The sequence below is a fragment of the Enhydra lutris genome, unplaced genomic scaffold (genome assembly GCF_002288905.1).
Source record: "Enhydra lutris kenyoni isolate GAN:26980312 unplaced genomic scaffold, ASM228890v2 scaffoldscaffold2, whole genome shotgun sequence".
Taxonomy (NCBI): Eukaryota; Metazoa; Chordata; class Mammalia; order Carnivora; family Mustelidae; genus Enhydra; species Enhydra lutris.
Window position 1 is genome coordinate 29035949 of NW_019154086.1, and position 144179 is coordinate 29180127.

Below are 144179 nucleotides of genomic sequence, written 5' to 3' on the forward strand. Positions count from 1 at the left end.
TATTCACTTAGTTTTTAGAATAACATGGTTCTCTAACAACCTCAAAAGGATACTAGGGGGTAGTTCTTAGTGTTATTAGGAAATTAGGAATTTTTATCTGTATTTTGTAAGTTTTTGACCATTGTAGTTATTTTTTCTAACACTAAGATTGTCCCTAACGAATGGAAACCTCTTAAATTTAGCGCCTAAGTCTTTTTTACATCACCTTAGTAGTTTTTGAGAGCTTCCTACCTTTGGAATATGACATAGTTCTCAAGCTTCTTTTATGTATTTTCTGACCTAGAATCTCCAGGGTGTCCTTTTAGATAGCAGATAGTATATAAGTGTAATAGTTCAGGTCCTAAGGATGATAATTGCTACAAGGTTGTCATTGTTTCTAGGCCTGAGTGAACAAAATGGGTGATAATATGTTTGGTTTTGTTTTTGTTTTTAGAAAATAGAAAATAGGGATGCCTGACTGGCTCAGTCAGTCAGTAGAGCATATGACTCTTGATTTTCAGGATCATGAGTTCAAGCCCCACATTGGGCATGAAGCCTACTTTAAAAAAAAAGAAACAAGTAGGAAATATATAGTAATTTTGTGAACATGAGAATTCATAAGAAACAAATCATGAATGAAAAGAAACTATCAGATATCACTGGGTATTTAGGATAAGCTTTTTATTCTTTGATTTGTAGTTTTATCTCTTATGCTGGAAATCCTTCTAAAATATTACAATATATATTGAGATACATAAAATTTATCAAAATAAGATCATATTGCCACTAACAACATGACTACTTCACTGTTAAGATTTCCTTGAGGGATTTTGTTTTTAGGATGCATTCCATCAGTGATGTCCTTAAAATGGTGGTGTGTCACTTGAAATAATTTTTGTATATGTGATTAAGTCACCAACTTGGTATACAGTTACGTTATTTATTTCTGTTTCTTTCTTTCTTTTTTTTTTTTTTTTAATTTTATTTATTTGACAGACAGAGATCACAAGTAGGCAGAGAGATAGGAAGGAAAGCAGGCTCCCTGCTGAGCAGAGAGCCCAATGCCAGGACACTGGGATCATGAACTGAGCCGAAGGCAGAGGCTTCAACTGAGCCACCCAGGCGCCCCTCTGTTTGTTTCTTATTTGGGGAAATTACTTTAGTATTTTTGTTTGTTTGGGGTTTTTTGGTTATATAAAGGCATATATGTAAATTTTGCTGTATAATATTATTCCCTTTCTGTAAGGATTGTACTATTTTATAGTCCTACCAGCCTCACTGATAGATATTTGCATTTTATCAGTCTGATATATAAAAATAGATATCCCACTACAGTATTAATTTTTGTTACTCATATATATAAGTTTTTTTCTTAATTGTAAGCATTTTTCCAGGTTGCTAGTCTTCTTTATATTTAACAACAGGTCGTTATTCTATTCAGCAGATTTATTGTAGTTGTTTATTCCACTATTGCTGAGAATTCTGGTTGCTTTTACTTTTTGACTAATGTGCTACTAAGATAATATCTAGAAGGATACATAATACTCCTTAGCTTTAAATTATTTCTTGGTAAGTTCTCAGAGATTCCCACCTCTGAGAACCTCATGTAGTCATTAGATGTATTACTAAGTTTATTACTGAATCATAAAATGACTTTTAAGTATATTTTTTCAATTTGTACTTGAAAGGTAATGTAGGAGGGTAATGTTTTTATATAATAGTCTCATTAATGGTGGAAATCATGATTTTTAAAACTTTGTTTTGTGTTTAAAAGAATTACTTGACATTTCTTTGATTAAATTGAAATGTATGTTTTCTTTCTTTTTTTTTTTTTTTTTTGACTTCTTATTTTATCACTCACTTCATTTAATCTGACTTAATTGAACAGTAATACCAAGTCAGTTTGTTGCCAGGAGAGTTTACAAAAGGGAGTCTGCATTTGTTTAGGGTAAATGTGTTGTTTTTTTGTTTGTTTGTTTGGTTTGGTTTAGGGTAAATTGAATTCAAAATCTTCTCTTACATAAAAATTATGTATGCATATAGAAAGGCTAGAAAAAACCTGGAGAAATAAGCAGTTGAATATAATTGCAGACAACATTTTTCATCAGTTTAAACTATGTTGCAATTTGTATCCTTGGCTTTTACAGGGGGATTTTGGCACTCAGAAAGAAGCTGCTTGGGCCATAAGTAACTTAACAATTAGCGGGAGGAAAGATCAAGTAAGTTCAGCTCTTACTTATTTCTCAAAACTGGTAAAATAACAGTACAGATAATTCTAAAATTTAGAGTTCAATTGAATCATAATATAAAATAGTAGCAAGATAACAGGCATTCTGTGATTTCTTTTCCCCCCCATATAAAAGGGTCACCTTGACTTCCTTTAATTATATTTTATAGATGAGAAGTGTTATACCGCCTTGGCCTACAAAATTTTTGTAGGTCATGGTAAGATCAAAACATGTGTAGTCAGGGTTTATTTGGGTTTAGCAATAGGAAAAAACAGGACTTTTTAGCTTAATAGGGCAGACTGAAACAACATCACAGATTCTAATAACAATTGAAGATAACCAAAGAGAACACAAACAGCAACAAAAATTTACCAGTAGCAAACAAAGCAAGGAACTAATGTAAACCAAAAGGCCAGGTCTGGGAATTAAGGAAAAGGAATATAAGGAGCCTAGGGTGTAAAGTTTAAAGAGGCACTCATTCTGGAGTTGTGTGTGTGACAAAGCTTAACATTGTGCCAACTGGCAAAAAAAAAAATGAGTTTCAAAGGTTCCAGGTAAATTTCACAGATCGGTAAAAAGAGTGAACTTAAAGCTGGTAAACAATAAGCTGAGAATTGTCACAGATAAGCTATAGACTGGTGGTGAGTAATGAATCCACTTAAATCTGAATACAGAGCAGAATATACATATAGTACATGGAAATGACAATATAACAAAATATAAAAATGATAGAAAATATTACAGAAATATTACAGAACCAGTTAAACAATGAATTGAAGGTGGCCAGGTATTTGAGTGTTATAAATGTTATAGCACTCTCACATTGGATACCATAACACTGAACAGTTGTAGCTTTTAAAAAATATCATCCAGCCTCTGTACAGATTTCATAATTTTTTAACCTAAAGGGGAGGAAGGGGCCTTTGAAAAGAGTACTCCTTAAGGCAAATGTTTCATATGACGTTGAATGATTCCTTCAATTTCATTTTTTTTTTTCCTAAGTTCAAGAAAAGCACTACATTAAAAGGAGAAGGAATCTCATAGTAAAATAATAAATTAATCTGATATGGTCTAACATAACACGTGAGACATGTTTCCATACTCAAAATTTTAAAGTCAGAATTATTTCAGTAAGATCATATGGTACACAAACAAAATTCACCTATGTTTATTTTATCATGGTGTTTTTCTTTAGGTGGCCTATCTAATTCAACAAAATGTTATTCCACCCTTTTGCAACTTGCTGACTGTAAAAGATGCACAAGTTGTGCAAGTAGTACTTGATGGACTAAGTAATATATTAAAAATGGCTGAAGATGAGGCAGAAACCATAGCCAATCTTATAGAAGAATGTGGAGGTAAGTTTTTTATAAGCTGTTGTTTCACGCTTTAATGTTCTTTTTGTAGCTACATTTATTTTCTGACTTCTTTAACTTAGCATTTATGTTCTTTTTGTAGCTACATTTATTTTCTGACTAATGTAGCACTTCTGTATTTTTCTGTCTTAGATTATCAAGTAACAGAATAAAGTAAATACTATATGCTATATGTACAGTCCTGCTCAGCTTCTTGCATATGCATAGGTGTTGAATTGCTGCCGTGTATTAAATAGGCACTGTGCTAAGGGTACTGGGGAAACAGTGGTAAACAAGACACAGTCCTTGCCCTCAAGGCATGTAGTTCAGTCATGGAGATAAATATGAACTGATTTAATGTGCTAATTACCCTAATAGAAATGTACAACAAAATGAAATACCTGGAAGAAGCAGGAAGTGACACCTGAGCTGGATTTTGAGAGATGAATAAGGATTAATAAAGTAAAAAGGGATGAGAGGTGTTCCAGGCAGAGATAACACCATGAGCAAAGTCTGAGGTGAGACCTAGCATTCAGCAAATTATAAGTAGTTCAGTGTTGCTGAATCACAAAGTATGGGGTAGAAACTGCCTACAGATGAGGCTGGAGATATTGCCACCAACCAGGCCCCTGCAGTCTTACAACTTGGTAGCACAGCAGATTCCTTATTTTATAGGGCAGTAGTTCCCAAATCTGATTCTGTGCCAGAGCCACCTAGAATGTAAACAGCACAGCTTAGCTTTCAGCACCTAGAATTACTGTGTAGATAGAATGTGGAAGACTCAGTTGTAGCTATGGACCAAAATGTGAATGTGGCCAACCCGGATAAGCACAAAAGGAAGGTTATTTCTGACAGATGTTGAGAATTAAATGAAAGGAGAAGTAACTATAAGAGTTAGGAGAACCATATTCTCAATTTGCTTAGTGAAGGTAGTTCAGAGGCTTGAAAGAAAGAAGTATTTTTAAAGTTACTAAAGTGACATAGAAAGCAACAGAAAACACATAACTATCAAGTTAGGAACAGGAGGTAGAGAATAGTGTTAGGGAACCTAATTGGGAAGTTGAGTACCAGAAAAATTAAAAACAAGTATAGTTTAAAAATTTTTAGTAGTATTTTTTCCCCACATAAATATTTTAATGACTAAAAATTTTATTTTTATAAATTAAAATTAAAATCCAGATCTGAGCCTTGCCCTTATCACTGGCAGTAAGGCCAGAAATCTATATCATATAAGCTTCCCCAATGAATTCTGCCCCAGGGTATCACAAGCCACTGAAAGATTTTACCTAAGGGATAGGTATCTTTAAATGGAGCATGGATATCAGGGAAAGGAGACTGTTGGAGACAAGAGGCAAGAAACCAGTTAGGAAGGTATATAGCAGTCTGGGCCACAGTAAATGACAGGATTCAAGAGATAGACTTTGAGGTTTTTGAGATTTGATGATAGAGTATTGAGGGAAAGGGGAGCTTATTAGGCTTTGTCTCCAATTTCAAGTTATTAATTATCATGAAGTAAGGATACAGTAGAACAAATAGTTTAATTGAGGAAAGGCAAGTAATAAATTGTGTTTGGACATTTTGAGTAGTAAGTACACATGAAACATCTGGTGGAATTATCATGCAGGCATTTTAATTTTACGCTTCTGAAGCCCAGAAAAGAACAAGTCCTCACCCTATCATAGTGGCTAAATTCTTTTTTTTTTTTTTTTTTTTTTTTTTTTTAGATTTTCTTTTTAAGCAATCCCCATACCTAGCATGGGGCTCAAACAGCCCCGAGATCAAGAGTTGCATACTCCACTGACCAAGCCAGCCAGACGTCCCTAGCTAAATTCTTTACTTAAGGCGGGCTCACTATATAAAATGTGTAGAGTGAAAAAAGAAAAAAAAAAAAGAATATGTGGAGTGAAAAATGAGCCCAAAACAACTTCTCCCATGTAAGGAATAGATAAAGAAGAACACTCATGAAAGGGCAGTTTTCACTTTATTTCAGAAACCTTAAAATTATTACTCCTATAAAGCAAAATAAGATGCATCTTGCTTATCAGTTAAGTTTATATATTCTTTTTAATATTTCTGCCTATGATTTAATAAGCTCATTAATGTTTATGGGGAAGTTCCCCTTCCCCCTGAAGTACTGTGGTTGATCTTGATCATTTTCCATAATACTTAACAGATGTCTTAACATTCATATTTATTAATCACCAGTTTTTTCATTATTTTTATACATGTATCGTTAGAAAAACTTGGCAGAGGCTAGAAAGTAAAAAGAATCTGCTTTTAACTTGTAACAAACAAAAGTAATCCATGTTATTATTCCTTATAAACATTGGTTATACAGTAATCTGAATAGAGAGGTGTCTGTTGCTTGCTTAAACATACGAATTTAAACACTTAGGTGGTTAACTTTTTAAGATAAATATGCTGTATCTTTGTGCATAAAGCCTTTTTAAGATTCACCTTTAGAATAGAGTCCCAAAAATCACAGATTTACTGTCCAAAAATTGGGATTATGTGGTCCCAGGATTATTGTAAATTTTTTGTTCTTATGTTTTAAATATTACCATTGTTTCACTTCATAAAATTTCTTGCAGGACTGGAGAAAATTGAACAACTTCAAAATCATGAAAATGAAGACATCTACAAATTGGCCTATGAGATCATTGATCAGTTCTTCTCTTCAGATGATGTATTTAATAATTTTATGGTTTTATTAGTTTTATGTACAAACATAAGTCTAGAAATAATATAAGCTAGGACATACACTTTTTTGGAATGTAATTAAAATAATGTCACTTTCAGAAATAATATTTTAAAGTCCCTCAGGGCATTAAAAAGTACTGGTTCTAAGGGCAAAAAAAGGATTAAGAATTTTTTTTTTCCTTTTTACGGATTTATTGCCATTAGTAGTTAAAAATAGAATGAGGATTTTTTATTTCACAGGAATGCTGAAGGTCTTTGCTTGTAAAATAGCTTTTGTTTTTTAAATCTCACTATTGGAAGTTCGTAGTTTTTGACCACCTTCCTCCACTTTTCTCTGCTCTTACCCTTTACCCATGGTAACCACAAGTTTGATCTTTCCTATGAGCTTTTTTATTAGGATTCCACATATAAGTTAGGTCAAACAGTATTTGTCTTTCTGTCTGACAAATTTATTTAACTTAGCATTAAATGTTCTCAGTGTTTATACATGTTGCAAATGGCAGGGTTTCCTTTTAGTCTGTAATATTCTACTGTGTATATATATCACATTTGCTTTATCCATTCATCTTTTGGTGCACATTTAGGTTATTTCCATGCCTTGGCTATTATAAATAATGCCACTGTGAACATAGGGTTAGAAATGTCTTTTTAAGTTAGTGTTTTCATTTCCTTTGAATATATTGTTAGAAGTGGAATTGCTGAATAATCATATGATAGTTCTGTTTTTAATTTTTTGGTGGAAATACTGTTTTCCATGGTGGCTGTACTAATTTACAGTCCCACTAACAATGCACAAGATTTCCCTTTTCTCTGTATCCATACCAGCATTTGTTAACTCTTGTCTTTTTAATGATGGCCGTTTTCACAGGTGTGAGGTAATACCTCATTGTGGTTTTAATTGGCATTGCCCTAATTACTAATGATATTGAGCATCTTTTCATGTACCTACTCACCTTTTGTATATCTTTTGGAGAAATGTCTGTTCAAGTCTTTTGCCCATTTTTTAATTGGGTGGTATTTTTTGCTGTTGAGTTATGATAAGAATTTTTCGACACTTGACAAATCAGGTTCTATTTTCCCTTGATGTCTTTATAGTTCTCAAATTGTATATTGTTAATAGCATAACGTATTTATAAGCAAAACAGTGATACTGGTATATTCTATAATAAATCCTTAATGACAATAGTTCATTTATATTTGAAGATACTGTCACCGTTATTTTTGTTAGATGACCAAAAATAAATTTGAAGGTACATAAAATGGAAACAGTAAATCATCAAGAAGGATAATTACATATGATGTAAGGTGTAGTATGCAAGAATATCTTCATATTGTCAGTATATGGTAGTTGAAATTAAAGTATTAACTTATTTTTAATGTTGCTCCTTTGGAAAAATAAATCTAAAAGCAGCTATTCCTTAGAAAATTATGATTAGATACAGCCACCAGTGGATTTTTGATAATTCTCATGTTTTCAAAAAATAATTCATATACCTCAAAACTTTTCCACATTATCAAAAAGTGGAATGTTACTAAGTATTTTCTTAAGTGTATATGATTTAAACATTAACTTGGCATACAGACAATACTAGAAAAGAAAATCTGTGGACTGTTTCCTTATAGATGATCAACCTAAGTCCTATTTAGAATATAATGCTAGTTAAATCAGTCAGAAATAAAATTCAGAAAAACATACTCTCTTAAGCTTTTATCACATGTTCTAAAGTTGGATTTTTTGGAAATCCTAATTTGCAGTTAGGTATACACAAGACATTACGATTTCTAATACCTTAACATGAAGTTCTCTGTTAATCTCTTAACACTGTGAAAAGAATAATTCAGATGATGAGCATATTTATAAGAACTATACTATAGGTCAGTGATTTTTGTGGTATTTCAAAAAACAACCTGTAGATATATCATACTCATTATAGCACAGCTATTATTTTACTGTTTTAAGCCCAGATGTCATTTGTCTCCAGTTGCTAGTAAAAAATTAACTAAAGATTACATTTACTCTCCCAAAGTGACAGCATTAAGTTTTTTAATGTCATCAACTTTTATCTATTTGCCCAGGTAAAAGGGATGTTAGAGTATCCTCTCAGTTTAAGGTGTAGGACCATCTCCAGTTTATTACTTATATTTCACTCTTTTGGAAGATACCTATCTTGCATATTCTCTTAAGTTTCCTCTCATTTTGGTGTCTTCCAAGAAAAAGCCTTCACGAGGTGTTTCTAAAGAGGTGGTAGGACAATGTTGGCTCTCATCATCTCTCTCATAGTTTCTTATGGAAATGAGACTATTTCTGTAATGTTATTTATGTAACCTTTAAAACTAATTATCACTTATTTTTTCTTTTTTCCTTTAGATTGATGAAGATCCTAGCCTTGTTCCAGAGGCAATACAAGGTGGAACATTTGGTTTCAATTCATCTGCCAATGTACCAACAGAAGGGTTCCAGTTTTAGAAAGATGTTGTGGAAGTTAGGTACAATGCAGCACTGAGATATATATATATATATACATATATATAAAAAGGTTTGATCCATCAAGCTTGGCTCATGGGATCTGCTGCTGCATTAAATCGGGAAAGAAAATGTGAAGATTTCATTTGGAATCACAGAAAATGCCCAAATGAGGTCAAGATGGCGAGTGGGTGCGAGTGAGAATGAGTGGCAAAATGTAACGAAAACTTTACATGAATGCTTATTTAGGTTGTTCAAAGTAAAAAGGGCTACAGGTCACAGATCTTCAGTGCCTGAGAAGGAACATTGACTTACTCTGTATCATTTGAGGGGAAAGTGCAGTACTGTCATCTTCAAGCCTTGTAAGCATAAAAGAGGATACGATGCCCATATAAGTCAAAGGAAACCGAGCCCAGGCCTTGCTATGAAGCAGTGTGTGAGTGGACAATGTTGAATGAATGTCTGGCTCAATGATAGGGAGTCAGGTTCATCTTTCAAATCTAGGGCTCTTCACTCATGAAGCAGACTCCTAGTCCTGGAGTGACTGTGTACGAGAGTATGGTTGTGGTGCTGTATGTGAACGCATGCAAGCTTGATTCGCCTTCAGGGGGCTGATAACAAACCTAGTAAATCATCAAAGTGAGATCATAAGTGTTAATGTACACTGGACATGAAAACAAAGACCGGTTTAGCAGCAGACATTGGTTTACTCTGCAGCCTGTGTTTTCTACTCCCCCTCTTCCCTTTACCCACCCCCCTCCTTTTTTTTTTTCTTTTTAGTTTTTATTTACTTTACCTAGTATGGCTTTTTAGTTGCTTTTCAAGTCAGAAAACTTTTCAGGAAGGTTTCCCTGTGCATTTGCACCAGATGAATGTTTGATGCTATGAAAAGCTTTCCATATCATCAAAACTAATTTGTGTAGATTTTTGCATGAAAAAAATCATAAATTTCCCTCAAAATAGACTGTGTTGCAGTACACAAGTTGCCATAATAGTATAAAACAGTAAAATGTGCTTTAAAGAGCCATCCTTTTCATTTTCAGAGATAACATAAAGATCTTTGCATGAGGTAAATCTACAGCATAGTTCATTTTTAGATTTTGTTGAGTCCTGTAAAGAAGAAGAAGAAAAAAGTTTCAGTTGTGGTAGAATACCGTGCTGTGTTTAAATGTTACTTGTTTTCAAACTTTGTTTTCTATGAAAATGATATGGAAACTTCTAAAATGGAATTTGGTGCATATGTACTGCTGAATAAAGACCGATGAAGAGGTTTGAGTAGATGTACAAATCAAGTAATGGTTTGAACACCTTTAATAATATGCCTAATCTGTTCAATTGTTTTAGAATCTTTTTATCTTAGATGTAGGCAGCCATGAACAATCTATTTTGAGCCACTTTAGGGAGAAAACTTTGTATTTTTAAAACTTGCATAAAAGTTATGCAAGTGGTTTTTATAAATTGGAATAATACCTCAGTTTTGAGGTTATGCACACTAAATTAAATGTGACATAAATTAATTTGTACAAAAAGAACTCTTTATAAGGTGGCTCATTGTAGGAAATCCTGTGCCTTCCCCTTTGAGCACAAGTGTTGCATGAACAACAGTTTGCTATAAGAAACATACCAGATTAGCCACCATTAGCATCTATATCTACTTTGTGTTTAAAATCAACTGGTAATTCTGAAACACTGTAGAATGGATAAAAATTATTTTGTGATCATAACTCTTTGTTGAACTAGAGTATTTTTGCAGCATTCCTTGTCATCAGAAACATGGTTAAAGTTTAAAACTAGAAGCAGCAGAAAACTAGCTTGTAAAATTTATCCAAGTAGAATGCAGGCTAGGCTGTCTTGGGGAAATAAACATTAAAACTTAAAGCAATGTTTTACATGGGGTGTGTGTGTGTGTGCTATTTGGATTTTAATATATATAAATACAAACGTAAAGTTAGAGTGTAAATCAATGGCTTATTTTAGATTTTCCTTAAGCGTTTGACTTAGAACCAACATAACAAGAAATTTCTTCAATTCTGTACTTTCAGTATAGACATACTAATATTCTAACTCACTGGATCTGTTCAGGTGACACTGTCTTTGGTTCTGGTTTCTCCCTGTCCAGCCCAACATTTTGACCTCTTTATTATTCTTCTAGCAAAGTGGACTGAGAGAGACTATTTGAACTATATTTTACATAGTACTATGACTTCAACACATGGCTATAAATGGCAGATTACACACAGAGCTTGTTTTTTTACGGAATGCTTAAATTAACAGAAGTTGACCATAACAGTTGTTTGTATAATCCATGTTTCTTAGTAAACAGATCTAGCTCAAAGTAAGGTTATTATGGGCTAAATGAGTCCATAAAATAGTTAATCCTATAATACATCCTAGTTGTGGATGATAATCAACATCTGTGAATACAAGGGCTACCTGATAGTCTAAATATTTCATTTCTACCTGTGGTCTCATACAGGACACTGATTTTGTAATAGAATGCTTGGAGGGATTTTTCGTTGTCTGAAATTTGTTTCAGCACAGTTAACAGTTCATCATAGTTAGCAGATTTAAACACAACTCTTTGTTTATTCTCCACTAATTAAGAAGCTTTATTCATTTTTAACATAGAACATTATTTGTGAGGAGGGGGAAAATGGAATAGTAAGTCTTTAATAAGCTTAGTGTTCCTGGCTTTTCATGTCTTTTCAGAGCATCAAGCCCTTCTCAAGTTGTATAAAAATGAGAATGTTCTATTACAAATGTGTGAGTAGCCCTAGTCTAAAATATATCTTTAAAGATATTTTTTCTTCTCTAATTTGTCTCATAATGGAATTAGTACTTTCCACATTACTTTGAACCAAAACCAGAACATTCCTATAAGTAAAACTATTGACTAATTATTAAAAATGGATCTGGAAGACTTTTTAACTTTGAGTTTAGGCTTACCTGGTGACTGCATTTCATAGGTTTTTTGTTTCTTAAGAGGTATCATTGCACTGCAAATTGATGGGCTTTATTGTAACATTAATTTGTGGAGTACCCTATTTGGATTCTCCATTACCTCAGTTCCCTCAAGAAAAAAAGAAATTGAGCTAAGCTCTGTAATTTAAGAAGTGATGTATCTTCTGTTGCTGTATAACAAATTACCACAAACTTATGGCTTAAACCAACATATATTTATTATTTGATAGTTGCCACAGGTTGGGAACCCAGGTGCAGTTTAGCTAGATCCAGTGCTCAAGGCCTCACAAGGCGTCAGTCAAGTTTCAGCCAGAGCCACAGCCTTTGAAGGTCAGGGTCCTCTTCGATGCTTGTATGGCAGAACCCGTTTCTGGCAGCTGTAGAATTCAAGGCAGCTTGCTGCTTCAAGGCTTGCAGGAGAATCTGATTTCAGAAAAGGCCCTAAACCTTTTTTGAGGACTCACCCGATTAAGTCAGGCTCACCCAGGATAATCTCCCTCTTGACCTCAAAGCCAGACTGATTGGTACCTTAATTACACCTGCAAAATCCCTTCCCCCTTGTCCTATACTGTAACCTATAATATCTATCATATTCACAGATCTTGCCCACACTTGGGGAAAGGGGATTATAAAGGGCATGTGCATCAGGGGATCTTGGGAGCCATCTTAGAGTTTTGTCTACCACAAAGGAGTATCGGTCTTTAGATCCCAGAGCAATTTAGAAGTGATCCTCTAGTATATTGCAAGTTTGTTTTTGGACAACCTATAAGAATTTAGTGCAAGCTCTGGACCAGCTTCCTCCCAAAATGCATAAGCATAACAGCTTTAGGGACTCAGGAGTCTGAATTTCTGAGTAGAAATGGTCTGTCATAATCCTCCCCTTTAAATGATTGCCAAGAGGTGACTTGTCCAGGGTCCCACAGAGTTTTGAAATTACTTGATTGATTTTTGAGTTTTCAAAATTAAATCATTTGTTGTAGAAATTAAGGTGGCGAGCTACAAATAGGCCAATTTAGCTTCAGTCAAAAGCAGTTACCAGTTAACTTTTGAGGTTTGGTGAATTATTTACTTCCTAAGTGTAAAAGTTCAGTTGTTGACTATTTTGAAGGTCATGATATCTGGTAAATTTTTGTACCTTTTTACTTCTTGATTATTTTATTCCTTGGCAAAATTCATTAAATGTCAGCTAGTAATTTAATATGACTTGGAAAGAAAAATTTGCCCAGACATCCATTCCCATACTCCGAAATAGCAAATCCATGCCTAACTTGATGTTTTGAACATTTGAAGGAGAAAATTATTTTCTTTTTAATAAATAAGCACACTGGGTTTCCTGGCTGGCATAGTTGGTGGACCATATCACTCTTGATCTTGGGGTCATGAGTTCAAGCCCCACCTCAGGAGTGGAGATTACTTATAAATAAATGAGGGATGTCTGGGTGGCTCAGTCAGTTGGGTCATGATCCCTGGGTCCTGGGATTGAGTCCTGACTCGGGCCTTTTGCTCAGCGGGAGCCTGCTGCTCCAAATCTGCCTGCTGCTCCCTCTTGTGCTCTCTCTTTCTCTCTGACAAGTAGGTAAAATCCTTTAAAAATAAATAACCCATACTTTAAAAGTTCATCTACAAACCTTTAAGAAAATAAGCACATTAAAGTATGTTTTTAAAAACAGAAGTAGGGTAATAAAAGTTACACTAGATCCCTTTAAGCAAAATCAGGGTGCACATTGACAGCCTTATAATCCAAATTCCTAAATTAAAGGGAGACTTTAAAAATGAAGATCTGTCAAGTCTGTGTTAACAGTGTGACCAGAAGCAAATGGGCTGAGTACAGTGTCGAATTGCATATTAGCACAGCAGCAACGTACAAGGAAGATAGATTTACTATTTTTCCCTAAGACTTAACCTAGCAGTTCCATTAGTTTTTAATACTCCCTTTAAATGCAGGCCCTTTAGGTGGCAAATTTGGTTCAGAATATCCATCTTAAATTGTACTGTTTATAAATACGACAGCTGGTAACTTATGAATAAGGGCAGCTGAAAGATTGTTTCCGATCTACCTCTTACCAGAAGACTACTTTATCATTGCTTATATTTTTGTGTCGGTTTCTGCCTTTACAGATTTTGTATCTTGCAGCTCTAAATACGCTGCTTACGCCAGGTTACTTAGCTTTTCCAAACCATCAATTCTTCCAGTTTTATTCGTGAAGAGTTTTTTAAAGTTTTTATTTATTTGACAGAGACACAGTGAGATAGGAAACATATGCAGGGTGGGGCAGGGGAGGGAGAAACAGGCTTCCCTCCAAAAGGGAGCCTGACGTGGGGCTCGAACCCAGGACCCTGGGATCACGACCTGAGCCAAAGGCAGACACCCAACAACTGAGCCACCCAGGTGCCCCATCATGAAGAAATTTTTTACAATCTTTTCCACTTTAGTTTTTCTGTTACTCTGGAAAGCATGAATCCTATTTTCCCTGCCCAGATCGTACTTCTATTTTGTATAGCTGATGGATTCCTTGATATTCTCTAACTTTACCTGAGACTTCATCTGTTTTTACTCCAAACAACTGTTAAAAATGTCTAATCAAAAAATACATACTAATCTACTTAAATCTCTATCATTTTTGTGATGCTCTCTATCTCTAGTTGTTTGCCTTCTGGATAATTCATTCAGCATCCTGTCTTCTCCATTCCTGTCTTTGGAGCCTTGTGAGAGCCACCTTTCCCCCATCCTCTACGTAGTTACCATTTCACTTTGTACACATACTAATCAATGCTAAATATCCAGCTCTTGGACTCAGGGGAGGGTGTTTTTATCTCAAAACCCTCCCATTTTGGCTTATAATTGTGGGATTGGGAAGCAATCAACATAGGCTTATTTTCTCCCACCATAATACCATACTTTTTTTGTTTTCTACAAGTTGTCCCCTTGTTCAACTCATAAACGTAAAACTTACCTATTATGGATATTTTCTACCTCCAACCACTTACCTTTGTACTGCCACTGTGCTCTCCCCATAAAAGTTAATATTCTGCCTCAAATCTATTAGCTCCCAGGGTGGTCTTTGGGGTGTCCCACTTTTGTAACAGTGTACCTGGTGCATTAAAACTGGTCTTTAGTTCCTTTTCGCCCCCTTTGAACCAATTCAGGATGGCTATAGGATAGCTGTTAAGGAGCTGTTAAGGTACTTAAGTTTAGTAACCTTGTTCCAGTATGAGTCAACTAGTGCTCAGAGATGCTAAAGAGAACTAAAAAGTTGCTATCCTGTTCTCTCTATCCCCATGTTCCTCGTTTTGCAGTTGTGCCCAGCTGCCAAGAGGCAGTAGTTTCTGAGTGTCTTTTTCGCATCTCCACAGTTCATACCTTGAATTTTCCGGTCTCCTTCCGGAAGCTGAATTTGTCCAGTACTGTCTGCTAACCTTGCCATCCCCATTAACTTATTTTGTAATGTGTGTCTTACATTTATGGGAATTTTTCAGTCTGTGGAGTCTGTCAGTCATTGGTCTTCTCACATCAGCGTTACTCCATCTTCCTTTCCACCAGATTGTAAGCTGCTTAGGGCAAGATCTGCCTATAAACAAAGCTCCATAAGCCCCCATGAAGGTGCCTTGAGTTCTATGAAGGTTTACAGTGATAATGATGCAGCCTCTCTGACAAACTGATTGTAGGGACTACTTCTAAAAATCATCCTTCTATCTGGAATTTAAAAATTTGCCTCATTGCACATGAGGTTCAGAATGCTTCCTGTCAGAAGGAAAGATATTTCATCCCTTGCCAGATGAATGGTCATTTCATTTTTGATGTTTTACCCAATGTAGGATCTGGATATCTGACATACATAAGGTCTTGAAAAGGATCTTTGTGGGGTTTTCAAATACTGGTTTTACATACTATGAAGCAGAGGCAGCCTACTTTCTTAATACTGATGTAATTTTTTTAAACATGTACTTTATTGAAATAACTTTGCATCATATTAGTAGCTGTTTTTACAAAGAAGCTATCCAAACCATAACGGTAAGTGGTTGCTGTTTTAGTCTGTCTATCTGTAGAACAAAATTAATAGAATGCTATTTTGGTTATTGATGTTGCAAGTATTCATTGATTGAAACAATTTTGTAAGATTTCTTTTGCCTGAGTAACAGTTATACAAATTTTAGTTTCTAGAAATAATTAGGAGCAAGCAGAGGGGACTCCCTCAATTTTGTCTAGTCCCAGTCAAAACAATTCTGATAATCATCATGGTGTTTACCCATTCTTTTCCTGCTATTGCAGAGGCCTTCGCTACAAATTAAGACCTTGGCCCATTTGGTAATCTGGCTTCGTTCTTAATTATTGTGGGACCTTGTGAAGTTATTTTATCTCTGTGTGCTACTGTTTCTTCATCTGAAAAGTGGAAAATAATTACAATGCCTACTCAGTGGGTTATTTGACAGCTTAAAAGAGTTATTAGTCCATGTAAAACGGGCACCTGGGTGGCTCAGTTAAGTATGTGCCTTCTGGCTCAGGTTGTGAGCAGAAGGTTCTGGGACCGAGTCCCTCATTGGGCTTCCTGTTCAGTGGGGAGTCTGCTTCTCCCTCTGCCCCTCCCCCCTGCTCTTGCTCTCAAATGAATAAATAAAACATCCTTTTTAAAAATTTCATGTAAAACACTTTGAATATCCTAGGTAGATAATAAGCACTACAGCTGCTAGGGGAAATTGCCTTTAACTTTAATTGCAAATAAACAGAGAAGCTCTTTTCATCTTTATATTTGATAAATATCTGAGAACCCACATTGGACTAGGCATTAAATCAGTAGCTTGGGATATAAAGGCAATTAAAATGTAGCACTCACTCTCGGTTTATGGGGAGAGACACAGTCATAAGTGGATAAATGAAAAGCAGTAAATACAATGATAGATGTACATGATACCTTTGTTAGACCCCACTGTTTGGTGACTATATGACAGCATTTGATGGAGCACACAAAATTTAGACTTATTACCTCTGGATTCACTTCTCTCCATCTTCAGACTTTTCTTCACCTATTCAGACTTAATTTTATTCAAACCCTCAACCCCTGCCTCCCCCTCATTCTTAGTAGATGGCCTTTCCTATTTGGGAGGCGGGGTGGGGGTGGAGTGGGTGGCAAAGAGAACTATATGGGAGGAACTCCTCAGCTCACTTCCAGATTAGAAATCCACATATAGAGGCACCTGAGTGGCTCAGTCAGTTGAGCAGCTGACTCTTGATTTTGGCTCAGGTCATGATCTCAAGGTCATGGGATCAAGCCCCATGTCAGGCTCCATGCTGCATGTTGAATCCACTTGGGATTCTCTCCTCTTCCTCTGCCCCTTCCCCTGCTCACGTGCTCTCTCTTTTAAATAAATAAAATCTTTAAAAAAAAAATCCGCATAGATAATTCATCCATTTCTTTCTGCTCTGTTTAAGAAGATACCTCTCTTCATAACCAGGGCAGTCCCATTGTCTGGAATTCTATTTCTTGCTATTTCTCAGGAATCTCACACTATGAATTATAGCTTCTTTCTATCCAGCTATTCTTCAGTGTGATTTTTTTAATGTGATTCTATCAACATTTAAACATGCTCAATTATTTCCTGTCTTAAAACAGAAGTGCAACACTACCATTCCAGCTACTACACCATCCTCACTTTACTATCAAAGCCAAAGTTCTCTTGAGAAGTTTGCTTGCTCACTCAGTCGCTCACGTCTCATTCACTTTCAACCCATTACAATCTCCTTTGCCCCATAATTTTATAAAGCCCTTGACAAATCACCAGTGCCTACATTTCATTAAATTAAATGGACAGTTTTTCTCTTTATCTTTTTTTTTCTCTTTATCTTGACTCAGAAACATTAGATGTTTGACAACTAAATTTTCACAATGCCTCATTGTTTTTCCTCTTTGATCATTGCTACCTCTTCTCATGCCATCCCAGACCTTAGCCAACATTTTGTCTCCTTTCTAGAAATCTATCTTTCTAGTCATTAAATGCTTGAAGAGTTTATAAAGATTTTATTTGACAGAGATTACAAGTAAGTGTGGGGGGGTGGGGAGCAGGCTGCCTGCTGAGCAGAGAGCCTGATGCAGGACTCGATCCCAGGACCCTGGGATCATGATCTGAGCCAAGGGCAGAGGCTTTAACCCATTGAGCCACCCAGATGCCCTGCTTAAAGAGTTTAATTCTCAACCCAGATTCTCCTCTCACACTAAACTCTCTATGCAGACACAGTGGCCAAACTTAAATGACCATCTATGACATGCCCACTGATCCTCAATTTAGTGTCAGCTTTCTCTGAAATCACCCTACTGCCTCCTAGTTCCCATTGTATATTCTTTCCTCCTTTGTTGAAGATTAATTGACCATATAATTGTGGATTCATTTTTGGGTTTTCTATTCTGTTGATCTATGTGTCTGTTTTTGTGCCACTACCATACTGTTGATTACTACAGCTTTGTAATATAACTTGAAATCTGGAGTTGTGATACCTCCAATTTTATTTTTCTTTTTCAAAATTGTTTTGGCCTTTTGGGGCCTTTTGCTTCCGTACAAATTTTAGAATTGTTTGTTCTAGTTCTGTAAGAAATACTGTTGTCATTAAAAAAAATTTTTTTTATATATAAATAAAGCCTTAGGGCACAGGTAATTCAAGAATAAATACTCACAGAAGGCTACCAAGGGTAGAACAGGACCTTTACATTTTCAAAGGTGAATCATGTGGGGACAGATTGTTGATACAGGGCATTCTTGGCCAAGGGAATTCTGAACCCGCATACAAACTTGAATGTGGAATAAACATGGTGTGTCCTATCCGGGGCCTGGTTAGTGAGCGTATGACCTATGGTGCCAGTCCCATACTCAGCAGGGCCCTGTGCTTGGCCTAAAACAGTGCTGTCGCCACCTGACATTTTCATCATTTTTTTCTTTTTGTAATTAATATATAATGTATTATTTGTTTCAGGGGTACAGGTCTGTGATTCATCAGCCTTATACAACAACCAGCACTCACCACAGCACATACCCTCCCCAATGTCCATTACTCAGTTATCCCATCCCCCAACCTACAACCCTCTAGCAACCCTTCGTTTGTTTCCTAAGATTAAGTTTTATATGGTTGACAAGCTGTTGGCATTTTGATAGGGATTACACTAAATTTGCAGATTGCTTTAGGGAGTGTAGACATTTTAATAGTATTTGTTCTTCCAATCCATGAGCATGGAATGTCTATTCATTTCTTTGCATTATCTTGAATTTCTTTCATTATTATTTTATAGTTTTCAGAGTACAGGTCTTTCACCTCTTTGGTTAAGTTTATTCCTAGATAGTTTTTTGGTTTTGGTACAGTTGTACATGGGATTGTTTCTTAATTTCAGATTCTGCTCCTTCATTATTAGTGTATAAGAATACAACGGATTTCTGTACATTGATTTTGTATCCCGCAACTTTACTGAATTCATTTTTCAGTTCTAGTAATTTTGGGGTGGGGTCTTTAGGGTTTTCTATGTATGGTATCATGTCTTCTGCAAATAGTGGAAGTATTACTTCTTCCTTACCAATTTGGATGCCTTTTATATTTTTCTTGTCTGATTGCTATGGCTAGGCCTTTCAGGAGTACTATGTTGAATAAATTTGAGAGTACACATCCTTGTCTTTTTCCTGAACTTAGAGGAAAAGTGGTTTTTTCCCTTTGAGTATGATGTTTGCTGTGGGTTTTTCATATATGGCCTTTATTGTGTTATGTTCCCTCTAGACCTACTTTGTTGAAGGTTTTTATCATGAATGGATGTTGTACTTTATCAGATACTTTTTCTGCATCTTTGAAATGATCATATGGTTTTTATCTTTTGTCTTATTGATGTGATGCATCACACTGATTGATTTGTGAATACTGAACAACCCTTACAAAAGACAAACTAATACTCTTGCATCCTGGGAATAAATCTCACCTGATCGTGATGAAATTTTTTTTTTTTTAATGTATTGTTGGATCAGTTTGCTAGTAGTTTGTTGAGGATTTTTGCTTCTGTGTTCATCAGGGATACTCCCTGTAGTTCTCTTTTTTGGTGGTGTCTTTGTCTGCTTTTGGTATCAGGATGATACTGGCCTCAGAGAATGAATTTGGAAGTTTTCCTTCCTCTTCTATTTTTTGGAACAGTTTGAGAATAGGTATTAACTCTTCTTTAAATGTTTGGTAGAATTTGCCTAGGAAACTCTCAGGTCCTGGACTTTTGTTTGTTGGGAGTTCTTTTTTTTTTTTTTTTAAAGATTTTATTTATTTATTTGACAGAGAGAGATCATAAGTAGACAGAGAGGCAGGCAGAGACAGAGAGAGAGAGGGAAGCAGGCTCCCTGTCAAGCAGAGAGCCCGATGTGGGGCTCGATCCCAGGACCCTGAGATCATGACCTGAGCTGAAGGCAGCGGCTTAACCCACTGAGCCACCCAGGCGCCCCTGTTGGGAGTTCTTTATTGATTCAATTTCCCTGTTGGTATTTGGTCTGTTCAAATTTTCTATTTCACCCTGCTTCAGTTTTGGTAGGTTATATGTATCTAGGAATTTATCCATTTCTTCTAAGTTGTCCAATTTGTTGGCATAGAGTTTTTCATAACATTCTTGTATGCAGTCCTTGCACCAGTTAGTAAAGGTGTAAATGTAAAGGAAAAGTTCTTGAAGGAAATTAAAAGTGCTACTCCAGTGACTCCACAAAATGGTAAGAAAGCAAAAACAGCCTTTTGGTGAAATGGAGAGAGTTTCAATGGTCTGGATAGAAGATCAAACCATCTACAACATTCCCTTTAAATCAAAGCCTAATCTGGAGAAAGATCATAACTCCCATTAGTTCTCTGAAGGCTGAGAGAGATAAGGAAGCTGCAGAAGAAAAGTTTATGCTAACAGAGGTTGGCTCATGACTGTTAAGGAAAGAAGCGTCTCCATAACATACTACAAAATGAAGCAGCAAGGTCTCATATAGAAGCTGCAGCATATTATCCAGAAGAGCTAAGTAAGATAAGTAATAAAAGTGGCTACACTGAACAACAGATTTTCAGTGTAGATGAAATAGCCTTCTGTTGGAAGAAGATGCAATCTAGGACTTTCATTGCTAGAGAGGAGAACTCAGGGCCGGGTTTCAAACTTCAAAGGACAGGCTGACTCCCTTGTTAGGGGCAAGTGAAACCGGTGGCTTTAAGTTGAAGCCAATGCATATTGGCCATTCTGAAAATCCTAGGGTCCTTAAGAAAATTGCTTAATCTACCCTGCCTGTGTTCTAGAAGGGGAAGAACAAAGTTTGGGTGATAGCACACCTGTTTACAACATGGTTTACTGAATATTTTAAGCCCTCTGTTGAGACCTTCTTGGGGGGAAAAGATTCCTTTCAAAATAATGGCATTGAGGGGCGCTTGGGTGGCTCAGTGGGTTAAAGCCTCTGCCTTCGGCTCAGGTCATGGTCTCAGGGTCCTGAGATCAAGCCCTGTGGCGGGCTTTCTGCTCGGCAGGGAGCCTGCTTCCTCCCCATCTCTCTGCCTGCCTCTCTGCCTACTTGTGACCTCTCTCTGTCAAATAAATAAATAAAATCTTAAAAAAAAATATGGCATTGAGGGAGCACCCAAATGCTCTGATGGAGATGTACAATAGGGGCACCTGGGTGCCTTAGTTGAGTGTCTGCCTTCAGCTAGGTCATGGTCCCAGGGTCCTGGGATTGAGCCCAGCATCTGGCTTCCTGCTCAGTGAGGGCCTGCTTCTCCCTCTCCCACTCCCCCTGCTTGTATTCTGTCTCTACCAAATAAATTTTTTAAAAATCATCATTTTTAAAAAAAAGATGTACAATGATATTAATGTTGTTTTCATGCCTGTGAACACAATATCAGTTCTGTAGTCCATGGATCAAGTCTTATTATTTAAAAAATACATTTTGTAAGGCCATAGATAGGATTCTTCTGATAGATCTGGGCAAAGTAAATTGAAAACCTTCTGGAGAGGATTCACCATTCTAGAACCATTAAGACCATTAGTGATTTATGGGAAGAAGGAAAAATCAACGTGAAGAGTTTAGAAGAAGTTGAACCCTTACGAGTGACTGAGGAATTCAAGACTTCAGTGAAGAAAGTAACTGCAAATGTGGTGGAAATAGCAAAAGAGCTAGAATTAGGAGTGGAGCCTGAAGATGTGGCTGAACGGCTTCAATCTCATGATAAAACTTGAATGGTTGAGGAGTTGCTTCTTAACGGATGAACAAAGAAAGCTCTGGGGGCACCTGGGTGGCTCAGTCAGTTAAGCATCTGACTCCTGGTTTGGGCTCAGGTCATGATCTCCGGATTGCGATTGAGCCCCACATCACGCTCTGTGCCCATTGTGCAGTATGCTTGGGATTCTCTCCTCCTCCCTCTGCCCCTCCCCCTGGTCTCTCTCTAAAATAAAATCTTTAAGGCTCCCTGCGCAGCGGGGAGCCTGCTTCTGTGTCTCCCCTGCCCCTCCACTCCTGCTCTGACTTGCGCTGTCTCTCAAATAAATGAAATATTTTTTAAAAAAAGCTGGGATCTCCTTCTGGTAAAGCTACTGTAAAGATTGAAATTACAACAAAGGATTTAGAATCTTACATAAACTTAGTTGATAAATCAGCAGCACGGTTTGAGAGGATTGAAAGTTCTAATGTGGGTAAAATGCAGTCAAACAGCATCGCATGTCACAGGGAAATCATTCGTAAAAGGAAGAGTCAGTCAATGCAGCAAACTTTAGTATTGTCTTATTTTAAGGAATTGCTACAGCCACTCCAGCCTCCAGCAACCACCACCCAGAGCAGTCAGCAGTCGTCAACACTGAAGCAAGACCCTCCACCAACAAAAAAATAAGGATTAACTGAAGCTCAGATAATGGTTAGCATTTTTTAGCTACAGAGCATTTTTAAAGGTATGTACATTCTAGACATAATACTAATGCACACTTCATAAAATATGGAATAGTATAAACATAATTTTATATGCACTGGGAAACCAAAAAATTCATTTGACTCACTTCATTGTGATAATTCGCTTAATTGAGTTGGTCTGGAACTAAACCTGCAATATCTTCAAGGTACACTATAACCATTTTTACTCTAAAAGTTCACATCAGGGAGTGGTGGGAAGGGACCAGAACAAGCAACACATAATATGCTTTATTTAGGGAGAGGGACTTAGGGATTTTAAGAGGAAGAGGGTCTTTTTCAAATTTTTTAATAAATCACTGTCAACTTTATTGAACATGAATTTCAGGAAGACTAATTAGAAAACTTTTAGAGCAATCAAGCATGAGATAAGGAGGTGCTGAATAGGGCGGTAAATAGTAGGAAGAAGGAATGGCCTAAAAAATATTTAGAGGCATATCTAATATCAGTTATCTCTCATCTCCAAATCCACCCTTATTTGCACTACTTTGTGACACTGGAGCTAGACCATGTAAACATTTTTCCATTACCAGCTGGCACAATGTTAGGCTTTGTCAATACAGAGCACTGGCATGACATCAAAAAACTATTGTGGGAGGAAGACACTTCTGGATACCATCTGTCCATTTTTATTAATTACCACTGGAGCCTAGTGACCTTTAGAGACAAGTTCCTGCTGTGCCTTCAGGCTGTGCTCTTTCAGCATGGCAGTTGCTTCAGAGCAACTCCAACAGGTCTCTACCATAGCATCGTGGATGTATATCATAGAGCAGATATGATAGTGGCACCTGGGCGGCTCCGTCTTTAAGCATCTGACTCTTGATTTTGGCTCACGTCATGCTCTCAGCGTTGTGAGATGAAGCCCTGTGTCAGCCCCCACACTGGGTGTAGAGCCCACTCAAGACTCTCATTCTCCCTCTCCCTCTGCCATCCCTCACTCTAAGAACAAATAATAATAAATAAATGTTTAAAAATTTAAAAAGATGACAAAAATATATTTACAGTCAAATTTTTATCCAAGGAGTAAACTTTATAAGAATATTGCCAGAGTAAGGTGAAGAGAACTTAAAATGTTAATGCAGGAAATCAATGTAATCTCAAAATATATAAGCTCTCAAAACTCAGTAAGAAAATAACCCAATTTCGGGGCGCCTGGGTGGCTCAGTGGGTTAAAGCCTCTGCCTTCGGCTCGGGTGGTGATCCCAGGGTCCTGGAATCGAGCCCCATATCGGGCTCTTTGCTCAGCAGGGAGCCTGCTTCCTCCTCTCTCTCTCTCTGCCTGCCTCTGCCTACTTGTGATCTCTGTCAAATAAATAAATTAATTAAATCTTTAGAAAAAAGAAAAGAACCCAATTTAAAATAAGCAAAAATTTGCATAGACACATCATGAAGGATAATATATGCATGACAAACACAGGAAAAGATGCTCAATATCTAATTGTGGGGGAAATGTAAATAAAAACTACAAAATACCACTACACATCTATATTAAAATGGCCAAAATTAAAAACAAAAAGAGGACCAAGTACTGATAAGGATGCAAAGCAACTGACCCTCTTACATGCCTGGTGGGAATGCAAAATGGTCCAGTCACTTTGGAAAACAGTTTTTCAATGTCTTTTATAGTTGAACATGTACTTTACCCTACAACTAGCAATCCTGCTGTTAGGTATTTACTCAAGTGAAATGAAAACATGATTCACACAAAACCTGCACGTGAATGTTTATAGCTGCATTATTTATAATCATACAAAACTATAAACAACCCTAAAGTTCCTTCACCTGGTGAATGGATAAACTGGTCATCCATATAATAGATTATTAGCCATCAATAAAAAAAAAAGTAGATATACACAACATGAATGAATTTTAAAATGCACTTTGCTAAATAAAAGAAGCCAAATTCAGAGGCTTCATACTGTTTGATTCCAATTATATGATAATCTACAATAGGAATAGGAATTATATGACAATCTAGAATAGGAAAACAACTCTCAGTGGGTTGCCTGGGACTAGGGAGGGGAGAGTATAAAAGAACACAGGAGGGATGGAGAAGTGCTATATCCTTAGTGTAGTGGTGATTACACAACTATATTCATTTGCCAAAATTCACAGAACTGCCCACTAAACAGGATGAAATTTACTAGAGGTAATTTATATCTCAATTTTTTTTAAGATTTTATTTATTTTGAGAGAGCACGAACTGGGGGAGAGGGGCAGACGGAGAGGAAGAAGCAGACTCCCCTCTGAGTCTCTGTGAGAGCCTCTGTGGGGCCTACTCCCAGAACCCAGGGATCATGACCTGAGCCCAAGGCAGACACTTCAACCAACTGAGCCACCCAGGGTCCTCTATATCTCAGTTTTTTTAAAAATGCTATCATCGAACACAAAAAGATTTGAATTAAAAGTCATAAATGTCAGGGCACCTGGGTGACTCAGTTTTCCCAAGTTGACCTTTCAAAAGAAAAAATATAAACAGGAATATTCATGAGAATTCCAAAAAGGAGTACTAGCTCTACCAGGCTTTAAAAATATAAATTCTTCATAATTAGAAGTGTGGAACTGAGTCATTAATAACAATTCACTAAAGCCCAAAATTTTGAAAACCCAGAAGTAGACCCAACCACATATAGGAACATAGTATATATTAAGAACAATATCTCAAATAACTGGGGAAAGATGAATTACTCAATAAATAGTAACGGAAAACTGAACAGTCTTCTAGAAAGAAAGTTGGTTTCATACTTAATATCTCATACCAGGAAAAAATCCAAACAAAAGTACAAAAACCCACTAATACTATAAAAGAACTAATGGAAGAAAGAAGCTCTTTCTGGATATAATACAAAAATTCAGAAGCACCATAAACAAGAAACTGATAATTTTACTTACATAAAAGACAATTATCTGTGCAGGAAAATCTTTACAAGCAAACTTCAAAAGAAAAACAATTTCAAAAGTTAATCATTCTAGACAAAGGGCCATTTTCTAACATGAAAGGTCCTACAAATCAACTTTTAAAGTCTCAGTGGAAATATGGATAAAGTATATGAACAGACAGTTTAAGGAAATATAAAGGATTTTGAGTTGAATGATGTCCCTCTAAAATTTCTATGTTGAGGTCCTAATCTCTGGTACCTCAGAACATGGCCTTATTTGAAAAAAGGTCCTTAAAAAGAAAAGTTAAAATGTGGTCATTAGGGTGGGCCCTAATCCAATATAACCAGTGTCCATATAAAGAGAAATATGGAGACAGACATGCACAAAGAAAGAACACCATGTGAAAATGAAGGCAGCAATCAGAGTTTCTCCAAGCCAAGGAACACCAAGTATTGCCCACATCCCACCAGAAGCAAGGGATGAAGCATAGATCCTTCTTCACAGCCCTTAGAAGGAACCAACTCTGCTAATGCCTTGATCTCAGACTTCCAGCCTGCAGAACTGTGAGACAATAAATTGCTGTCGTTTAACGCACCCACCTTGCAATACTTTGTTATAGCAGCCCTTGCAAACTAATAAAGGCTCTTGGATATAGGAAAACAGACTCAGCCTCCCACAACCCTGCCACCATAAGTGCAATTAAAACTGCAAGAAGCCATGTGTGGTCTTCCTGATTGTTAAAGATCAAGAATCTGGTTAACAAAATGTGTTGTCATTAGTTTGTCTTGCTGTTTGGGGTACAAACTAGTACAAATTTTGTGGAGGGAATTTTGACAAAATCTCTCAAAATTATAAATACATGTAACCTTCTCAAAATGTGAGAAATGGCATACCTACAGATGTATTCATTTCCACATCATTTGAAAAATCAAGAGACTAGAATTAACCATCAATATGGTACTGGTTAAATCAATCAACATACATGTAAGGGAACATCATACACTTACTAAAAAATTAAGGAAGGGGCGCCTGGGTAGTTCAGTTGGCTAAGCGACTGCCTTTGGCTCAGGTCATGACCCCAGAGTCCTAGGATGGAGCCCCCCATGCAGTTCCTTGCTCAGAGGGAAGTCTGCTTCTCCCTCTCCATCTGCCCCTCCCCCTGCTTGTGTGCACATGCTCCCTGCCTCTCTCTCTCTTTTAAAATCTTCTTAAAAAAACTTACTTAAAAAAAAAAACAAACTTACTTGAGAGAGAACAAGTGGAGGGGGGGCAGGCAGAGAGAGAGGGAAAAGCAGACTCCCCACTGAGCAGAAAACCCCATATGGGGCTCCATCCCAGGACCCAAAGATCATGACCTGGGCCAAAGGCAGAGGCTTAGACAAATGAGCCACCCAGGCGCCCCTAAATAAAATCTTAAAAAAAGAAAAAAAATCAGTAATAAATAAAAAACTAAAGAAGATTCTGTGTATCAATATAGGAAAATTCCCCAAATGTTAAAAGACTGAAAATGCAAAATGTGTATAGTATTCTGTATTTGTGTTAAAAATATAACTATGCATTTGCTTAAATATGCTTAAAATACTCTGGAAGGATATTCACAAGAAATTATCAATATTGGATTCTCTGTGGAGAAGAACCCACTTTCTGAAGGACAATGTTGGAGAGACAGTTTTAATTACATGTTTTAAAATATATTTTTCTAATTTTCAGCCACATGAATAATAAAAACAAGAATATATTTTTTACATAAAGTTTCACTTTTGCTGCCACAAGGGGGCAGTGTTGAAGGCTTTGTGGTAGAACGCAATACTGAAATTAGTCTCAGGACAGAACTTTTTTCATTTGGCTTGTAATTTTCAAGGATCTAATTGGGGATTGAAAATACATAAAGTGTATTTTCATACAAGATAGCATATTTGGAGAGCTATGTGAATATTTTCCCTTCATTTTCCTAATTTTATAATCATAGTCTGTTTTCTTTTTGCTTTAATTAAAGCACTATTGGCTTGTGGTTAAAAACAAAACAGATAGTACAAAAGTACTTTTAATGAAACATCAGTCTTCTTCTCTGTCCCACTTCAATTCCCCAGAGGTAACTACCTTTTACTGATACTGAGGTTACATCCAACACTTTAAATAATATGCATCGATCTCTAGTTTTTATTTTATCAACGTTAAACAGTACATGCTACATGTAATATGAAAGACAAGGACTTAGCTCATAACACCTTCCACTTTCATTCTTCTCTTTCTCTTCCCAATTTTGATAAATTATTTTTTAATTCTTCTAATGGTTATACTTTGTTCATTGAACCTCTATTTCTTATTCTATGAGTTTTCAACATTATCTCTCAAGCCCCTGGTATGTAAGATAATTGTATTATCGCTTCAGCTCTTCTCTTCACCCCTGTGCCCCCTTCCACCTCCCAACTTTGGTTGGCTTTTATTGAGATATAATTTATATGCATGAAGTCCATGCAATTCGATGGTTTTCATGCACAACAGTTGTGCAGCCATCACCACAATCTAATTTTAGAATATGTTCATTACTCCAAAAAGAAATCCATTCCCATTAGCAGCCACTTCTCTTTTCCCCACACCTCCTCCAGATATACACAATCAGTACGCTGCTTTCCATCTCTATAGATTCACCTGTTCTGGGCACTTCAGATGAAGGGAATCATATACTATTTGGTCTTTTGTGACTAACTTTCTTAATCTGGCATAATATTTTTGAGTGTCAGCCATGTTTTAGTATGTATCAGTATTTCATTCCTTTTTATTGCTGAACAATATCCCATTGTGTAGATATACCACACTTTGTTGGTCTTAGTTAATGGACATTTTGGTTGTTCCCACTTTTTTTGCTATTATGAATAATGTTGCTGTAAACTATTCAATTTATTTTTCATTTTATTCTGTAACTGTAATTGTCTTATCTATCTTGACTACGGATTGATTCTAAAATTGAAAAATAATGAATAAGGTTACATTATTGTGAATATGTTGCTCACTACAGAGCAAAATACTGTGCTAAGATTATATTTACTTCTCTACAAAACTAATATCACGATCTCCTTTTTACCCCCTGAGACATCCCCTCCAGAGCCTTCTGCCTGCCAAGGAAGGAATCCGATAAGGGACTTGATCCCAGGACCCTGGGATCATGACCTGAGCTGAAGGCAAACACTTAATCAACTGAACCACCCAGGCATCCCAAAAGCACCTTTAACGGGTGGAAACTAGCATTGTGGAAAGGTAGTTACATATCTAAAGTTTACCTTCAAGATGTAACTGTTACTTGGAAAATTTTAAGTAAGCCATATAGAATTATTGCCTTCAACATAGGACACGCTAAGAAAAGATTTTCAGGAGCGCCTGGGTGGCTCAGTGGGTTAAGCCTCTGCCTTTGGCTCAGGTCCTGATACCAGGGTCCTGGGATCGAGCCCTGCTTTGGGCTCTCTGCTAGGTGGGGAGCCTGCTTCCTCCTCTCTCTGCCTGCCTCTCTGCCTGCTTGTGATCTTTCTCTGTGTGTCAAATAAATAAATAAAATCTTAAAAAAAAAAAAAAGAAAAGAAAAGATTTTCAACATAACACACAATAATCAGTTAATTAGGTCACAAGTATTTCCTGTGTCACAAGCTTCCTATGTACTGGGTCCGGTCCTAGGCCCAAGGAATATTCAGTAGTAAATAAAATAAGAGATGATTTTTGTTCTCATAGAGCTCATATTCAAGCTGATTATAACAGGTTCTATATTTATATATATGTTCTCTATATATATGATATGTATTTTATTTATGATATATATCAGATATGTTAACTATTAGGCATTGCCGTTGTAACTCTAAATCCAGGCCCATGAGTGTGAAGAGTCTAAGGGAGAACTGGACAGGTCAACACGGGGTCGTTGTTTACACTGGCAGCTATGGTCCTCCTTGCTGCTCTGAACTTGCCATGAACACCAAAGGGATAGCGTGAGGAGTAGCAGCAGCTCCGGACTCCTGCTCCCCTCTCTTCGTGTTCCATCTTCTTCCTGCAGGCCTTTCCTTAGAAGCGCAGTTCTTGTTTCTATTTCTGTTACTCCTTCAAATCCTGTGGTGTCTTGGATTTGATTTCTGAAACTTAATGAAGACTCCTTAACATCGCTCCCTAGCAGTTTGCCTAAAAGTTGTTTGGCAACTCCCAAGAACAAGGACAGAGCCCCCCAGCTACTCTGGGTGGTCTTTCTTTTTTTTTTTTTTTTTTTTTTTTTTTTTTATTTTTTTTTTTTTTTTTTTTTTCAGAGAGAGAGGGGGGGAGAGAGCAAGCACAGGCAGACAGAATGGCAGGCAGAGGCAGAGGGAGAAGCAGGCTCCCTGATGAGCAAGGAGCCCGATGTGGGACTCGATCCCAGGACGCTGGGATCATGACCTGAGCTGAAGGCAGCTGCTTAACCAACTGAGCCACCCAGGCGTCCCTGGGTGGTCTTTCTTACTCCTGCTTTCCCTTAAATCAGAAATAGGGAGGGAGGAGGATGGACCTGAAACTTAGTTCAGACTCGTCGAAAGCACCCCCTCTCAGGCTGTCTGTCCCAACGAGGGACCTTCTGCTCCGGGGTAGTGAGGGAGCACGTTGGACAGAGGAGGCCTTCACGTTAACTGTCACTCCAGCTGCCATGTGGTACAGACAGTGACGTGGAAGCAGCCAGTCTATACTGAGGCCCAGTGAGGCAGAGCAAGGGGCTCCCCCCACCCAGAGCCGAGGGTGGAGAACAAAGCTAACAACCAGAGAGAGAACATGGCAGATTCAGGGGTCTGCAGGCAGCAGAAGTCTGGGAAAGCGAGGAGGCTAGGGCAGTCCCTGGGAGCATTGCCCATGCTGAGAGGGTCCAGTCGCCATGCACGCCAGCCTCAGACTTGAGCCATGAAGTCCGGCAGCTCAGAGGGGGACTGAGGGACTGAGCAGATGATGGATTGTGCAGAGCCACCAGGTACAAAAGCAAAAACTGAGCATGGTTCTAAGGCCCTTGCCTTCCCCCCACCCAAGTGTACAAAGTCACAGAGCAGCCCCTCTCTCCTCAGCATCCAGACCCGCCTGAGAGAGAGAAGGAGCCTCAGCAATTGTTTCCACAAGGCCAAACACTACCTAAAGAGATTTTTTAAGTGACAAACTTCAAATGGAAATTTTATTTAAAAACGTTGTTTTTCTAAGAACTTGTGAGTAAAAGCTTGTTAGTAAGATCACCAGATCTGCTAGACCAACTAGAGATAAAAATAAAGAGGGTGCGTTTTCTCTGCACATCCAAGTTGTGGGATGCTATGTTAGTGTTTTCCAAAGAAACAGAACCAATAGAGTGTGTGTGTGTGTGTGTGTGTGTGTGTGTCCACACACAAATACATAGATATGTACAAACGCACACACATATGTAGAGAGAGAGATTTATTATGAGGAATTGGCTCAGAGGATTATGGAGGCTGAGAAACCCCATGATCTCTTGCTGGCAAGCTGGAGACTCTGGAAAGCCCATGGTTTAGTTCTAGTCCAAGCCTGAAGCCTGAGAAGCAGGAGTCAATTGTATAAAGCCCAGTCTGAGCATTGGAGAACACTGATGTCCCAGCTCAAGCAACTAGGCAGGGTAAATTCTTTCTTCCCCTTTTTGTTCTCTTCAGGCCCTCAGTGGATGGGACGAGCCCCCCATACATCCACTGGAGGGAATAGTCTGCTTCACTCACTCTACCGATTCAAAGGCTAATCTCTCTGGAGGCATCCTCACAGACATACTCAGAAGTAATGTTTTCCTGGATCTCTGGATATTCCATGGCCTAGGCAAGTTCATACACAAATTGATGTATCATAGATGTGTATTTTTTTTAATCCTGATACAGAAAAAGTCCATTTTGTCCTTTCTCTTCCTCTGTGGACCCCCCAGTCATAAAATTGGCCAAGTCTGATCCTTGATATGTTAATGGAGGACATAAAAGTTTTGTAGATGTTTTATTTCTCAAGACAATAGTGTAGCATGCCTTACAAGGCTGTTATCTTGTTTCGGAATTTTCTTTTTGAATGTCAGAAGCTAGTATTCCTGATTTCTCTTCTAAGCGGATGGATCCAGGGCTAACTCTAATGGTCATATATTCACAAAGTCAAGGCATAATGCATATTAGTCATTTTGAAAATATTGTTTCAGGTGTAAATATCTGCTCTTACTTATATAAACTCTTTTTGAAGCAACTTTTGCATTCAACAATCCTTATTCCAACACACTCTTTGTCTGAAAGCAGAATCATTACAAAGTGCTATAGGTAGGAAAGAAGGAAGGAGGAAAGGAAGGAAGGAAGGAAAGAAAAGAAAGAAAAAGAAAGAGGTAGCCTCCACGGAAGTAGAGACTGTCCACCAAACCCTGTGTATTTGTACCACTAAGACTTTCTGGTCTCCTCCTTAGGCCTTAGTGTGGTGGAAAGAACACGGACATCTGTGTTGAGCAAGACTGAGCTTGAATCCTACCTCTGTCTTATTTACTAGGTGAGAAAAACTATTTAATCAATCTAAGCCTTAGTTTGCTAATCTGAGAAAAAAAAAATATATGTGTTCTATCTCCTGGTAGGAGTAAATGAGGTAATATATGCAGAGTGCCAAGCATCCTTTCTGGAACATAGAAGGAGGAGGAGGAGAAAAAGGAAAAAGGAAAAAACATAGCAAAAGTTCTACCATGGTTCATTATCTCACAGAACCCCTCCTAGCAAGTTCTGTCTTCTTTATGTCTTAAATATTACTGCTAAATTTATTTCTATATTTGCCATTTTAATTTCCCTTCTTAAAGACTTCCTCCTTCTCTTTGATAGTGTAGGCCTTAAGGTTTTTGGGAAATTAGACAGGAGAGAATTACTGAACTTAAAATCCTTCTGCATATAGAGTTGCTAAAAAAAAAAAATTCCTAGTTAGTTTAACTTGTATTTTTTTGAAGCTTAAAACAACATACATTTATATCTCACTGTTTCTGTGGGCCAAGAGTTCAGGTGTGGTTTAACTCGGTTCTCTGCTTCAGGGTCTGCTGGCAGGATTGGGGTAATCTCGGCTGGCAGTTTAGCTGGGGAAGGGTCCACGTTGAGCATGACTCAGAGTGTCGGCAGACTTCCGCTCCTTGAAGCTGTCAAGCCTCTGACGAACTGCCTGCAGATCCTTCCATGTGGGTCCCTTCTCAGGCAGTGCACAACACGGGTGCCTGCTTCTTCAAAGCCAGCAGGAGAGCGAGAGCAAGACTGCCAGCCAGTAAACTGGAATATTACAAACATAACGTAATTGCCAGAGTGCCATCCCATCCCATTTACCATAATCTTCTGATTAGAAGCAAATCACAAATCACTGGTCCCCCCCACACACACACTCGGGGGAGGGAATCATACACAACGATAAACACCACACAGTTGCATACTAGACGGTTCAACTTTTAATACTGTTTTCACAGATGATTTCCTGTATCTCTCACAGATTTCTCAAGGATCAGTTTATAAGTCGTGGATTAAGAATGGTGGTTTACCTTAAACCCTTTGTGGAATGAGACGGTGTGTCTGTATCTATAAAAAGAACCAAAATAACTTGCTCTTCATGTGTGGAGGCACCACAGGATACTCATTCGAGAAGAGGTACGCTTGGACTGATTTCTCAGCCGCCTTCATGCTTTCCACTGCTGGCTTCCCTTGACCACAGGCACAGACTTCTGAGGCAACAATTCAGAGGTATAATGGCTTAAAAAAAAAACTCTCTGTAATGAGCATCAAGTAAATGTCAAACCCCTGGCCTTAGTCCTTTAGCACCAACTAAGATTTGGTTTATCCAAAGTTAAGCCAGCAGCTATGCATTACTAAAGCTGAAGTCTGTTTGTGAATATGTATGTAGTTTTCAGCTTCTTCAACACTCCAAACAACGGATAGACAGGAGTGACGGAGTTCCTCGTTTGATTGTTTTCCTGCAAATAAAACTACATATAGTGAGTCCCTAATTAACCTTGGATCCAATTTAATGAGGAATCCACTCACTGCATATACTTAAGTGCTTTTGTACTTTTGTGAGACGGAATACGAAGAAATCGTTAGCTGTTAAATAAGCCGACGTGTTGGCATTGAATAACTAGAAGGATGACTAACATGATTGTTTGGTTTTTCCAAATGCTATTTTTATAATTTGTAATAATTTTGATTCATTCATCGTACCCTTGGATGGTTCTATCCACTCCCTCTGCTGTGTATTTGCCTTAAAAGATTAGTTTTTAATCATAAGCAAATAATGAATGATAGTTTATGAGACACTAAACAATCTTTTGTACTTGCTTTGAAATGAAATTCATTTTAGTAAAAAAAAAATTAACCTAAAATTGCTTCTACTTAAAAAAAGTCCTCTCTTCTGTGAAAGATCCCCTAATTTAAATGGCTCTAGGATGCAAAAAAAGCTTTTAAGGGCATTCTGAGACCATATAGATTGGAAGAAGCACAAGGAGTGCCTAAGCAATATGTACAAAAACAGAGATTACCTCTCTAGGTAGAATCAAAAGTTGGTGGTAGAGATGCTCCTCTAGCCTGAGTCAAAAGCTTCTTTCTATAAAAGTGAGATTTTTGTTGTACCCTAAGAGGAAGGTGACTGTACCCAAGATACATGAGGGGGCTGTTCATAGACGATGATTTTGGACAATGTATGAAACTGGAGAAGAGATTTTATGTCAGGTTTAATCACACTGGAGATCAGAACAGGAATTTTGGACTGTGCATGCAGTAATAACCAAGGGACAGAAATCTGAGTTATAAAAGACCTTTGAATGACGACAGACAAAGGAGGTGGCTACCTGGCTGGCCCCCACCCAAAACCATTACTCTGGGAAGTTCATCAAGCTGTTTTGTGCTTTGTGACCTGCCCTGAGTATTGCTCCCACACTTCCATTGTTTCCTTTCTTTCCCTCAAATTCCATAGCAGGAAGTTGTTAATCCCAATTAGTGCTAAAACCAAGATATATATATATTCCTCATTTCCTCATTTGTCTAGTTCTTGCCACATCTATAGGAAAATACATTTTGACTTCCAAACACGTAAAACATCTGAAATATGCCAGCTTGGAAAGTGAGAATGTTTTCCCTAGGTTCAAAGAACTCATATTCTTATTTATCTTAATATACCTTTAGTCATCTTTTTACACCTGTACTTCGTAGGTATTCAGTACATGAAAAAATAAAAAGAATTAATCTATTTCCTAGTAAATACATATGTAGTATTCTTTTTCTTTTTAAAGATTTTACTTATTTATTTGACAGAGATCACAAGTAGGCAGAGAGGCAGGCAGAGAGAGAGGGGGAAGCAGACTCCCTGCTGAGCAGAGAGCTTGACGTGGGACTCGATCCCAGGACCCTGAGATCATGACCTGATCCCAAGGCAGAGGCTTAACCCACTGAGCCACCCAGGCGCCCCCATATATAGTATTCTTATTTTGCCATGGGGTTATAAGTTCCATGAGGATAGTTGTTTCAGAGCTATAGTACCAAGTAGCCAGTTGAGATTTTTAAAAAATTTCTTTTAAGATGATTATTACAATTACTTATTTGCAAACAAAATTATCATAACTGATCCATTACCCACTCCAAAAGAAGGCAGAAGCAGAGAGAACAAGCAGAAATCCAGGGCAAGTTTTACTGTTTACAGTGTTTCTGTCTCTGGTCCAGTGAGTGGTTTTGTTGGGACTTAATCACCGGGTCTGTGAAGAAGAGCTCACAGAGGGTGAGAAGGTGAAGGCCTCTGGGTGACCCCAGCTGGCCACCCCAGGGTTCAGGTGGCCACGGGGCTCTCTCCAGAGTTCCTGTCCTGTTTCCCCTGTTCAACAAAGAAGGCATTACCTGTGAAAAACTGTGGTATGTGATAAAGGCGCTCCAGACGACCGACCGGCTCTCCAGGGTCACCTTCACTCCAGCCTCCCAGCAGGGTCGTCACAGAGCGGTTCTGTTCAAATAGGTTGTTTACAGTGTGAGAGGCAAGAAGTGCCTGAGACCTTTAGGGGAACTCTCTAAACATCGGAAGATGGGCTTTCACACAAAACGAAGGCACTGCAAAGCACCCAAGTCTTCCCACACACACACCCACTCCATTTACTAAAAGCCTCAGGGCCTGCCCTATTTAAAAGGATGTCAGGTACCTTGAGCTAGGAAAGTGCTCAGGTCCACACAGTGTAGATGGCCATTATGGCTATAGCGTGTCACTGGTAATTTAGTGTCATTTGTTGTGAGGCTGTTCCTCCATTATCAAGGACAGTTACTGTTGGCGGCTGAGTGGTTGTGCCCCATAGACCCAAGTAAGTGAACCTCTGAAGCAGGACATTCCTTCTCTCAACACTAAGCTTAGCTAGGGAAGGCCCTCACTTGGGGTTAGCTCCCAGGGTGCCAACCCCGAGTGCTTATCTCTATAGGACCCATGCGGGACGTTCCCCACACTGGAAGTTGCATTCTGGCATTCACTGCTGGAGGACCCAAACCACTGTTCCCTTTCTCTCTAGGGTTGGTTAGCAGTAAGGCTTCAAACCCAGGGGACCGATGACCTTACCTCCTGGAAAACAGAACTCTGGGCCCCTCCTCCGGCAGGCAGCCACTCTCAGGAGGCAGGCTTATTGAAACAACCCTGGCACCTCTCACTGGAAAGCCAGAAGAAAAATAATTTTATCTGCAGAGGGACATACTGCAAAATGGTAGGCTGCCGAAGCAGGTACACATTTTAACTTGCACTTCCCTCCCTCTTACAATGTTCTGCCTTATCACACCTCATTCACACTCCCTACCCTGAAATCTCAAGTCCTGTCTGCTACTCTCTTTGGAGTGTTAGAAACCTTCTAAAGAAGCAAATGTGAGTGAAGGTGAAATAATGCATACCTATAGAAGTAAAAGAACGAGGGGCTCCTGGGTGGCTCAGCTGGTTAAGTGTCTGACTCTCTTGGTTCCAGCTCCAGCCATGATCTCACAGTTGTGAGATCGAGCCCCATACTGGGCTCTACATTCAGTGGGAAGTCTGAGATTCTCTCCCTTTCTTTCTCTCCCTCTGCCCCTCCCCTCTGCACCATGTATACTCTGTCACTCTCTTGCTCTCTTTCTAAATAAATAAATAAATCTTCTTTTAAAAACGTATAAAAGAACTATAGGAGTGAAAATTATCATTAGGATGTAGATTCAGATTATATTGCAGCAGGGTTAGTTACGTATGTGTATGTGGTTAATATAGCAATAGCGTCTCTCAAACAAAAGAACAAATATATAAATGAACAAGAATACTATACATAGGCTTCAGACTGCCCACAATAGATACAGTAACTCAATGGTCTAGCATTTGATGGCCAATATTATTTTGATTAGCACTTATTAGCCAGGTCTTTCAACTGTAACATTTCTACCTGGCAGAAACTCTTATGGGAGCAATCACTTTGGTTTGAGACTCGATTTTAGTCTTAAACACACTATGAGAATTTCAGGAGGAAAGGTCCTTAAAAGTGGTGGAGTTTCTTAGGTTCTCTTCCTTTGGAAGATTGACCTTTCCTTTCTTTCTTCTTGAGTTTGGTCATTTATTAGCTTCATTTGCATTTAGAGTCACTGCCCAATATAAAGTATAGCATGAATGTAACCCATTTTCCTCCTGATGACTAAAGCTTTTTGTTTGGTGACTATGGTTTGGGACAATCAGTATAATCTTGAAAGGACTTACTGAAGAGCTTGCCCCAGACCTTGTGTTACTCACCCCTTCACCTCCTCTGCTTGGACCTTATTCCATAGTCAGCCTTGAAACAGTGTATCTGGTCTTTCCTCCACCCAAACGAACTGGATGGAGGAGGGAGGAGAAGGGAATGAAGGCAGGAAGAGAGAAGGCACAGGGACTGTGAAACCCTCCTACCTCCACAGTCACAAACTTATATCCTCAAGCCAAACACCAAACATTAGGAGTGGGCCTTGGGTAAAGGGGGGAGCCACGTTTGCTGTCTTCCCCAAATGTGGAATTTTAAAAAAGCATTATTAACAATGGATGGCTCAGTTGGTTGAGCATCCCACTCTTTTTTTTTTTTTAAGATTTTATTTATTTATTTCACAGACAGAGATCACAAGTAGACAGAGAGGCAGGCAGAGGGAGAGAGGAGGAAGCAGGCTCCCTGCAGAGCGGAGAGCCCGATGTGGGGCTCGATCCCAGGACACCGGGATCACAACCTGAGCTGAAGGCAGAGGCTTTAACCCACTGAGCCACCCAGGCACCCCAAGCATCCCACTCTTGATCTCAGCTTGGGTCTCCATCTCAGCGTTGTGAGTTCAAGCCCCACGCTTGTTCTGTGCTGGGTGTGGAGCCTACTTTTAAAAAAGTGTTATTAAAAATATACTGGTTTACATTTAGTTACTTTCTAATTTGTGCTGGTGAGAAAATTTGTAGCAATTGTTACCAATTTAAACCTCTGTTATTTACAAAGTTCAGGAGTTACATAGTTTTGTAGAACTGCTGAGATCTAAAGAGCCCTGGGGAGCACAGGCCTTTGAAGCTGGATAGGAGTTCAGAGTCCAGCCCTCTCACTTGATGGACGAGAAGACTGAGGCCCAAATAGGGGTATCTGGTGTGGGTTAATGGGCTGGAGGCACAGCAGGGACCCAAGTGTTTCCCCCCTGGTTTAGTGCTTTACCACAAAAGCTGGTGCATTCTTTCACTCACTCTTCAAGAAATGTTTAGGCTCTCACTATGTGCCCGACACTGTTCTGGGCAGGGTTCTGCCCTCCATGAATTGTGTTGGACACTAGTGAGGGCCGGCCTTAGGAAAGTTCAGGGTGCTGTGGGCGGGGCAAGGAAGTCCAGGGGCAAGAGCTCACAGGCCTCTCTGGGTAACAACTGCAAGTCATTTTGGTGTGACTGGAATGTGAGGAAGGGGATGTGAGGAGAAAACAGAGAGGGAGGAGGCTAGAGAAGGAGGCAGGGTTACAGAGCCATGCAGTCTGGTGGGAAGCCACAGAAGGAGGCTGAGCAGGACAGTGACCTTGGAAGCTGTATGCATCAGAAAGCCCCCTCTCACTGCAGCAGAGTGAAAAAATTAGTCCAGAGGTTTCCAGGGTGGCATGGATGGCTTTAAAAAGAGCCCAGATGATGACACTCTTAGCTTCTGGGGCAACAGGCAAAACCTGGTGGCTTCTTCCAGAAGCCTAAAATGGTTATCCCAAGTGTGCTGTGCAAAGGTTGTCATTTTCTGTGAGTCCTGTGATAAGAAACAGATCGGAACGCACGGCCTTGGAGGAGAGCAAAACTCTAGGTGGGGAGCCCCTTTCCACAGGACGTCCAAGACATATTGACCTGAACCATGAGGTGAGGATTTGACTCTTGACTTTGTATTTCATTGGTTGTAAAGTGGGGAGTAGGACTCAAGGTGTTGGGCAACCAGAAGGGTGATGGTGCCATTTGCAGAGATGGGGAATGTAGGCAAAGAGCTAGGGTATGGGGCGGGGCTGTGAGTTAGGACATGCTGGTGATAAGGGATCTGGAAGACATCCAAGAAGAGTTAGGTGTCCAAGGAGCAGGAAAATATGTGGCTCTGGGACAGGGAAGGGAGCCTTGACTAAAGCTGTAGATTAGGAAATCCTCAGCCCACCCATGGTAACCAAAGTTGGAACAGTGAGTGTGTTAGCGGAAAGAACTGTGTGCAGTGAAGGGAAAGTGGGTCCCAAGAAAGGAATAGCAGCATGTAGACACGGCATCAAAGTGGATTCCCAAAAGAGAAGACATGGCCAGGGAGAAGGAGTGAGAGCTGACCATGTGGGAGCCTGTGTGCAAAACTGAGAGCCTTTCTAGAAGATAGAGCTGCCCAAGGGTGTAAAACGCTGCCTGTGCTTGCTGTGTGGGGCCGTCAATAACCCCACGCTCTGGGATGCATCTGTATTCTCAATATACATGGATGGTATTCACTTTTTTGTTTTTGTCTGAAAGAGGAAAAAGGGGGGAAAGTACTATGTAAGGTGAGGAATGCAGTTAACCAAGCTTCTTGAGTAATCATTTTGCAATATATACATGTACCCAATCATCACTTTACATGCCTTAAATTTACACGATATTATCTGTCAGTTACATATCAATAAAGCTGGAGAAAAAAAAACAAAAAAAAAGGAAAAAGACCTTGTCATCTAGTGGTATGGAAGCGATGTAGAAAGAGGAAAAAAACGGAGACCCTGAGAGGTTCAGGTAGAAACTGTAGGACTGGATGTTGAGGGACCTTTGAGACTGTGGGGTCTATGAGGCACAGGGTTGGAGACAGGGCCTCAGTTCCATGTAGCAGGAAGGACCCCTGGCTGGGACCAGAGAGCAGCTGGCAGTTCGTAGTTGGGTATGGAGGGGGGGCGTGGGGGGGTGTAACATCAAGACCAGCCTCTAATGGCTTGAAAAGGAGCGAGCTCTCATTACAAGCTTGGATGGAAGAGCAAGAGGACCTGTGAGTGGCCCTCCGAGGCCATGACACATCCCTAGGGACACTTTGGAAGCTGAGGGTTTGCTGGTGGTGGAGAATGAAGGAGCAAGCACAAAATGTGCTGTCATCTACGTCCGCGCTGCTGAGACTGGGTCCATGTCCCCGGGGTGCGGGAGAAAGCCCAGTGTTCTTGGAGAGAGCTGCAGGAGACGTGACTCCCCTGGGAAGAGCCAGTTTCAGAAGTGGAAGGAACTGTTAGTGGAAGGGAGGAGTATGTATGTGGAGTTTGTTTTCCTGGAGGCAGAAGTTCCGGAAGTCACAGTAGAAAGCAAAGTTCAAGAAGGAGTGGAATCGTAGAAAATTAGGCCAGGGAAAGAAAGCCCAGAGGAATAAGGGGTTAAACATGCATAAGAAGAGATATGATGAGAGATGGCAGCCACCAAAGATACGCAGGACTTGAGGGGAGAAAGAGGTAGACCGGGAGATGGGAATGGGAGAGTAAATTCAGCTCTCATAAAGAACCGCTGGGCTTTGAAGAGGTCCTTGGCCGAGAGAAGTTCAGGCCTTTTTCCATTCTCTGTAAAGAGCATGGGTCTCTGGGGAATAGGATATGCCCCACTTCTTGGGAGGATTTATTTCTGACCTGGTCCCTAAGTTTCCAGGTCAGAGTCGGGTAGGGCCTGGGCTCTTCCCTCCACATATCTCCTCTGCTCCTCCAAAATAAATTCAAAGCCTTTAAATTAATTACCTGTCAGCTAGTGGGAGTGCTCCTAATGTATATTAGCCTTTCAAGTTGTCATCTTAGAGTTTGGTGTTTGCTAGTTAATTCGATGCACACTTTATCCTCACACGCTCTTACACATGCAGACCTAAATGTCCTACTACTGTGAATCTCTTGCCTATCAGACACCCACAGGCTGGACCCAGCTTACTCTGGAGTGGCTTGGTGACTCGGTGAATCAGGCTGCGGTCAGAGGGACTGCTAGGTCTCAGGCTCCACCTCTGTGTTCCCATAACAAGACAGGAAAGGTGTCTGATTAGAGGGGATGCCTGAGAAAAGCAAGAAGCAGATGTATTATAATGGATATGGAATATAATGAGAGAGGGATATACTTAGTGTCCCAGGAGCTCGTGTGAAAATGCCTCTTTTGGTGGGGGGGTGGGCTGCTCATTCCTTCACAAAATAATTTTACAAGCAGATATGAAGTGGATTTTAAACCCTGGATGTGAATGCAGAAATTCTTCAACTTCAGCATGCATCAAAAGACCTTATTAAAACAGACAGTCAGCCCCTGCTCCCAGTTTCTGACCTGGTAGATCTGGGGTACGGCCTGAGAGTTTGCATTTCTGGCACATTCCTGGGTGGTGCTGATGCTGATGACCCTGAGAAGTTCAAGTCGAAACTGTAGGACTGGATGATGAGGGACCCTGTGAGACTCTGGGGTTGGAGACAGGGCCTCACTTCTATGCAGCACTGAGGACCCTTTTCTGGCTGGGCCCACAGAACAGCGGGCAGCGGGGGGCAGGGGGTTCAGCATCTAGTGATTTGAAGAGCCGTGAACTCTGTTTAAGAGCTTGGAGGGAAGAATTTGGCTTTTCCAAATTTCGGGAACCACTGGCTCGCAAGAAAGACGAGACTTCCCAAATAACTGAGGGGGAAGATTGTAGGTCTAGGGGAAGTGGGATTCAGGAGACGAGGAGAGCAGAGGGAGGCAAAGGAGGTGGTGGAGTGCTAGAAACTGTGTCAGACAGTCCTCCAAACTCTGATAAAGCCTTTCAAACAATATGTTTTGCGTGAAGAGATTTCTTGTGGAAACTGGAAATGGGGTTGAGCTCTGCCTTCTGGGATGATGTGGGAGGTGAAATAGAGACATTACCCACAGGGCCAAGGGGACTTATAGCTAAGTCCATGGAAGTTTTCAGAAATCTTGAGGAACCCCTGAGAATTTTCCTGGGTGTCGGAAATTGAGGGTGGGAGGCAGTTTAAAGGAGCTGCACTTTGAAACCCAAGGGATAAATAAACAAATAAGCAAATACATAAAATTCAAGGGATGGGGGAGTGGGGTTTTGTATCCCAGCTGACCTCTAGACCTCTGACTTCTAGGAAGAAGTACTTGCTGGGGAGAAGGAAAGCCTCTGGAAGAAGAAAACACTGTACATTCTTGATGTGATAAAAGCTAATAATGTTCACAATCCATCCAATGTTAGCAAATACATGGAACACCTGGAAAACACAGAAGCTGCTCAACTTATGAACAGGACAGGATTCAAATGACTTTTTAATAAGCCCATGTGCCCATTAATCCAAGGTGACATTAGGATGTAAGTCTCCACTAACTGCATCCTTTGGTGACTGGAAGAGGCAATGAGGTTTCTCCCCTGAGTTAATTTTTCCCCTACTTGTGGATGTTCACAAGTGAGGGGATTTCTTTACATACCACACCATTAGCTGTGGATACTCTGAAGGGTAGGATCATTACATTTTCTTTCTTTTATTTTTTTTAAGATTTTATTTATTTATTTGACAGATAGATCACAAGTAGACAGAGAGGCAGGCAGAGAGAGAGGAGGAAGCAGGCTCCCTGCTGAGCAGAGAGCCCGATGTGGGGCTCGATCCCAGGACCCTGGGATCATGACCTGAGCTGAAGGCAGAGGCTTTAACCCACTGAGCCACCCAGATGGCCCCATTACATTTTCTACTTCATTTCTGTGCCAGTTATTTTTTTTTTTAAATAGGAAGTCTCATTATTTTTGTAATCAGAAAATGTTTTTATAAAGCAGATTTTATCTCATACTTGGGTGTTCAGCCATCTCAAGATCCTAGAGACTTTTCTCACTTGAAAAGGGAAAAAGGGCAAGACAGCTTTATCACATAAAGATGAGATTGGACTGAAGTTTAACTTTACTGTGTTGACACTGAGCAGACATAGATGAGCACCTTGCAAGTGTGTATTTGAAATTGAACTGAACTAACCTGTTTTGTAACACGTTTATTTTAACAAGCTTCTGACAGAGACCTGTGAGGAATGCCGCTGTGTGGGCACACAGGGCCCTTCCGGTGGCAGCCTCCCCCCGTCCCGCCACCCCACATCTGTCAGGGGACCTCAGCTCAGCCATGCACAGGTCAGGTCTGGCTGCTAACAGAGATGAGAACATTTCAGTGACATCCAAAACTATTAACAGGGTTCTAACATGAGACAGTTATCATACAGAAATCCAGCTCAAGCAGGGACGGATGCCAAATTTGCTCTTTGTATTTCCAACTCCTTCAAACTGAAATTTTCAAAGTTTTTTTGTAAGTAACAAAATTGGTTTCATTATTGAGTTTCTTTATCAGAAATCCAGATACTGTCTCCTTCGGAGAGTACAGGTCTTCTTTCAGGAATCACTGTTATTTCCATTGCATTTGTAAGATATATTTTATATACATGGGTGTGTGTGTGTGTTTTTTTTTAAGATTTACTTATTTGTTTTAGAGAGAGGGGAGAGGGGCAGAGGAAGAGGGAGAAAGAGAATCTTTTTTTTTTTTTTTTTAATTAAAAGAGAGGAATCTTAAGGAGAGACCCCTGCTGAGTCTGAAGTGCAACCCAGGGCTTGATCCCACGACCCTGAGATCATGACCAGAGCCAAAACCAAGAGTCAGTGGCCTAACCCACTAAGCCACCCAGGCACCCCTGTACATATTCTTTTTTTTTTTTTTTTTAAGATTTTATTTATTTATTTGACAGAGAGAGATCACAAGTAGATAGAGAGGCAGGCAGAGAGAGAGAGAGAGAGAGAGAGAGAGAGAGGGAGGGAAGCAGGCTCCCTGCTGAGCAGAGAACCCGATGTGGGACTCGATCCCAGGACCCTGGGATCATGACCTGAGCCGAAGGCAGCGGCTTAACCCACTGAGCCACCCAGGCGCCCCCCCTGTACATATTCTTAAAAATCCACATTGGCAGGGCTCTGAGGGCCCAGTCCAGCCCCCTTGACATAATTTTGGCTAAGAAGACAGTATACAAGAATTTTGAGGAGTTTCTGGGAAAGGTTTTCTTTCCTGGTGAAAGAGATAGCCATGGCTGGCATTGTCCTTTCCTCCCTTCTTTTCTAAACAGCAGACATGGCATCTGAAGCTGGGCCAGCTTCCTGTCCCCACGAGGAGAGACTAAGGGAACTGCAGAGGTGCTGGGCCTGAGGTCGGGGAGCTGCTGAAAGAACACAGGGGACCACTTAACTCCAGGTTTCTTGTGATGTGAGAAAAGGAAACCCTACGTTTCTAACTCTTGTTAATCCTTCCTTGGGAGCTGCTTTTGTGTTACTTGCACCCAGAATAATCCCTAATTATTTAGACTCGCATACAGGTGCTGTGGCACACAGGTAAGCAAAGCGAGACTAGCAATGGGCAGTCCACGAGGGCCCGGGCAGGCAAGGAGTTGGTGCAGGAAGCTTAGTAGCCGGTTGTCAGCCGCAGGATGAAGGGTAGAAGCACCTGCTTCTCCAAACATCAAAACTACACAAAAAGGCACACTCAGAGAAACATCACTGTACTTGCATTTCCCATCCCCCATTCTCCGCACCCCTTCCCCACCCATGCCCTGTAGACTACCCATCAATTATCAGTTTCTGGATTCCACTTCTGGGTTTCTTTTTGCACAAATGAGAAGATACATATATATTCTTAGATCCTCTTCTTTCTTCCATGTAAAGAAACTTTGAACTTTGTGTTTTTCACCTGATGTTCTGTCCTGGGAAGCACTGGGTATCAGTTCATGAAGATGTTCCTCACCTTTTACACAGCTGAATAGTACTCCATTAGACCAACATCCCATAGTTTTTAATTCAACCACTCTCCTGGGCATAGGCATTTAGGTTGTTTCTAGTATTTTGCAAATACAAATGACTGCAAAGGTGCTGCAACATACAACCTTGTACGTATGTATTTGATATTGTTTGAGGTATCTCGTGGAGTAAATTCCTAGGATTATGGGATCAAAAGATAAGTGCTCATGTAGTTTTGTTAGATATTGTCATGTTTTGCTCCAAAAGGATCTGCATTCTCATCAGCAATATGCAAGACTCACTAGAGCCTTACCACGGAATGCGCTGTCACAATTTCTCATCTCCAATGATATTTTACCAATATATATGTGAGAAGTGTGATATATAATTTGCATTTCTCCAAGCATGATCAACTCTGATTTCAATCTTATTATATATGTGAGTGCCATTTTGGTAACTTTTTGTAAATTATCTGTTTTTATCTTTTCCCCAATTTTCTATCCAATTATGGTATTTGTCTCTCAAATTTTAAGAGTTACTTATATATGAGGATTATATATTGGTCCTTTGTGACATATGTTGCAAATATTTCTCTCAGCTTTTCAGTTGTCTTGTTTTTGCTGATGGTGTCTTTGCCATGCAATTTTTTTCATTTTTATAGTTATATTTATCAGTATTTTCTTTCATTGTCTCTAGATTTTGAATCATATTTTGAAAGCCTTTCCCTACTTGGAGTATTTACAATGTAAATGTAAAAAGTTACATTTTTGTGTAATATATGGTGGGTTTAATTTTTATTTTATTTAGAATCTTAATCCATTTGGAATTTATTCTCATGTATGATGAGAGGTATGGATCTAATTTAGTCTCTCTCCCAGTGGCTAATTGTCTCAGCAGCATTTATTAAAAAATCCATTTTTGCCTCTGTAATTTGAGATGCCAACTTTATTAGATACTAAATTTTATATGCACTTGAATCTATTTCGGGACCCTCTATTCCAAGAATCAGCAAACTTTTTCTTAAAGTGCCATATAGTAAGTATTTAGGCTTGTAGGCCCTTAAAGCCTCTGCTTGTTTGAAGAAAAAAAATAACCACGGACATTGCTATAACATTTTATTTTCTTTCTTTTCAAGATTTTATTTATGTGAGAGAGAGAGAGAGAAAGAGAGAGCACACAAGGTGGGGGTGGGGGGAAAGGCAGAAGGAGCCCAACTCAGGGCTTGATCCCAGGACCCCGGGATCATTACCCGAGCCGAAGGCAGAGGTCTCAACCCACTGAGCCATCCAGGTGTCCCTATTTGTCTATTTTTGCATCAGTTACTCATTCTTTCAATATAGAGGCCTTTTAGTATACTGTAATGTCTGGTAGGGTTTGTTTCCCCCTGTTCAATTATTTTTAAAAACAAATGTATGATAGACAATGAAATAATGCACCTATTTTAATCTTGTTTGCCTTTGGCTTTTGGTCTGGTTCATAGACTGACTCGAAAGACAGTTTCTGAGCTGATGCTTTGAGCAATGTTAGTGTAATCATTCCAGTCTCCCGAGGGGCTAGCACTTAGAGGCATGGCACTGATCTGAATGTACCCAGTATGGACTGTTAGAAAGTTAAATCCTGCAGCTTACTGTATGGTTACAACTTTTCCATGCATATTTAAAAACTGAAGTAAAAAAGATTTTGCTGAGAAAAATATTTTGAAATGTTCTAATAATCACTGAGGACACTTGAAATATTCTGGGCCAGTACAACCAGAGCCAGGAGCAGCTCCAGGAGGCATTCCCTCCCTCCACCCGCCGCGGTAACTACTTTATACTGCAAATAATACCCAATTCTCCGTAAGCTAAGATCATTCGAGTTATAAAAATAATCCTGTCAATCATCTCTGACTTATTTAGCGGAACACCCTTCTGGTGAATAGTTTTAAATGACAGAAAGCTTCCCGGTTTTATGAGACCCAGATCTTTGTCCTGCGGGACACGTTAGCTAATCGTTGTTGGTAACCGGTTCGCTAATCTGGCAGTACTAGCTGTTGTCAATCCTGCAGCTGGACGGAGTGGGCTCTATGAACAGGAATTCAGAAGCGGTGCATGAATAGGAAGTTTGTAATTCACTGATGACCACTAAGAACCAGAAGCCCTAAACCGCAGGCAAGCCTGGCCTCACCGTATACACGAGTTTCATGATTTTGGCAGTTTTTGAAATTATAAAGGTAATTTTTCCTTTTTAGGAAAAGTGCACAGTGAGTTGTTTTTTTTTGTTTTTTGTTTTTTTTTAATAAACGCACACTCACTTTTGGTTGCCGTCAAGTGGGTACAGGCTGAAAACCACGGTGTCTCCTGTTGATGCCAGAATGACTTTTAGAGAAGGAACGTTTTATCTCCTCGTGGTAGGAAAAGTAACTTGACCCTGTGAGTATGGCAGTCAGAAGCTTGTAGCATCAGAAATGGCCAAGCTCCTCTCCATTCAAAAGTGAGTAGACTGTGTTTTGCTCCCAAGAGAGGGCGATGGGAAGCGAGGTCCAGTGAAACCAGGAAGGCGAGGCCGTGTGCGTAGTGAGCTGGGCAGAGTCTGCTGAAGCCATCGTGAGCTGGGACCCATCTCTGCCAACATTGTCCCGCTGTAACAAACATCTTTTTGTTTAAGAGTAAGAGATCTCCAATTGTTCATGGACCGGTGGCAGAGATGGTGACTTTTGTTTTCAACACAATATGAGTGATAATTTGAACAGGAACCTACATAGAGACTATAAAATGTTCTTTGAGGAAGGTCCCTTTAAAATGTACTCAGCGGGGGAAGCTCTTCCAATGATCTTGGATGAAAATGCCAACAGACCTGACTTTTTTGGTTGGCTCCACATGGTTTGGTACACAAAGCCCTGAGGCCCCTTTAAATTGCAAAACACAAGCTTCACCTTCCCTTGAAACTCCAAGCTACTCCCTCAGGTAAGGCCTGCTCCAGGAGGGCTGCTGGTTCCCAGGGCAAGCACAGGGCTGGCTTCTTTCTAAATTACCTCCTCTCCACCCCCCACCCGTCCTCCCCCCACCCCTCCTCCCAGCTACCTACTGTCTCTAATCTGTCCTGCATTAGGACAGAGGGCAGAGGGGAGAGAAAGTTCTGGAAGCCCAGTTTGAGTTCTCTGGACCTGGGAGATGTTTGAAACTGACCTTTTTTCATGGAGGCTCTTTTGCAATTCTTTGGAGACTTGGGAGTTCTTTCATGGGTTTCTTGGCGTCTATCTTTGGGGGCTTCTCACCTGCGGTTTGCCTGGGCCAGGGGAGGCGCTCCCCTCAGGCTCCTTGTTTACTCTTCCTGTAGCCTCTAGGAGTGCTAGGGTACTTCCAGCATTTCCCACTGAGGCTCCTCTGCACCTCTGGTTGGCACCGGGGACAGGACCTTAGGCCACCCTATCCCAGCTCATCTGATCCTTAGGGGCACTCGTGCTCCTGTGGCCCCCCAGCTCTGAGGGCAGGCCAGTTCTCCTCCTGCTGGCAGTCCCCTCTTAGATTTCCCGGGGCCTTAGTTAATGTCAGGCTGCTGGGCCCCTCCGGGACAGGGCAAGCAGAACTGAGCTCTTCAGTGGTGAGGGACAGACACTGGGGCAGAGAGGCAGGGCAGAAAGCACCCTCCCAAACCTTTACAAAGGGACCCTTCACACATCCTCTCCCACCCCAGGACACATGCTCCAGAGGTGAGAGGCTAACACCCATGACCAGTTCTCAAAGTCCCCATATTCCCCCAGAGTGGTCAGCCTCCTGCTTCACTTTGGTATTTGATATCTTGTATCTTGAAGCTGTGACTTAAATTTCTAATGCAAAAGTCATCTGGAGAAAAGTAATTTATTTGGTCTGGGGAGGAGGAAATCCATCAGTATCTAAGATTTGGACCTAATACCTTAGCAGTCAGATGGAAATAGATATAATGATGTAGCTTTCATAGCTATGTGTATCCTAGTCTAGCTGTGAAAACAAACAAACAAACAAACAAAAAGCACACCTTTTTCTTGGGCCTGAGATCTGAGAGAAATTTGCCACAGAGACATACTGATCATTGTTTTTAATCATGATTTTTTGACAGATGAAAACATTTTTAATCATACAATGATATATATTAATCATCCTCTCATGATGTGAAAGGGCCCTTGGATACAGCATCAGGAAGGTAAAATGTGGCCTTAAATCTGCTGTGAACCTGCTGTGGCCCCTTGAATAAGGGACCCCTCGAATAAGGGACCCCTCTTATGGGCCTCAGTTTATTCTGCTGAAAATAGGAGATGATCTCTGGGATTCGTTATCTAGTTTTCTAGGAGCCTGTGAAGCCTCAACACTGTACCTGTGAAAAGTACAATGTTCAGGGATCTTTTTTTTTTTTTTTTAAAGATTTAATTATGTATTTGAGAGCGAGAGGGCACATGCACACATGGTGGAGGTGGGGGAAGGCAGAACGGGAAAGAGAGAGAATCCCAAGCAGACTCTGGACTCAGCATGGAGCCCAACATGGGGCTCGATCCCATGACCCCAAGGTCATTACCTGAGCCAAAAGAGTTGGGCGCTTACCTGACTGTGCCATCCCAGCACCCCAATATTCAGGGATCTTATTAGGAAGGCATGGTGGATTAAATGGTGGTCACCCAAAAGAGGTGTCCATATCTTAGCTCTCGGAACCTGGGAAATGTGACCCAATTCACATAAAGGGTCTTTGCAGGAGTGCATGGGTGGCTTGGTCGTTGAGCGTCTGCCTTCAGCTCAGGTCGTCCTCCCAGGGTCCTGGGATCGAGCCCCCGCATTGGGCTCCCTGCTCAGCGGGAGGCCTGCTTCTTCTTCTCCTACTCCCTCTGCTTGTGTTCTCTCTGTTAAATAAATAAATAAAATATATATTTTTTAAAGGGTCTTTGCAGATGTAATTAAGAATCTTGAGATGAGATCATCCTGAATTACTCAGGTTGGCCCTAAATCTAATGACAAATGTCCTTATATGGACAGAAAAAGAGAAGAAAGACACACAGAGGACAAGGCCGTGGGAAGGCAGAGGCTGGAGCTGGAGTGACACAGCCTCAGGCCAAGGGAGTGCTGGAGCCCCCCAGAGCTGAGAGGGGCAAGGACAGATTCTCCCAGAGCATTTGCAGGGAGCGCAACCCTACCATCACCCTAGTTTTGGACTCTGCCTTCCCAAACTGTGAGAGAATAAATTTCCAAATTTATGGCAATTTGTTACAGCAACTGTAGGAAGCTAATATAGAAGATGAGTAAGAAAAGGAAAGCACATGGCCCAGCAGTGAAGACACCTGCTTGGGAATCAGAGAACCCCATTCGGTAGCTTGATCAAGGGAGTTATTGAAACTTGCTGGTTCCCTCCTTTGTAAAATAAGGATAAAAATAGAGACTTTTTTTATACTTCATTTTAAAGTTTAAAAAATAGTAACTATTTTATAGAGTGGTTGTGAGGATTAAGTGAGTGAATGAATGATATAGTTCAGTGTCTGGTTTATATTAAGTGCTCGATAAATGTTAGCCATTGTATTGAGATTATGTCATCTGTGAGGTGGCCATCTCTTCCTTTTTTGAAGGCTATCTCTAAAACTTGTTTGCTGTTTACTGATACATTGCTGAGATAATCTCGACAATGACACAGGGTACCAGAAAAACACACCATCTGCTTTTGTCTTTCAATCTGTCTTTAAGAAGAGGTGAATTCTGGTTATAATGAACACTGAGGGCATCCTGAAAGAGAACAAAAAGGACCTGTATGTTACTGTCTGCATGAATCATTTCAAGGTCTTAACACACATGTACTTGATGTTGCCATCCTGAAGATATAGGATGACGAGTATATACGGCCCTGTGCCAAGTAGGTGGGTCTTTGTAACTAGAAAAGTCTTAGCTCTTCTCCTTTAAAAGAAAACAGGGCAGTGTCTCAGCAGAGGATTTAAACAACAGAGGGGTATTATTCCCTGCCTCTAAAACTTAAGATGAATGCTTCCTGATTTTTCAGCTGTGAGGCCAGCCATGGCTAGGAAGGTATTAGCCAATCCCATACTTGTCTTGCCTCAATCCAACCAGTCTGAGTATAGGTGACAGAGACCATAAACTGAAAAGGTGGTGACTACAGACATGACACATGGAAATTTAACTGTGAGGTGGGCAGCCGCTCTGATTTGTGTCGACTACAGAAACCACTCTATGGACTTCAGAACATAGGTGAAGATCACCTCCGCCTAACCCCAGCTACCTGGTCACCAGTTACCAGCAGTCCAGGGAACTCCCCCGCTTCAGGCCTGGGCTCCTTGTCCCAGTTTGCTATACGCTCACCCTAGACTACAGCTTCTCTGATATTATTAACTCTACTGTAGCTGTGTATTAGTTCGCTTAGATAACAGGGATTGTGTTCTTAGTGTCTTTCATGCTGTGCATTTATTAGTCAAATAATCAAATTGGTTTGATGAAGTGGATTAGAGAACCAGACAAGACTGAATCAGCATCAAAATTCTATGAATGATTTACAGGAAAGAATTCTTGAAATTCAAAATGTTTGAATAATTTTTAAAAAGGTTTTATTTATTTATTCATTTGAGAGAGCGAGCATGCACAAGCTGGGGAGAAGAGTAGAGGGAGAGAGAGAGAAACAGGCTTCCTGTGGGGCAGGGAATCTGACTTGGGGCTCCATCCCAGGACCCTGGGATCATGACCTGAGACAAAGGCAGATGCTTAACAGACTGAGCCATGCAGGTGCCCCAAAATAAAATGATTCTTAATGATAGATAGTAAATGAAAGGGAAACTAGTTAGGAGGTAACCTACTATTGAACAGAAGATAGACTTTTCCTTCTCCAAATTGCATTCAGTGGTATAGCTGAAAAGAGTTGTGTGAAATAAATCCTACATATGCCTTAGTGTTTAAAACTGAGTAGTTTAGGGGCACTTGGGTGGCTCAGTTGGTTAAACCTCCAACTCTTGATTTCAGCTCAGATCATTATCTTGGGGTCATGAGATTAAGTTCCAAGTCAGGTGTGGAACCTGTTTAAGATTCTCTCTTTCCCTCTCCCTTTGCCCCTCTTCCTCCCTCTCTAAAATGATAAAGTAAAATTGTGTAGTTCATATATTTTTTAGGTAGTAGTATCAAAATTGGGCTCAAACTCAGCATTAAGGCAATCATTAAGGCAATACCAACACAGCAGGTAGGTTTTTTTCCTCTGAAAATGAGGTTTTCTAGATTTCCTCTGAGTCTGTGAACTCTGTTGCAGCATACAGTTTGGTGCTTTTTGTAGTGGAAATGAACTTGTATGAAATGCTAGGAAGTCCTCCTAGCTCACTGTCCCCTAGGCACTGCCCCTGTAATCATGGTACCAGTTGCTGCTGTGTTTTCTCTGAAGTCCTAGAAAGGAACCACAGGTGCCTTCCAACTTTGGAAAATCACAGCTTGTCTGTATTATATAGTTCCTCTGAGGCTGATGTGCTGGGAGACAACAGAGGTATGTTGAACTCTGTGGCTACTGAAAGCCCAAATCAGAAAGTGTTTTAGCTTGCCTACGGGGCAGCTCTCTGTGACTGAGGCCCTCTGTTCTGGTGCTTGAGACAGAGAATGTCTAAGCAGGGAGTCTGACTTGAGCACCAAAGATTGACATAAAATTCATGTTTTATCGCTTCCTCTTCGTATCACCTGTTAATAACTGCCAAAATTTATCATCTTTTTTCTTTTTCCTAGATTCTATCAAAAAGAGATCGGTGCCAGTATATAGGCAGAGCTCCAAAGCAGCTGAATCTTCCCCCTCCATTCCTTTTTTGGGGGGTAGCTGAACACCTTAGCACCTCAGATTTTTAGGCTGATGGATTATAACTATGTTCTTCCGCATTTGAGTGTTTTCTTTTAGCCAGCCTTTCCAAGCCAACATGATCTTCTGCAGGGAGCTGAATCCCAGCCCACAAACCCAAGAGGGTCTCTGCTGAGGCTGCATTCTTTGTGTGGGCTCTGGAAGCTTTCTGCCACTTCCTGGTCATGTTGGGTCACAGGAAGCCGTGGCAGAGTTGGGAGCCCATGGGCCTTGAAGGCCGCCTCCCTGTAGAAACAGCTGCAGCCCGTCCTGTAGGTGTGATAGCTTCCTCCACCCAGAGCTGAGTCATCTCCAGTCTGAAGCGGCCTCCACACTCCTCTCTTTCTGCTTCTCCCAGACATTCAGCCTCTTCCCCTAGATGTTATTTTCCTCAGCCGGCTGACGCTTTTTGGAAAACAGAAACCAGTTAAATCTTGTGAGAGCTACTTCTGCTGTCTTGCGACAGAACTGTTTTCAGGAAAGGAGGTAGGAGGGTAGACGTAAGTGGAAAATATAATAGCTCCAAACATTATTCATTATTCAATCATATTAACTAATTCTAGAAGCAATTACACTAAAAATTTTAAAAAATTGATAAAGACTTTTTTTTTAGAGTTTGGGTTCACAGCAACATTGAGGGGAAAGTACAGAGATTTCTCATGTATTTCCTGCGCTGTACCCTCCATGCATAGCCTCCCCCATTATCAGCCTCCTCCACCAGAGTGTTACTGATGGGGAACAGAAGCAGAAAAATGTTCACCATTAGCTCACTAGGCTGACCTCTAGCCATGGGTCCTGTCCCCATGCTACTGCGTCTTTTGTAAATAGGTTGCGGCCAAGCTCCTGTACCTGCCTCTCTCTGCTTTTCCTGAATCACTCACCTCCTCTTTGTTTGCTTCTTCTTTCGTGTGCCAGATCTGGACTATTTCTTGAGAGGACTGGATGAATGCTGCCTGACTCTTGTATATGGGGTTTTCTGTCTCATCCATTTCCTGGGTTAATGGCTATAATAATTGAAGCCAATGGTCTGGTTAGTAGTCTACCTCAGGACAGGGACTTTAAGGAATATTCCCAAGCAGCTGCCAAACTCCTTTTATTTCGGGGAGGTACCCTGTCTTCTCCAGCCTGACATGGACTACTTATTTTCACTTTTTGTTGGTGGAAAGAAAACGGGTCTGTTCATCTGTCTGAGCGGATGAGCTTTAGGAGCGGGAGTTCTCTTTCTCTGCCCCCTGAGCTTTTATCCACCTCCGCCTTCCTGACCTCACCTCATCTCTTCTGCCTCCATCTTCCCTTCCTCCAGTTTCTGCACCAACTCGGGCGTGGACTGCATAATCAGCTCCTGTACCATCCTCAGTGCTGCACGTGCCATTGGCACCTGCTTCTCCTATCCTGGCTACCCAGAAGTGAAGGGCACCCCTCCCTGGACTTAAACTGCCCACTTCATTTCCCCACAGGTGTGCCCCAGGTAAAAATTGATAATGGGGAACAAATTGATTAACTCTTAAGTGGACTGAGGTGCAACATATTCAATATTTAAACTAATGAAATTTGTTAGTTTAATTAAGATAGACATGTCTGGGGGCGCCTGGGTGGCTCAGTTGATAAAGCATCTGACTCTTGGTCTCAGCTCACACCTTGATTGCAGAGTTGTGAGTTCAAGTCCTGCATTGGGTTCCATGCTTGGCAGGGAGCCTACTTAAAAAAAAAAGACATGTCTTTAGAGCATTAAAACTTGTATTCTGCCAAGGCATACTAAAGGTCAAATAAGCTCAAGTTATCTCTGCTGCAGTTTGTCAGCAAAAGATGGCTTAATATGAAGGTTAATTTTACGTGTCTCAAAGTTCTCATGGGTAACTGCTAAAATAGCTTTCAAAATCTTTGGTAACCTGAACCTTTAAAGTTCTACTAAGTTAGATGACAAATTGGGTTAAACTCATTGGATAACTAAGTCTTTTCCAAATAAGATAGAATACTAAACATTGATTACTGAATATAGGCTCATCTGCTTTTGGTTTCTGACTGCAGAGAAACTGAGGATACTTGGGGCTGTTGGTAATCATGCTTTCTGCTTTATTGAAAGATTTAGTATGGGCAAAACATATGTTTTTAGAAATTATGAAATATATTTGTAAACAATTCCAAATCGGCTACTACTTAATTTTCACTGGAGACTAAGGCTTCTACAGGGTTAAAATTCTGCTAAATGTAATGAAGACTGATGGAAATTAGGGAAACAACTCTGTATGCAAGAAAAAGATGTTTTTATGTTCCACAAGTAAGTGAAACCATATGATAACTGACTCTATCTGCTTGACTTATTTCACTCAGCATAATCTCCTCCAGTCCCATCCATGTTGATACAAAAGTTGGGTATTCATCCTTTCTGATGGAGGCGTAATACTCCATTGTATATATGGACCATATCTTCTTTATGCATTTTTCTGTTGAAGGGCATCTTGGCTCTTTCCACAGTTTGGTGACTGTGGCCATTGCTGCTATGAACATTGGGGTGCAGATGGCCCTTCTTTTCACTACCTCTGTATCTTTGGGGTAAATACCCAGTAGTGCAATTGTGGAGCATAAGGGATAACATGGAGGACATTGGGAGATGGAGAGGAGAAGTGAGTTGGGGGAAACTGGAGAGGGAGACAAACCATGAGAGACTGTGGACTCAGAGAAACAAACTGAGGGTTTTGGAGGGGAGAGGATGGGGAGTTGGGTGAGCCTGGTGGTGGGTATTATGGAAGGCACGTATTGCATGGAGCACTGGGTGAGGTGCATAAACAATGAATGCTGGAACACTGAAAAGAAATAAAGTAAAATAAAATGAAAAAAAAAAAACCACTTTAAGTGATAGAGTCCTCCTAAGAAGCTGTTTTGAGACATTGGGGAGGGTATGTGATATGGTGAGTGCTGTGAAATGTGTAAGCCTGATGATACAGGTCTGCAGACCTGTACCCCTGGGGCAAATAATACATTATATGTTAATAAAAATAATTAATAAAAAAGATGTTTTTAATACAAAAAGATATAAGGAATGGGAATAGATTTTGTTGAGAGAGAAAGAAAGTACTTTGGTCCCAAAATGAGACTGGGTATTTGGAGAGAAAAGGCTTAGGACAAAATCTGAATGAAAAAGAACGCTCGGCGCCTGGGTGGCTCAGTGGGTTGAGCCGCTGCCTTCGGCTCAGGTCATGATCTCAGGGTCCTGGGATCGAGTCCCGCATCGGGCTCTCTGCTCAGCAGGGAGCCTGCTTCCCTCTCTCTCTCTCTCTCTCTCTCTGCCTGCCTCTCTGTCTACTTGTGATCTCTCTCTGTCAAATAAATAAATAAAATCTTTGAAAAAAAAAAAAGAACGTTGTAGAAGACTTGTGAGGGGAAATTTTTGGAGTAGAATTTTTTATGTGGTTAGGACTAATGTTGAAATGAATGGATTTTAAAAGTACACTGGTATGAGATTGAAATCTTGCTTTTCTTTCTCCGTTAAAATGACGAAGTTTTCTTAGATTGTTGGTCTGCTCTTGATAGAAAATGAAAACGAAGTCCCCCCCCCCTTTCTATTCTTTATCTGCTCAAAAAACCAAAGCTTCTATGTTCTGTCTTTATCAGGACTTCGATTACTTAAGAAAGTTAGAACTTTTCAATGTTGGGTGGCTCAGTTGGTTAAGCGGCTGCCTTCAGCTCAGGTCATGATCCCAGGGTCCTGGGATTGAGCCCCGTATCAGGCTCCCTGCTCAGTGGGGAGCCTTCTTCTTCCTCTCCCTCTGCTGCTCTGCCTGCTTGTGTCTCTTGCTCTCTCTATCAAATAAATAAATAAAATCTTAAAAAAAAACTTCTCAATGTTAAAGGAGCTAAGTTTTACTAACAATTGTATAATCTTCTGTAGAATCCCTTAGTTAAATGTAAATACTAAATTTATAATGACCTGTAATCACTTTAAAATTTTTTTAAAAAAATTTATTTATTTGAGAGAGCAAAAGAGAGCAAGGGAGGGAGCATGAATGGGTGGGGGTGGGGGGGCAGAGGAAGAGGGAGTAGCAGGCTCCCTACCTGGGATACCTACCTGGGATCATGACCTGAGCCTAAGACAGATGCTTAAACGACTGAGACACCCAGGAGCCCCAATGACCTGCAATCCTATTGAGGCATGTGCTTTACAACCTTCTGAGGTTTTTGGGGCACATGGGACTGGCTCAGTCAGAAGAATGTGACTCTTGATCTCAGGGTCATGAGTTCAAGCCCCATAGTGCATATAGAGATTACTTAAATACATATTTAAAAAAACAACAAGTTTCTGAGTTTTTTTTTTTTTTTTTTTTTTTAAGAAGGCTTCACACCCAGCATGAGGCCCAACATGGGACTTGAACTCACCATCCTGAGATCAAGACCGGAGTTAAGATCAAGAGTTGGCACTTAATCTACTGAGTCACCCAGGTGCCCCACTTTTTGAGGTTTTTAACAAATTTCCTTGAGATCAGAATTGTAAAAGAAGTCTTTTTGACTAATTAGGCTTGTTTATTTGGTAAGTTAAGTTCCTTGGAAAGCACTGTCAAACCAATAACGATAAGCCTTAGGTTGTCTTGGATGGGTGTATGCTATAACTATTCTAGAAAATACATGAAATTCTTGAAGTTTTAATATATGCTGATATAAGGTCATTGTTTGAATGATTGAAATGTTGTGCGTCACAGAAACAACTGATTTCCTTGTCAGCTACATAATAATGAACCCCATATCAGATCTTTAACCATGTCCATTTCTGAGTCTTGTGGGTTTTTTTTTTTTTTTTTGTAATTTATGGTTACTGTTCTGATGCTCTTGCAAAATGTGTTTCATCTTCAAGGAAATTCATAAAAAGGACTTCTGGCAGATACAGGTTTTTGAGATCTTTAAAATCATAAAACTGAGCTGGGTAAGAATTTCCAGAATGAATGGGCAAGCTGCATTCAAACTAAACAAAAACTAGTAAATAGGACTGAACTAATTGAGGAAGATGATAACATATTCCGTTGTGAACAAATGGAAGCATTTAACTTTTCTCTCTACCTGAACCTTTCAGAAGTCAGAAACTCTCAATGAGCATTCTTTCTTCCATGGCTATTATAATTATTTGCACAAGTTCAATGAGCTTCTGTTCTTCTTGTAATAGGACGCCATTGGAAACATTGGTTATAATACCAAAGCTTCGACTGGAATGTCATATTTGAGACATACATAGACTGAGATATGACAGACAGCTCCAAGGAATTAGGATTGACTTTACGGAGCCATTAAAACCCGTTGAGAATGTTAGCCTGATATGTTGCTTACAGAGTGCCCAGCAGCCTTACCAGGTGAGTAAAGAATGTTACTTCCTGGCAGGTGCAAGAACCCTCAGGGTATTTGGGGACCTCAAGAAGAGGAATGCACCCAAACCTATAGGTATTGCAAACAAATATTTGGCTTTACTCTGGCCTTAAGAGGCTATTAAAAGTTCATTCTCGGGACGCCTGGGTGGCTCAGTTGGTTAAGCAGCTGCCTTCGGCTCAGGTCATGATCCCAGCGTCCTGGGATCGAGTCCTGCATCGGGCTCCTTGCTCGGCAGGGAGCCTGCTTCTCCCTCTGCCTCTGCCTGCCACTCTGTCTGCCTGTGCTTGCTCTCTCTCTCTCTCTGACAAATAAATAAACAAAATCTTTAAAAAAAAAAAATAAAAGTTCATTCTCAAGATTCCTTATAAAAAGTCCTAGCAAAGCAGATTTTAAAAGATCTATATGATCAATCACTATTTTTGCTAAGATTATATAATTAGGCCAAATTTGTTAAAACTGAACTTGTTTTATAAATGAATTAGTCTTGATTTGTTTGTCTTTGGAAATAAGAGTGAATTTAGAGAGAAAAATTATGCTTCAATAATGCATCCTTATGGATGTAAGATTCTAGTTTTAATTGTCTTTAAATGTTTGTTGTTTGCCTAAACTAGACAACTTGAGGTAAACTTCAGACACATTGCCATAATAGCTCATATATAGACATCTTTCTGCTTATCACTCTATAGGGATAATAAAAGGGACCCCATGGGCATATGATTATTTAAACAGTTGGAGACTAGGATGAATGCCCCAACAATTATATAACTCAGCCATCACCTTGATCAATTCTATGTGGCTGGGATAACAAAATTTTTCCTTAAGAGTCAGAGCATACCCTACCCCATGGGGTTAACTATGAACTAGTGGAGATAATGGATGGCTCCACCTTCCTTAAAATTGGATTGGAGAATGTACTTGGGGATGCCCTAATCTCCTGGGACAAGTCATCTCCCACTTGCCAGCAATTCCTCCTAATTAGGATACTGTTAAGGCTAGATGTTAGGCAAAGAAGGCTTCTTAATGCTTTTATCCCTCAGCCATATTTGTCCTGGGAACCACCTCTGTTATTGTAGAATTATAAGTACAGTCTTTGGCAAAGCATACAGTGGCTGCCTTTAACCAAACCCAACACAAAGTCAGCCCCATAACAGCACATATAGGTATCTTTCTATTACTAAAAAGAATGTTTCTTATTGGCCTATGGTAATGTTACATGGGACTCTCTAGTCTATAGGCACCTCTCTCTTATCCTCAAACTATCAACATTTTAACAGAATATAGCAACCCACAGATAGGCTCATGACAACTAATCTCCCCACTACACAGTCCTTCTAATTGATACACCTAGGAAGGTTTATATCAAATATGTGATGGATATATGTTGCTTACTCCTAAAATAGGACAACTAAGCCAAAAGGCCCTTTTATGCTGGGAATAGAAAAACCATGCTCTCTTAATTTTTTAAAGATATTATTTATTTATTTGAGAGAGAGAGAGAAAGCATGAGCAGGGGGAGGGAGCAGACTCCTTGCTGAGCAGGAAGTCTGATCATGCCCAGGACCCTGAGATCGTGACTTGAGCTGAAGGCAGACGCTTAACCGACTGAGCCACCCAGGTGCCTTGAAAAACCATGCTCTTGATTCATAGCCCAAGAGTACTCGCCAAATGGAGTGGCTCCTCCCAAGAACCCTGTGACCATGCCATTATTTCACAGACAAATGATTGGTTTTCTACTGACTGCACAAGGTGACCAGGCATCAGACAGCTTGCACCTAATGGATCATAAAGATTATGTGGGCCAAATTTGTGACCATAGCTTCCAGCAGGCTGGACTGGAAGATGCACTATGCATGACCTTAGCACTAGGACTATCACAATTCCAGCTAATCTTCCATATCTAAAACAATCATAGACAAGATCCGTGTTCCATTGGTATGAGCATCTGATGTCTCTTTTTCTTCCATCAATAGATTTAGAAGATGTCAATGGCACATGGAGGCCCTTGATAAATACACAATTAAGGACTTAAATGATTCTGAAGATAGCATTATGTTATTAAACACTAAAGTAACTCATGTGTAAGTAATTCTATAAAATAGAATGGCATTAGATATCTTAGCAGGGGCACAAGGAGGAACATGTGCCATTATTACAGTGGAATGTTGTGTCTATCTTCCAGATGATAACAAAAATATAACAGAGTTACCGATATGAGTAATCAAATTGGTGCTCTTTTTTTTTTTTAAAGATTTTATTTATTTATTTGCCAGAAAGAGATCACAAATAGGCAGAGAGGCAGGCAGAGAGAGAGGAGGAAGCAGGCTCCCTGCTGAGCAGAGAGCCCGATGTGGGACTCGATCCCAGGACCCTGGGATCATGACCTGAGCTGAAGGCAGAGGCTTAACCCACTGAGCCACCCAGTCGCCCCCAAATTGGTGCTCTTAAAGTCCCTACACTGCCACTTAATGACTGTTTACATTCCTGGTTAGAAAGTGGACTGTGGTCCATGCTGAAGGATCTTCTCATTGCTCTTCTTATTTTCATTATAACATTAATACTAATATGTTGTCTCTTTCACTTTGTTCTCTCCTATTGTCCGGATACATGCAAACAGTTTCTGACTCCTTTGCCCAGCTGACAGATGATTCTTACTACTCGAAACAAATTTATTCCAATGTTCACTCTGGACTATATAGCAATGGCCTCTGTAATTTATTTATAGAGACAGATAGTGACCATTTTCAGTCCATAGCTAGGGACATCTCTATGGCCCCTGTCAGCTTGAAGAAGTTATAGAAGATGAGCCTTTCACCCTTCAACAACTTTAAAGATTTAAGGACCAAAAATTGGTCTGGGGGGAAATGATGAGGGATGGAAGGAGAAAAATGTTCACCTTTAGCCCAGTAGGTTGACCTATAGCCTGTATAGTCTTGATAAGGATCAAATGTGTGCTGGTTGCGACATTCTAAAAGGGTCTCATGACTGCCTATACAGCTCATCAATAGTTAATAGTGGGCTGAATGATAAGCACCAGAAAATCTTGGAAAAGTAGTTTTAGGAGTAGAAATTTTAAGAAAACATTCATGATCTAATCTTTCTTGCACATCTCCTCCCCCTTGAGCACTAAGCATATAACTAGCTTCATATAAGGTACTGTCCTTGTGCTACTTAAATAAACTTACTAAGTTGTACCATACAATGTCTCAGGAATGCTTTCTTGGCTTTTGGATTCCACAATCCTGCAACAGTACATTTGTTACAAGCGATGAATCTAAACTGACACATCATAATCACCCAAAATCTAGAGTTAATATCACTGGTTTACTTTTTAAAAATTTTTTTTTATTTTAAGAGAATAGGGGCACCTGGGTGACTCAGATAGTATGGCGTCCGCCTTCCACTCAGGTGATGATCTCAGGATTCTGGGATCAAGCCTGCTTCTCCCTCTCTCTCTGGCTGCCTCTGCCTACTTGTGCTCTCTCTGTCAAATAAATAAATTAATAAATAAAATCTTAACAAAAAAAATAAAAGAATAATTTTTATCTAGGTACAGTGCATTTATTGCTATGGAAAGATACCCATATTATTTTGACAAGAAATTTAAAATCTATGAGGATGAATCCGATATTTAAATAGAAAATGTATAAGCATAATAAAGCTGAAATGGCTCTATACCACCATGTAACAGTAGGAATCCTAGGATATTGCCAGAATCCATACATCATAGGCAAACTTTTCAGCAACTGAATTGGCAAAGACATCTGAAATTGACTTGAGTACTACTCACTGATATTACCTTGTGTTTTTTTTTTTTCTACAATTTACTGCATAAGACCCTAATACCTGAGGGTACTGGCAATATAAGTATACCACCGCTCGTTTTTAAAAATTTGTTTTTAAGATTTTATCTATTTGACAGCAACAGAGTGAGAGCTAGAGAGCTGGCGCAAGAGAGCACGCGAGCACACAAGTAGGGGGCAGTGGAAGAGGGAGAAGCAGGCTTCCAGCTGAGCAGGGAGCCCCGTGCAGTGCTCAATCCCAGAACCCCAGGATTAATCCCAGACCCCAGAATCATGACCTGAGCCAAAGGCAGATGCTTAACGCTTAACGACTGAGGCTCGCAGGGCCCCCCCAAGGCTCAGTTTTATCTAGCACAGCGTTAATTGACTTTTCAGTATAGTTAAGAGATGGAAACTGTGGTTAAGAAATCTTGAAATACGGCTAAAGTTTCTCAAGAAAAAAGGGAACCCTGACTAGTGAACTGCATGTTTTCTGATTCTAGGGGTTTAAGAAGGTGAAAGAGGCTGAAGAGATTGAATCAGAAATCAGGTATTCTGGGCAACAGTGGTCATCTCTCGGCGATAATTTCACGAGGTTGGGAAATGGATTGGGGGTGGGGAGAGGAGGGAGATAGTTATAAAGGAGTCCTAAGGTGCCACTGGCTGTCACACAGTAAGTTCTTTTTAAGAAAACTGTAATCAGAAGCCCCCTCCCCTACACGGAGTCAAGTATTCAGGTAGGTCCAGATGTTCAGATTTCGTGAACCAAAGGAAACTTAGAGTCGGAGGAGGACAGAGCTTGCATGCTGGGTCGCGTGTGCCCTTGGGCCGGTGATCTCCCGTTGCAGAAAACCTGTGAAGTAACAATGGGAGATGCCGCACTTTAAAGTCTAGAATCAGAACGTGCCAGATTGGCTCCAAGTGAAAATCCTATGAATCTTGTGGAGGTAGTCAGTCGCCGCCAGGCTCCACCTCTCCCGGGGCGGTGGACCACGTCCCACTTCCCCAGGAGGTGGGCCAGTTTAGCATCGCGGCTTCCAGAAGAACCCGCACGCACTGAAGCGCCTCCTGCCGCGTGCCTCGGAAGCTTCCGAGAGGCGGGCCGGCGCCTAGTGCGCAGGTGCGGGAAGCTGGCCCGCGGCTTCGAGCCAGGCCCTGGCAGTTACGCGTCCGCCTCCGCAGGCGCCGCCGGCCGTTTACTTTTGAAAGGCTGCCCCGCGCTCTTTCCCATTGGCGGACGCTACGCAGTTGAACGTTGCCGGGAGACTGCGCTTGCGTCCTGAGGCTCCGGGAGGCCCCGCCCCGTCTGGGCACCTGAAATCCCTCAGGGCGGAGGAGGGCGGGGACGCCAAGCATCTCGGGGACGCGGAGCGTGGAGGCTGTAGAGCTGTTCTGGCTTGTGGAGTAGGTTGGTCTCAAACTCCCCGCGGTGAGTCTAAGGAGCGTCTTGGAGGGGTCCGTCTTCTTTGTCTGTAAGCACAGGCTAGTGTACTGGGTGTGTTTGGGGAGAGTCTAGGGGCTTGGTGATGGAGAGCGTGGGCACGGGTCCTGCATTTACTCTCTCTCGTCCCAGAGGAGAAGGTTGCGGAACCTCGTTTTCCTCCCTCGGGTGCGGAGCTGAGTTTCTGTTTGGTAGCAGGCCGCGTGTGGTGGTGAGGGTGAGAGGAGCGGGACTCCACAGACCTGGTCTGCCTCGCGTGGTTTCGGGCGGGGGGCGCGGGGGCGCGGGGGCGGTGGAAGTGCGTGGGGCGGAGGGAGGCTCGGAAAGATTTGCCTTAAACCTTGGAGAAAGGGAAGGGTACGGTTATGTTGCGGCCCTTTGTGAGAGGTTTTCATGAGACTTAATAGTGGGTGTAATTATGCCCATTTTACAGGTGTGAAACCTCAGTTCTGAGAGGCATTAGGAAAAACTGACCCAGGACGCCACAACATTTAAATGGCAGAACTGAGACATGTACAGACAGACGCATTGATGGGGATAACCTAAATCAGTATTTATAATATTAGGCTGGCAAAATCTTTCGCTCCTGTGGATGTTTCTTGTTTTCAAGTTGACTTGAAGAAGTTAAATGCGCATGAATGTTTGCTCCGTCATCATTGTTGGCTAACATTTTCAAGTGCTCGTAAGATACTTGACGCTACAAAAAGAGGTCCTTTGTGACCATTTATTTGGTCACAGGATTGTTGGAATTTTCAATGTACAAGTGATACCTCTCCTGCACCACCAACTGTTGATAATTTCTCTCTATTTTTATAAAAACACAATGAGGCTTAGGGGAGATAAACGTCGAGGATTGAAATAACCTTTCCTGTGATGTCATATTTAATCTGTTCTTTGAGAATGCAAACCTAAAATATTAAGGTAAAATTATTTTAATTTTAGAACACGAATAAAAGAAACTAAGTTGGAGAAGATAAAGTATATTCAGTCGCTAATCCAGAAGATCAGCAGCAAAGTAGGTAAGCTCTGAAAGATTAAGTGAATACAAAATTCTCAGTAAATTTTTTTGAGTGTATGATTTAAAGTGGAAGTTGAGATTTTTAAATCTGAAAAAAGACATGTTGGTGTATAAAATTCAAGCCATCTGGGAGGAGCATAAAGTGAAAACAGCTCCCTCATCTGACCTGTACCTTAAAGTTAGTCACTTTTGTGTACCCTTTCAGAAATTTTACAGGGATTTGTGTACATCTAAACAAACAAATGGTATCATTTTATACATACAGACCTGCAAGTTGCATTTATTCCTTACCTGGATATAAAAACTATGCATTTACATACTGATTTGTCTTTTTTTTTTTTTGATGGCTATGTAGCTAGCCTTTGAAGTAAGGTACAATAATTTAGTTGGGGAAGGTGAAAATTTTGATTTTAGGTCATGTTAATTTTAACATTGCCTTTCAGCAAACATTGCTGAATATACTTTCACTGTGAAAAGTGCTGAGGAAAAAACAATGAAAACCTGAATTTCTCGTTTCAGTTCTTGGTTAAATCACATAAGTAGTTTCTTTTTTAGTTTGGGGAAATAGGTTGATGTCAAATGCAAGAACAATGCAGATGGGCAGAGTTAAAGTCATATTTGACCATAGGATTTTTTTTTTTTAATTTGAAAGGGTTATGGTGACCCTCCCATTATTTTTGTATATTTAGATGTACAAACGTATTTTTTAAGTTTTGCCCTATGTATATAGATGACACAATTGTCGTATTTCTGAAGTAATCTTCAATTGCATAAAATGTGCCTTGTATCAGTTAGGGCCACAAAGATGTGAGACCCAATCAGAATTTTCCCAGACTTATAGCTGACTCACACTGTAAGTTCTGGAGCAAGTCACTTAAACTCTATAATGTGGTAAACATAATTTTCTTCAGAGGTTGTAAAATATAATGGAATTTTTATTACTATTCATGTTTAGAGATGAAAGAGGCATTGTTAGTGAATTAAAACTAAAAAAATCATTTACACATACTGTGCAAGAGAATGGATAATATTTTTTTGTACTGTTTAATTCTCCATAATCTCTTTCTGCTGACCATTCACTATTCTAGTTAGACATCATGGAGGCTCTGTAGGAAATCCACTTTTTGGAGAATGCATTAAAAGTTTAGAAATTCAGAAGTGTATTTGTTTTTGACACTAAAACACAAGAATTTTGTAAAATAATTTATAAGTGGATGGTTTAGCCTCAATTTTTTTCTTTTCTTTTTTTTTTTTTTTTTTCAAAGACTTTATTTATTTGACAGAGATCACAAGTAGGCAGAGAGGCAGGTAGAGAGAGATGGGAAGCAGGCTCCCAGCAGGGAGCCCGATTCGGGGCTTGATCCCAGGACCCTGAGATCATGACCTGAGCCAAAGGCAGAGGCTTTAACCCACTGAGCCACCCAGGTGCCCTAAGCCTCAGTTTCTGAAAAGATTTATTTTTATATTCATTTCTTGGTGACTTTTTAAAAATTTTTTAATTTTTTAAAAAAGATTTTATTTATTTAAGAGAGAGAGAAAGTGAAAAAATTTACCATTATAAGCAGTAAGTGTACAGTGGAGGGTCATTAAGTTCATTCACATTGTTGTGCAACTGTCAGCACCCATCCGTCTCCAGAACTTTTTCCATCTTCCCAGACTAGAATTAAACAATAACTCTCCATCTCCTCTTCCTTTAGCCCCATTTCACTTTGTCTTTGTGGAGTGCTTACTAGTTTTTATATTATGTGCACTTTCCACATCTATTGCAATTAAAGTTTTTCCTCCATTGACCTGAGTAATTTTCAGTTATTAAATGAACTTATATTTCTGGGAAGAATCTCATTTTGATCATTGTACTCTGGATTTGGATTTGCTAATACTGTGTTCAGGATTTTTATATCAGTATCCATTTTTGAAATTAGTCTATTTTAGTTTTTATTAGGTCTTGGAATCATGTTATACTATTTTCAAAACAATTTGCAAACTCTACGTCTTTGTATTGTAGAACAGTTGAACAAGAAATTGCCTCCTAAAAATTTGAAAGAGCTCCCCCAGAGAAGCTTGTCCCTTCTTTTTTTCAGAATAGCACTTTTCCAATTTGTGAATTTCTCTCATATTTTGCTTTATATATTTTCTGGTCAGCTTGGTATTTGAAGTGATATAGAGAATAATTCATTTTTGGTAACTCTTCCAAATATAGTAGCATAGAGTTATGCAAGGTATTCTAATTTTAGATTTTTCTATTTTTGGTTTATTTCCTTTTTTCAATGCTGACTTTGTATATTTGTTGTTTCTTCCTTTTGTCTCTTGATGGGTTAGTGTATTAATCAATTGCTGCATAACAAATTATCCCAATATTTAGCAGCTTAAAAGAACAAATATTAAAATACAATTTCTGTGGGCCAGGAATCTAGGAGCGCTTAGCTGAGTGCCTCCAGCCCAGCGTCTCTCTCAAGAGGGTGCAGTCAAGTTGTTGGCTGAGGCTGCACTCATTGCAGGATTTCACTGGACCTGAAGTATCTTGCTAGTAAGCCCACTTATATAGCCATCAGCAGACTTCCAGTTTCTAGGGGGCTATTAGACTGAGGGCTGTAGTCCCTGGTCATAACAAGTGGACTTTGGTCTTCTCACAACATGGCATCTCTCCTCCCTCAGTGACAGTGATTTAAGAGAGATGGAGAGAGCCAGGTCATTCCTGATGGAAACCATGGTCTTATTACAAAACCTTGAAAATAATATCCTGTTGCTTCTGCTGTATTCTCTTAGAAGGGGGTACCCTGGGTGGCTCAGTCCGTTAAACGTCTTCCCTCGGCTCAGGTCATGATCCCTGGGTCCTGGGATTGAGCCCCACATTGGGACCCTGCTGGCTGGGGAGTCTCCTTCTCTCTCTCCTGCTCCCCCTGCTTGTGCTCTCTACCTCTCTCAAATAAATAAATAAGTAAATAAATAAATAAATAAACAAAATCTTAAAAAAGAAGAGAGTCACTAGGTCCAATCTACACTCAAGGGAAAGAGATTACAAAAGGACATGAGTACTAGGAAGTGGAGGTCATTGGGGGGCCATCTTGGATGCTGCCTATTCTGGATAGCTAGTGGCTTATTTATTTAAAGAGACAGCTCTTGGGTTTATCAATACCAGCGATTTTGTTAATTCATTGTTTTCTTCATTTATTTTTATTATTTTTCTTCTGCTTTTCCTAGGTCGGTTTTCCTTTTTTTCTCTTTCCCTTTAGATGAATCCTTTTTATATTCCTTTTGTTTGGTAATGAAAGTATATAGCTTCAGCTCTGCCCTATACAATTCTTTTTTTAAACCCTATAGATTTTCCTAAGTATTTTTGTCTCGCATGAATAAAGTACATCTGGGCTGGGTACAGAATTCCTAGGTCATATCCTTTTTCTTCTAGACCCTGTGGACCTCGCTGTATGATTTCTTAGCATTCCTTGTTGCTTTGGAGATGTTCAGGTTATGTGTTGCCCTGTAACAAATATCCGAAGGCTTGGCTGGCTGTGTGTTCATGATGACTTTTTCGCTCACATGTCTGGTACTTCATTGCTTCTCTACTTTTCCTCTCTTGCCAGCAGAGTAGCCTGGACTTTGTTTTACATAGTGATTCATGGGTCTGGGACAGTAACCTGCCAGGCTAATTAAGGGCTGTACCCAGAACGGTCATAGCATCACTTATACTTTATATCCTGTTGATCAAAGCAGTCACATGGCCTGCCCAGGTGTTTTGTGGGGAGAAGAGATTTCATCTTTTGATGGGGGAGTACCACTGAAGCCACATTGTGGGGAGTGTATGTGGGAGATAATGGTTGTGGCCATTTTTGGAAATTACAATTTCCCAGAATTCTGAGACCATTGTTTTTTCCTTTTTTAGATATCTTAGTTTTTTGCCTGGATGCTTGCTTGTAGGATTGTCTCTGTCTAAAATTTTATGTTTTTAGTTAGCTGTTAATAGTTGAAAATAAAATAGCAGTATTGAGGTTAATAATGAAAAAGAGTAGCCCCTGCTCTCACTCTTCCCACTCCTGATTCCTGCTCTCCAGAAGCAACCATTCTCATTTAATGATTTCTTTTTGTATCTGCTTCTAGATTTTTTAATGTGACTTCTTGACTTTTTACTTTTGACTTCCTGGAAGTTTAAGATTTAGTTCTTAGGTTTTTTTTTTTTTTTTTTTAATTTATTTGACAGAGAAAGGGCACAAGTAGACAGAGTGGTAGGCAGAGAGAGAGGGGGAAACAGCCTCCCCTGCAGAGCAGAGAACCCTATGTGGGGCTCTATTCCAGGATCTTGGGATCATGACCTGAGCCGAAGGCAGCCACTTAACCGACTGAGCCACCCTGGTGCCCCTAAGATTTAGTTCTTAAACACTGTTTCCTTCCTTTATTCCCTCCAGCCAATATAATTGTCATTTTCTTAGTTTGGGCTGTTATAACAAAAATACCATGAACTTAAGTGGCCTAAACAATAGATTTCTCGTAGTTCTGGAGCCTGGAATGTCCAAGATCGGGATGTCCAAGATCAGTATGTCAGCATGGCTAGGTTCTGGTAAGAGTTCCCTTCCTGGGGCACCTGGGTGGCTCAGTTGTTGTGTCTGCCTTCAGCTCACATCATGATTCCAGGGTCCTGGGACTGAGCCCTGAGCCCTGTGTCAGGCTCCCTGCTCTGCAGGAAGCCTGCTTCTTCCTCTCCCACTCCCCCCAACCTTGGCTTGTGTTCCTTCTATTGCTATCTGTTAAACAAATCTTTAAATAAACAAACAAACAAATGCTCCCTTCCTGGGTTGCAGATGGCCCTCTTAATGCTGTTGTCCTTATGTGGTGGAGAGCTGAGGAGAGGGAGCAAGCCATCCTGTCTCCTCTAAGGGCACTGATCTGTTCATGAGGGCTCTCTGCCCTTATGACCTCATCTCCCAAAGGCTTACTAATACCATCTCATTAACAGCTAGGATCTCAACATGAATTTTAGGGGGACACAGGCATTCAGTCCATAAGTCATGTTTTTTGGTAAAGTCAATACTTAATATTACACTAATATGATAAGAGAGCCATATATTTCCTCTCATTTCGTGGTTCTATCACTTTTCCTAAACTTTAGTTTTGTCATCACCTCTTTTTTTTTTTTTTTTTAAAGATTTCATTTATTTATTTGACAGAGAGAGATCACAAGTAGGCAGAGAGGCAGGCAGAGAGAGAGGGGGAAGCAGGCTCCCTGCTGAGCAGAGATCCTGATGTGGGGCTTGATCCCAGGACCCTGAGATCACGACCTGAGCCGAAGGCAGAGGCTTTAACCCACTGAGCCACCCAGGCGCCCCTTGTCATCACCTCTTAATATGTTCAGACACTTCTTGAAATATTGTCAGTTCCATTTCTCAAAGACATTCCTTTCGGATCTTCTTTTCCCAGACTACTTGTTCTCTAGGCTTGCTGCACAGTTGTCCTGGATTTAATTTCACCATTAACCCGTTGAGAATTCTTGCTTTTCTTTTCCAAAATTTATTCTTCTGGGTATAGAATTTTAGGTTGGAAGACATTTTTTCCTGGAACATTGAGGGCATTGCTTCACTGCCTTCTATTTTCCAGTGTTGTTATGTACATACAACATGGCTAAATCCAAGATACTCATCTTTGAAAATAAACATAGGTAAAGTTTTTGCCCCTTTTTTTCCCCCTCAGAAGTCTGACCTGGATAGAGAAAACTTCTGGGGCATGACATTTCATGCTGGTTTCTGAAGAACTAGCTTCTAAGCATGATAGCGACCTACACTTCTGATGCTCAGGCAATAACCAGAGTCAGAAAGTTGCTGACCTTACAGAGTTGTTTTCAGCTAGGCTTGCTTCTGTTAAACAGTTCTGACTGTTCATAAATGTATTGCCTAAAATCAGTTTTGAATAGCTCAGCAAGAAGTGGGTCGTCCAAGAGTAGGATTTTATTTCTGTATCTTTTGGTTATCTACAAACTTCTTTTTTAAAGATTTATTTATTTATTTGTCAGAGAGAGAGAAAAAGAGCACAAGCAGGCAGAGTGGCAGGCAGAGACAGAAAGTGAAGCAGGCTTCCTGCTGAGCAAGGAGCCCAATGCGGGACTCGATCCCAGGACCCTGGGATCATGACCTGAGCCAAAGGCAGCAACTTAACTGACTGAGCCACCCAGGCATCCCAGTTATCTGCAAACTTCTAATTACATTTTATTAAAAATGTTTATATACTTTGAAAGTTAACTTTTGAGACCATATTTGCTTTTTATTTTATATGAGCCCAGGAGATGGCATTTTCTTTCAATATTGTTGTAAATATCTTCATTGTAAACAAAGTTGAACTCTTGGAGGGGTCCCTAAATGGGTTCTCAGGGAAAAATGTTTTCTAGAGTTTTGTTAAATATGACTTTAGAGGGAAAGGTTTGATTCTGTTTTAGGCCTAATTTTGGCACTTTTAAACATTAAATAGCTCTAATATTAATTCTAAGTTGAATATATGTCCACTGCTCAAAGTTATTTTTTCACTGCAAAGTGCTGTGGTTTTTTTTTTTTTTTTTTTAAGATTTTATTTATTTATTTGACAGAGAGGGATCACAAGATCACAAGGCAGAGAGGCAGGCAGAGAGAAAGGAGAAAGGAGGCTCCCTGCTGAGCAGAGAACCCAATGCGATGCAGGGCTCGATCCCAGGACCCTGGTATCAGGACCTGAGCCGAAGGCAGAGGCTTAACCCACTGCGCCACCCAGGTGCCCCGTAAAGTGCTGTTTTGTTTTTTTTCCTTCATTGTGAATTCTGACATCACTAAAATCCTCTGAGAAACATGTTTGTTTTTCATGGGTGGTTTTTTGTGATTATAGAGCTCTCTGTAGATATAGGGGAAAGTCAAGAAATCTTCCCAGCATGCATTCTCTTGCACTTATCTGCACTGAATGTCATCATCTGTACTGTTGCCCAGTTTAGTTTCCTGGAATGCTTTACAATTCAGGCTTCGTATCTGTGTGATACGTCTTGGCTCATTAGGGTTCTGAATATTGTCAATCTGAATGGAATATTTTTTGATAGATTCTCCTGTTACAGCTTTTCTGAAACAAAAGTAGAGATTTTGAAAAAACTAAGATCTGATATTAATTTTTTTTTAAAGATTTTATTTATTCATTTGACAAGCGATCACAAGTAGGCAGAGAGGCAGGCAGAGAGAGAGGAGGAAGCAGGATCCCCACAGAGCAGAGAGCCCGATGCAGGGATCATGACCTGAGCCGAAGGCAGAGGCTTTAACCCACTGAGCCACCCAGGCATCCCTTAATGTTGGTTTCTTAAGGGGTAGTGTTTATTCAATCAGTGAGTGAATCCCTACTGTGTGTTTAGTGAATACATGTAGTGAATGCTTAAAGTTCTGTTTAGACACAACTCCTGCTCTTACTACAGGCTTACATCCTCTAATATATAGGGAAATTTTACAAAATTCTCTTAACTCCGGTTAAGTGCTGTAAATTTGCAGTATAGCTTTCAGTGAGATTAACAAGAGACCTTTTTTGGGGAGGAGGCAGAGCCCAATTTGAGACTTGAATAAGAGTTTGATTTTGAAAATGTGAAGGAGCATAGAGCCAGAAAGTCTAAAGAGGTTTTTAATAGTTAATAAAAGTACACAATTATTTTTAGATATCTTCTCAAACTTTTCATCTTAAAAGTTAGTTTTATAGAGGACGATTTGTTAACCTTTATATTTTACATGAATGGGACTTGGGTTTTTTGTTTTGCTCTCTTAAGTTTCTCTAAGTGATGGTGTAACTTGATTTTTCTCTACCAGGGTTAAGTTTAATTCCTGAAGATTGTGGCTTGCATTGAGGATAGGTACAAGCTAAGACTGTAAGATGAGGTAGGGTACAAAACTGTCAGGCTTTTGTCGTTGGAAATGTCAAAAATATCTTGCCAAGAGGTCAAATTATTATTGCTGGGTTTCTTTCATTAAAGAAAAGAGGACTAATGATGTTCTTTATCACTAACGCTCTACTGGTCAGTAATTCATAGTTAAGCCCAATTAATAGTTCATCTTTAAAACTGGTTTTTATTGGAAGGACTAATTAAAAAATGTTTTTCCCTTCCAAATTAAAAGTATTACTTTGCAGTAGTAAACTGTGCTGATTCTGGACTTTAAGCATACTAGTATTTCAATTGAAGAAGCTAAGAAATTTATAGTAACTGTTACTAGAGAAATTTAATACCTTGCCTTAGGAACTATGGTTGAGCCAATTGGGAATATGAATTTTTTTTTTTTTTTTAAGATTTTATTTATTTGACAGAGATCACAAGTAGGCAGAGAGGCAGGCAGAGAGAGAGAGGAAGGGAAGCAGGCTCCCTGCTGAGCAGAGAGCCCTATGTGGGGCATGATCCCAGGGTTCCGGGATCTTGACCTGAGCCGAAGGCAGAGGCTTTAACCCACTGAGCCACCCAGGTGCCCTGGGAATATGAATTCTTTTGAATTAATGATAGAACTTTGCCAATCCCAATTTGTTATTTAGTAGGAATGTTTGATCTTGCCTATTTTTGCATAATTAAAAAAAATTCATGGGACATCTGGGTGGCTCAGTTGGTTGAAAGTCTGTATTCAACTCAGGTCATTATCCTGAGGTCCTGGGATTGAGTCCCACATCGGGCTCCTTGCCCAGTAGGGAGCCTGCTTCTCCCTCTGCCTGCTTCTCCCCCTGCTTATGTGAGTGCGTGCTCTCTCTCTGGCAAGTAAATAAAATCTTAAAAAAAAACAACCTGACTTATTTTCAAGTACAAATGATGTACATTCATTAGTTTCATGTGTATAACAGTTTCAGCAACTCTATATATGTTATGCTCACAGAATTTTAGCTACCAGTCACTATACTGAGCTGTTAAAATACCACTGACTCTATTTCCCAATGTTGTGCCTTATCCCATAACTTTGGAAGCTGGAAACTTCCTATCGCCTTCACTTGTTTCACCATCCCCACCCACCCTCTGCCCCACAACCACTTTTGTTCTCTGTATTTTTGGGTCTGTTTTGGTGTTTTTGTTTGCACATTCATTTTTTTTAAAGATTGAATTTATTTAGAATGAGAGAGCACGAGCCAAGGAAGGGGCAGAAGAAGAGGGAGAGATTCTTAAAAAAACTCTGCACAGAGCAAGGGCCCCCATACGGGACTTGATCCCACAACCCTGAGATCATGACCTGAGCTGAAACCAAGAGTTGGACACTCAACCAACCGAGACACCTAGGTGCCCCCTCTCATTTGTTTAGATTCCACATATATGGTATTAGTCTTTTTTCTGCTTAGCTTAATACCCTCCAGGTCCATCCATGTTATTGGAGATGAAAAGATCTCATTTTTCTATGGCTGATTACTCCATTGTGTCTATGTATTTATCATACACATACACACACACACACACACACACACACACACACACACACACATACACACACACCTCATCCGTTCATTTTGCCTCCATATCTTGGCTATTGCAGTGAACATAGGGTGCATACATCTTTTGGAATTAGTGTTATTGTTAAATATCTAGTAGTGCAATTATTGGGTTATATGGTATTTTGATTTTAAGTTTTTTGAGGAACCTCCATACTGTTTTCCAGTGGTTGCACCAATTCACACTCCACCAACAGTGCAGGGTTTCCTTTTTTCCCAACATCCTTGCCAACACTTATTTTTCTTGTTTGACACTAGCCATTCTGACAAACCTAAGGTGGTGTCTCATGGTTTTGATGTGCATTTCCCTGATGATCAATGATGAGCATTGTGTTGTATCTGTTGGTCATCTGTATGTCTTTGGAAAACTGTTTATTCAGGTCCTCTGCCCATTTTGGGGTGTTGGGTTGTACAGGTTCCTTATATATTTTGGATATTAACCCCTTATCAGGTATCATTTACAAATAACCACTCATTGCCTTTTCATTTGCTGGGCAGAAACTTCCAGTTTTGGTGTAGTTCCAATTTACTTTTGCTTGTTTCCCTTGCTTAAGGAAACATATCTAGAAAAATGTTGCCAAGGCCAATGTCCCAGAGATTATTTTCTGTTCTCTTTATGGAATTTTCAGGTTTTACATTTTGGACTTTAATCCACTTTGAGTTTATTTTTGTATATGGTATAAAGAAATTGGTCCAGTTTGTCTTTAACATAGAGCTGTTCATTTTCCCCAGCATCATTAAAGTGATTATCTTTTCCTCATTGTATATTCTTGTCTTTGTCAGAGATTGCCCATGTACATGAATTTATTTCTGGGCTATCCTGTTCATTGATCTGTTTTTGTACCAGTACCATACTGTTTTGACTACTGCAGCTTTGTAGTATAGTTTGAAATCTGGGATTGTGGTACCTCCCACTTTGTTGTTCTTTATCAAGACTTGCTTTGGCTATTCAGGGTCTTTTAGGCATATTCCAGTTCTATGAAAAATACTTCCTGGTATTTTGATAAGAGATTACTGTGAATTTATAGATTGCTTTAGGTAGTATAGACTTTTTGACAGTGTTCTTCCAATCCAGACTGTGGTGTATTTTTCAACCTGTTTATGTTGTCTTCAGTTTCTTCCATCAGTGTTGAATAGTTTTTAGAGTACAGGTCTTTCACCTTCTTGATTTCTTCCTAGGTATTTTATTTTGGTAAATGTAGTTGTTAATTTCTTCCTGCTACTGTTGAACGTATAGAAATACAACAGATTAATTTGTATACTGCAACTTGACTGACTCTTCATTTATTCTAACAGTTTGTTGGTGGTCTTTAGGGTTTTCTGTATTAAGTATCTTGTCATCTGTGAACAGTGACAGTTTTACCTTTTTTTTTAACCAACGTAGATGCCTTTTCTTTTTTCTTGTCTGCTGTGGCTAGGATTTCCAGTTCTTGTGCATAGCTTAGATTTTAGCACTTAAATTGTAAGAAGTTGCTCAGGTTATCATTGAGTAGACTTCAACAGAACACTGAATTTTACTTTTGCATAGAAGCAAACTTAAGTAACTTTAATTTGAAATATTTACTACAAATTAGAATTGTTTAGCCTGATTTTAGTCTCAAAGTAAGCTCTTAAAAATGATGTCTATATATTAGGAATTGTATTACTTAGAAATGTAGGTACAAGTGTTTTGTTACATGGAGGCTTAAAATAGTTTTTTCTCTTGACAGGAAATGCACAATTTTGAGGATGAGTTAACATGTCCCATTTGTTATAGTATTTTTGAAGATCCTCGTGTACTACCGTGCTCTCATACATTTTGTAGAAATTGCTTGGAAAACGTTCTTCAGGCATCTGGGAACTTTTATATATGGAGACCTTTACGAATTCCACTCAAGTGCCCCAATTGCAGAAGTATTATTGAAATTGCTCCAACTGGTATTGAATCTTTACCTGTTAATTTTGCATTAAGGGCTATTATTGAAAAGTATCAGCAAGAAGACCATCCAGATATTGTCACCTGTCCTGAACATTACAGACAACCATTAAATGTTTACTGTCTCCTAGATAAAAAACTAGTTTGTGGTCATTGCCTTACCATAGGTCAACATCATGGTCATCCCATTGATGATCTTCAAAGTGCTTATCTGAAAGAAAAGGACACGCCTCAAAAACTACTTGAACAGTTAACCGACACACACTGGACAGATCTTACTCATCTTATCGAAAAGCTGGAAGAACAGAAATCTCATTCAGAAAAAATGGTCCAAAGTGATAAGGAAGTTGTTCTCCAGTATTTTAAGGAGCTTAGTGATATATTGGAACAGAAAAAAAAAATGTTCCTAGCTGCTCTCTGTGATGTTAGCAACCTGATTAATCAAGAATATACTCCACAAATTGAAAGAATGAAAGAAATAAGAGAGCAGCAACTTGAATTAATGACAATGACAACATCTTTACAGGAGGAGTCTCCACTTAAATTTCTTGAAAAAGTTGATGATATCCGCCAACATGTGCAGATTTTGAAACAAAGACCACTTCCTGAGGTCCAACCTGTTGAAATTTATCCTCGAGTAAGCCAAATATTGAAAGAAGATTGGAGCAGAACAGAAATTGGACAAATTAAGAAACTTCTCATTCCTGAAATGAAAATTTCTTCAAAGAGGATGCCATGTTCCTGGCCTGATAAAGATGAGAAAGAAGTTGAATTTTTTAAGATTTTAAACATTGTTATAGTTACTTTAATTTCAGTGATACTGATGTTGATCCTCTTTTTTAACCAACACATAATAACCTTCTTAAATGAAATCACTTCAATATGTTTTTCTGAAGTTTCTTTATCTGTTTACCAAAATTTATCTAACAATCTGCATGATTTAAAGAATATGCTATGTCACACTTTATATTTGCTGAAGGAATTCATGTGGAAAATAGTTTCTCGTTGAAAATTCAAATCTGAATTGTTTAAATAGGCTTATTCTGTACAGCAGACTAATAGCCATTGCTAAAGGGAGATAATAGGGTAGGACGGACAAATAGCAAAGTAAACTATCAGATTTACAGCAAATATAGAAATATGTTAAACCATCCATGCTGCTTAGATGGAAATTTGTCAGTTAGAAATGATACATAAGGTGTCTTAACCAGAATATCTAGTCTACTTGATTTAATATATTATCCCATTTTATTTGCTTGAGGTTGACTTTATCGTTGTGGCATTGAAATACTCCTGTACCAATACTGTCTTTTAGCTTTTTCTTTGTCTTCTAGCATTCTATTACTGCAGTGGATAGTGTTGCAGTTATGTATAAATAGTTTTTAGATCAAAAGATAGCAAAATCCTTAGTGTATAGGCCTTTATTTTGATATGGCTTAAAGCTTTTGGCCAAATAAGGATGTTGAGTAGAGGTATTAAATTCAAGTAGCAAAGTCTAAAAGTGATAAGGGATTGTTCACATTAAGGATATTTTTGATCAAATATACCTGATTACCTGATAACATTAATGTATTTTAAGATAGACTTAAGAGCCCTAGAATGTTTATCAACATTCATTCCTGACAAAGCTATGGCTTTTGGAAATACATTGTTAGGGAACAAGCAGTGACCTTTGTCAAATAATGGTCTTATTTTATTCTGTGGTTTGTGTAAATTTAACGTTTTGGTTAGTGCTTTAGTCTTGCCAAATCTATTCTTGGATAAAAACTCAAAACATGTTACTAGCATTATATATTGTTAACTTCCATCATTAGATTTAGGTGGCATCATGTTAACTCTATTTGTCTTAAAAAATGGTCTTTTTCTGCTATTTGCTAATGCTATTATCAAAGTACCAATAATTTAACTTTCTTAAATTTTGCTTAAATGGGAGCCTCTGTGGCTATTTAGTCAAATCCCTTTGATTAGTTCCCTTATTGTTAATAGGGACTGGAATTGTGGTGCTTGTGGTAGGACTTTGGCTTGCCCCTTTTGTTCATGAAAACGTTAAGTAAAAGATCATTTTCCAGAAATTCCAAATTGGCTGTTGCTCTTAGATCCATTCCCTAGGAGCCCTACCCTATGTAGTTCAGACTTTCAGGTCATTTTGGGGAATGTTCCTGGTCCTATACTACATATAAATTATAATGAGTTAATATGGCTGTAGTTCTAAAATGTTCTTAATGTCTTATCTGCTGAGAATATCAACACAAAGATGGCTGGCTGTATTAAGTCAAATATATGACCAGAATCAGAATATATATATAGCACAATTAACAATCACGTAGGCAAAGAACACTTGGAGGGTATTAATGGTGGTGGTGGTGAGCTAAATATTAAGGTATTGAAATATAAATACAACATAGTAACTTAGATTGAAGTTGGTTGGTCACAATACAAAAATGCCTCACTTTTTGAATACACCTATTAGTAAGCACTATAATTTCTAGCTGTTTGTGTCAAGCACTTCATGTCAGGTTTCTGAAGTAGGTATTATCTTCCGACTTTTTGTAGATAAGGAAACACAACCAGAAGCGGTTTGCCTAAGGCCATACAGCCAGCATAAGGGACAGAATAATTTTAGAGTTTCTCCTGTTATGCTACCAAAACCTTAAGCCAAGATTTTTATTCATTTAGGACTAATTTATGTCTAAGAATCTATTTATATAGCTAAAGATTGGAACCATATACTTATTAACACATTTTAGGTTTGACATTGTTTTGTAAGGTGCCAGTTCTTAGACAAAACTATGAATTTTATGTAGTGTGTGTGAATATAGTCAAGAATACAAATAACTGATTCTTAATACATGCTGTTCTGTTTTAGAATTCTTATCAGGAGGATGAAACTAAAAAAGTATATAATTCTTAAAATATTTCTAAGTTTTATGTATCAAAATATATTTTAATAAACTTATTTTGCTATTTTATGTGCATGGAGTGGCTTAATAAGGCGCTCAAACTCAGGGGTAGTAGCTCTGGAATTTTCATATGGGTAACGGGAATTATCTAAACGCTTAAGACTTAAAATGTTGTAGAGCTTAGTACTAGAGTATTAAATTCTGGAAATTAATCACTACTTTCACCAATGAAAAAGCACTTGATTATATTCTTTTTACTTTTCCCTTATATCTTGATTTAAAACAAATGACCATACTAGAGTTTCACATCTTGCTTTATTTAAGTCCATGCTCATGTATTTACATATTTAATGACTGTGTTAGGATACAAACCATCTTTGTTGGATCTTTTAATACCTAAACAATGGCTGATTATTGAGATAATAACTTAGTTTTAATTCCTTAGGATCAATATCCCAAAATCAAATAGCTAGGGCAAAGACTTGATTCAATACCAGAATTCCTCTTGTAAACCAAGTGGTTGCCAACTTCAGTTACAGTGTAACACCAAGCTAATGCAGAAAAGAAAAAGCCCCAGCAGATGGATAGGCAAACAATTCCCATTTATACTAAGAAAGTTAACCCCTACATACTTTTTTTTTTAATGAAGCAATAATAATGGGTATTTATTTCCTTTTCACTGATGAGTATCTTATTCATGTTCAGATACTGCCTGTTTGTTTGCTGGCTGGCCCTCTTGCAAGTTTTAAACACACTGAGTTAGAAAAGCATATAAAATATTTAAATTTTCATCTTGCAGAATTCAGAACTGTTTAAAAAATGTTCCCATTGTTTGGGTAATAAATACAGTGACTGTCCAAACTGTTATAGTAAATTCAATAGAATACCTTAAGAATTTATTCATTAGTAGTTGGTAGGTTTTTCCACTGTAGATTAGGGATCCATGATGGTATGCTGCATCTTGAGTAACATGATGTAGTTTAGAACTTACCGTTCATGAACTAACATACTTTTAAACTCTGTTGGTAGTAACTTTGGAGTAAGGGCAAATCATCTAGCACTCCCAAGCATCTTATTTTCTCCAAAGCCTGCTGCTTACAAAACTGTCAGATTCTTAGTCTCCTAGAAGCATGTATATAGAATATTTTAAAAAATATTTTATTTGAGAGACAGAGGACACAAGCTGGGGAGAGGCAGAGGGAGAAGCAGACTCCTTGCTGAGTGAGCAGAACCTGATACAGGGCTCAATCCTAGGGTCCTAGGATAATGACCCAAGCCAAAGGCAGATGCTTAACCAACTGAGCCACTCAGGTGTCCCTAGAATATTTTATTAGACTATTTAACCTATCTCCTAATAGCATAAACTAGAAACCAGTTAGTTATATGATCCAGTTTAGGAATATGTATTTTACATAATTTATAGTCCTTTACAAATAGAAAATCAATAATACAATATGCTCAATCTACGCTGATTCAATTTAAGGAATCCTGGTTATAAATAAATTCAACAAAGTCCTTTAGATGCGATTTGTTTTGGGTTTACTGCAACACTTTTTGTTATATTGTATGTCTTGTAAATTCCAATAAGTCTGTCTGAAATCTCAAACATGTTATTTCGAAGAGAAATTATTATGAACTGGGCATTTTTTGTTTGTTCCTAAAGAGAGAAAAAAATAGAAGTATTAGTAACAAGTAAATCATAACAAACATCTAACTTACTTGAAATGTTTTTGCTGGGCAATAAATTCAACATTAGTTTGATAATTAAGATGAAGGGGAATGATAACATGTGTAATTTATGACACAGCATTTGAGAGGAATTTGGGTATTTTGGGATGCATAGTTGCCTAGAAGCTTCTAGTGGGGCGGAAAAAAAATCTAAGGAGACCAGGGATTCTAGTTGGGTTTCTGCTACTAATTTACATTACTTGTCCAAATTAGAAATATTTAGTTCAAATAAAGGATTTGGTCTCTCGGATACCACAGGACACAGTGTTAAGAGTATAGGGGAAAAGCTCAAAAGAAGTCCATAAATTCCATGTAATTCCATGTAAATAAATTCCTATAAAATTCTCAGAATGAAAACCTCTAAATGATTACTTACATATATATAAAATGCGACAATGGACACGTTTTTAAAATCAAGGGCCGCATCAATCTCATCCATGAAGTACAGAGGAGTAGGTTTGTAGTGGTGAAGAGCAAATACTAAAGCCAATGAACTAAGTGTTTTCTCTCCTCCTGAAAGATTGAAGATCTTCTTCCAACTTTTCTTAGGTGGTCGAACACTGTATTAAAATCTCTTATTAGATAACTTGCAAAAGCTAAAGATTTCATGATTTGTTTGCTTTAAAACTGGCTTCTACTATCTTTCTGGGGATCTCTAATTTGATTTTCACAGATTTAAACTTTTTTGAAGTTATTTTGTAAAAATGTTAATGGAGAACGAACACATAAGAACAGCTACCAAAATTTTAAGATTTAAACAGCAAGATAGTAAACACTTCTTGCTATTCTTCTGTTTCCAGTGCATTTTTTTTGCTTTGCAACTTTAAATCCTAATGTTAAACTGAAATGGCTCAAAAATTTAAAAAGATGAACTAGACAAATATAGTGTAAAATTAAGTATTTGCTGCTTGCCCAGAATTTATGTTGTAAATTGCCAATATGTAAACAAATTAGTACTCACCATCAAACAAAACAAGCTGGAGATCTAAACTACACACCCCACCCTTAAAAAAATACTGACAGTTTGGAGAATACGTAGAGATATGTAACAAGAGGATCCAAAACTCAGTATAATTACAAACCTGAACATGATTCCTTCAGAGAAAGGATCCAAGCTGTCTACAAGCTCCAGTTCAGCATCACCTCCCAAAGTTAGCATTTGGTAATTTTCCTTTAATTTATTTGTTATTATATAAAAACCTGCCATGAATTCATTAAGCCTTTGTTTCCGAAGATCTTCATATGCCTGTCTAAACTTATCTCTTTCACAAGTAATTTTGTCCAATTCTGCTACCCGCTGTAAATATAATTCTTCCTATGGAAAAAAAAAAAATCACAAGAAAAACATCTATTCAGTTACTCTTCTGAAATGAGAGTTAAAACTGCTAATTATACAAATTAAAATTCACAATTTAGGTTAAGGATTAAAGAATTTCTGACTAAGTCATTAACAGTTTATTCATACCTTCTTTTTATACTCTGCAATGGCACCAAGGTTTGGTTTCATTTCATGACACTGGGCTTCTAAAAGTGCAATTTGATTTGTTATAGAATCTGGGTTCTTGATTGCTTCAAGATCCTCTGGGGTTAAAACTGCAATCTCTTCAAGAGGACTGTCTTCTATGGGATGCAATGATATTTTTGAAATCTAAAATTTCAATTTAGATGAGCGTTAGGGAAGGCACAGAACTGTAATTGTTTAAAAAAAATCAAATCACTATATGACAAATTACTTCTCTATTAAATATATACTAAGGATTTATGGCAATTATTTTTCAAAGGACAAGAAGAAAAATATTACCGTGTTCCAAAACGTTCACGTAGCCTTTTGTTAAATCTCTGAATCAGCCTTGGGGTGAAAATACTGACTAGTGGAACCATTACACAGATTTTTCTATATATAAAAATTACTATATATTGTTCATTACATCCCCTATAAACCTAAGAAATGATTATCTCTGGGGATTAAGAATCACAACATCTCAAAAATACAAAATAGAAACAAGAAACACAACTCTTCCATAAAGGATCTTTAAAAGTGACATTTAACTAAATGGTAACCATCTTACCTCTTTTTGCCAATATTTTATTTTCGAATTATGTTCAGCAATGTGACCATCTATTTGTTCAAGTTTCAACTTAATACTAAGTGCATCTTTTTGAAGAGCATGTTCATTTTCTTGAATTATTTTTAGTTCTTGAAGTAGATTACGATGTTCTTTTTGGATCTCCGGTAAGGACCCCTAAAAAACAAGAACAGCTACTATGGATAATGACTTTCCCAAATGGAAAGAAAGAACAGGTATTTTTACATTACAGAGATGAAGAAATTAGCAATCTCTCCCTATGCCACTTCCATTTTAAAAGTTTATTTATGGAAAAGTTACATTACTCCTCTATTTTTTATTGTACAAATAAATGTTAGTTATAGCTACAAAAGTTTTAAGCTATTGAGTCTTTACTATGTCAAGGTACTGATGTCATATATCCAAATCTTTAAATTGCTTCCAATACCATTCACTCCCATCTCCAAGTCTTACCTCTGCAGCATTTGTGTTCTTTACGACCTCTGCTGCTTTGTCCTCAAGACTTTTTAGTTCTGCTGTTAAATCATCTACTTCTTTCTCAGTGTCTTTTATTTCTCTCTCTGTGCGAAAGACGGAGTCTTGTGCTTTTTTAAGATTTCTAAACAAGCAAAATGATACATTAAAAATGTGCTAACATGGGATATATTATCCTGCTTATGAGAGTTTACCAGAAAACTTCATGACATTGAGAGATTTTACTATCACAGATTTTAAAATTTATGATTTCTGAACCACCCTTGATATGGTTTTTATGTTATCCATACACTTCTGGGATGTTGTATATTTTATTAAACTCTGAATATAAATTAATGAAACCTAAACCATGAAGCAAAGTTGTCCGTTGTATTATTATATTATTGTCATTTTCTTATCTGATTGGAGATCCTTAAATCTCTACACTCATGAAGTGATACCTTCCAACAGATAATACCTTCCAGTTAGGGCAACGTGTGTTTCCCAAGGAGGGGAACAAGGACTTTTTTCTCCCTTAATAAAAGTTACTTCTACTTTGACCAATGTGTTTAGACAAACTTTTGCTCCTAAGAAACAAATGGCTTATTAGTGCTTTATCTACCTTTGAGCCAAAGACACTGGAGTAATTTAACTAGATAAAATTGTAACAAATTGATTATTAAGATAAAAAAGTTATTTACATTTTAACATTTTATAAACATATTTAAGCTTTATCTAGAAACACCAATACTCTAAAAATTGATTTAAAAACAAGACCTATGAATGGTTAAGACAATGGAGTAATTCAATTAACCATAAACTAAGTTACCAAGACAATTTTGCTATTCTCTTAGATCAAGATCTATTTAATAACCATCGAACTACTCTATGCCAGAGAAATAAAACAGATTTTTAGGTGCACACAAGTGGAGAATTACAGAACTATACTTTGCCAAGGCATATATCTGTTCACCACTTAAAACACACACCTTCTCCACAATGGTCATCATAAATGTTTTAGGTTTCCCTTTACTAAAGTCGTATTAGATAAAAACATGTCAGATAGGGTTAATAAGTAATAGCATGCTTTCCATGCTTTTTCAACATGGAAGCAGGAAGAAAACTGATTAGGGTTAGCATACATACTCTACCTGTCAGCAGTCTTGATTGCTACTTGGGCTTTAGTAATAGCAGAAGCACATTCATCTAATTGCTTATTTATTTTATCAAGTTTGTCTTGTTGGGCCTTGAGTTTATGGTTATTGATTTCTACGATAATATTGTGTAATCTTTTAACCTCAGCTTCTACTTTTCCAGCTCTCTCAGCCACGTTTTCATATTCTGAAATAAAAAGAAGAGCTCAATTCACGTTTCTAGGTTCACACACTATCACTTACTAGATGTAAATTTTGTCAGTCATATGACTTAACCTGATGCACGCAAAATTTTAGACATTTGGGGAAAAGTGTATCTCAAAAAAACCAGAACACACTATGTCAAAACAAATGGTATTATAACCACACATGGTTAAATTCTCTGGCTTAGCCATTGCATAAGCCACTCATTTCTTCTTCTTTTTTTAAAATTAATCAATTAATTAACCATTTAATTTGACACACAGAGATCATAAGTAGGCAGAGAGAGAGAGGGGGGAAGCAGGCCTCCCGCTGAGCAGAGAGCCCGACGCGGGGCTCGGTCCCAGGACCCCGGGATCACGACCTGAGCCAAAGGCAGAGGCTTTAACCCACTCAGCCACCCAGGCACCCCAAGCCACTCATTTCTTAATGGCTTCATGCGCTCAGGCTCTTTTCAAAAATCTTTGCAACTTTTTCTTAGGTACTTCCTTGATTATTGTTCTCAATGATTTTTACCCTCAGACTATGTGCCTATTAACTTGCCTGTGGTAAAACAACCACAACCACCACCACCACCACCACCACCACCACAAAAAAAAAAAAAAAACAACCTGTGGTTATTTTATTTTGTTAACCTAACTTAAAGTTCTCCTTCACATGTTACAACAAAGTAGGGGAGACAGGGTAACTGGCACTTTTCTCTGTGGCACAGAAAACTAAAAGTTACATTTCCCAGATTCCCTTCTACCTAGGGTTCAGACATAATTTGGAAGGCAGACATGATGAACAGGACGTGTTTCTACTGGCAAGCAGGCAGAGAGAAATTTGCATTTTCTCAGTGGCATTAGAAGTTCTGGTATGCAGTCAAAAGCTCTGTGAGTACTGTCAGGCAGTAGCACTAACGTGGACAGTGGAAATTACAGTAAGTGCAACGGGCTTCTGTTGTTGGTAGTTGCAGGATCACTATACCAGTTTGAGAGCAGACTTTGCAACTGTGTAAGAGGCAGTATAGATCATTTGATGGTTCTTTAGAATAGCTCTAGAAATGATTCTTCATTGTTCAACCTAAAATTTCCTTTAGTCATCCCTAGGATTCTGTAAACAATCCAGTGCTCTCAAACAAACGCATACACTATATAAATTCCAATTACACTAGCCAAAGTTGATTCTATTCTCCATTTTTTTTTCTCTAAGAGAGCATGCTCATATACATGGTGGGGGTTGGAGGAAGGCCACAGGGCAGCAGTAGAGCAGTGGCAGAGGGACAGAATCTCAAGCAGGTTCCACGCCCAGCACAGAGCCTGACGCAGGGCTCAATTGTACTACCCTGACATCATGACCTGAGCCAAAATCAAGAGGTGGATGTTTAACTAACTGAGCCACCCCAGCGCCCATCATGCATGAATTCTAATCACTATACAATAGAAGAAGAATGAAAGGTGACAAAATGGTGAAGAGTTCAAGCTACTGAGAATACTTACAGGGGCGCCTGGGTGGCTCAGTTGGTTGAGCTTCTACCTTCGGCTCAGGTCATGATCCCAGGGTGTGGGGATCTAGCCCCGTGTTGGGCTCCCCTTCTCCCACTCCCTTTGCCCACCGCCCCCCGACTTGTGCTTGCTCTCTCGCAAATAAAATCTTAAAAACAAAAACAAAACAAAAAACAAAACTTGCATCAAACAGTGAGCTAACTTATAGAGAGTCCCATAAAGCTTCTATAGGAGGTATATATATATATATCTGGCAGATGCCCATATGAGAACAAGATTGGATGAGGATTTAATGACTGCTTCTCCTCCACTGTCTCTTCTCTGTTCAATACGTTGGAATTCCAACAAATCTCCAAATCTTACAATTTTACCATTTCTCCTATGTTTTTGTTCTACATTGCCAGAGAATTCTTTCAGCCCATCTATTTTTTTTTTAAGCTTGAAAGCAAGCAAGTGGGGGAGAGGCAAAGGGACAGGTAGAGAATCTTGAGCAGACTCCATGTCCAGCAGGGAGCTTGATCTCATGACCCAGAGATCATGACCGGAGCCAAAATCAAGAGTTGGAAGCTTAACTGAGCCATCCAGGTACCTCTTAGCCCATCTATTGAATTTAATTCCAACACTCATTTTTTTACATTTCTGAAATCACCAGTTGGCTCCTAAAACAGTAACTTCTGCCTTTTTTTGGTTTTCTGTATCCCCCTTTTATCCTAAGGATATACACATTGAAAATATATACATTTTTAAAAATATACACATTTAAAAGTTCTATATTGCCAACCCTAGTAATCCCCCTAGTACTCTATTGAATGAATTATTTTGCTTACAGTGTCAATATTCTCTTAAGTCAAAATTCCATTAGGCTGCCTGCATGCTCTGCTCACCAGCTACTATGGGGGCTGGCAACATAATTTATACTTGGGGGATGGGTCAGAATGTTCCTGGAAAGGTTCCAACTTTTAGGACATTTTCTTCCTAGTTTTCAAGTTATCTACTATGCATTTCTTCTTCTTGTTTAAAAAATATCTATAGTAGTAGGGCACCTGGGTGGCTCAGTGGGTTAAAGCCTCTGCCTTCGGCTCAGGGTGATCTCAGGGTCCTGGGATCAAGCCCTGCATTGGGATCTCTGCTCAGCAGGGAGCATCTTCCCCCTCTCTCTGCCTACTTGGGATCTGTCAAATAAATAAAATCTTAAAAAAAAAAAAAATCTATAGTAGCATGTCTATTAGAAGTAGGAGGAAAAAAACTGGCATATATAATCCATAATTTTGAAATCATTATTCTATAACCACCTTGCTCCCTTTATTCTCTAGACATTACTTTTAAAATTTTAAATTAATATAAAATGAAATATTTAAAGATATGCTTGCAGAAATGGGTCCTTTAGAATAAACATTAACACAATCTATTGATAATATCCAGTATTTCCATGAGAAGAGCTATATATGTATATACAGCCCTTAATAAAGTCAAGGCTTCCTTTTCAAACAAGAATGAAATACAGATTCTCTGTGAAAGTGTTGTTATAAATGACACATATACATTTTTGGTCTCTCAATTGACAATTACGTACCAAGAAAGCAATCAAAAAATACTGTGGTATTTGTGGGGAAAGAGGAGCGTGGGTTAAGTTAATGTGTCCACAATAAGAAAATATAGATCCAAAAGAAATGCAAGGGAAAAAAAAACCCTGGTCACATAATACCACTTCCCTGTACATCACTCTCCAGTGGCTATTTTTCTTGGAGACCTGGCCTATACTGCCCTATATTATCTGGATTCTTCCTTTACATTAGTCATTCTGGCTTCGTGTTCCAAGAGACTCCCCATACTCTTGCCTCAGGGCCTTTGTACTTACTCCTCTATGATCTTAGAATGTTTTTTCCAAGTATCACATGGTTAGCATTCATACTTCTGTTTGGTCTCTGCTCAAGTATCTCTAATAGAGGTCCATCTAGCCACTGTGTCTGATTCCCATCCCCTGCCCTGTTAACCCGTTTTATTATCACTTAGCACCACCCAATATAAAATGTAGTATGTTTAGCTTCCTCTCTGATGTGTGAGGTTCTTAAATAGAGGGGCTTCATTTTATTCAATGCTCAATCGCCAGCATCTAAAACAAATCTGGCCATGGCCAGTACCAGATGCTGAGTATCTTAATATTAAAAATTCACACAAAAATGCAGGATCACAAAAATAAAAAAGTTAATATGGGTAACTGCTGAATATTCATTGTGCATAGTGGACATGTCTACTTAACATATTTTTACCTCTTTTTCTTTTGCAAGAAAACTGTCATATTTGGAGCCTTTGGATAATCACTATTTGTCCTCCTGGGCTCACGAACGGAACCATAACAGGGGTCTTTCTTGAGGATGTGACAAAAGGCTTACAGTGTTTGATAGAGACTCTAGCTAAAATATTTTAAGTCAGGAAGGGGTCTGTCATCATAACCCATCATGCCTTCCTCACATAATAAGATGCACATCTATGTTTGATTGAAGCAAACATGGAAAGGGAAGCAGGGCTGCTCAAGTACATAATCAGTAAATTTCAATTTCAAAGACAATTCTGGCTATAAGCCCATGAATTCCCTTTCTTGATTTATGATATTGGTGGTACACTTACATGTACACAAGAAGAAAAAGTTCTAGAAAAAAACAAAAAAAACAAACATGTTTTCTAAGTTTTCAAAGACTGTTTTTCTTCATGTGTGTACCACTTATTTCCTGCATGCTTTTGTTTAAATGATACTGTTTCCTAAATCTATAAAATAACTACTATTTTGAAGGGTAATTGTTAAAGATCATTAAAGACTATAAGTAAAGGAAGGAGAGATTCCTTTAGCTCTGGAATCAACTAGAATTTCTATGTGAGGCCTTTAGGGGAGACAATCCGATTGGAGGAGAGGACTGGAGGCTATCCTGAAGCTGCTTTTATTTATTTATTTTTAAAGATTTTATTTATTTACTTGACAGAGATCATGAGCAGGCAGAGAGGCAGGCAGAGAGAGGGGAAGGGAAACAGGCTCCCTGCTGAGCAGAGAGCCCACTACGTGGGGCTCAATCCCAGGACCCTGAGATCATGACCTGAGCCGAAGGCAGAGGCTTAACCACTGAGCCACCTAGGCGCCTCCTGAAGCTGCTTTTAGAAACCATATAAAACCAAGAAAAAGGGGTGTCTGGGTGGCTCAGTGGATTAAAGCCTCTGCCTTCGGCTCAGGTCATGATTCCAGGGTTCTGGGATCGAGCCCCACATCCGGCTCTCTGCTTGGCAGGGAGCCTGCCTGCTTCCTTCCTCCCTCTCTGCCTACTTGTGATCTCTGTCAAAGAAATAAATAAAATCTTAAAAAAAAAAAAAAAAAAAAAAAAAAGGTTATCTCTATTAAAGAATGTCATGGGGCAGAGCACCTGGGTGAATGACCAGCTCTTAGTTTCTACTTAGGCCTCTGGCTCCAAACTCAAAGCAGAGTTTGCTTACAGATTCTCTCTCCCTCTCCTCCCACCCCCAGCTCGCTTTATCTCTAAAATAAATCCATCTTAAAAAAAAAAAAAAAGAATGCCATGGGGCTTAGTAGGACCACAGAACCTCCCAAAGCCATCTCATTGTACTCCCTTAGAAATCTAGAAGAACTGCTTGCAGGAAAAGGCACTCAGATTAACAAGGAAGGGAGTAGGAAAATGCAGAGGTGCTAAACAGAGGGTCATCTTGATCCAAGGTACAGAGACCAAGAAAGGGGAGGTAACCTGGAAATGGGAATGATAGGAAAGAGGCAGTTAAAAGTCTGCTTTGGGGACACCTGGGTGTCTCAGTGGGTTAAGGGTTTGCCTTCAGCTCAGGTCACAATCCCAGTTCTGGCTTTGAATCCTGCATGGGGCTCTTTGCTCAGCAGGGAGAGCCTGCCTCTCTCTCCCTCCCCCTGGTTTGTGCTCACTCTCTTTCTCTCTCTGGGCCAAATATATTAAGTATAAGATTAAGAGCATGGGTTCTGGAATCAGACTGCCTTGGTCCTCAATTCCTCTATCACCACATGCTGTATGACCTTAGGCAAATTATATAAACGATTCTGGGGTGCCTAGGTGCGTCACTTGGTTAAGTGACTGCCTTCAGCTCAGGTCATGATCCTGGAGTCCCAGGATGGGACTTCCTGCTTGGCAGGGAGTCTGCTTCTCCCTCTGAACCCTCCCTCTTCTCATGCTCACTCTCTCTGTCAAATAAATAAATAAAATCTTAAAAGAAAAAAAAAAAAACCCCAAAAAACAAAAACCAACCATAAACCATTCGGTGCTTAAGTTTTCTTATCAAATGAATTACTTAATAGTACTTAGTTTATAACCTTTTAAGAACAAAATAATAGAAACCATGAAACAGACGTGACTTGCACAGAAATATGTGACTGCTATTTTTATTCTATAAACTGCTACATTAAACACTTCAAACATTAAAAGCTTATTTTTAACAATCTTAAAAACAAAAAAAGCACGTATGAGTAAGCATGTATCTTTAAACATACCTGTTTTGAAAACACTAACATTTTCTTCTAGTAATTTCTGCTTTTTTTTGTCAGGGGCTGTAGCAAGTACATTAGCTTCAAGTTCCTTAACTTGGACATTCAAATATTCTTCTTGCTCTGATAAACGCTACAGAAATGTTTTAACATTATGTCACTATTTTAACTAATAATATTTGCCTTAAATACTTTAAAAGAAATAAAGACACTTAAAATCTTTAAGAAAATACTAACAGTAAAAGGGCAGAAAACATGAACAATTAATATAAAACATGAAAATGGCAAACACAGGAAATTTGTAATTCATCACAAAAACGAGTTAAAATGCCATTTTTTGGGTGCAGATTAGCAAACTTAAAATATACTGAAAACTACACCTAGTGTTCAGACTTGGAAAAACAATTACCTGTATGTTACTAAAAGTTAAATGAATCAGAACCATCTTTGAGAACAATTTTACATTATACAATAATGCCTGAAACACTGTACCCATAGTGGGTAATAATTTTAGGAATCTAATCTAATAGTTGGATGAATGTATAAAGATATACCTAAAAAGGGTTATTTATTTTGAAGATTTTAAGTAATCATTAGATCCAACCTGGGGCTTGAACTCACAACCCTGAGATCAAGAGTCTCAGGCTCCACTGACCGAGCCAGCCAGGTGCACCTGACAAGTGTATTTTAAACACAGCAATATTCATGACATGGAAAAGCATTTATCAAATTGTGATACAAACGAAATGCTCAAATGCAGCTGTAAACAAAGTAAATTTACACTGGTTTGGAAAGAAAACCACAATTTACTATGAAAAGTTAGTATGACTCATTAAAAATCTATGCATATATCCATATCAACCATAAACAAACACAAAGACTAAATATTTACATTAAAAAGTTGAAGGATATACATAAAAATTAAGGGTGATAATCTGGGTATTTTCTGCAAACCACTTTTTTTTTTCCTAATAGTGGGTATGCTCTGCTTTTCATAATTAAAAAGCACTCTTCTTTGAAAAGAGAATGAACATAAAGGCTCACATAGATGTTAAAGGAAGACTCCATTAAGTATAAATGAAAGCCAAGAATAGCTGTGGTTAGAGCAAAACCGCAACAGAGCATTTATCCATTAGTACTAAGGGAAATGAAATCAAGACACAGGATTTCCATCTAGAGACCCACTCTCCTCCCTTATATTCTAAAATTATAAGCAAACAACGAAATGCTTCTGCCAATTGTTACTGAATTCCAACAGTTTTAGCTAATATTGACAAAGAGTACCTGGATGCTTGCAGTAAATTTTTCTAGTGTATTCCTCATTTCTTGTTCATTATGCCTTAACTTAACTACTGCTTCTTCCAGTTGCACTTTTTGCTCCTGGATCTGCGCTGCTTTTTGAGAATCTCTCTGCAACTGTGATTCCATCCTATTTACCTACAAAGAATACCAGAGAAATAAGTTTACTCCATGAGTCACTTCAGATTAGCAGCCAAATCAACCAATGAATGAAGAAAACTGAAACTTGTGATTTTAAAGACTAGAATAAAACCAAAAATCCAGTTCCAATTCACAATCCTAAAGCTTAGGAGATGGCTGAACTGATTTGTGCATCACATTTTAAGTGCTGTATAGTTACATATTACACCATGAAAATTTTTAAGTGGAAGCATAGCAACTATTTCAAAATATGAGAAAAACAAACAAATAAAACACACAAAAAACCCAAGATACACCTTTTTGGAAAAAGTTTGGTATCCAGGACATTGAAGTATATGTTTTTAAGGAATAAAAAAGTATAGTGTTCCAAGGGGATGATGGAACAACGGAAGTTTTTTCTAGACATTTTAACATTCTCATATACTTCTGGTCATGTTAAAATATTCTGAAATAAAATTTGAAAATATGTATCAGAAGCCTTTGCTATACTTAAATTTTTTTGAAATAGAAAAAACAATTACACACTGCAACAATAATTATATGTGGAAAAACATTAAATGTCAAATGATGAGTGGTTAAATTATGAAATATCCATATGACAAATGTAATACTAGAAAGATACATATGTGGAGCATATATTTTCTAATTAACATGTTTTATTTTTAGAGCTTTAGAGGGTTTTATATTTTAAAAAATTCCCAAAGCTTATGTCATTTATACAAAATTCAATCTGTTAACTTAAAATTTGAGTATGCTTAGGCTGAATTTTATAGTATGTATGTTACATATCAATAAGCTTAAAGGTCTGACTATAATTTTATATATGCTGACCTCTTCTTCTGAGATTTCGACAACAACTGATGAACCCATCCTTCCTTTCATTACTTTGCTTCCACCACCAGTCATTGTACCTATAGAACAGAAGACAGACTTAGTTATCTCCCCCAACAAGATTAAATAAACTCAATGCCAGGAAAAAAAAATGTTTATTACCTGACTGTTCTATGATTTGCCCCTGTAATGTCACCACTCTCCATCTTCTATCTTTTTGATATGCTACTCTTGTGGCTTGGTCTAAATTGTCAGCAACTAAGGTATCCCGTAAAGCAAAGTAAAAAGCCTGGCGAATTTTCTCATCTTTTACTTTTACTAAATCAAATAACCGAGGAGTATTTTCAGGAGTTTGAATTTTGGTCATTTTATTTGCCCACACGGTCATCTAAAAGTTAAAAAAAAAAAAAGTATCATTTCAGGTATCATTTATGTAAATAATATACATACATGTGTATCAGGTAAGATCATGTACACAAGGTTCTGAATATCTGCATAACTGAGTATTATTCTACTATTATTGGAAAAGAGTTACTGTAAATTCTATTCACAGATGATATATAAAATCTTATGGAATATACACACACGAAACTACTAAACCTAGTATTTCAGCAAATCAATATACAAAAATTAATTGTATTTCTATACACCAGTAATGAATAACCTAAAAATGAGATTAAAAAATTCCATTTATAAGGTCATATTAAACAAGAGAGAAAACCTCCAAAACAGGAATTTAACAAAAGAAACAAAGAAAAACTGTATAGTAAAGGCTATAAAATATTATGGTATAGGTTCAGTCCTAAAAAAAATGGAAGACATCCCCAGTTCCTGGACTAAGGTTTAAAATTATTAAGATGGCAATACTACGCAAATTGATCTACAGATTCAATGCAACCTGCATCAAAATCCCAGTTACCTTCTCCTCCCCCACCCTGAAACTGACAAAATCATATGGAAATTACAGGGACTCAGAATAGCCAAAACAATCTTGATATCAAAGAACAAAATTCGGGGTGCCTGGGAGGCTCAGTCAGTTAAGAATCCGACTCTTGATATCAGAGTTGTGAGTTCTAGCCTTGCACTGGGCTCCACGCTGGAGGTGGAGCCTACTTAAGAAAGAAACAAAGGGGTGCCTGGGTGGCTCAGTTGGTTGAGTGACTGCCTTCCGCTCAGGTCATGATCCCAGATCATGTCCCACATCAGGCTCCCAGCTCCGTGGGGAGTCTGCTTCTCCCTCTGACCTCCCCTCTCATGCTCTCTCTCTCTCAAATAAATAAAATCTTAAAAAAAAAAAAAAAAAAAAAACCACACAAAACAAAGGAACAAAATTAGAGGACTCCCGATTTCAAACTTTTTTACAAAACTATAGTAATTAAGACAGTGTGGTCTTAATGCAAGGACAGACTTACAGATAAATGAAGAGTCCAAAAATAAACCCTTACATTTATGGTCAGTAGATTTTTGACAAGGATGTCAAGTAAATTCAATGGGGAAAGAATAGTCTTTCCAACAAATGGTGCTGGAACAACTGGACATCCACATACAAGAGTAGAGTTAGACCCTTTAACACAGTATTATAAAATTAACATGGATAAAAAACCTAAATGTAAAAACTAAAGCTACAAAACTCACAGAAGAAAACAGAAGGTCAACCACCATGCCTTTGGATTATGTAGTAGTTTTAGATATGACACACAAAACACAAGAAACCATATTAAAAATTTATCAAAATTTGGGGTGCCTGGGTGGCTCAGTGGGTTAATGCCTCTGCCTTCAGCTCAGGTCATGATCTCAGGGTCCTGGGATCGAACCCCACATCGGGCTCTCTGCTCAGCAGGGAGCCTGCTTCCCTTCTGCCTGCCTCTCTGCCTACTTGTGATCTCTGTCAAATAAATACATAAAATCTTAAAAAAAAATTTATCAAAATTTTTAAAAACTATAATTCAGAAGAAACCATCAAGAAAGTGAAGACAACCTACAGAATGGGAGAAAAGCTTTGCAAATCACACATCTGACAAGAGATTTGGACCCAAAATACAGAAAAAAGACTCTTACAACTTAGTAAGACAAATATACCAGTGAACAAATGGGCAAAGGATCTGAATCGTTCCCCAAAGAAGATAAATAAGCACATGAAAAAATAATAAGCACATGAAAAATTACTCAACATTAAGCAATCAGGAAATGCAAATCAAAACCACAAAGAGAGGGGTGACTGGGTGGCGCAGTCAGTTAAGTGTTCAATTCTTGCTCTCAGTTCAGGTTTTGATCTCCGAGTCAGGAGTTCAAGCCCCATGTTTGGGCTTCACACAGAGTATAGAGACTATTAAATAAACTGAAAGCTTTATACATTATGGGTAGTACATGGTACAGCAGCAGTGGGAAAATCTGTCAGTTCCTCAAAAAGTTAAACAGTTAACAACCCAGCAATTCTAATCCTAGGTATTTACCAAAGAGAGCTAACAACATGGGTCTGCACAAAAATCTGCATATGAACGTTCATGGCAACATTACCCATACAGTCAAAACATGGAAAAAACACAAATGTTCATCATTGATGAATGGATAAACAAAAGGTGGCACATCCACAGACTAGAACAGCTTGGCAATAAAAAGGAACGAACTGTTGATGTATCCTACAACATGGATAAATTTTGAAAACCTAAACTAAACCACACACAAAAACCTATATATTGAATGATTCCATTTATACAAAACGCCCAGAACAGGTAAATAAAAAAGCAGATTTTAAGTTTTGGGGGTGGGTAACTATGAATGAGTAGTTTTTTTTTTTGGAGAGAGGAAAATATCCTGGAATTAGTGGTCATGGTTTAACAACCTTGTAAGTATACGAAAACCAACTGAACTCTATACTTTAAATTGGTAAATTTTATGATATGTGAATTTTATCTCCATAAAACGTTTTTGGTTTTGTTTTTTTTTAAAGTAGTTACTGACAATGGAAGTTAAAAAGAGCTACCAGTCACTCTAATATTGGAATATATATTCCTTCAGGGGAGGCATTACAAGGTTTTTTCCTATAACCATATGTCCCTAGGGCCTAAAATAATCCTCAAAACATATCAGGTGTTCACTAAATAACTATAAAGAAAACTAGGGTTCAAAAACCAAAAAGTAGTTTTCACTTTAAAATTAAATTACAGGTAATTATAGGTAGCTTATTATGAATACCCACCTTATCCAAACCTATAAAGGTTGCAACTCCAATATTTTGTCTTTTAAGGAAGTTCACACAATCCTGGGCTGTATCAATAGAATCAACAACAATGTAGTCTAATGCATGACAACAGGAGGAAATAGCAACATCATATTTTTCATCAATTGCTCCTAAATCCCCCTAATAATTAAAAGGAAGGGAAAAAAAATCAATGCATAATCAGTAAGAAATTAGGCACAGGATCATCACAATTTCTACAGACCTTTCATTACTTTTAGTTGAAAAACTACTTATGTATGGTATAAATAATATAAAAAGGATACACAATGAAATATATGTGTTCTTCTCAACCTTCCCCTTCTGCAAAATCAATGATTAGTTTTTAATGTACCTTCAAAAAAATTTAGATATGCAGAATTTGAATTTTTAATGAACACAAATGAGAAGAACTGTTTATTGCATGAAAATAATGTGAAGATTTTAAAATCTTTCAACCTTAAAAGTACTATGGTATAAGCAAAATAAATTCTAAAATTCTAAAAATCTAAAAATTAAAAATAAAAATTTTAATTACTGAAAGCCAGCTAAGATTATTTAAGTCCTGATGAAACACATTTGTCTACATATCTATTAATCAGCCATTAAGCAGCATCCACAGACTAGATTTTTCCATGAGAGCAAAAGAATAGAATCAGATTATCTCCCAACAAAATAAGGTGGAAGTCATCTGACATAAAGACATAGAAGTAACCACGGTGGGTAATTTTCATTTGCCCTCATCAATCATTCTTTTTCTGCTTCCTTCTCTGCGAGGTTGACTCAGGAACTGCACTAACTGGTACCCTTAGTTCTCTAGCTTTAGAGAATGTGAGGTTATCAGCTCGAGATGGCATGGTAGAGATGAAAGGGAATGAAGTATTTCCCCCTTTCCCTCCTGTCAGCCTCTAGCCATGACTATAGTTCCTTCCCTCTTCAAGTTCAGGGGCAGTAATGGTCTCCACTACTGCTAGTCTTGGGTTTCTATTACCCCTTGTTGATTTCCCTACATTCTAGCCACAACCTTCAGTAAAATGGTATAAAACACAAAATTTATCAAATTCTTGTTTTTTTAAAAAAAGAATGAAGTGGTTTTGTTAAATTTCCTTATCACAACCACCTAGTTTTTTCCTTGGTTAAGAAAATGATAGTTATCTGAAACTAAAAAAGAAAACTTACTTTTAATCCATACCCATAACCCATGAGATAATCCATACTACAAAGAATTTTATCAAGCCTGAAGAGCAAAGTGTTTAAAAATCAATGTCTTTTAAAACTAAAATAAATGTTATTTCATGTACAATAACTTAGTATTACAGTTCTTTAAGTCAAAGGAAGAAAATTATTTATAATGTCTTTAAGAAAAATATATAGTCATTGCCAAATAAATCTACTTTACCAATCTTCCATATATTCCTGGAATCCTGCCAGATTTCTTTTCTTGAATTATTGCATCAAGGACTTTCCCCCTACTTCGATTCATTGCTAAGGAACTCTTTGCTTCTTCAACTTTTTGAAAGAGATCACGAACCAAACTTTTTAATTTTATTTCTTCTTGTGTAAGTTTTTGAAGTTCTTTTTCTTTCTAAAAGTGTAAAGTGAAGAAAATGAATCCTAGAAGCATATGCCCAACCATAGCACAGAATTAGCTGCAATGCCTCATAAAAAAAAGGAAAGACCAATAATAAACACTTGAACCAGAACTAAACTTCCATCTTGCAACCGTGGAGGCTAGGTTTGAAAATATGGATGAGTTTTCTATTTTAAAGGAACATAAAATTATTTGAGTCAATAATAAGGAACATAAGTGTAGTATGGTTCTGGTAGTACACTGACTGACAGAATGAGTTGAGCTATGGCTATGGAAATCCCAGCTTGGCACCACATAGCTAGGCAAAAGTGTGTCTTAATTCTTTAACATTTTAAAAAATGATTTTATATATTTGAGAGTGAGAGAGAAACCATGAGAAAGGGGAGGGTCAGAGGGAGAGGCAGACTCCCTGCTGAGCAGACAGCCCAATGTGGGACTCAGTCCTGGAATTCCAGGATCATGACCTGAGCTGAAGGCAGACTTAACCGACTGAGCCACCCAGGTACCCCAGTGTATCTTAATTCTTAATGTCCACACTAATTAAAAATGGACCTTGGTACAGGACCCAGAAAACAGGTTAGTGGACAGGACTATGGTTATACTGTGCTTTGCATTCTAAATAATGACAGATATTTATATTTATTATACATGTATTTTTTTTCTTTTTTAAACCATAGCCCTTTTAAAAAAGCTTATTTTAGAGAGGGAGAACATGTTCCCATGAATGGTGGGGTCGGGGGGGGGGGGGGGGGGACAGAGGGAGAGAATCTTCAAGCAGACTGCCTGCTGAGTGTGGATCTCCCCCCTCCCACTTGGGGTTCTATGCCATGATCCATGAGATCACAACTGAGATGAAACCAAGAGTTGGATGCCCAACTGACTGAGCCGACCCAACTGCCCCCAAAATGCAGTTTTGAAAGGGAACATGGTAAATGAATAGTACTGCTATACAAAAATGTCAGGCTGCCAACAAGATGAACCATACACATGGATACAAAACCCCAAACTCTATTTCTCAATCTCTTAAGTTAGAGCAGCCACTTTTTTCCTGATATTCTCCCTATCTCCCGGCTTTAAAATATTACCACGATTATTAGTCATGGTATCAAGTAAAAGCTCAAGTTACAAATATAATTTATGCCCAAATAAAATGAATCACCAACAAGACAGAAGTGGTCACTGGATATAATTTTACATTTTAATTCTAACTGGCCATGAAATTCCCTGATGACCAAATGGTGTACATTTACTAAAATAAAAAGGTTTTCAGTATAATTTAACTTCAAACAGCATTTTCTATTGCCATCTTACCCAATGAGGGTCTCCAAATTAAAGCTGTGAAATTCCTTAGAGACCTAATTCACTCAAGGATAAGGAGGGGAACCTAATAAAGAGCTAAGTTAGATATCTTAATTTGTTTAAAACAGTATGCAGTCCCAACAATGACAACAAAACTATATCCTTAAGTTCAAAATCAGAAGAAATATACTAAAATATATGTAAGAATGAATATAGAAACCATCTATTTAGGTTTTTCATTTACCCCTGCATAAGTTGTCTACATTTAGATGTAGGGAAACACAAACTTCCTTTTATTTATGTGGGAAATAATGGTGGCAGTGGCAGTGTTATCTACTGTTTGACACTTCTGGGGAGAATATAGTTCCTTGATAGACTCAATTCACAACTAACTCCATTCTTTTGGGGAAGATTACACTAAATGAAAAAGGTAAATCTAAATGTATCAGTCACTTCAGATGTTTAAATTAGGAAAAATATATATAATGTATGAATTGATAACAAGGGTTGATAAATATTTCAGATGAAATACAGAAGCGAAGATTTACCTCCTTTAATTCCAGTTCAGACTGAGGGAGTCTTGCTTCTATTTCTCTGATTGCAGCTTTCCTCTCTTTGAGAGTCTCAGAAGCTGTAATTAGAGCTTCCTTGGCCTTACTTAATTGAGACACTGCAGTATTATGACGACTGAGATAGATATCAAGTTCTGATTGGGCAACATCCATCTTTGAACGTGCTTCATTTACCAATTTGCTGAAACCCATAAGTTCTTTCTCTCGACTCTGTTAAAATATGATGGACTCCATTAAATCTGAAATACATTTTCAAAGCTAAGCTGAAATGGAAACCATACATGTTGACTTCGCCTTTAGAGAGTCTATAAACATAATACAAAAAAATAATTTTTACAATTGGAATTAGACTAGTAGTTTTTGCCTAGTGGCCAATGTTCACTATACATAAAGTCTCTTCCCAACTAATTTCACAAGGGCTTAATGGACTAGATGTAAATATGCTCATTTTGGAGATTAAAACAACAAAACAAGAGTGGTCCAAAGAAAAACCCAAGTCTAAACTCTAGATCCATGGTCTTTCTACACTACTTTATCTGAAATGGTAAGGTATAAGGACTATTGAGCAGAAAGTTTCCTCAAGTATATTTATATTGAGAATCTTTGTAAATTTTAGAGGGTAGGCAGGGTAATCCTCAATACCAGTTATTTGACAAGTGAGCAGAAATTATGGGCTACTATAGTTGACTGTGTAGAAATCTATATATTAGAATAATGGCAAATGAAAGGCCCTAAAAGCTCAATCCTTCCCTTTCACACATAAGGGAATAGGCCCACGACCAGGGGTTATGTGCAAAGTCATCAGATCATCAGTTTAAATGTTTGATGGTGAAAATCATGAACACTAACATATACACACACTGCTCATGATGTTCTAGGCCTATTCTGAATGTTATGTATGAATTCTCTAACATAATGATTTTATGAGGTACTATCAATGCTCATTTTGAGGAAAATGAGGTCAGTTTAAATACTTTGCTCCAAGTCGTACAATCAGTCTTAAATGGTAGAACCTCTGTTTTCAGCTACTATATTATGTTGAGAAATGAAGAAACTTGGATGTATGTCCTGGCTTTGTCATTAACCCAGGGTGCCAAGACACAGAGAAATACTCAATATGCACTAGATGAGCAAATGTGAAAATCTGTATCCATAACGTATCATAAAAGCTATTGCATTATCTATTGCCATTTTAACACTTGGGCATCCTACTTGTAAAAGTTTGTAGTGCAGCATTAGAACACGCCTCTATTCTAAAACAGAATCTACTAAATCTTTAATTAAAAAAAAAAACAACACAAAATCCAAGAAAACTTTACAGAGATATATAAAGTTTGTACATAAGTCTATAACTTATGTATGTAAGCCTTACATATCTATATGAATTTACTTATATAACGTAAGTCAATTCAACTCAATTACTAATTTCTACTCAGTTTTGTCAAAGGTTGTGAATATAAACAAAGATAGCTAAACTCTGTGCTTTATACTCTTGTTGGGCAGATAAGATACCAATATGACCACCTCACTCTCATTAATAAGGTGCAAAATAGCCAACGTTTATTATTTCTAGGTACTTTATGTGAGAATATGTACATTTTATTTTCACTAAGATTCACAAGATGGTATTTTCTTCCATTCTGAGAAGAGCACTTGGGAGACATAACCCATGCAAGATCAGAGATAATAAATGAATGAAGTAGGATTTCAACCAAGAACTGACTCAAGAGCCATGGTTTTAAACTATTATGCAAGAGTTACAGGACAAAAAAAAAGGTAAGTATCAACCTGTGGTTAGTGTGTTTCCATATTTTTATAGGTATTAACCTATTAAATTATTTTCTTGATAACTTAAAAGAAAAAGACTATCTGACGAAATTAACAAACTTAAAAGAATGACATATAATAACATAGTATTTGACATCACACATTTCTTGCCATCACCATAAATACTCATTTAGTTAACTTTTTTAAAAATGGGAAAGTAGAAAACAAAAAGGGAAAAGAGTCTAGGCTGTTTTTAGAAACATTAGATATTAGAAGTCCAAAATTATTCCAGCAGTTCAGTTTTTATTATTATGCAAAAACATTAAGTTAAAAAAAAGTCACCAAAATAAATACCAACTGATAAAGAATCTTACCTCTTTTTCCTTCTGAAGCCCCTGTGTTTCCTGTTTAAGGCTATCCATAACTTCTTTTAATTTGTCTTCTTCTTTCTCTTTTTCCTTCTCTAGAGCACTGTTTCGAGCTGTTGTTTCAGTTATGATCTTTTCACTCTTGGCAGGTATACTTTTAAATTCTTCAACCTAAGATGGTAAAATAAACTTATTGGAGCATATGCCTTTAGACTAATATCATCAATATTTGACTTATTTAAAACTATTTCTCAGGGTCCTCTAAGTCTTTGTGGTTTCCTCTGTAAATCAGACTTGAATTAGTTAGCTTTAGCAAATACTTTAACCATTTATTGCATTTCTGTGCTCTCAGTTTAATAGAAAAGCTAATTCTATGAATTCCTCATTTGTTAAGGAAGAAAATCCTCCCTAGCTGGCCATCAGGTCTTTCTTCCTTCGGCTCCATTTTCAGGCTGTAACTACCCTTTTTCACCAATTAATACACTCAGACTATATGGAATTCCCAGACTGTCCCTCACAAAATATTGCAATTTACCACAGACTACTTTTATACCCTTGGCCTCCCTGAAATCTTAAAATCTTTCATGATACCCTTCCAAAGTTACCATGTAGGACTAATACCTTATTCCATTAATACCTTTTGGTAATAACCATTTACTGACATATGACCAAAAGCTAATACTTCTCTAAGTTACAACTGGCTTAGTTGTAATTTAAGGGTTACTCTCAAATCCATGTTTTTGTTTATCCTGATTACCCAGTAGCAGTTCAGTATTTCCCAAAATGATAACCCTCAAACAGTGATTCACCCAAGAGTTATTCTCATGCTGAGCATAAAATATTTTGTAAACAAATTTATTTGGAAAAATACAAATACAACTGATTATTAGGGACTCCTAGGAAACTGCTTCAAACTTCATTGTTTTTAAAGTCTTAGAACAGCTACTCAGCTCCTTGTAGATTTTGAGCTTTCCCTTTTCTTCTTTTCAAGAGGGAATGCTTACTCTGATTTTCTCAACTTGATTTTTGTTGGAGGCAGGTAATATTTTTAGAAGTCCAAAATATATAACAAAAACATCTCTTTAAACCGTTACCCTAAGAAAAAGAAAACCATTTTGTGACCAAACAGAACTGCTATTTTGGTAACTATTTCCCTAATAGTGTATGCCACAGAAAAAAAAGCTCTAAAACTCAAAGCCAATGAATGCTATGATTTACTTTTAGAGAAAAAAAATCCTGAAACAGTTATTATTCAGAATCCCAACTCATTTTCTTAAAAATAAGGACTGGTACATCTATGAAAAATATTGAAAATTAGATCTGATATTCAGATTCTTTGAAAACCTACCTTTTCTTTGTCTTTCTGAAGTTGTTTCTCCAGTTTCTTGGCTTTACTTGAAGCATGTTTTAATTTTTCCTGAACTTGAACATCTTCCAAATCCAGCTGTGTAAATTTTTCTTTGTTTTCTTCAATAAATTTTGTTATTTTATTCAGTTTCCTAGCAAGGAAAGAGAATTAGGTCACTATTTTGGATATTCATTTAAAGCCATGTTATATGCTCTGCTGAGACACTGCTACTGTAAACATGTCCAGACTCATACGAGGTGGAAGATTCTATAGCAATCCATTTTCAAACTGCACTTCCCACTAAATTTGAGCCATTAAGATGTGATTATGAGAGCTGCTTTGCCCTTCTAAGCTAGATAGGAAATACATTTTCCAGTGACTATGTCAAGGTATAGAAAGAGTTAACCATAAACTTAAGTGAAGTTCATTTTAAAGGAAAAAAAAAATCACATGGGTAAGAGATACTGGTGTTACCAAATACCAACAGAGAAAGATCATGATAAAACTTAAAAAAAAAAAAATCTATCTACAGTAACCTTATTCTACCTCAACTAGATTAGTGGACTGTTTATTCTTCAGACAACTAACGTGTCAGATGAAATGCTTGTTTTTGCTGTGATGGTTTGAGTTGTGTTCTGCCACTAGGGGGCAGCATCCTCTGCTATTTTAATACCAGTGCTGGACATTCAATTTGTAATAATCAATTGGATGCAAGGCAATTAAGTTTATTTTCTGTTTGGAAAAGGAAACCATTTTATATGCTGGCAAAAGCATTACACTTATGTGCTGGCAGTAAGATTATGTATGAACACACACTTAAAAACAAGAATTCAACCCAAATACTTTTAACATTTTCCAAAAGATTATTACTTCTCTACATCTTTTACAGCTTTATTCTTAGCTTTCATTTCATTTGACAGTATACTGCTCTTCTCATTAATTTCTCTGGTATCTTCATGAATTTTTTCCTTTTGAGTTTCCATTTCAGCAATTCGTTTTTGCAGATCGTAACTGGAAAGAAAAAAAAAAAAATCAGAGAACCTAAAATGCCATTTCTAAAATTGTGTAACTACTTCTGATAAAACCAGTTGTTTTTAAAGTATTCTTTTTTTTTTTTTTTTAAAGATTTTATTTGAAGGAGAGAGAGAGAGAAAAAAAATGAGCGGGGGGAGGGGAAGACTCCCTACTGAGCAGGGAGCCTAACGTGGGCCTCCATCCCAGGTCCCTGGGATCAGGACATGAGCAGAAGGCAGACACTTATCTGACTGAGCCACCCAAGCACCCTGTGTCTAAAGTATTCTTACCTGCAGTCAATTTACCATTACTTAGGGCTAGGGGAGGGGGAGAGACAGGGAGCACTGGAGGATAGACCTGAGGGTCAAAGCTAGAATTAAGGACAAAATAGGTTCCATATAGACACAATTAGGCTGGCTATTACATGAAATATATTATATAATATTATACTATAATATATATATTATATATATTATTATGAATTATAGAGAATACATATGTAGAATTATTAAGTATGTTAGCAAACACTGGTGAACCCATCTCCCAAGTAAAAGTAGGATTCTTTAAAGTCAACTTTGAGGACTTCAGGGAAAGGTAGGACAGTAGGAAGGTCCTAAGTTCACCTCATCCCAAGGATACAATAGGTAACACCCACATCAGTTTAAACCCAGAAAATGAAGACTGGCAGAACACTCTCCAGAGCTACATGTAAAGAGGCCAGCCACACTGAAAATAGTAGGAAAGGCGGAGACAGGCTTGGGACTACAGAGACCCAAAGCACCGTTCTTGGGAGGGAGGGATGCCACGAGCATAAAAAAGGGGAGGGAAACAGACAAATCAAGAATCCCAGGCATGGGGAAGAGGAATCCCTATAACATTTGGCTTTGAAAACTAGGGGGCCCTAATTATGACAGTTCTGATAATCAGTGGGGTGTCACATCTTAACTTCAAATATCAGCAGGCAGAGAGGAGGGGTGAGAGGATACGGAAACCTGACCCTTAAAGAGACCGCACAAAAAGCCAGATGGAGATAGAGCATAGAAGCAGCGGTTTGAAAACTGGGGTTTATGTGAAAGAAATTTATTTACTAATCTCAGAGCAAGTGCTGGAATGGAAGGGCAGACAGCTTTGGAAGACTCTTCCAGAAACAAAGGAGCTAGCAGGAGCCATTTCCTTCCTCTATCACCCAGCCTAGATACACTGATAGCTGCATGAACAAGGGCAATGCCAATACTCTCCACTTATCTTGCTAAGAGCTTGCACCCTCCCCCAATTCTCCTGAAATCCTGCCCCCTCTAATAAAATGCCCTTGGCCAGAGCCCACCCAAAGTGGTGCCATAAGCCTGGCAATGTGCAAGCAGCACAGACAGGAACCAGAACTGCTCCAAAGCGACACCTGCCCTGGGGAGAGGGGAAGACCGACTAAACCCCAGCAGTGGGCTGGGAGTAGACACCTGGTCTGGCTGCAGACCCTGCTTACCAATGGAAGCTTCTCAAGGGAAAACAGGGAAAGTGTCCTGTAGTTCCGCACTATTGTATCTCTGGCAAATGCCTAGTCTGATTAAACTCAAGCTCAAAGTGGCCCCAGACTAGCTCACTAACAAGAGAGGGAACAAACTTGCCCAAAAGGCAGAGAGACTATTGCAGACAACACTGAAGGCAAATGTAGCTTAGCCACATCAGTGGGGCACATGCAACACACACATAACAGATATTCTTGCAGTGGCAAGTTCTGGTGAACAGAAAACACTGCAATGCAGGGCAGTATAGCACCTCTTCATGAAGCCACTACTTTCAAGAGCAGGAGACTGACTTTCCTAACACACAGAAAACCAGAGTTGGACAAAATGAGAAAACACAGAAATTATGTCCCAAATGAAAGAACAGGACAAAAATCGCAAGAGACCTAACAAAATAGAGATAAGCAATATGCCTGATAGATAAAGTAATGGTCATAAAGATCCTAACTGGACTTATGAGTGGAGGACCTCATTGAGACACTCAACAAAGAAACAAAAAACATAGAAAACCACCAACCAGAGATGAACTCAACAACTCATATTAAAAATACACTAGAAGGAATAAATAGAACAGAAGAAAACAGAAGAATGGATCAGTGACCTGGAGGACAGGGTAATGGAAAGCAATCAAGTTGAAAAGGAGAAAAAAATAAAAATGCGGAGTGGGAACTCAGCAACACCATCAAGCATAATAACATTCACATTACAGGGATCTCAGGAGAAGAAAGAAATGGGGGCAGAAATTTTATCTGAAGAAATAATGCTGAAAACTTCCCAAATATGGGGAAAGAAAGTAAAAAATAGAATCACTATATGATTCAGTTATTCCACTACTAGAATTTATCCAAAGTATATGAAAACACTAATTTGAAAAGAAACAGGCACCCCTATGTTTACTACAGCATTTACAATAGCCAGACTATGAAAATAGCCCAAATGTCCACCAAAAGATGAACGGATAAAGAAGATGTGGTACAGGATGCCTGGGTGGTACAGTTGGTTAAACGTCTGCCTTGGGCTCAGGTCATAAACCTAGGGTCCTGGGATTGAGACTGTGCTGGGCTCCCTGCGGTGGAGGGGAAGGAAGGGGAAGTCTGTTTCTCCCTCTCCCTCTGCCCCCCTGCACATACTCTCTCTCAAACTCTTAAAAAAAAAAAAAAAAAGATGTGGTATATAAACACAACCATAAGAAAAGAATGAAATCTTAACATCTGTAACATGGATGGATCTAGAGAGTATAATATTAAGTGAAATAAGTCAGAGAAAGACAAATACCATGATTTCACGAGTATGTGGAATTCAAAAAATAAAAGGAACAAAGAACGAAAGACAAACCAAGAAAAGAGATTCTTAACTACAGAGAACAAACTGATGGTTACCCAGAGGGAAAGTAGGTGACAGGATGAGCCAAAGAGGCTAAGGGGATTAAAAGTATACTTATGAGTACTAAATGTAAAATTGTTGAATCACTACAGTGTATACCTGAAACTAATATATAATAATATTAGAATTAAAATGAAATAAAAATAATCAACTTTAATAATATGGCAAAAGACCCTAATTTAATGAATTACATAAAAGTTCTTAGGATTTTTTTCCTATCTTTTTCTCTACTATAGGAAAGACAGAGCTTAATGTTAGAAATAAGAACTGATAAATTAATGTACTTACATGTAATACTGACAGACATGGTTCTTTTTTCTAAATATTTCATTTTCCAAGGTAAGAAATTCAATGGCAATGTTTTTCTCTCCTTCTAAGGCATCCTTTTCCTTTTCCACCAGCTTAACTCTGTTTAACTATAAAAATTTAATGTGTACAGATTATTCAAGTATGCTTTATATGTATAGCTTCAGTTTCAAATATACCCACATTGGACAAAAACATCAGCTATATTAATAAAACACTAAATTTTAGATTTCTTATTGGCATTTAAATGAGCAATCTAAAACAGTAGATTTCTTCAATAATTCTAACTTTAGTATTTGACTCAACAAAATCTGTTCAATAAACAGTCTGATTTGCAAGAAAAGTCTACAGAAGACTCACCTTCTCTCCTCTGTGTTCATTTAATATTTCAACTCGCCGACACAAGATTTTAATAGGCTCATTTAGCCGTCCGCAACCAATGATATCTTCTAAGTATTCAAGCATACCCTCATCATGTTCAGTCTGGCCTTTTGGTTTCATCATAGCGATTTGTTCAACTTCACCCTTAAAAAAAAAATTGTATTACACACTTACTGTGTATGTTTAGCCACATCATCTTAAGTGAGGTTCAGAAACAATCAAACCCAACAGTAACCAACAACTAAATGATGTCAGTCAGTAGTTTAATGAGATTTAATAAGATATAAATAAAAATGTTTTCTCCACTGGTGTTAGGAGTTTTCACTTTCATAGGTGGTAATATATATTTGTACTCCCTTACACAAACTCTTACAAAATTACAATATACAGTCACATACACGTATTAGAGCCAAAGAAAGATTCCCTATCTAAAAAGTTCATTCAATAAAAAAAATAAATAAAAGTATTAACTTTTCTATGAAGCAAAACTCAGCAAGAAATTCACATAACCTACAATTACTTTGGCAACATTATCAATTGTTAATAACATAATTAGAGCTTTTGTTCTGAAACAATGAATTTTTCAAAAAGATCCTTCATAGCGCAACTGTAGTAGGAATCCTGTCCCAAGATGGTACATTATTAAACTTTCTCTATAAACCTGGTGTTCTGAGTTCCTCAACAAGCGCTAGACTTTATAAGGACATCTCAAACTTAATGCCCTAACTTCCTAAAATCAAGACCATTAAAGAAAAAAGAAAATTACCTACTTACTATAAGATATCCAAATGACCGAAAACTAAAGGTCATGGTACATATGAATTTGGAAAACTTAATTGCAATCATTAATATAACCACTTTAAAGTATAATTAAAATTCTTAGATTAGCATTATTTGTATTTATGTAATTTAATTACAAAGGAAAAAAGAAGAAAAATGCACAATCAGTAACCTTCAAGGCTGATTGCCAGGCAGCCATTTAGTTTCATGGTGGAGAAAATTTTGTCTAAACATGCTGAGGCAAAATGCTGCTGTTTTACTTCACAGCACAAGCCTGCTTGTGCTATTACAACAGAAGATGAGGCAAGTAGAAAAAATATATACTACAACTTTATTTCAGCAAAATAACAAGGGTGAAAAAAATCAAGAAATACCCATAAAAAGCATACCACTTACTCAATTTAAATATTCAAAGTATTATGAATAAATCTCAAAAATCTGGGGTAAATCTTGCCAATGTAATGACAAAGTCGTATTTACTAAAAGCTCCCGCATAAAAATAAGAAAAAAAAAAAAAAAAACAAAAAAAAAAACCCAAAACAAAACAAAACAAAAACACAAAAAAGCAACTTGGGGCACTTGGCTGGCTTCGTCTGTAGAGCATGCCACTCTCAATCTCAGGGCTGTGAGTTCAAGCCCCACGTTGGGCATGGAGTCTACTTAAAAACAAAAAAACAAACAACGAATACCAACACCCCCCCACAAACTTAAAAAACAGTTCATTTTAAATCTAATCATTGAAAAACGTAACTTTTAACATATTTGTACACTATCACCTTTCTATAGTTTAACACAACAGAACATTATTATCAAACACAAAGTAAAATGTTATCCAGAGAGCTTGTTATTTTATTTCTCTGTAACCTTCAGTAATGTATAGTGTTTTAACTAAGTGTTTAAAGTATGTAGATATTTATAAAAAAACCTTTTATTCTGCTTTCAATCATCAGGTCCTTCCATATGTTTGCAGTATTAGCTTTAAGTTTTAGGATTAAACCTGGAATAACATCCAAAGTTTGGGATTACAACAGGCAAACGTCAGCCCTTGAAGAAGCAGAGAGTCTTATTCAAAGTTTTTAAGGAGGCAGGTTTTATCAACAGCAACTGACATTTTGGGCTGGATATTCTTTGTTGTGGGGAGTTTTGCTAGGTATTACAGGATGATTTGTAGTATCTCTGACCTCTCTACACACTAGATGCCAGTAGCATACCGCCCCACCCTCAGCTGTAACAACCCACAGTGTCTCCAGACAATGCTCAATATCCCGGGGATAGGGATGTAAAACTACACCCAGCTGAGAATCACTAATTTGAGATAGTACTCTTTTTGGGTTTATAATACAAACAAAAAATATCTGACATCTGATAATCTAATATACTGCCTAATTCAATTTGAGTATCTGAACACCTGTTTTAAGATGACTGAAAAACTAGGCCAAGAGAACTTAAATCTTAGACAAAGGGGCATATGGTATTACTCGAGTAGCTACTTTTCGGATAGCCAGAAGTTACGACTCAGTGTAGCAGTTTACACGGACAAAAATATTCCTAAAGGCATTACACTTTTCCTGGCCAAAATTACTCAAGAGATGGAATAATGCTATTAGGAGACTGCCTAACTTTGAGTAGAACATAGTGGTAGCTTCTTTTGGGTTACTTGTTCTTCCCTCCCCAGTTAAAATGATGGCTATATAGCTACGATTTTTTTATTCTAATAAGGCTGCAGTCTGTTGAAAATAAAAATGCTAAAGTAAGACAAGGACATTTATGAATCAAAATGGTTCCATTACAAGTGCCACAAAACATTCAGTTTTAAATTGTTACATGGCACTCTTTTTTACCCAGCTAGTTATTATTAGATTAGTACTACTGATTCAACAGGCTACTAGAACATTTAGGCCTCCTACCTGTCATTTGACTTATTAGAACTACTGTGCTACTCCAGTGACAACCTGGGACCTTTCTTATGGCTCTGTTCCTTGATGTCCTTTGCCTGCCTTACCACTTGCTACTATTTGCTTTCTTCTTTTTCCATTTTACATCATTTCATATATACTGTGAGTTCACAATCCGTGCCTGGAAAACCATTCCCCACCCCCAATGCTGAAAACATACCTATCCCATGTGAAATTATACAATATAGTTTTAACTTAGGGCATAAGTTATATGCCCATACATTTCAGAAATGATTTTAAAGCATCAACCTAAATTTAAAGTCACCCATCCATATCAAGGCCCTAACTCACAAATAATGACAGCATGAAAACCTAAAAAAATTTCAAGTTGCTCTCATATTAGCATCTGAAGCCAGACAAAGTCCTACAGGCCTCCAGGTATCTCTAGCTTCTATACCTGCAGTAGACGGAGTAAGATTTCAAGCTTTTTTTTTTTTTTTTTTTTGCTGTTCTTTACTACAAACTTTATTTAAATTATATCAGAGACATTAAGCAACTATGTAAAATACCAACTATGGTTTTTAAGAGTAACACAGAAATTGCAAACATATTTCAAAAAAATACTTATAATAACCAAGGGCTTAAAACTTAACTCACTAAAGTAGGTGGCAAATCAGGATATTGTGATTCAGTTGCACCATTTTTGATAATCTATTTTATAGAAATACAGTTAAAAAATCTAAGAAATAGGTATGATGCTCTTTATTCTTAATTCATATAGATTCCAAATTTTAGCAAGTATGAACCACAAGAAACTCAAGTCCAGAGCTATATTAAAATTTTTTTTCCTAAAAAGGCTTGAAGGATTCTTATGATAAATATGGATGTTTGCATCAAAATTAAATGGCCCCGATTTACTGGGCTCTAAAATTTTTGAAGATTTTATTTGAGAGATCACAAGCGCCCACACACTGGAGCACAGGGGGAGGGAGAGGGACAAGCACAATCCCTGCTGAGCACAGAGCTAGATGCAAGGCTGAAGCTCTCCATCTTGAGATCATGACCTGAGGAGAAACCAAGAGTGAAACGCTCAACCAACTGAGCCACCCAGACACTCCTGGGCTTTGAATTTTTATATTGTCTTGATAACCTTTTTATTTTCTCTACTTTCCCCTGTACCATAAATTATTGTCCTTTATATTCTGCTAGTAAATTTTTATTCTAATTTGCTGTTTGTCAGCGTCAGAGGACAACAGACCAAATCACCAAGGTTAGTATCGGCCTAAAATACATACATAAATAGAAAGGATAATGCTTTAGTAGGTAGACAGCTTGATGTCTATTCTGGATGCTTAGGAGTAGCTTCTTTCACAGCTAAGGCTGTTGTATCAGATACTTTTGGGTAACTGATAAAGCTAAAAAACTCTTGAAATAGCACAGACTAATTTCTACAGCTAAGACTATAACCAAAATAGTTTGTATGACATGCCAGGCTTGGGAAAAATAAACTGGAAAGAAAAAGGAACAAGAGATAAACTGGATTAACAAAGGTCTGAGTTACCTATTTCCAAATTACTACACAATAAGAAAAAAATCTTGGTTCTTATTTAAAGTTCTAACTCAGATTTTATAATAATGAAGACAAGAAGTATAGGAAATTGAAAACTTTGACAAAACTAAAATTGCCTTAATAGTTGTAGCTTTTAGGAGTTTACAAAACTGTTCCTGAGACAGCAATCATTAGTGTAACTTTGAACTGCCATAAAAGCATTAAGGTTACCATTCTTTTAACTTTGGAACAAATGTTCTAAAACCAATTGAATCTCATTTGTAAGTCATAGTTACCACGAAATGCTATGGAGACCTAACAAAACCCTAGTTATTTGCACCAACAGTTATTACAACGGGACAAAGGCTTTGAAATTAAGGTAAATATAAATGGGGACATGTACAAACATGAGAAGTATAATGGCCAATTATAATCTAACACTTTTTGAAGGCATGTGTGCATCCAAGGACAAGAAACAGGGCTTAACCATTTCTGTATCTTTTATATCATTTTCGTACATAGCCTCATCATGTACTCATTTGAATCAACTGATGCAATTTAAAATGGATTCAAATACTAGAAATGCCTACTTCAAAAAACTACTAAATCAATATAAACACTGCAAAAAAATTTTTTTTTTTTTACTGTTATGGACTTCTAAAATTTAATGGTGTTTAATCTTAAAAATCAATATTCACTTTACCTAATTCAGATTACTTAGCAAGATCACTGGCCAGTCTATATGTTTTATTCAAACTAAGCACTTATGTTTTGATATTATGCTGTCTCCAAGTTCCCAGCCTCCCAAATCACATTAAAAGAAATCTTCAATGGGAGAGAAGATAATTAAAAAAGCCATAGTTTTTACTTACCTTCAACTGCTTTAAAGTTACTGCAGGAGTCTAAACTTTTGAAAAGGAATTAAACATCCATAGAAACCACTGTCACTCTCCCTCAAACTTTTAAATAGGGCATCATTAGTTTTACCTAGTCCAATCTCTATTTCTTCTTCCTAACAAGTGAATTCCTAAGGTTCCTACCTGTCAACTTAATCAAATGGAAAATCACTTAGGAAGTTTACCTTGATATTAAAAATGTTTTAAATAATTTGTTAAAAGGACACAAAAAGGTTGTGATTATAGGAGGACAAATGGCATAAGCTTAGGTACTTCAGAAGTACATGTTTAACGAAATTGACAGTTAAAAAATTACTGTTATTTACTTCTTTGGGAAGTTATGACTTTATTTAGCTTCCTTTATTATGGAATTATATAGAGAGGATGCACCAAAGGAAAAAAAATTACCCTTACAGGGGTTAAAATGCAGTCCACTTTATTCTGAGGAATCTTGGCACAGATGTAAAATTTTAACCAATTATCCCAGGATGACAGTAAACAGCAAATAATAAACAAAAAATAAACACGAGAATAGGTTCCTACAAAATGGTATATAGTATTATAGAGTGAACTAACTTATAATCCATAATTAACCAAACCAAATCCTAAAATATGAAAGTCCATATAACAGTTAAATTTGATTAAAGACACACATACATACACAAATACACACAGCTTTATTTTCATATTTATGTAAATACGAATTCTGTTAAGAAATATATCTGCAGCTGATTTCCCCCAATATTCATTTTTAAGTAAGTCTGGGTTACAGAAGTATTACAAATGTACCATGCCTGGTAACACAAGATAGTAACAGAAGTCATTCTAGAACAATGGGAACTGACTGAGAACACTCAGGCATCCTAATGAAACTTTCAGTACCAAATCAAAATTCCCAACTTAGTTTAAAATCAGTAGCATAAGACATTAAAGAATACCAGCAGCTATTTTACATCACCATATAGTTTTGTTTTAATAATTATGCTCTTGGGAGGGTCTGGATAGAAAACAGGAAAAGAAAGGAGCTTCAAATCAAAAAGGAATTAATATATCTGACAAAGCCATGTTTTACACTATTAACTTTCTGAAGGTAAGACAAAAGAAATTAGGTATTTTTCTTACCAAGCAAGGCTAGTAAAACATATCTTTACTCAGAGAACACAGGGTTTCTAATAAAATTCAACTTAACACCAGGTATTAGTTTTATACCCCTCTAAAAAGACTTTTAAGAGTTATGATACTTCAGAATGACATAGGAGTTATTTTCTTGTCTTCCAATATATAGTAGTTCAAGCAGGCCATTCTAACCAAAACAAAAACCAGCTTGGTAAGCTTTTAGTTAACCATGCCAAGGTTAAAAAAAATAATAATAAAAAAAATTAGTAAGGCACTGAAGTAAAATGGTCAAACACCAAGTGTACAGAGTTCATTTTTGTGCTATTTAAAATTAGTACAGATAAGAATAAGAACAAAAGTAAAGGACTATTAAAAGATAATGAACCTCATTTAAAATATTGTCTTAAAGGAAAATACAAACAATAACAATAAATAGCTGTTATATCCCTGTCACGCTAAAGCAGCACAATAATATTGGTGTTTAATATTTATTTCACTACGCCAATATTTACGTGCTGCTAGAGCGGAACAAGTATGTCAGTCCATCCAAACATAAAACAAGCATCTTATGGTGAAAATAGTTTTGAATGAATTTCCTTAAATTTCTAGAGCAGCAAATAATGATTCGCATCTTGACTGTAGTATGTAAACCATGATGTGCTGCTACAGTACTTTAAGGCCTCAATAATACAGGATTCATCCAACAGGGGGACACCCCTCTAAACTTTATTGAGGGGGAAAAAAAAAAAAAAAAGAAAGAAAGAAAGAAAGAAAGAAAGAAAGAAGAGAATCTCTTAAGTCTTTAATAAACTTACCTGCAAGATTAAAAATCTATTATGGTCCAGGTCAATTCCATGGCTTCGAAGAAGATTTCCAACATCCTTAAACGTTGTCTTTTTCCCACTTATGTGATAGACAGAAGTATTATCTCTGTAGGCAGTTCTGGATACATAGAAGTTACTGTTAGGAATGACTTCATAATCATCCCCTTCCTATTTTGCATAAAAACAAAACCAGAAAACAATTGTTGGTATTAAGTCACAGGTCTGCACCAAATTTCATTCTCTTCATATTCAAACCAATTCTATGGATTAAAAACTTCAACATGCATATAAACTGGCAATAGTTCTAAGACATAATCATCTGAGCAAAGAATAGTCTCCCAAGTTTTGATCTCTTACTCGTAGATCTCAAAAAGCAAAAAGCCAAACAAACAGAAATAAAACAAAAAACCCACCTCCAAACAAGTCAAAATATATTTGACTGAGAAAAAGGGCAACTGAAGTGGGACAAGAATCTCACCATATCTGAAACAAACTCACCTAAATTATCAAGCCATGTTGATAGATTAAATTACTAGTCCCATTTTTAAAAAGCTGCAAGAAATGATCCAAGGAAAGGAAGGTAATAATGGCATAACATGGCTTAATCCCCCCGCTTTTTGGTAAACAATATTCTATTAATGAAAGGTATAAAGAACTGCAAAGAATTCACTACATTCCCCCAATTTCTAGAAAAGTCAAACAAATTTTTAAAAATGAAGTATAAATCTACTTTAATATTAAAAAGTTGCTCTCCCTTAAAAGCTTTCCCATTCTGAAATTATGGCTTTTAAAATTTACACAAATCAAACATAATTATAATAAGCAAAGAAATCAAACCTGATTTACTGGCAATCATTTTCTAACCTAAATTGTACAAAAGAAAAGCACTAAGAAACAAAATAGATGCCATCATGTAAATTTTATTAAAGTCCGTTATATTAAAAAAAAAAAATCTAAAAAACAAAACTTAGAAGCCAAGTCACATCCTCACTTCACTATGAAGTTTTCTATACTTTTAGGTTCCAACCGGTCAGTTTTAAGCCATGAATTTCCAACGTTAGCTATTCAACAGACAAGAAAAAAACCGAGTACTAGCAGAACTATGTAAATAAGCTAAATATTTTACCTAAAATTGTTTTTCTAGAAAACATATTAAGTTTGCCTTTTCCCTGTTTTAAAAGGGTGGTTTTATTTATAAAGGATAGTTTAAACTGAAGCAGAGTTTTTTCATATTACAGACAACTAATAACATTAATGTGAATTAAAATAATGGAGATGGTAAAATTAGGCATCTGTAACATTTTCAAATTTAAGAAATTTATCTGAAAGCAATAAAAACTTTAAAAACGAACCAAAAATTTATAGTGAAAGAATGCCTCGATGGCACTCAGGATTATACTCAATGTTTTATTCTAAAAAGGTAAGTACTACGATGAGCTACTTATAATTCATTTCCCTGGCTAAAAGTTTTAATATTTTAAGTGTAACAGCTGCCACCACCACTACTCAAAAAGAAAATATGGTCTGGAGGTAATGAAATCAGATCTGGGGGGTAATAAAATAATTATCTGTTCTGCTTTAAACATACGCTGATTTTTAAAAAGCCAATTTAAGCCAAAAATAATAAATGCACAATATGGAAATCTTATGTTCCGTACTTGAAATTGCAAATAACTAAATACTCCAAAGTCCTTTACCTTATCAATTATCTTCTGAAAATGAACCTCTACAGTACAACTCTGAATGTCCTTGTGTTCATCAGAATTGTGTATTAGTACTGAAAGTTTTTTAGATCTTATTTTTTGTGCTCGATAGCCAAACACAAAAAGCATAGAATCAATAACATTGGATTTGCCACTGCCATTTGGCCCAATAATACAGGAAAAGCGCTGCATAAAAAGAACAGAAAAAAAATTAAAGTAAAGTTAAAAAGGTCATACCATACAACTGATTTTAATTTAAACTGCTTGCCTTTTTTACTTGCAGCAAAACTTAAGCATTTAAAAGGTTTCATTTCAACTTGTTTTCTTACATCATGTTCTCCTTTATCACAAGCTTCAACACTTTTAATAAGACCATATTCTCATTCTAACTCACTTTTTACAAAATTCATTCTAATAGAGAAAATACTTCCTTCAAACAAAAAACTCACCAATTCTATTCTGTGAGGGGAAACTTAACAGCTAAAGTCGTACCAAAGATAACCAGTATAAACAAAAATTATTTTCAGTTGTTAAAAACACAGGAAACATACCATGTGTTATCAATCAGGATGAACATGATAAAATTGATTTATCTTGTAATAAAAACACATGACCCTATAATAGTTACTTAAAACAGTCAAATACCTTATGAAAAGGTCCCAGAATTTTTTCCCCAGCATAGGATTTGAAGTTCTGGTTTACAATATGAGTTATCATAAGCCGAGGAGCTCCAGCTTCATTGGCCATTGCTGGAGGCGGGGGAGGAGGGATGCTATTCAAAATTTCTTCTAAACTTCTATTATCAATTTCCTCACTTGGTGTCTCTAGGTCAGTCAAAGGAAAGGGAAAGCAAGGGGGGGAAAAGCCTATATTAGTGCAATTAGTTCGGAGAACTACTGCTTGCTAATTTTTGGAGAAATGTTATTTATGAAACCTAGGAATCTGTATTTTCCACTTCAATGTATTATCCTAAATTCAGGAGAAATGAAAATCTTTCAGCTTGGTTTTATAAAGAAAAATTCTTAAAAGAAATAACCATCAGAAATAACCTACAAAAATACATCTCTTAGAAGTCAAAATGCTACAACATAAAGCAGGTCTGGGAAAACCAGAACAACGTGATTCTCTGCTCCTCACCTAAACAGGTGGTTAAATCCTAAGGCTCTATTCCCCTTATCTCTGAGTACCGGGAACCTTAACTTTGCACACTCAAGAGCTCCAGCGACCCTGTCACAGGGGCTTTCTAATGTCACCCAATTCCCGTACTCACAAAAGCTACAGTAGTTTCGAGTAAATTATTATCTCTTTAAAGGCAATTTAAGACCAGGGAAGTTAAGTTATGGCCAAGCAACTTTTAAGATGCAATCATGTTAATTCTGTCCTAAAAAACTGTATACTAGCTCCGACTTTCGTGGAAATACAAGGCCACAAATTATAACTGTAGCCACGTACTTGCCCCAATCCCCTCTAGCACCGTTACATCGAAATTGCACGAAGACTCTGATCTCTGAAAATTGCCAAATCGTTTTCTTGAGCTGCTCTATGGGACCGACACGCGACCTACAAACATCAACTCCGCAGCCCCTCACCTCCGCGCCTCCAAACACCAGTCAGTCCCGGGTTAGGCGCGGACCCACTCTGGTCTCCCAGCACGTTTTCCGAGGGAGTCGCGGTGGGGTACTCACCTGCGGTAGCAGGGGCCGGGCTGCCCGCGCGGCCGGGCGGGGGTTCCGGCTCCGCGTCGCTGCTGGTGCCGTCCGGGGACTGAGGCGGCTCTTCCCTTCTGCGCCGGGCGGTGGAAGGTTGGGTGCCTTTGCGGGGCATGGTCGCTGGGGCCGGAGGAGAGCCAGGGGCAAGTCAGCCCGCCGAGCCGCAGGACAGTACCGGTACATTCCCCGCTGGAGCCCGCGTCGGATGGGTTCAGCCCCCACCCCGTCCCACTCAGGGGAAAAACTCTGCCCGTTTCCGAGAGCCCAGTTTAAAATACGCCGCTCGACGCCAGCGGGTGCTCGGTAAAGAAGGCACGAAAAACCCAAGTGCCCAAAAGGCGGGATTCATTTTAAGTCCGAAGCGAGTGGGAAAACCTAGACGTGCCTGGTTGTCAAGCAAGGATAGAACTGCCTAAGTTCTTTTTATTTTCTTAATGCCTCCTACTCCCGTTCCCCCACAGGTGTAAGAATCTTATCCTTTAACTTTCTAACGAAATAATTCCTATACGCGGGCATTTACTGACATTCCCACGCTGCGGGGGTTAGAGAAGCAAGCGCACAGACTCTGCGAGAAGAGTTCTACTAGCTTCAGGTTCGGGGGGACTATCAACTCTTTCTAGAGTAGCTAATAAGACTAACGGGCGACTCGCCGTCTACTTTCCCCGCCATTTAGCTCTCGGCGCCGTTGACTGCCCGGGGCTTCCAGGTCTCCTCAACACCGTCCGACCCGGAAAGGCGGCAGGAGACTGGGGTCGAGACTGATTTGTCTCGACTTCCAAATCAGACATAAGCAGCGCCTGCTCCAGCTCAGTCATCTTGGGGTGGCGGGGTCTGTCCCTCCGGGGCCCGTTGCGGAATCTCGTTGGACAAGAAACTACAAAAGGTCACCACTAAGGGTTCAGACCCGGTGATTAGTCCCTTGAGAGAAGAGAGAAGGTCAGGGGACCGGGGCAGGGGAGACGCCCTTTCCCCGACAGAGACCAGGATTTCTGAGAAAAGATCCGTGAGGCTTAGAGTCTGCGTCCCCCGCACCCCCGCCGAGAGACGCTTAAGTAGCTCAGAGAAGTGGCGCCCGCGAGAAGCGCGCGGGAGTCCCTACTGCCGGGAGGCGGCCGAGGGGGGAGGGGTGACAGCGAAAGAAATCTCCCGGCGGCAGCCTCAGCCCAGAGCGGACTTCGGCTGTTCCAGCTCAAGGCCTCTACTTTCCAGGCGCCCGCAGACGGGGCAGGAAGTAAGAGTGTGACAGCCTGATCAGGAAAAGAAGTACTTTACCTGCGGGGTAGTCCACGCACACCGAAGCTGAAAACCGTTGTATAGCACCCCCGCTTCTACCGGTGTTTCGGCTCCGGGTCCTTCACTCGAAAATGGCGCCTAAAATACAAACTCGAACGGAAATTCGTTACAAATGCGCGCAATGCTTTCTGGGAACCACTAATTTGAAAAAAATGCGGCGATTACCACCGCCATCTTCTGGTCGCTTACACGCATGCGCGAACTCCTGGCGGGACCCTTGTGCCAGGGCACTTTTATAATAAGTTAAAAGGTAGAGCGAAACACTGTTTTGTCTGAGGCCTACGGCAGCAGTATTTTTATAAAAATATTTTTCTAAGAACACCAATCTGGAGAGTGGTGAACGAGAGGGAAAAAAACCAGTAGGGCTCCACCCACAGCTGGAGGAGTACTCAGTCGTCCACTAACGTCCCTTAAGAAGAGGGCGGGATCGGGTGACCCGCGATGGGGAAGTATCGCGAGAAGAAGGAGTATGCGTAGCTAGTAGAAGTCACTATGGTGACGGGGAGGTCGGGAGGCTTCTTGGTAACTGGTCCTAGCTTTGTGGGAGCAATCGCCACTGCTTTCCTGGAACTTAAGGTAAATCTCTTCACCTCTGGATGTGGTGAGGAAGGGGTTTGGAAATTGTGGCCATCAATGGACCCCACCTTACCTGCTTTAATAGTGTATGTGACATAGAGCATCAGTTATTTTTCCATCTCCGTGGAGGCAGTGGGGCTCTGGACGTAGCTTTTGGGACGCGAAGCAGGAAGCCCTGAGTTTGGAAGGAGTAGAAAGACAAAAACAACAAAAATCCTGAATTGGTGAATGATTGTATGGTCTATATGTGATTAGCAAAATAATTTCGAATTCATTGGTGTTAGGTCGTTAGTGTCACTAGTGAAAGGGGATTTCGGGTTTTTGAAATCATTTGATTGAAAGATTCCGTAATGGAAAAAATGATTTGTTAAATGTCATCAGGTTATCTTCATGAGAAAATTATCGATCGGAAAATATTTCTTAAGTAACTTTTGAATACGTTGCACTGTGCAAGGCATAATCAGGATTATTAAGCAAGTATTCCTGTTCCAAGAGAACTTAGTTTTGTTAGTCGATTTTTAACCTGTAGTCTGTGATCCTATTAGTAAGGTGATTGAGATTCAGTGGAATTCCTAATTAACCCTTCCTTTCCCCGTCCCCCCCACCCCTTCCGCTGCTGAAACTGTAAACTGAATTCTGTGTGTTTGTGCTTTTTTTCTGGGGAGTTGGTTTTCCCAGAACTTTGATTACTTTCTCAAATGTGGTCCTAATCTCCTATTATGTTAACCACTGGTTGATTTGACTACCTCCAGTAAGTATTTATTCAGCGACACTTAGGAGAACTGGGAGCCTTCCTTTCCCCTTTAACCTTTGCATACCTAGGGCCCATCCCAGTAAAGCTCCCATAAATCTGCTTTATGAATGAATTTATGTTACCATTCTAAGTAAGTAGTATGAGTCTTGCCCCAGGAGCATAAAGTCAGGTTCAGTGATTCTCAAGTGGGGAGTGGAGGACACCCCTTGTGAACTGTTAAGAATTTGGTGAGGTTCAGAAACTGATGTGGTTAGCAGGAACATTGACTCGGTACTAGAATACACATTTATTTATTTATTTTTAATTTATTTTTTATCTTTTTAAAAAAGATTTTTATTTGTCAGAGAGAGCACAAGCAGTTGGAACGGCAGGTAGAGGGAGAAGCAGGTTTCCCGCTGAACAAGAAGCCAGATGCCAGACTCAATCCCAGGACTCTGAGATCACGACCTGGGCCTGAGCCCAGGCAGACACTTAACTGACGGAGCCACCCAGGTGTCCCTATTTATTTTTATATTTACTTACTATATTTACTTAACATATAGTGTATTATTAGTTTCAGGGGCAGAATCTAGTGATTCATCTGTTTCGTATAACACCCAGTGCTTATTACAATCAGGTACCCTCCTTAATGCCCATCACCCAATAATACACCTTTATTTTTTAAGTTGAAAAAATTATTGTTTTCATAAGACAAATTACAGACAGTAAAACTCAATGAAAAAAATTTTTTGGCTGGTAGGCATATCAAGAAAATGTAGTGATTCTGTTTGAAAGCTTCTGGAGTCTTGAATTTTCAAAGTTTATAAAACACTACAAAACCTGAGTCAGAGAGATATCAATCATGAAAAAAGCAAAGACTAGATCAAACTGAGTGGTGTAAGAGTCATGGAGATGATGTAGTAGAAAGATGTACCATAACAAAATCCCAAGTCCCATCATTTTTTTAGCTACGTGCCTGGACAGTTTACTCAATTTATCAATCTCTCTGAGAATATTTATTATAAAAATCAGTATATAATGTCTGCCTCATGGGATTGTTTATAATTGTCTAGCACACATGTGAAGCATTTGATATTATTGTGTTTATGACATTGACCTTATTAGGGCATGTGCTAAGGATGAATAATGGGATGGCAAGTTAGAAAATCAGCTTATGAAGGGTCTTGAAAGCCAGATTGAGCATGTTAGATATGATATAGAGGAAACACTTATTAGAAAAATTTTGAGCTAAGGAATGGCTTGGTTAAAAAAGAAAAAAAGTAACAGTAGTTAAGTGGGATGTGTTAGAGAGGAGAAAGACTTACATCAGGCATGGCTGTATTGAATTATTAGTATACAGTCTTCCATGTGGAGGGAGAAGCGCCTACACAGTAGAATGGAAAAAAATCCAGGAACATTTTGGGGGGAAAATCTATAGCTTCTGAAGATTTTAAGGTTTAAGAGTCGAAACACCTAAAGTCAGTCAGATAATATTCTTTGTTGGTGAATCCCGAACTAGTGATGAGGAGAAAGAAAGAAAAACAAGTTATGGATAATTCCTAGTTTTACTGCCTTTGATGATTGCTATAAACAGCAGTAGGTCTTAATGACAGTTGAGAAAGAAATGCAATTTCAATAAATCAATTAAGTAACCTGTTGATTTAGATTTAGTTCAACCTAACCATGCTCCACTCAGAACAAATATTTTCAAAATAGCTTAAACCAGGTTGTATAATGTAGAAAAGATATTTATAACAAACAGCTACAGAGTAGACCTAAATCTAAAGTGAAAGTAGGACGCTTAGAATAAGTGAAGTGATTTGAGAAGAGATTAGAATCACAAGAAAAAGTCTTGATTGATCCCTTCCGATATTTTGGATACTTCTCATGAAAATAACAGAGTTTAATTATAAAAAGAATCTGGTCAGATTGGGATGGACTAACTTTACCGTCATTTGGTAAAGTGTAATCAAGTCTCATCTTTCTGATCCAAAATCATCTAACAACCGTTATGTGTAATTTCAGGCAGTCAGAAAAGAACCCTCACTTTTTACTTTTTAAAAGTGAAATTGTACCACATAGGAAGAAATAAAAATAAAAATAATAAAGAGAATAACAGAGTTAGAATTTAAATCCACATTTGCAATTCTTTAAGTGCATACTTAAGTTTTGTCATCATCATAATATATTTTATCTGTCTTCTAATGAGTTTCAGCATTTCATAAAGTCTGATATTAGATTTGTGGATAAATGTTTAAAAATATGACTCAAGTTTTTAGTTAATTGTGAGCATTTGGATTAATTGGATATTAACTAATAAATAAATATGAATTTATATAAGTAATGAATAAATACTTAGAGAACATTGTTCAAAATTGATAAATTGTTTGGGGTGCCAACCGTAGGAGTCATGACCTGAGACAATGGCAGCTGCTTAACCACTGAGCCACTCAGGTGCTCCCAGCTCATTTTCTAGATCATTGCACAGCACTCTGGCATATTGTTGAATATGATTATTTTTTTATGCTAGTTGATGAATTAAAAGGATGAATTAAAGACAACTATGTATTTGAGATTTTCTAGCTAGAATTTATTAGGCCATACTTACTGTAAAAGGATTATAAATACAGCAATATAAACAATTATAAAAGGCTGGCTCAGTTGGTGGAACATGTAACACTTGATCTCACGTTGTGGGTTTGAGCCCCACACTGCGTGTAGAGATTACTTAAAAATAAAATCTTACAAAAAAGATTAATAAATTGGCTGTAGAACAGGACAGATAGTAATGACTATTCCTCTTGATAATATAATGTTATACATTTACATATTATACATTTTATTTGTTATACATACACATAATATATATATGCATCCATGTGATATGTACATAAATACATTATACATTATATATTAGTACATGAATGTTATTGAAATTCTCACCTTTTTTTTCTTTTTTTTTTTTTAAAGATTTTATTTATCTGATACAGAGAGAAAGTACAAGCAGGGGGAGCAGCAGAGGGAGAAAGAGAAATAGGCTCCCAGCTGGGCAGGGAGTCTGAAGTGGGGCTCTATCTCAGGACCCTGGGATCTGACCTGACCTGAAGGCAGATGCTTAATCAACTGAGCTAGCCAGGCTCCCTGAAATTCTCACCTATCTTAACAGAAGAAATAGGAAGTGAGGAAGTGGAATAGTGTTTTGGGGAAAGACTGTTTTGAAAAATGAGTTTGCTTTTATTCATGTCAGTCGGGATTAGGAAAGATATATCCAGTGGGAGCAGAGGCAAAGAATATAGCATAGGCAAGAAAATAGGATGAGGCAGTGCTATATGAATGATTAAAACATACAAATAGATTAGTTTTTTAAGGTTGTAAAGTGAGGATAGCACCAGAATATGTCCATTCTTAGACTCTAGGAAGAGAAATAATTATAGTAATGCCTCAGGATGGATTCTAGATTATAGGTGACAGAAAACCTAATCTAAATTGTCTTGAGAAAAAGGGAAGTTTTTCTTCCCCATCATTTATTTGAATAAATGTCGTGGGCCACCTGTGAAACAGTCTCTGCAAAGGGAATGGAATGTTCTAATTGGCTTAAGTCTCTTTCATGCTGGCTTCATTGAAGCCACATGGGCTAAAAGTGGGGAAGTGGGTGTTCCAAAGAGAAAAATTCTTTGTAGCTAGGAAGAGTGACAAAAAACACCAATTTTCAACTATGAATAGCTAACAGTTATGTAATTTTTACTATGTTTCAGGTACTTCATTGGACATTTTACATACATTTAATTATAACCAACCTGTGAAATAGATATTATTAGACATAGTTTATATAAGGAAGAAAACAATACAGTATCTGGAAGATCAGTAGGTAAAAGTTTCAATAAAAAGGGGTGAAGTGCAGTAGAGACTGAAGGGAATGAGAATGGTGATCCTATGAGAAAATTAACATTAGTTTTTTTTCAAATGCAGAAATGCATAAAGAAGACAACAAAACTGGGCCACAGTCTTATCACTCAGATAATCCTGTACTAAACATACAAATGTATAGATAAGTAAAATACTATGAACATAGTAAAATTTTCAAATGGTACAGAAACCTAAAATGATAATTAAAACCTTCCCTTCTCATCCCAGTGCACCTACCCTCACAAAGGTCTCCATTGTCTTGCATATCTTCCCAGAAAAATCTTTTAGAATCTTCTAGCTTAAATATAGTCCTTTTTGTTTACACAAAAAGGATTGTGTTATATTATACTGCCATGAACTTTGCTTTTGTCATTTAGCATTATACACCTCTTTCTATATGAGTACATACAGATTCAACACACACAGATTCGCCTCATTTTAAATTTTTATTTATTTTTTAAAAACTTGTTTATTTGACAGAGCACAAGCAGGGTTAACGGCAAACAGAGGGAAGAGAAGCAGGCACCCCTCTGAGCAGTGAGCCCAATACAGGACTTCATCCCAGGACCCTGGCAATCATGATCTGAGGCAAAGGCAGCTGCTTAACCCAATGACCCACCCAGGTACTCCCATCTCATTTTCTAGGTAGTTGCACAGCACTCTGGCATATTGTTGAATGTGATTCTTTTATCCTAGCTGATGAATTAAAAGGATGAATTAAACATGACTACGTATTTGAGATTTGAGAATCTCATGGTTTACTGGCTAGAATTTATTAGGCCATACTGTAAAAGGTTTACAGATACAGCAAACAAGAATAATATTAAAAGTCTGGTTGGCAATATCTAGATATAATCATGGTTAGAACTGCAGGGAAATGTAAATACTGCAGTATATACATATACTTTAGCAAATGCATAGAGGCATTGGAATGGGATGGGGGTTAAAGATCTTCAGTAATTGAACTGTATGGCCATTTGCAAGCCTATTTTCTTTGCTTATTATGTCTCTGAATCTGTCTCTGGAAATGGTGCGCCTGCCTCGCTCTTCTCTGACATGCAAGAGATCCTACCTCTAGTCTGCAAGTGATTTTATGACAAGGCAACTTGAGTAAAAAGATCTGCCTTCCTTTCTCTCCCTCCATACTCTCCTGGGAAAGAATCACAGGAATCTGATCAGAACTATCCATTTAGAAAACTGTACATAAAAGTTGCACTTTTAAAAATAGGGCCTTGGATAGTCATAAGCAAACCATTCATTTTAATATCAATACCCAAGGGCTAGCCAGTATGCAAATGACCCAGAACTTGGTATAAATGTACTGATGATTTAGCTCTTGTGACTTATCTATTCTTCACATTCTTGTTCACTCCTGAGGCTTATCTGCTATTTCTTATCTATAAATTGATGTTATGCCTTCCCTCTTTCCTGCCTAAAATTTTTCTCATCTTGTAGTGCTTCTACCTCTTAATTTTAATTCTTTTTCTAAATAAGATTTTTTTTTGTTATGTATTTATTTATTTGAGAGAGAGAAAGAGAGAGTACAAGCAGGGGGAGGAACAAAGGGAGACGGAGAGGGAGATAATATCAAGTAGATGCTGCTCTAAGCCCAGAAACTAGCTCTGGCCCCCGTTTCATGACCCTAAGATCATGACTTGAGCCGAAATCAAGAGTTAGATGCTCAACTGACTGAGCCAACCAGGTGTCCCTCTTAGTTTTAATTCTTAAATCTAATTCTTTTTTTTTCTTTTTTTGTAAACCATTTAACCATTTTTAAGTGTATAGTTCAGTGGCATTAAGTACATTAATATTGTTATACTATCATCACCATCTATCTACAGAACTCTTTTCATCTTGCAGAACTGAAACTCCGTAGCCATTAGAGAATAACTCCCCATTCTTCCTCCTCCCTGCCCCCAGCCCCTGGCAACCACCACTCTACTTTCTGTCTCTATGAATTTGACTACTGTAGTACTTCATATAAGTCGAATATACAGTATTTGTCCTTTTGGATGCTAACTGGATTATTTCATTTAGCATAATGGTAAGTCAAATTCTCAAAATCAGTTCTGAATTCTAGTTTTTTGGTTCTAATTTTTTCCACATTATAAACACATATATCCACAAGCTAAGTGTGTAATCCATGATGAACATTTAAACTTCGTTTTTGATAGAAGTATACAGAGTTCTGTAATAAACAGGTGTATGTAGTTGCATATATATCTTGATGTACATTTATATGTATGTGATAAATTCCTATGACTAGCGATTCTTCCCAGGCTAGATTTCTTATACAATACTTCCATTGAATCGTAGCTTCTAACAAAGTTTAGCACAGATGTGTCAGATTGGCAGAGCCTAGAGTACTTACTCTGTCTAGCTATAAGGAAGGCGAGAGAGGAAATAATGTTTCTTATAATGAGAAAAGGACTCGTAAGATAGGGGATTACCCAAGTATAGGAAAACCAGTCAAATGTTTGGGGTAGAGAACAAGAATAAATGACCATTAGCAGTAATTTACCTGTTCTTCAGTAATGTATGTGTTTCTGTTTCTCCATATGCTAGCACTGAGTTCTGAGTATTTTGCCTTTAACCACTCTGATAACAGAAAAATGGTATCTAGTTGTTTTAGTTTTCATTTCTTTAATTATAATTGAGGCTATGCATTGTTTTATGTTTTTGATTGCCCACCTACCATCTGTACTTATGTTTCTGTGAACTGTTAATTTATATGTGCCCTTGATCAAGTGACTTCATGGATGACTGTGTTGTCTTAGTTATTTTCTGCTTCTATAGTATTGCCAATCTATCCCTCTCCACTGATTCCTTCTCTTTTGTCCCCAAACATACTGGAGTTTACCCTAGTTAAAAAGGCCTTTATAGCTACTATTCTATTTCATCGTTTAATCTCTACTCTTAAATAGCTTAATATGTACAGTTATATGATTTTAACTTCTACCCTTATGACCTATGCTGCTGATTCCATTTTAGAGTATGCAAGGATGGTTCTAGATGCAGAGAATATAGGAATGGACAAAATAGACAAAAGTTCTTGCACTTAGGAAGCTTACATTTTAGAAAGGGAACAGTAAGTAAAATGCATAGTATGGCAGTTGGCCTTAAATAGGGTGTACAGGGAAGGCTTCACTGAGAAGGTGATTGGGGGGAGAGATATAAAGGAGGGAAAAGGAGGGAAAAGGAGTAAGCCATGCAGCTACCTAGGGGCAGGGACTTCAGTCAAAGAATATAAGTTCAAAGGCCCTGAGGCAGGAGCATTCTTAGTATGTTAGAAAAAGAAGAGGTTTGTGTGTTTGGAGCAGTTTGAGTGAAGAGAGAGAGAGGAATCAGGTAGGATCAGAGAATATTAGGATATATTAGGGCTCTCCAGAGAAGAAGAGTTGATGTTGTAGTCTTGAGTCCAAAAAATAGAAACTTGGGCAAAATTTCTGTGTTGCAGTCTGGAGGCAGAATTCCTTCTTGAGGAAATAGTGGTCTTTCCTCATAAGGCCTTCAGCTGATTAGATGGAGGCCACTCACATTATGCAGGGAAATCTGCTTTACTCTAAGTTGACTGATTATAAATGTTAATCACTTCTAAAAAATACATTTATAGCAACATTTAGATTAGCCCAAATAATTGGGCACTGTTGTGTAGCCAGGTTGACACATAAAATTAACCATTACAGTAGAGGAGTCCAGATTAAGAAAAGCTTTGAACACTGTTGCAAGAACTTTGTTTTAACTTTGAGTGAGATAGGAAGTCATTGTAGTGTTTTGAGCAGAGAAGTGCTATGATCTATTTTAAAACAGTCACTTTGGCTGCTATGGTAAGTATAGATGATGAGGGGTTAGAGGCCAATTAAGAGGCTATTATATCCAAGCCAACAAATGATAGCACCTTAAACTGGGATCATAACAGTGGGGGTGGCAAAAATCAGATATTCTGAAGATAGAGTGTAAAAGTTTTGATTTTTAAAAGTTGGAGTTGGGATGTGAGTGAAGAGTCAGTGATAATTCTAATTCTAATTCTAGGCCTGTGCAACCACAAGAGAGGAATTACCATTTACTGAGATTGGTAAGGCCGTGAGAGGAGCGTTTAGAGGAATGATCAGCGGTTTCATCTGGATCTCAAGTTTGAGATGTTTGTTAGACATTCAGATAAGTTGTCAAATAAACAGATAAAAAATCAGGTTCAGTGGAGAGGTCTGAACTGGAGATATGAAATTGGAAATTGTCACTATGCAGTCAATATGTTTGAATTGATATTAAGCCATGAAACTGGGTGATACCACCATGGCAGTAGGGTAAATATAGAGGAGGTACAAGAACGGAGCCCAGAGTTTAAGGCTGGGAAAATTAGGACAAGAAGTTGGTGAAATTTATTCCCTCTGTAACTCTGCAGTTCCTTTCCCTTCCTAAACTGCCCATTGAAGTAAAGCCTAACACCCCAGTAGATTGAAAAGGAATCCCGCAGAGTTCCATGTACTCTTAGGGAGATTGCCTCTTCCTCCCTTACAAAACTGCATCAACACTGCAAACTGCCTTAGAGACCAGTTCCAGGAAGATGGCTGCAATTTAAATTGATTATCCACCCTCCCTTGTGAGACCACTGGGACTATTCCAGCATGCCTTTTATCTATGTTTACCTCAATCTCCGCATTCAAGACTCTTAATTCCCTAGGTTAGTTCGTTACTGGGCTTATATGTTGATGATGGTAATTTACACATGATAAAACTTTATTTTCTGTCACAGAAAAGGTGGTAAAAACTGATAGGACTCTCCACAAGGTCAAGAATCTTGGCTCTTTCTATCTTGTTACTGTTGTATACATGGCCTTGATGACATAGCATGGAGAGTGTTACTCTTATTTTTCAAGTTTTTATTTGTCAATTATGTTGTGATTTCTAAAACTTTTGTAAGAGTTAATAAAATGGCTTCCTTAGGAAAATCATTTACTTTTCGTATTGTTGTTGTGGTTAACCACAGAATGTAAATCCCAGATTGGGCCACTAGGTTGATGATGATGTACCATCTCCACATGGGTATCAGAATTGTTAATACCCTGTGTGGCCACATCTAGGTTTGAGGGCAGCTGGGAAACAGTTTTATTCTAGGTGGCCGGTGTACAGCAAAAATTCAGATTTCTCTATCACAGAAGGAGGGATGAATGAATATTGGAGGACAGCCCGCCATTTCTACCATTTTCTACCATCTGTCCCAAACTCTTAACTCCTCCCCATAAATCCTACCATTCTACCTTTTGGAACTCACAGTATGTTATTGGCCAAATCTGCATTCTCAGCCTTTACTCTGAATGGTCCCTTTACCTTGGTAGTCTAACTTAAATCTTGTTGTTTCTTAAGGAAATTGCTTTTCCCATGGCCCCTTCAAGTGGAGGCTGTTTGCCTCCCAGGATCCCATGTGTCAAAAGGCCTTATTTCTCACTGATGTATCTGGATAATGGATTCTTTTTCTCTTTCTATTTATAATTCCCTAGTCCCTTTAAACAAGTCCTACCAGATTAAACCATTCTCTATCCTTTTTGTAGTCAGTTGCAGATCTCTGCAGTTTTTCCTCAATGAATATTTGAGCACCTAGCTGTCTTTATCCTCTACTACTATTATTGTCATTATTCTCAGTGATTTCATATCCACAAATCATTCCACTCCATTCCCTGGCCTCTTAGCTCCTTGGCCTCATATACCCACTTTCACAGTCTTTTTTTTTTTTTCTTTTTAAAGATTTTATTTATTTATTTGACAGAGAGAGAGAGAGACTGAGACCACAAGTAGGCAGAGAGGCAGGCAGAGAGAGACTGGGGGAAGCAGGCTCCCTGCCAAGCAGAGAGCCCAATGTGGGGCTTGATCCCAGGACCCTGAGATCATGACCTGAGCTGAAGGCAGAGGCTTAACCCACCGAGCCACCCAGGCACCCCGCACTTTCACAATCTTAACCTACCTTATCATTACCAATGTCTACATTCTCTCTCAAAATCTGATATAATTGACACATAATTAAATAAAACTTAAAACTCCAATCTGAATTTTAGTTTAGTTTTTTTTTTTTTTAAAGATTTTATTTGTTTATTTGACAGAGAGAAAGAGCACAAGCAGGGAGAGTGGCAGGCAGAGAGAGAGGGAGAAGCAGGCTCCCATTTGCGCAAGGAGCCCAATGCGGGACTTGATCCCAGGACTCTGGGATCATGACCTGAGGTGAGGGCAGATGCTTAACCAACTGAGCCACCCAGGAATCCCTTCCATTTTTTCTTCTTAAGCCCCAAAAATGTTGACCTATACTAGACCAAAAACAACTTATCAGTGATTTTTAGGGGTAAAGGCATAGTTACTCCCATCATTTTCTCATATAAAATTGCAGAGTAGATCAAGTTAGCTATACTGTAGAGATTTTCTTACTATTATCTCCCCCACCTCAGCCACTCCCTCTCCCCAAATACTACTGACTGATCAGCTTTGATGACCATGGCTTTGGGTGGAAAAAAAGCCTCAATGCAGTCCTCAGGAAGCTTTATACTTCCTCAAATTGGCAATGCTCTAATACTTCTTTTCCCTTACTCTACTATCCAGTCTCATATTAGAATGCACATATCCTTCATGCAGATGATCTCAGCTAAATAGGATAGAATATCTTTCTGAGCAAGGGAGAATCTTCCCAGTGTTGGAATGCCTTGCTCTGATGCCTTGGCACCAGGTTTCTGAATGGTTGCAGATACCTTTCTTATCAAAACCATACTGCCTTTACTATTTACATGGGATTATAATTTCTTTGGTGAGGAATTATTCCTAATTGTCATGATTTTCAACAATTTGAGGTATTTTGATGTAGGATCCATCATGCCTTTGCCAAAGATCTTTTAAGTTTCTGATTGCAATTGTATATTCAGATTTTACATGTATTTTCTTATCTATTGTGTTGTCATTTCCAGAAGCACCAATTTGTCTGCCTTTATTGTTTTAAAATCCTTATAAGCTTGGTGAATTTGAATCATTGTGGGGAAAAAAGCAGGATTTTGTAAGTACTTTTGCTCTTTTCCTCCCCTATAATTAGGAAAAGTTCTGATGGAAAGGAGGAAGGAGTTTTGAGAAAGGTGCTGAAGGTGCTCCCAAAGACCAAAAAGTAAGCCCTGGAAGGTGTGCCTCAGAGAGAGCATATTCTTGGTCTGGCTACTATACATAGATTCATACTTTTGAAGAAGGACAGAAATCTCCCTAAGTGAACTAACTGGAAAATAAGTGTTTCTGACCCTAGTTGCATGTTGGTTGACCATAAATCTTAAGATTTTTTCCTGTGGTTTTAACAGTCCCCACCCCTACCCAATCTAACAAATTAATGAGCAGAATAAGTGAAAAAAGTGCTTTGAAATACAGCTGTATTTAGCACTTTGCTGATCTAAAAGTCTTCTTGGATTTGGGAGAATGAGAAATTATCTAAGGGAGGTCCACTGAATACTTATCTGTACTCAGCAGCTCCTTTGATGTAGTTAGCAGTAATTTTCTACTGGGCAAAGAGATATTTTTTCCTTTAATTACACTTTCATTTGTTTTTTTCTTTTTAAGTTAGTGATATTACTCAGAAAGAATTCTGTAACTATAAATTAGGTTTAGACAATTTAGCAATTTTCTTGTTTCTATAAATAAATATATGAGTTATAAATATATATATGAGTAATTTATTTTTAGAAAATTTTTAAAAAGATTTATTTACTTGCGAGAGAGTGAGCAGAGGGAGGGGAGACAAGCAGACTTCCACTGAGTGGGGAGCCTGACCCTAGGTTCAATCCCAGGACCCTGAGATCATGATCTGAACCAAAATCAAGAATTGGCTGCTAACCAGCTGAACTCCCTGGTGCCTAAGAGTAATTTAAAAAAAAATATTTATTTATTTATTTATTTAGAGAGAGAGTGTGCATGTGTACATGCATGAGTGGTGGGGGAGTTTCAGAGAGGGGAAGGGGCAGAGGGAAAAGGAGAGAATCTCAAGCAGATTCCCCACTGAGCTTGGAAATCCACCTGGAGCTGGATCTCAGGACCCTGAGATCATTACTTGAGCTGAAATCCAGAGTCAGATTCTGGAGCTCCTGGGGGGTTCAATTGGTTAAGCAAATGCCTTAGGCTCAGGTCATGATCCTGGAGTACTGGGATCAAGTCCCACATTGGGCTCCCTGCTCAGCGGAGAGTCTGCTTCTTTCTGACTCTCAAATACATTAAGTCTTAAAAAAAAAAAAAAAAAAAAAAAAAGGTGCTTAACTGAGTGAACCACCAGGTGTTCCAATTTATATATATATTTTTAAGTTTCTTATTTTCATTCCAGTATAGTTAACATGCAGGGTTATGTTAATTTCAGGTATACAATACAGTGATTCAACAATTCTGTACATTACTCATTGGTCATCACGGTAAGTGTACTCTTTAATCCTCATCACCTATTTCACACACAACCCCGCCCCTCATAATCACCAGTTTGTTCTTTATAGTTAAGAATCTGTTTCTTGGTTTGTCTCTCTGTCTCTTTTTTCCCCTTTGTTTGCTTCGTTTCTTAAGTTCCACATATGAGTGAGATCATATGGTACTTGTCTTTCTCTGACTTACTTCACTTAGCATAATACTGTGTAGTTCCATCCATGTTGTTGCAAATGGCAAGAATTCATTCTTTTTTGTGGATGATTAATACTTCATTATACACACACATACATACACCACCTCTTTATCTATCTGTCAATTTACACTTGGGCTGCTTCCATAATTCGGCTATTGTAAATAATGGTACAATGAACACAGTGGTACATATTTCCTTTTGAATTAGTGTTTTTGTATTCTTTGGGTAAATACCCAGTAGGGTGCTTCTGGATTATAGGGTAGTTCTATTTTTAATTTTTTGAGGAAATTCCATTTGATTTTTATCTTGTGATGACAAGATTATTTGAGGGAGTATTATTCTTTTTCTATATTTTTATTTGGCAAATTATCATTGCAATTTTTATATAACTTTTGTAAGAGATTTATTACCTCTTTCTTAAATAACTCACTTATTTTTCTCATTGCTACTGTGACAACCATAACTGTTGGTCAGTGTATCTATCTCCAACAAAATGTAAACCTCAGATTGATGATGTCATAATAGTCACATGTGGGCTCCAGAATTGAAGCCATTAAAATTAAGGCCTTGATCCCTTGATTAGACCTTAGGAATTTATTCTAATGTACCATTCAATAGGACCAATAATGATCTGCCATTAAGGGGTTCCCAGTTTACAGAGTCTTTTGATTTGGCCCTAGGACAGCTTTTGGAAATTATTTACCCGCTCAGAATTAGTGGTGGTCTGTACTTGTATACTGTTCAGGCAGGTTGTAGAGGACCTCTGGAGTCCCACCCAAGGCTTCCAGTCACTCCTTGGCAGGATTAGTATACTGACTAGTTTTCTTCTTCTTTCCATGTATTTGATGCCAACAGTATTAAAGGTGTTTTGGTGTCCTAAGAGTGCTAAAATGTTTTGTTTGCTTTTATTTTTTGTGTACATGTGTTTGTTTTTAATACAGATTTTATATTTTCCCCCAACTTTTATTTTTACAGTGAATACAATCAAATTGCATTTTAAAATTTTGCTGAAAGTGGAGACATGAGACTGAAGATATCTCTTTTAAAAGAACCAAAACATATCCTTTTGATACTTATAAACCTTATTGTGGTCATCTATTGTTAAAAGTTTCCTATTTTGTATTCTAGTTATAGAGTGGATTTTCTTTTCATTCTTTTAATGGTAATTTAGCTAAATTATTTTTGAAATATTTGAGATCATGACAAGTAATTTTCCAAAGCAAACTATTTGCTCTAAATCTTACTTTCAAATTATTATTGACATTTTTCTTACTGTATTTAAGTACTGTGCTTAAGTGCATAAAACACAGTTTTTGTTTAGTCTAGTAGGATCCTAAAGAGTGGCTTTTTTTTTTTTTTTTTTTTTTTTTACCAAGTAACTTCTTTGCTAGTGTGATTTAGTATGTTTTCACTGAGTTTTGCTCTGTTTCTTCATACTCATGATAAAGTGGAGGATAAGCCGGGGAAATCTGAGCAGTGAGACCTTTATTATTTCATGTGGGAAGGTAGTGATTATAAATATTTTCTCAAATGCATGACTCTATATTGTGTTAGCAGGAATACCCAATTATATGTATCAGAGGATATGACAGGTCTCTCTACCTTCATCCCTAGTTATTTAGATTAGTGCTTCTATAAGAATCAACTGTAGACTATTACAGGTCTGTGAAAGGATAAGTACAGAAATTAGAAAGTAAGAGGTAAATTCTTACAGCAATTTGACATCATAACACCCAAATATAAGATCATTTTTCTAATAATTAATTTTTATTTTATCTTATAAGATACAGATTTGAAATAGAGAAAAATGTGGTCCTTCATCAGAGATAGCAAAGCACTGTTTAGATATTTGATCAAATTTTTAAAATTTATACTATCCTGCTTATTTAACCTATTGAGTGAAATAGAATTCCTTTGATTTCTCCTTAAATCCTTTTTACTGTCTTTTCAAAGTGTTCTCTCAAGAGTTCATGCCATATACAGTCTTACAGATTTTGAATCTGTCTGTAGTCTGCTTTTACCTTTTCAAGTTGAAGTATAACAGTTTTTTAAACTTTCTGAATCTGTCAGTCCCCTCATTTCTCCTGTATTCTTAGTTGACCTGTTAGGCTGAAGATCTATCACACACATCTGATGTGCACTTACAGCAATGTATACAAGGATAAACTTAATGTTTTTGTTTTGGAATGGTGTGCTGTTTTTGTGTATTTTCTTCCTTTCTTGGTTTTATCTAACATTCTCCCTTCCTAATGTTACGTTTTACCTAACATTATTTAGACCATAGCAATTATATTGGAACAGTTTTTTCAGTAATGGTCTCGTGATATCCAGGTCCTTTTGTTTAGATTATATGTTGAATATTCCAATGCTACTTTGTTATCTATTTTTGAAGACTCTAAAGATCTTCCTATAATTTCTCTTTTACCTTTTGGTTATTTGCTTACTCTGTCATTTTGAAGTATTAAATCTTAGAACATTCCAGAATAATTATAGCACATTGTTTCTTTTTCCTTGGAGTTTATTGATTGTTCGGAAAAGCCAATAAAAAGCACTAGTGAGAAGAGGAGGAGATAAGAGGATTATACAAAAATAGCAAGAGAACAAATAACCCAACTAGGAATGATCTGGTAATACAGATACCCAGATATACGAAAGAGAAAGGTTTCTCTTAAATGACAAACTGAAATGCCTTCTCTATATACACAGTTATGCTAGGGTAAGCAGCCTGTTCTGATGGAGGAACAGAGGGCTACTTGAGCACCTCAATTTATAGAAATCCTCCTGATAAATCAGAGACTGAAAAAATGGGTTAAATAAAGTAGGAATTTTAGGGTTCATATCTTATCCAGTGCTTTGCATCATGTAGGTGCAGTAAATTATAATTGAATTGTTTCCTGGGTTTAATGTCAAAAAGTTTGGTAAGATTTTATTTTGGCAGGTAGGCTGTAGGTTTTTTTCTAGGTAAATTGTTATAATATGTGATTTAAGCAGGTATTTTATTGTTAGATTTCGGTCTTCTTTTAACACTTGAATTTTTTAACTTATCAAAATAATACATATTTCTTCTAATATGATATAGATCTATATAGATTTAAAAATTACAGTTCATTATTCTCACCTGTCCCCCAACAGTTTAGTGTATATCCTTTCATACCTTTTGATCTGTTAAATGTCTTTGTGTATATTCTGGCCTTATTTATGGAATCTTTTGTAACAAAATTTAAAATTTTTCATGTTGTCAGATCTTTCTTTTTTTCCTCTTTTGGCATGTGGGTTCTTGCTTTCCATTTTTCTTGCAATTATCTTGATAGATGCTTATTTTCCTTTATATGGAAAAAATATGAAAGTCATGAAATGAAAATGTATTTAGAAACTTGAAACATTTGACTCTATTTTATCTTTTTCCTATAATCTGCATCTGCAAATTATTTTATTATGATTTAAGGTTTTTGTGTGTCTCCTTAACATGGTGACACATCAAGAATTAGTAAGCTGTGTGGGCTGGACTACGGCTGAAGAACTGTATTCATGTAGTGATGATCACCAGATAGTGAAGTGGAACTTGTTGACCAGTGAAACAAGTCAAATAGTAAAGCTTCCTGATGATATTTACCCAATAGATCTTCACTGGTTTCCAAAAAGTTTAGGCATAAAGAAACAAACTCAAGCAGAAAGCTTTGTCCTCACAAGTTCTGATGGTAAGTTTTTAATAAATGTTGTATGCTCATCTTTGTATTTAAAAGACATATTAGTGTGACTTATGCTTTTAGTTGTTTTACAGAGCTGATATTTGTAGATCTGCATACCTCTGTCTACACATTTAATCCATATTCTTTGTAGTCATTTGCTTTGTGTATAGGCTATAAAACTGTTGTCATGGGAGAAAGTAAAGCTGGCATATCATGGGATTTGATCTGAGCTTTCAGCTTTACTTTTTCTGTGATCTCACTGAAAGTAGTTGTTAAGCTGTTATCAGTTTTGGTTTTGAATTTAACTTTATAACAAACACACTAAAAAAATATGGACACACACAAAAAATATGGGCACAATGCAACATTTAATAAGCTATTTAATATTATCTTTCTTTTCTTTTTTTTAAAGATTTTATTTATTTATTTGAAAGAAAGTGTGAGAGATCATGAGCAGAGGGGGAAGGGCAGAGGGAGAAGCAGACTCCACGGTGAGCAGGGAGCCCAATGTGGGACTCAATCCCAGGACCCCAGGATCACGACCTAAGCCCAAGGCAAACGCTTAACCGACTGAGCCACCCAGGCGCCCCTAATATTGTCTTTATTTTCTGTTACATGTTAATTTCCACTCAACAGAGTTGGAGTTTTGTTTAATTTGACTGTAGCTTTATTACTGGTGAGTAAAAAGCATGATTTTCCTACTTTTTGAGGAAATGTTTTTATTTTCATTGAAATAACTTGAATTGCTTTTGTCTGTATTACACTTTACCTACTTTGTCAATTAAAAATACATTCATCAAAAGTAATGGAAACTTAACTTGACTAACTTATGCACAGATGGAGTTTTTGGTTCACCTAACTCTAGGGGTGGATCTTCAAGCACAGCTTCAATTAGGCCCCTGTTCTCATCATCTCTTAGATGGGTTCTCCCTACAAGGTGAGCATGATGGCAGCCAGTAGCTCAAGGCTCATCCGTAGAGAAGAAATGTCAGCAGAGAGTGCTTCCTCAGTATCTCTCGCAGACCAGTTGCAGGAGAGTCCTAGGGAAACTTGTGTCCTGTGCTAATGAAAAAATCACTGTAGTCATGGGAATAGGACACTGATTGACTGAACACGACTGGCCTCAGGCCACCGTGGAAAAGGAAAGAAAGAGAAGAGGGCTTTTGTAACAAGAACAGGGAAGGGATGTTATGACAAAGTATCAAATCAGATTTCACTTCTTTTACAGACAGAACTTAGGATGGTTTTTTTTTTTAACCTTATTTTTCTGAATCTTGATTAAATGAGATATTGTGTGAAAGTAATTGGACTTAGAAGATTGACTCTGAACCATTGCTAGAATATACACGCACATACACACACACACATACTTTTTTTCCCCTAAGTATTTAAAGTCAACCCTTCATTTTAACATTAAAATGTTAAAATGAAGGGTTGACTTTAAAAAAAAAAAACAAAAAACTTTTAACTTTGATATAATTTCACATTTGCAGAAAGGTTGTAAGAATTGTAGAAATAACTCCTGTGTATCCTTTATCCAAATTCATTTCCTGTTAACATTTTGTCCCATATACTTTATCATTGGCTTTCTCCCTCTCTCTCCCCCACCTCACTACACATATACACGCACATACACACATACACATACTTTTTTTCCCCTAAGTTTTTAAGGATCATTTATAGACCTGCAACATGCCCCTTTTACCATAAATACTTCAGTGCACTTCTCAAGGGTGAGGATTTTCTGTTATATAATCACAGGACATTGGTCAAAATCAGGAAATTTAATATTGATGTTAAATTGAATATACAGTTAATATTCAAATTTTAACAAGGGCCCTAATAACATCTTTTATAGAAATTTGTTTTTTTCTGGTACAGAATAACGCACTGCTTTTGTCATATCTCTCTAACCTCCTTTAGTATAGTTTCCTCAGTCTTTCTTTTATGATCCTAATAGGTTTGAAGAATACAGATCTGTTTTTTCTTTATAGAATGTCCCTCAATTTGTGTTTGTATGATACTTTCTTATAATTAGATTCAGTGTACACAGCTTTTAGCAGCACTAATTAGGGCATCAGATTGCGAGGTTCACGATGTTGGCTTGATCAATTATTGGTGATGTTAACTTTGATTACTTTGAAAGGTTGTATTCACTAAAGTAATCCACTGTGAAGTTACTATTTTTACGTTTTAATAAATAATTTGTGAACAAATACTTTCAGGCTATGTAAAAATATTCTCTTCCTCCTTAAAATTCCACCTACTATTTTAGCATCTATTGTTGATATTCGGCTGAATCATTTATTATTCACATGGTTGCCAAATGGTGATTTTTTTTTTAAATTCCATGATTCCTTCCATATTGATTAGTTGGTATTCTGCTGCACGGAAGAGCCTCTCTTTTCCTACCCATTTATTTGTTTACTTACGTCAGATTAGACTCATAGATTATTTTATTTCTGTAATTTTTTTATTTTGTTGTGAAAATTGTCTCAGCTTTGTCTAGTGGAGCCCCATTAAGCCAACTCCTATGAATTTTTGGGGGTGGGTGGGTGGGATAATGTTTCCTCATCATTTTTTGAGCACTGCTTTGCTGGCACAAGATGTTCAGTCTTACCTTGCACTTTCCCAATCCAGCCCCCCAAATTATCCATTTCTCCAAGGAGATCTATTCTTTTCTTGGTGCTTTCTGGTATTTTAAAAACAATATGAGAATGCTAGCAAGCTCCTTTCAATGAGGTGTGTTTGCTTCAAGGTCCTTTAAGAGAGCTAAGAAATGGAATATAAATGTATATTAAAGAACATACATATTTACAGCTATTTCTTTTTCTCTTTCTCCTGTCCTTCCCTCTGTTTTCTTTTCTTTCCTTTTCTTTCTTCCACTTCTCCTTCCTTCCTTTCCATACTAAAAATCATGAGTTCATTCTGATGCCACCAATTCAACATTACAGGGTTAATTCCAGTCTTTCTTTTTTCCATATTTGGAAACAGTGAGTGAGCCTGGCTCCCATTATTCTCAAATATATTTGCTCACTTGCTCAATTCTGCAATACAAAGTAAGTTGTTTCAGAATGGCTAATCTATACTACTGCAAAAAACTAGAGTTTAATATTTGTTTACTTTTGTTTTGATCTTTATACTGAATATTTGGAGTTAAAGTCCTGTGTTCAAAAGTTACTTGCATTTCCCCTTCCTTAACTGTTACGTTATTCACAGTTAAATGTATTATTTGTGTTTTCTACTTAAGGTTTCCATTGTCCCCCATCCTTGTTGATTTGATTATCTTCTGAATATGTAAAATAGTAACATGACAAAACTATATTAAAGACAAAATTATATTAAAAACCATAGACAAAATACAAAGACAAAAGTATATTAAAAAAGCATACTCAGGGGCGCCTGGCTGGCTCAGATGGTTAAGCATCTGCCTTGGGCTCGGATTATGATCCCAAGGTTCCGGGATCGAGCCCCACACGGGGCTCCCAGCTCAGCAGGGAGTCTGCTTCTCCCTCAACCTCTGCCTGTCTCCACTGCTCACGCTCTCTCTCTCTCTGGGTCTCTCTTTCTCAAATGAATAAATAAAATCTTAAAAAAAAAAAAAAAGCATACTCAGAGCAATGTCACTATTCCTACCTACCCAATCCTATACAGCTTATTTCTGTTTACTCCCTGTAGATAAACAATCTCTTTGGTTCTGGTTTATCCTTCCTGTGTTTCTTTTGGCAAAGTAAACAGATACATGCATATTTTCTCACTTCACCTTTTGTATTTCACAGAAGGTGATATACTATATATTTTATTTGCATTTTCCTTTTTAAACTCAGTAGTATATAAGAATTAACTTTCTATCTGATGAATATGGACAATAAATATAATAAATAAATAATAAATATAATAAATAAATAAATAAAATTAGTCTTGATAATTTTTGTTGTCTGAGTGTCTCTCTGAATTAAGATCACTTAATTACACTCAACTAAAGAATAATTGCTTGAGTCTCTATTTCAAATTGGTGTTAGAGAAAACACTTTCTGCGAGGGAAATATTTTAATGTAAAAATGTAACTTAAAAGATAAATTTGTGAGATTTATATAAATCTATAAGTATAAATATATTATGACTCTTCAGAAACTATAATGTTCAGTTTTATTTTTAGGGTCACTCTATTAATAAAACAAATAACATTACATGCCACAGCTAGATGTGGGAAGATGTGAGAACCAAAACAGAATATTTGAGTATTTTCTTTTAAGCTAGAATGAGGAGTATCGGGGTTTATAAAAGAGGGAAAAGTATATTAGATCGAAGAAAAGAAATGGAAGGATAAGATAGAAAAAAGCATCCAGAAATGAAAAAGAAAGGTTCAAGAAAGAAGAAAGTTGCTGTCAATGGGAGGTAGTCAAGGGCTTTTCTGTCAGATAAAATAACATTTGAAGTTATTTTATGTATCAGAGCTATATTATTTGTTAACCCAATACTTAATACTATTCTGGTTAAAAAAATACATAACATGAGATCTGCCCTATTAACAAGTTTTTAAATATACAGTGTGGTATTGTTAACTATAAGCACAATATTTGTACAGCAGATCTCTAGGACTTTTTCATTTTGTATGATGTTAACTCAATTTAAAAAATTTTTTTCTTCAAAATTTAATTTACTGCTCAGGAGTTTCTCTTTTCTAGTTGCCACCAACTTTCTCCTCTTGATTTTTCTCCCCCAGTGTTGGCAGAGAAGGGTTGCAATTTTGGAGTTCTTCTTTCTCTCCCAGTGTTTTTTCATCATACCCCCTCCCTCTCCTGTGTAGTGGTAACATTCCAAAAGAGATCCCTGAGATCTGGTGGTAGTCCTTAAATGTATAAGGCAGACTTTTGCCAAGTGTCTTGTCTTACCAATAATTCTCTCCAACATTACTTTTTGAATATTTCATGCAGCTGTATACTACTTTTTAGAAAAGATATTTGACAATGTATTAAAAGATTTACATTTAAAAAATAATTGAATTATGTAAAATACATTAGGGGACTTCTGGTATAAAATCTTCTGTAAAACTGTTAAATACTCCTTAAATCATATTTACTGAAAGATGATTTTTTAAAATACATTGTATTAGATTATCTTAAAATAATTCTCTTATTTTCTTAATATGTCTATTTTAAAATCCCACTTTAAAAAGAATTTGTGTGTTCATTTCTTTTATCATAAGTTGGTGGTTGGTTATAGATCTCTGGCTTTTTGCAACCATCTGCCAAATCATTTCTGCTATTAAGCAGTCTGCAAAAGTGCTCGTGTGTCCTTTTTCCTAACACCCTATTCTGAGCCCTTTCATGTTTCCACGGACATCTGCTAAGGCATTTCTAACTTTAAGAAATGTGTTTTATATAATTTTAATGTTTCCTCTGTTCTTTTTCTCTTTTATAACATATCTCTCTTTTTAAAAAGTTGTTGTTTTTTTTAAATGAGCAAAAGGTTAATTTTTCACCTTAGGATTTAAATATCCAAATCTGCTTTTTTGTCCAATAAATTAATAATTAATATAACCATATTGATTATATTCTCTTCTCTACCCCAGCCCTAGCAAATAATTAGAAATAAATTGATCTGTATTTGGGTCTTGCATTTTTAGAAGATTATAGAAAATTTGGAGAAAAGAAAGAAAATAGTTAAATGGATCATTATGGGCTTAAAAATATTTGTTATGTGGGGGCACCTGGCTGGCTCAGTCAGTAGAGCTTGTGACTCTTGATCTCAGGGTCCTGGGTTCAAGCCCCGCATTGGGTGTGGATCCTACTTTAAAAAAATTTTTTTAAATAAAATATAAAAATATTTGATATATATATATATAGTTTTATATTTTTGGTTTATTCTGGGTGTGCTATTCTTGTAATCTGTAATCAGACAAAATACAAAGGCCAAAGATTTATTGAGTGCCAAATCAATGCAAAGAGCTGACCCTAGTTGTCCCAGTATATATCTTCCTATGTGAGGTCATAGGAAGCAAGAATAATTTTAGCACTTGTCAGAAAATCAGTATTAGATATTTTAGGATAAGAAATATCAATAATCTAAATACATAAAATTTCTCAAATATGGACTAGATTGAAAGGAAATTTCTGGATCCTTCATTTCTGGTTTAAGAGATATTTGGTTAATCTCTTTGGTGATAGATTCATGCATTATATGCAACAGTTTATATGCAATATAATATATATTATATATATGCAATTATATGCAATTATGTTTATTACGTGGATATTCTGTGTTAGGCAATGTGCTAACATTTAGTGAGAACAGACCTCAATAAAGTAAACAATGACCACAGGATTAGCTTTCCACTTACTGTATGTCATCTTTACAGTTTCCTCTTTTGAGATTTTTCCCCCTTACATTTTCTCTGTAAAGCAACTGATAAAAAAAGCATATCCCAGTTAATTTCAAGTTAGTTCAATGAAGAGAATAATAACAGTTGAATTTAAAGTAATTTTATTTCATTCAAAAATGACCTAGCAATAAATAAAAAGTTAAAAGGAAAGGTATGGGGGAAAGTAGTTGCTGCTAGTGGGTAGTTAGATGAAGGAAAAGGGTAGCTTATTTTAGGCCTAAAAAATGAATGGTGAGAAAAGAAAGCTATTAGATGGAATGAGAAGAAAAAAAAAAAAAAAAAAAAAAGAATGTCAGTGTAGTCTTTTTTTTCAAGTTAGGAGATGGTTACCCAGTTGGTCAAATTTAACAAGTGCTGATTATGTAAAAGCACTACTGCAAATAAAAATATGACTAAGACATGGCCCCCTGCCCTGATAGAGATCACAGCCCAGTAAAAAAAATGCTGTAACAGAGCTGCAAATAATGCTCACAGTGTAAAAAAGACGGAATTACTTTGTTGGTAAGAATGGGTAGATGGTTAGTGAAGTAAGCACAGGGTGCTAGGTGTTAAATGTTTCAAAGCCATCTGTATTCGAGTCTCCCAGAGAAATGTCTTAAAGCCATCTCAAGCATCTGACTTAGATATATAGATATATAGTTATTTACTTTAAGATTTTATTCATTTATTTGAGAGAGAGAGCATGAGCAGAGGGAGGCAGAGCCAGAAGTATATGCCCCCACACTGAGCAGAGAGCCCGTCAGAGGCCTTGATTGCAGGACCCCGGGATCATCACCTGAGACGGAGGCAAACACTTCACCTACAGAGCCACCCAGGTGCCCCTGACTTAGATATATTTTTAGTGAATTGTTAATATTACGACAGTCTGGAAAAGTCTTCAGTTAAAAGTGTATTCAAAGTAAATTCTCTGACGCCAAAATTTGATTAGCCACGTGATTTTTTTTACTGTAAGACAGATAGATTACTGATGATCGATTGATTTGTGGGAAATTTCTAATTTTACTGTACTTAATTAATTATTATGAGCTATGTATTACTAGATTTCATGATTATTCAAACCCATATTATTTCATGATCTGCTCTCAGCTTTTTTTAAAAAAGATATTTATTTATTTATTTATTTGTCAGCAAGAGAGAGCACAAGCAGGGGGAGTGGCAGGCAGAGGGAGAAGCAGGCTCCCCGCTGAGCAGGGAGCCCCATGCAGGGTTCATTCTGAAGATCCTGAGATCATTACTCAAGTTGAAGGCACTGATGGAGCCACGTGGGCACCCCTTTTACTCTGCTTTCTGTAACACTTTATTCTTTGCACAGTTGATTTGTCCCTTGATATTTCTTAGGTACTTTAAAGTTGTAAGTTTAAAAAGTTGTGCTTTTTACCTATATATGTGTGAACTTTTTGAGAATAGCAATCAGGTAGCCTGCTCCTTTTGGTCTAGCTAGTGCCTGGCACAGTGTAAAATCGTATGAGGCAAGTATTTTAAAATTTGGAATTATTGATTGTCAAATTAAGTAAACAACAAGGCCATTAAACAGAGGTGGTCCT

At 37.9% G+C, this 144179-nt stretch overlaps 4 protein-coding genes across 13 annotated transcripts in view; 3 read left to right on the top strand and 1 right to left on the bottom strand.

Annotated features, from left to right (window-relative positions):
* LOC111150421 (karyopherin subunit alpha 4) overlaps positions 1-10608 on the top strand; it is a 56308-nt gene extending 45700 nt beyond the window's left edge. For all 3 annotated transcript variants that reach the window (XM_022507861.1, XM_022507871.1, XM_022507881.1), the window contains exons 14-17: positions 2127-2198; positions 3403-3565; positions 6154-6248; positions 8631-10608. In XM_022507861.1, coding sequence (XP_022363569.1) covers positions 2127-2198; positions 3403-3565; positions 6154-6248; positions 8631-8729 — 429 coding nt within the window. In that variant the 3' untranslated portion in view covers positions 8730-10608. The remainder of the gene's footprint in view (positions 1-2126; positions 2199-3402; positions 3566-6153; positions 6249-8630) is intronic.
* A 52312-nt stretch (positions 10609-62920) lies between these two features.
* Positions 62921-78291, top strand: LOC111149121 (tripartite motif containing 59). Of its 3 annotated transcripts, none has more exons than XM_022506049.1 (3): positions 62921-63036; positions 63991-64067; positions 75208-78291. In XM_022506049.1, the coding sequence occupies exon 3, from the start codon at positions 75211-75213 to the stop codon at positions 76420-76422; it is 1212 nt and encodes a 403-aa protein (XP_022361757.1). In that variant the 5' UTR covers positions 62921-63036; positions 63991-64067; positions 75208-75210; the 3' UTR covers positions 76423-78291. The 3 variants fall into 3 exon arrangements, with proteins under 3 accessions (XP_022361757.1, XP_022361767.1, XP_022361775.1); XM_022506059.1 differs by having other exon boundaries at positions 62996-63036; positions 63991-64063; XM_022506067.1 differs by lacking the exon at positions 63991-64067 and having other exon boundaries at positions 63006-63036.
* Positions 78292-78609: 318 nt separating this feature from the next.
* On the bottom strand, positions 78610-118940 carry LOC111149820 (structural maintenance of chromosomes 4). 4 transcript variants are annotated; one of them, XM_022507128.1, is made up of 25 exons: positions 118922-118940; positions 118712-118810; positions 117416-117559; positions 116376-116554; positions 115725-115916; positions 114019-114195; positions 106947-107111; positions 106569-106696; positions 103234-103374; positions 102364-102514; positions 101022-101186; positions 98857-99090; positions 96818-97003; positions 95401-95562; positions 92364-92589; positions 92202-92281; positions 91215-91367; positions 89937-90063; positions 83733-83922; positions 82582-82726; positions 82111-82284; positions 81507-81689; positions 81124-81356; positions 80418-80601; positions 78610-79970 (listed from the first exon to the last, which is right to left on the bottom strand). In XM_022507128.1, exons 3-25 carry the CDS (start codon positions 117552-117554, stop codon positions 79818-79820), a joined length of 3867 nt encoding a protein of 1288 aa, XP_022362836.1. In that variant the 5' UTR covers positions 117555-117559; positions 118712-118810; positions 118922-118940; the 3' UTR covers positions 78610-79817. The 4 variants fall into 4 exon arrangements, with proteins under 4 accessions (XP_022362836.1, XP_022362842.1, XP_022362823.1 ...); XM_022507134.1 differs by lacking the exon at positions 115725-115916 and having other exon boundaries at positions 79632-79970; positions 118922-118939; XM_022507115.1 differs by lacking the exon at positions 118922-118940 and having other exon boundaries at positions 79632-79970; positions 118712-118812.
* A 5537-nt stretch (positions 118941-124477) lies between these two features.
* The window catches only part of LOC111148174 (intraflagellar transport 80), a 117131-nt gene continuing 97429 nt past the window's right edge, over positions 124478-144179 (top strand). For 2 of the 3 annotated variants that reach the window (XM_022504634.1, XM_022504644.1), the window contains exons 1-3: positions 132340-132361; positions 133537-133619; positions 136038-136259. In XM_022504634.1, the coding sequence (XP_022360342.1) occupies positions 133583-133619; positions 136038-136259 (259 nt within the window). In that variant the 5' untranslated portion in view covers positions 132340-132361; positions 133537-133582. Of the gene's footprint in view, positions 124571-132339; positions 132362-133536; positions 133620-136037; positions 136260-144179 lie in introns of those variants that run through there. The other variant, XM_022504625.1, reaches the window with a different exon arrangement.

What these genes read in the sequence shown, in the direction of transcription:
- LOC111149121 (XM_022506049.1), top strand. Translation starts at nt 75,211, where the DNA reads ATGCACAATTTTGAGGATGAGTTAACATGTCCCATTTGTTATAGTATT.
- LOC111149820 (XM_022507128.1), bottom strand. Translation starts at nt 117,554, where the DNA reads ATGCCCCGCAAAGGCACCCAACCTTCCACCGCCCGGCGCAGAAGGGAA. An exon ending in GCTGTAAAAGATGTAGAGAA is followed by an intron (nt 102,515 to 103,233) that starts GTAATAATCTTT and finishes TTTCCTTGCTAG; the next exon opens with GAAACTGAATAAAATAACAA. An exon ending in CTGAACTGGAATTAAAGGAG is followed by an intron (nt 97,004 to 98,856) that starts GTAAATCTTCGC and finishes TTACACTTTTAG; the next exon opens with AAAGAAAAAGAACTTCAAAA.